This window comes from Lissotriton vulgaris, chromosome 5, assembly GCF_964263255.1.
Source record: "Lissotriton vulgaris chromosome 5, aLisVul1.2, whole genome shotgun sequence".
In the NCBI taxonomy this organism is placed as follows: domain Eukaryota; kingdom Metazoa; phylum Chordata; class Amphibia; order Caudata; family Salamandridae; genus Lissotriton; species Lissotriton vulgaris.
In genome coordinates this window covers 432,162,232-432,306,410 of record NC_141693.1, presented here as the reverse complement: position 1 = coordinate 432,306,410, position 144,179 = coordinate 432,162,232, and the positions used below count along the sequence as shown (strand labels likewise).

General features: G+C 45.6%; 1 protein-coding gene across 1 annotated transcript; it reads left to right on the top strand.

Moving 5' to 3' along the window:
- The first annotated feature begins 23,332 nt into the window (after positions 1-23,332).
- On the top strand, positions 23,333-139,151 carry LOC147711030 (S-adenosylmethionine synthase). The gene is made up of 9 exons (XM_086921846.1): positions 23,333-23,583; positions 63,749-63,826; positions 68,852-68,974; positions 70,457-70,569; positions 72,505-72,648; positions 109,276-109,494; positions 113,198-113,380; positions 135,669-135,802; positions 136,669-139,151. Exons 1-9 carry the CDS (start codon positions 23,490-23,492, stop codon positions 136,769-136,771), a joined length of 1,191 nt encoding a protein of 396 aa, XP_086777972.1. The 5' UTR covers positions 23,333-23,489; the 3' UTR covers positions 136,772-139,151.
- The last annotated feature ends 5,028 nt before the right edge of the window (positions 139,152-144,179 follow it).

Below are 144,179 nucleotides of genomic sequence, written 5' to 3'. Positions count from 1 at the left end.
CTGGGACCTTATCACAGGTGCGGCTTTGCTCCTTTGGGTCTTGACAAGGGTCATTACTGGACTCCTGGCCGACTGAACTTGCCACTACTTCCGGCTTAATCCTGCCTGGCTCTTGAGTTCAGCCCCCTCTGAAATCTAACTTGCCCTGACGAAGTTCCTAAAAGGCAAAAAAAGGGGAACGAAACGCGTTGGCTGTGCCTTTGCTTCTTGAACACTTTTTTGAATAAAGAAGAAGATATTTAAAATTACATTCTAAGATATTTAAAATTACATTCTCTATTGACTTCATTTGAGTGCACCTTCCATTCTGTTTCTTTGCCTCCCGAGAAGTAAGTATAGGCTTGGCTATGAGGGGGAAAGTGTTGCCACTTGTCCGTGAGTCCGAGCTCCGGGATACGATCTAGATCAGCCCGGGAGAGAGCCCCAACCTGTGTGGTTCGCTGACACGAGCAGTCAGCGATGCTGTCGAAGACCATGTTTAAATCCCCCCCTAGCAGCAATCGCCGTTCAGAATTGGCTGTCACCACTGTGAGTACTGTATGAAAAGGTTTCCCCTGACCCTCGTTAGGAGCATACACAGAGTCTACTATGAGGGAGATCCCTGCTATCAGAAATTGGTAGGTAAGTAGACGGCCCTTAATCTCGGCCCCCTTTTGGAGCACCTTGCCCTTCAAGGAGCGGGATACGAGGATAGCGACCCCGACAGATTTGGTGGAATTAGAGGAGAAGAATTGTGTGGGGAATGCCCAGGATTTCATTATGTGGAGATCCTTGGGGATGAGGTGGGTCTCCTGCAAGAGGCAGATATCAGCGGTCGACCGTTCCAAATAGTGGAGAACCGACCTGCGTTTGATCAGGTTGTTGAGACCCCGAACATTAAGAGTAATTACCTGAAGTGGTTCCTGCAACATGTGTCTTACAAAGGGGAAACTGGCTGGATCGGGCCCCAGGGGAACCCTCCGTATACCCAGAACCAAGAGAGGAGAGGTGCGGGCACAAGTGGTGGAGCCTGGTGCCCCGTAAGGGGGGGAGGAGATGGACGAGGGGGACAACACCCAAACGGAAAAAAGGAAAGCGGAAAAGAGGGAAAACCCCAAAGCCCCACCCAAAAAAAAGGTACCCAACCCACCCTAGCCCAAACAGCCTGTGAGCAAGAATAGTCCCTGTAGAAAGTCTGTCGTCCCAAGACGACTAGAGTGACAACCTCGAGGGGTCAATAGTCAGTCAATGAGGAGAAACACCCCCCGCCGCCCACCCAAACCCAGCAAAGATGCGTCAGATGGATTCCAAAATGGAGATGTGCCGGGTCTTCATTTGTATTCCGAACCCCCTCCAGCGAGGTCCTCTGTAGCTGTAGCCAGAGTATCTCGTTGGTTCTGAGCGATTTCTGAGGGAGGTGGTCTCTGAGGGCCTGGTTTGTCGCTGCCAGCCCGACGGAGAGATCTCGGGCCTCACGCTCGGGCCATCGGAGTCGCCCTCCTCACTCGGTGGCGTCATGTCTAGCAGACGGCAGGCGTCCACCATCGAACGCAGCTGATGTAGTTTGTTGTTGAATCAGAAGATGAGGCGGAATGGGTGCCCCCAGGAATATGAGATCCCCTGTTTCCTCAGATGGTCAGTCACAGGGCAAAATTGCCTACGTCGCTGCAACTTCATCAATGCCAGGTCTTGATATAGTACCGGGGATTGACCCTGGAATGAAATCAGGTGTATTGTCCTCGCCTTGGAAAGGATAGCTTCCTTGATCTTAAAGTCCTGCACACACACTAATATATTCGCCGGCGGTGCATTGGGGCCGCGGGGCGGTCCCACCCTGTGTGCTCTGTCTAGGATGACCTTTGCCGTGTGGGAATCGCCAAGGATATGCCGGAAGAGGCTGGTGGTGAAAGCGAACATGTCTTTAGTATCGTCGGAGTTTCTCACCCCCGGATCCGAATGTTATGCCTACGAGATCGATTTTCGATGTCCTCCAGGTGCATCTGCATATCCACGTTTTGGTCCTATAACCGGATGACTTCTTGTTGCAGCGTCGTCAAGTCGTTAACCGTGGCATCGCTTTTCTCTTCGAGCGTGGCTACCCGCTCTCCTATACTGTCAACGTCTCAGCGCACCTCTTTAAGTTCTGTGGCGACTTTGGCTTTCACCGACTGGATATCTTCCCTCAGTGTGAGGAATAGCGACTCTAGGAAGGCCTTCGTGATGGGCTCGTCCCCAGAGGTCGTAGGCTGTTTTGCCGTCTCGGCCTCTGGCGTTGTAGTAGCCATGTCTGAGATAGCTGATGGGCGGCCAAAGTTGTCCTTCAGGGGTTTTACCTTTGGCGTTTCTGGCTTTGGACATGCTCTCTTGCGCTCCACAGGCGCCCGGGAAAGCAGGGGCTATAACCGTGGCGGGCACAGGCCAGTTAGTAGAGAGCCGCTGTTGACAGAGGGCATATAGCGATCTATGGAGGAGCTCTCAGGTGGCTCCCAGGATATGCCACCTGATGTTTAGAGGCAGGCCCAAGGTCTAGAGTCACACCGTAACTCAGGAAGCAAGAGCGAGGTTCGTAAGGGCAGCTTCTTCCTAGTCACTTCAGGCTTGAGGGGCGATTTGCCCAGTGTCAGTGTGAAACCCCGAAATTCTCTTCTGCTCTGCACCTGTTTACCGCATAAAGCCCTACCTCGTGGGTAGTCAGGTCATCAGGATCATCTCGGAGGCCCGCTTCGGATCTCACTTCTCAGGGTGCCACGGGGGTAGGGCACGTGCTGGTAACAGTCCCGGGTATGGCCCGTTTGATGCAGGGTGTAGGGTGTAGGGCAGGTGTGCCGGTGCCGGGTAGAAGAGGAAGGCTTGCAAATCTGAGTCGCCCTATGGGGAGTGGTCCCCGAGCCCAAGCGGCCAGATGAATGTCCCTGTGACCGCAGTCCTCACGGCACCTCTAATGTGTCACATCAGTGAGTGCTATCAAGCCGCCCCCCTGTGTTAGACCGCCACTTCCAACCGGCTCCCTTTTGTGGGTATAGGAGCAATGATGTGACAGAGGGTGTGGGAAAGCAAAATTATCTCCAGGTTGATTCCCAAATGCCCAGTCTCACCTGCAGTACTGCTCTGTCGGGCGTTGTGTTGCCGGATGCGGTGCCCACCACAAGCCGGGGATCTGCGTGGCCCGCCCCAGTGGCTCGTGGGACCGGGCCGCAAGCAGCACTCAACCTGCGCTCGATGGGGGGCTTAGCGAGGAGCCGTTGAGCAGCCGCTTATGGCCCAGACAAGTGTCTCCGCTGTCTTTGCCCTGGGAGCAACTCAGGCCTCCACCAGCACCAAAGGCTCCGTCACCAGCCTCTACTTCTATGTCCGCCGAGATATTAGGTGACGGGAAGGCCCCCCCGCCGCCGTGATGGATGCTGTGTGATTGATATTCCGCTCACCTCGGTCGGGGACACATGCGGCCTAGTCCGATGACAAAGGAGACCAGGCCGCAGGTATCACTCGGCCCGCACCTGATGGCGGCTCAACCGGGCCTCCGTCGCTCCCTCAAGGCTGTATGAGGAATATGAGCCTTGATTCGGAATAGTCCCCAGTCACCCCGAGGGGGGCCGCAGCCAGCGCGCACCACGGCGCAGCAGCGGGCAACGGACATTGGGTGAGCTCCGCCAGTTGTCAGCAGGTGCCCCCCACGGGGCACCGGTCTCACCCGCCCCAGATGTCTCCTCCGGCCTCCGGTGCCAAGCCGTGATCCACCTTTCCAGTGTCCTGCAGTCTGCGCAGTAGTTGGTCACCACGAGGCAGGCGAGCACCCCCGCATCCAGTGGGGCCCCCTAGGTTCTCAATCCGACGTGGGCACCAGTCAGTGTGGCTGCGTAGGCTGCTCCCCAGGCCTCTGGGCTTGCGTACTCCACTGCCACCTCCAGTGCTCCCCCGACCAGTCTGCGAGTACCTGAGGCAGGTGATCGATTCAGCCCAGAGTACCAGGTAGGCCCGGAACCCCTTCTCGCCTGCTTCGTAGTGAGCAACGGTAGCCGCAGCATCCCCGATGCACAATCCGGACCTCCGGGGCCTCTCCGCCAGACTCCCAGGAGGACAGGAGACCAGTCGGGTGGGCGGAGAGGAAGGAAACTGGCCTCGGTGTTCCGAGCCTGGACCACTGCGTTGTTGGGGCCACACTCCCGAGGGCGGCTGGGTCTACCTCTCCTTTTCCACACTCACCGCTGCCACTGGGAATCGATGTGCAAGCTCAAATCGGGCCGGCGGGTGCTCCCAGACGTCACGGGTCCGATCCCAGGCTGAACGGGCCCCCAAGGAGCCATGCTGTGCTGTCTCGAGCAGACGACAGGCAGGAGCTAGAAAACGAGCATCCTACCTCGCTGCCATCTTGACCACGCCCCCCTCTTATTTCTTTTTAGAAGGAGTAGGATTTTTTATTAAAGATATTTAACTGTATAATTCTATTAAGTTCTGTATGTTACTAAGTAATTGTTTGTCCGACATTTCTTCAATGTCAGGGTCAGGTATGTAGCTGGCTAGAGCCGGCCATGTAGCTCCTGGTCTACCTAGTGGACCGAGCCTTGTAATGTGATTTAAAATGTTTTAGGGCGCCTTTACACCAGAGCTCATGTTCCTGGTATGTTAGTGGAATTTTAATATCCTCAAAAATAATGTATTCCTCTGGTGGATCATCTTCTTTGTAGAAGTGAAACACATATGTTATTGGATTTGCTTCAGGGAAGACTATCCATGAATAGAATACCTCTGTCTAGTAATATTCATGTACCTCTATCACAAAAACTGCCCTACCACCTCTCGCTCTTAGGCCATGTTTTATAAGTTTTAAAGTGATGGCTTTCCTTAAATTTAGAGGAATGCATAAAGCATCCTCGTAGGTTTCTTGGAAACCTGTGAAGTTAAAAACTGCAACGGTTTGGTCAAACGCAGCTCCACCGGCCTTGGTGTTGTTGCCGTTATTTGACATTGTTTAATGAAAATTGCAGAGCAATTTTCAAGGAAATAAAGATAAGGTGCACAATATTTTGGAACACTGTATCCTTCAACATTGAACAAACCAAAAAAGCTAATACATAGGATTTTTCATCCTACTCAGCTATGGCGGATATTATCCCTGACCTACTCCAGGCGTCTATTGGAGTTTTACGGAAAAAGGGGTCTCTGAGAAAAGCACGACTGAGTTACTCCAGTATCTAGCGTTAAATAAGTGCCTTACCACACCGTTGGGCACCATGTAGTGTAGTTCCTATATTCCCAATAGGCTCTGCGCATTGGAATAATATACACTATAGATTTGACATAGGACTGAGGTCAGTATGTCTCTATCGAGTATACTAAACATAATTGTGAGTGCCAGCTAACTCAGAGGTCACTAGAAACTTTCTCGAATAAGCAAGAAGGGATTAGTTTCTGACAACCGCATAAACATGACAACTTTGTTTCCCCAAGAATTGAAACGTATCTCCTGAGTAGTGGAAACAATAGATAACTATTTTACTCAGTCAATCGTGCATGCTTCGTTTCTACAGAGTTGCATAAAAATAGAGAGACGGGTGTTTCAATAAAAGGGTTTATTGAACAGTCTTCTTTCTCATGCAAGAGAGGTGAACTGCTACAATCGTTAGACAGAATGCAAAGTATAATGCGTACAGCGTAAACTGTAATATAAAATAATACTGTAATAGCATTGTCTGGTGCTATGACATATAAAAATACATACATAAATAACACAGGCTAAAATACTCAACTGGTGCTTCTAAAATATGCCTACCCCAATGTACCTAATCTAGGTCTAGTACGAGGGAAGAAGTAAGTGTTGTCTTTAGCATACTTTTAGTTTTGTCAAGAATTGCCAAAGGTTTCTCTAGGTTCTAATCAGCTCCATACCTTAGAATGAGAGAGGTTGGTATCTCTTTCACGGACTCGATTTCCCAACACCCCGCAAGGGGAGTCAGAAACACTGGAACTGGATTCTCAACAGGAGGATGACAGCTTCTGATCAGTGCGTCAGCTGGAGAGTTGGCTTCTTTCGGCACTTGCTGTAGCGAGCTGCGTCGGGCAAGTAGGTAGTCAGACTGCACCGAACTACACCGTGCTTTGCCATAGCAAGTGAAGGTATATTTATACCTTGAAGGTGTTTAGGAATGCCAGCTTTGACGTAAAGTCGGGCATATGAATGTCATGAATGAACCCCTAAGGAATAGATGTTCAAGCATAATAACTGAGTTCTTGGAGAAATCAATATTCAAGCAAGGGGAAGTCCTGTGGAAAAAGGTAGGGCTAAGACCTTTTTCAAGATTTGCCCGGCGCTAACCGCCTCTGTACCATTCGAATTATCAAGCAATGAGGCAGGCGCCGGAGACCAGAAGGCAGGAAACAGAAGTTTATTCCGACGGAGCAGAACACATCAGATCAGACAACAAGGTATCATCTCGAGGTGCTCTCTAACAGCCTCTCGGAGGCCTGGCCTCTTATATGCTGGTTTATGGCATGTGACCTTTCTTTATTACAATCAGAACATTGTGAAGTAAGGAAAAAGACATCCCCATAATCCTCGTGCCAATCCCACCCTCATATACCTTCACAATAGAGGTCCTCAACCTGCTGATAGGAGGAGGGGGTCATCACGCAGCTGAGTGTTTCGCCAAGTCTTAGGATGTGTGCGCCTGATCATATCCCAGGGGGTGGGGAGGCCCTGATCAACAGTGTGTCCTTTGAAGAGGGGCGACTCCATACAATGAGGGGCAGTAAATGGTATCTCCCGGCTTAGGCGATGGCCTCGGACCTGTGTGGACTGTCGGACACGGGGTAAAGGGTCATCAATGGAGTGGTATTCATGCCGCGTGGACAATTGAGCGCGGAGGGAAGGTTTATCAACAGAGGGGCATTCATGGGGGGAGAGGAGGTGCTGGTCAGGCGCAGGCGTGACTCCCAAGGACAGGATCATGCAGAAGGGTTATGCTCATGAGGGGGAGGGAGGGGGAGCCAGGGTGCGCGGAGGATGCTTGCTGGGTCAGAGGGGCGCGCTGGCGATCGATCGTGGACAGGGAGACCATGATACCTAAAATGGCTGCCGTGCACGTCGTACGTGGGTGACAAGCTGGCGCAGATGATGTTTAGATCGCAAACTAAAATTCCACAGTCCTCCCTTTTAACATGTCTCGCCAACTTGTCAGTTTGGATTTATCCCCATAAGGCCACGTATTTCTACTTCGTAGAGGGGACTCATGTGCTCAGTTCGGAAGTCCAAAGTCTTTGGGCACATACAGTTAGGAACGAAGCTGCACAAGGAGGGTAGACATTGAATACCCAAGCAACACCCACATAATATCACAACAGGTATCAGTATGAAGGAAAACAACCTCCAACCCCAGTTCCTCAAAGTGTCCCAAAACCAGCTCCCAAGCGACCATCCTTCCTGCTCTTGGTGAACCTCTGAGGAAAGTCTGTGGAGGTGTTCAATGGCTTTGTAGACTGAAGGCGAGTTATCTGGCACGTAGGTGCAGCAGCTAGATCCGATGATGCGGCATGCTCCTCCTCGGTTGGCTAGGACCACGTCTAGGACAAGGCGGTTTTGAAGGGTCACAAGGCGGACCGCCTGAAGCTCCGCCGTGTTGTTGGCGAGGATGCCAGCCGTGATGTTGATCGTTGTTTCTACTGCCTGGGTCAGGTGTCGGATAGCGCGGCTGTTTGCCATTGGGCCCCACAGAGGAACAAGTCCCTTTGCTGCATCTAGGAACTAGGCTCCAGTGGAGTCGGCTTGTCCGATGTCATCTGCCCGCCTCTGTCGGTGATGGTTGGCAGGGGCCACATATGTGGGTGGAAGAACGAAGGCAATGTAACAGATACCCTTCCAACCTTTCGGGAGCCAGGTGTAAGCTTTGGTGCCACACACAAAGTACATATTTGGAGAAGCAACAAAAGAAGGGGGGTCAACTGAGCCCAATGTTCTGGTGATTTGGCAGGAACTGTGACCCACCAGTTGCGTTCCCTGGCCTTCTAGGCACACAAGACCGGTGACATTGATAACAGACAGAGCCACAGTCAGAGTGGCGGTGGTTTGTTTTTGCAGATGAGAGAAGGTGGATCTAGCTGGATTGTGGAGTACCTGTACTTCAACACGTTCTTTGGCTGGAATGTCTTTAAGGAAGGTGGCGCCTGTAAGCGCAGGACACAGGGGAGCAGAAGTCTTTCCGGTTTTGTTCAGCCAGAACCCAGAGTAGAAGTGCGACACTGTCTGGCTGGAAGTGGCGTTGTCCTTGTGGCTCTCTTGCATGAGGATCAACCAGGCGAGGCAGGAGCCGTGAACTGAGAAAGGAGAAGGGATGAAGGGGATGGAGTGTCCAGTGGCATGCGGGAGCAACCCGCAGATCCAGCAGTTCGTAGCATTTGCAGCAAGGTTGTGTTGGTGCAACAGTTGCACGAAGGAATTGTTCCAGAATTCCCTGCGCCTTTCTCGGAGCTGAGGCGACAGGGAGATTAGGTGATGCTCTTTCAGGGATGTTGGTTGTGCAGTAGGTAGCAATGCCTCATGAGCCGGTGTGCTTTCCTCCAGAATCCAGAAGGAGGTCATGAGGAGGAGGCAGAAGAGGAAGACAATAAAGAGGGCGATTGTCTTTGATTTGTGCAAATTGTCAGTCTTTGGGTTTCTATAGTGGGTATTTCCTGTTGCTTCCATCATCTTCTTATCTGGCGCTTCCATCATCTTCTTATCTGGCGCTTCCATCATCTTCTTATCTGGCGCTTCCATCACCTTCGAGGGGCTCGGTAGCGGGCAGAACCACAGACTTCGTTTAGCTTCTCTCCCGGCAACCCTTGGTTGTGCTTAGGTCACCGTTCTGAGATTCAACTTAGTCCGTGGCCTACTTAGCCGAAGCTCCCTCCTTTCGACGCAGGAAATACCCTTCTCTGGATGGCACAGTGGGATCAGAGAATTTAGCAAGTTCAAGTGCCTCAGTATCTGGATAACAGTTCAATGTCGGTCGGTCTTTGTTCAGGAGCTCTTCTTGGGTGCTGACGTTTTCTGTCGTGGCCAGGTTTGCAGAGACCTTCCGGCAGTGATGTGCGTGCAGCCAGTGCCTCTTCCCCTCCACTCGAAGCGCCGTCCGTGTGGTAATCAGCACTTGCCAGGGGCCCGTCCACCGGGGTTCCAGACTCTTGGTTCGTTGGAAATTTCGTATTAGAACGAAATTTCCCGGTTGGATGTCGTGGCCGGGGCCCCTGGAAGAATCGGGGATGGCCTGCTGCACCTGTTGATGAATGACAGACAACGTTTTAGTTAACTTGCACAAATAATCAGATAGTAGGACGTCCGGGACGTCATGAATGGAGGTTGGCTTGGGAGCAGTCCAGAGGTTCATCGGTCGCCCGAATACAACCTCGTAGGGGGTCAAATGGTGTTGGTGGGGGTAGAGCGCATCGATAGCAGGGCCAAAGGGAGAGCGTCTGGCCATTTAAGTCCGGTGGTTGCCACTATTTTTGACAATTTCAACTTCAGCGTGGCATTATGGCGTTCCACCAGGCCGGCGGATTGGGGGTGGAAGACTGCGTGAAGTCTCTGTTTCACCCCCAATCCTTTTAGGATTAGTTGGATAACCTCAGCTATGAAGTGGGGGCCATTGTCGCTCCATAGAATTCGACAAAGGCCATAGCGAGGAAAGAATTCCTTCAGTAGTACTTTGGCAGTAGTCATGGCAGTGTTGTCTCGGGTTGGATAGGCCTCTACCCATTTGCTGAAGGCACATACGATGACTAGTACATACTTCAGGCTTTGGCATCTCTCTAGTTGGATGTAGTCCATCTGAAGGACCTCAAAGGGGTGATTGGGGGTCCCAAACCCTCCCCGGGGTACCACAGTTCCTTTCCCGTGGTTGTGTTGCAGACAGATAAGGCACTGCTGGACTAGGCGTCTGGCTGAATCGGGGATTTTGTCGTTGTGCCAGACTTTGGAAATGAGTTCGATCATGGGTGCAGATCCTATGTGTGCGGGGGAATGTGCCATTGTCAGTATGGGGATCAGGTAGGAGTCAGGTAGCAACCATTTGTTTGCATCTTTTGTTCGCCAGCAGCCCTCATCATCCTTCAAACCCACCCCTGCCCATTTACTCAGTTCGTGAGGGGTGCTGGCCGACTGGATGTCTCTGATCATTTCCCTAGTGTCAGTCCATTTCTCTGCTCGTGTGAGGGCTATCAGCTCTGCTGCCTGGGCAGATCGTTGTGTGATGCAGGCTGTTTCAACTACTGTTCGGGCTGTCGTTACTGCATAGGCAGCTGAAGTGGTGCCATCTGGGAGTTTGATGCATGAGCCGTCTACCCATAGCTCTCCATCGGGGTCAGTGAAAGCAGTGTCTCGGAGGTCAACTCTACTCCTAGTTTGTTCGTCCGTGAGGGTCACACAGTCGTGTATGGGAGGCGCGTCGGGGTCATGTTCAGGCAAGGGCAACAGGGTGGCAGGATTCAAAGTCGTGCATCTCTTCAGTGTAATGTGGGGTTCAAGTAGAGTCAACTCGTACCCTGTCAGTCGTGCGCTAGTCAGGTGTTGGGTCTTTGTCTGGTTCAAAAGGGTATCGACTGCATGGGGTACTAACACAGTGAGGGGGTTTGAAAGTACCATTCCTTCGCTCTGGCGGATAGAGACAGCAGCGGCAGCTACTGCTCGTAGGCAGGCAGGCAAAGCTCTAGCTACAGGATCAAGAGTGGCGGAGAAGTAGGCACAAGGGCGCTGCTTAGGACCAATCGATTGAGTTAGGACAGACAATGCACACCCCTCCCTTTCGTGGGTGAAGAGGGAGAAGGGTTTGGAGTAATCCGGGGTTCCTAGGACGGGTGCATCCCGCAATTCCTTAAAGGATGCTTGACACTCAGCGGTCCAAGGGAGCGGGGAGGGGACATCTTTGGTCAACACGGCAAGTAGTGGTTTCACAATGAGGCTGTAATTAGGTAACCACTGTCTGCAAAAAGAGGTTAGGCCAACCAAAGAGCGGACTTGCTTTTGTGTTTTTGGGAGGGGGGTGTCTAGGATGGTTTGGATTCGGTCAGGTGTAAGTTTCCTCCCTTCTTTGGACAGGAGATGGCCTAGGTATGTCACTTGTGGCTGACAGAACTGTAACTTCTTTTTGGAAACTTTATGGCCATTTTCTGCAAGAAAGTGTAGGAGTTGGACGGTGGCTGTGGTTGCGAGGGGGGTGGTGTCGGCCGCCAAAAGGATATCATCGACGTATTGGATCAACACCACTCCATCTGGTAGCTGGAAGGCATCCAGCTGTCTTTTGAGGGCCTGGCTGTAAATGCTGGGACTTTCAGTGTACCCCTGGGGAGCTCTACAAAATCGGTACGAGCGGGATTTTAAAGTGAAGCCAAAAAGATAACGGCTGTCTGGGTGGATGGGGATAGAGAAAAACGCATTCTTAAGGTCGATAACAGTGAAGGTGGTGGCAGTGGACGGGATGAGGGTCAGAATGGTGGTGATATCGGAGACTACAGGGTATTGGGGTACAACCACTTTGTTAATTTCTCGCAGGTCGATGATGAAGCGGTATGCTTTCTCATCTCCTTCGCCTTGCTTTTTAACAATAGGTAGGATTGGGCTGTTGCAGACGTTGCTAACCACCTCTTCAACCACTCCCGCATACACCAGAGATTGAATGATCGCTACCAGTGCCTTCTCGCCTTCGGGAGATATCCGATACTGTGGGAGTTTCGGGAGCATAGCGTCCTGTCTTACAGTTATATGAATGGGGTCAATCATCATTCGTCCCACATCAGAGTCATTTTTGGCCCATAGGTACGGAGGCAGAGTATCAAGCAAGGACAGGTCAGCATCGGTTATGGAGCACATGTGTCGTGCAGGGCAAGATTTAGGCATGTCTGGGTTGTCGTACAGGATGACTCGGATTCCATCTGGGGAACACCTAATGGTAGCTCGAAAATGTTTCAGTAAGTCAATGCCCATGATGGCGTCAGGGGAGTTGGAGGAGAGCAGAAATGTTGTGTCAGTGGTGTTGTTTTCTAGGTCAAAGGTGATAGGTACGGACAGGGGGTTAGTGGAGGGCGTTCCATCGAAACCTATCGATGTAATGTGTGAGCCAGACAAGGGTGCCCTTGGAATCAGTCGTTTTGATAACACACTACGTGTCGCCCCAGTGTCTACCAAAAATGGAGACTCTGTACCCAGGTCCTTAGCGGTGACATAAGGACCTTGCTGGTCAACACAGAGCTCGACTGGATCCCTCCCTTGCCCCTGGCAGTCCTATGCAAAATCGGGGGCATTCTCACCGTCGGATAGTTGATATTGGTTCTGTCGGGTGCGGTCAAATGTGTTCAATCTCCCTGATCTGTCATTGTTGGTGTCGTTTGTGTGCCCTCGTCCTTGTCCCCTATTTCTTGGTCCACCCGCTACGTCCTTAGGGTCCCTATCTCTGTTTATCTCTAGCAGAACCGGACACTGGGTTTTCCAATGGCCGAATCCTTTGCAAAAGGCACACTGGTCATTGCTAATGTCTCTACGTCCAATGTGGGGTGCTGGGGTGTGGTCTTTAGGAGGTAGATTTCTGGGGGTGGGCGATTGGTAGTTCCCCCTTTGGAGTTCCCGTCCTACCGCTATACCTTGTATCTGGGCTATCATCACCCTTTCTTTTAAATCTTTCTTCTTTTTCTCGGACGCCCTATCATTCTCATTCTTTTGGTGCTCGTAATACTGAGCCATCTGAAGGATAGCTGCAGGTTTGGAGGCCCCCCAACTACTCTCACTCGTCTGCAGTTTTTGGGAGACCTCTTGTAATAGGCCCTTTACATAGTTTTGTACAAACAGGTGTTGTCCGGTTGCGGTGGTCATGTCTTGGCCACTGTAGTCGGAGAACACTGTCTCGAATCGGGAGAAGTATTCTGACACATCTTCCTGGGGTTTCTGACGGCAGGCCATGACTATCGACCAATCTACCTTTTTCTCTGGGATCAGTGTCTTTAACTTCTGAACTAATTTGTCCGGGAGTTCTAATATATCTTTTACTGGTTTCCTTCCAGGCTCTCGCTGTCCATCTAGTTTACTGAGTTGGTCCCAGGTATGTCCAAACAGATCCGTGTGGTCAGCCTTCCGGATTTGCTTCCACACGTCAGCTGGCAGGCATAACCCGAAGAACAAGTCAATGTCCGCTAAAGTCATTATCGTCGAACCCAAGGCTGTGCCTAATTCGGTATAGAATGCCGTCGGGTTCTTTCTTAAATCGGGCAGAGTTTGTTTAAAGGTTAGGATATCTTGTCGGTCCCATGGTTGGTAAACCCAATTGTACACAACCCTCCCTTTTGCATCTGCATGATTAATATCATCGCTTGTTCCCTGGCCACGTAGCAGGATCCAGTAAGGGGCCGCCTCTCTGATGGGCATCATAGTATTGGCTACTTCTACTGAGGTCGTTTCAGGGACTGTAACCTTGGCTTCTGGTTTTTGTTCCGTGAGGTGGCGGAAGACCTCAAGCATCTGCATGAAGAGCTCCGTCGCCTCACATTCAGTCCCATCTCCAACATCAATCTTCCTATACAGCGTTGTTAGTTTAGCGGGGCCCTTACTTTGATACCTATCCTCATATGCGTTCAGGGTGTGGTAGCTGAATCGCAAAATGAAATGCCGTCTATGGCTGTCGGCATGTGAGTTATACATGTTCATTGTGTATTCTTCGCTCTCCCTTCGTTCTACTAATGTCTTTGCTATTTTGTCAATCCCATCCCGTTCATCTTTGCTCAACCTATTTGGTCTGGCTGGTGATTGTTTGCTGGCCTCGGGGTCATCTGACGATGCTATTAATGTGGCTGGTGCGGAGGCCGTGAGGGCTGGTGCACTAGCGCTAAGGTCACTTTCGCTCGCACTCGGGGCTTGCAAACTTTGTTGGCAGGGGGCATATGGAGGGGGCATATAGATAATTGGGGGACCTAGCAGTAACTCATCATTCGCCCGTTGTTTGGGGGGCAATTCAGGGTAGAGCACAGAGGGGGTCCTAACAGGACATTGACCTGTCGACCCTGATTCTTGGTTTTGTGCAACTTCTTTTCTTTCTTTTATTTCTTCTTCTAGTTGCTTAGCGGCTAGGTGGGCTGCCTTTCGTAATTCTTTCCCTATTTTTGCTTCTTCTCTTTTCTTTCGTTGTTCCGTTTCTTTGCGCCACATGCCTATACTATCGAGCATAGTGGGCGTGGTCTTATTTTTCTGGAGCGCTATTTCCAATGTTTTTATTTTATTTTCATCAAAGGAACCTATCAGTGGCCACTGACTTTCAGGGTTCTTCTTTGTATATTTATGCCATAGCTTAGTATAAGCTATAGCGACTAGTCCATGCTTAGTGAACATGTCCTTATTAGGGGTGCCTTCCAGTGGAGCTAGATGGTTCATCTCTAATAAGCGGTCCGGGCTGTACAGGCTACCAATCAGAGGGGAGAAGATAGGCATGACGGGTTACAACGGGGACAAAGGTCTGCACTACCTATCTTATCACGGCGGACAAAGACTAGACGGAATATTTCTATTCTGCGTTGTTTGTCGGCGGTGAATACCTCAAAAGAACCAATACCGAACACTTAATGTACGGTCAATCAAACAATCAGTGGGGAGAATAAGTGGGTACGACGTGTTAAAGGTTTGCGTTACCCACTCTTTCTCTACCTGCAAAGAGAGACCTTGTTCTTCCCTGTTTGCAGACAGAGAATCTCCAGACAACAATCCACGAACGACAGTTCGGGAAAACAGTGGGGGAGGAAGATAGGCACGACGGATTACAATGGGGACAAAAGTCTGCGTTACCTATCCTTCACTGCTTGCAAAGAGAGAGCCTGTTGTTTTCTCCGTTTGCAGATGGTGAATCTCCAGAGGTATCAACAAAGAGTAATACTAGTATTATCCAGACCAAACAATCATTTCTCAGTTTGTCGTGTTTACACGACCTTACCCGGACCGCATGGACGGTTTCCTGTCTTCCGAATCCAGCGCCCGATCGTCCTCTCTTCTTCGTGACGTTCGTGGCACTCCTGATGGTTCCCAGTCAGGACCGTAGATCACTCGAGAGAGGTCTGTTCGGAACTAGTGAAGGTCGGATGATCGGCTGTCAGACGAGGGTCTATCGGACACGAGCTCTCCCGATCGTTGCAGTCGTTCACTCTGTCGTCAGGACCTCTCCCACTGGATCCACGTGTCGCTGATGGGCCCCACGCTTTGGGACGCAAATTGTGAAAAAAGGTAGGGCTAAGACCTTTTTCAAGATTTGCCAGGCGCTAACCGCCTCTGTACCATTCGAATTATCAAGCAATGAGGCAGGCGCCGGAGACCAGAAGGCAGGAAACAGAAGTTTATTCCGATGGAGCAGAACACATCAGATCAGACAACAAGGTATCATCTCGAGGTGCTCTCTAACAGCCTCTCGGAGGCCTGGCCTCTTATACACTGGTTTATGGCATGTGACCTTTCTTTATTACAATCAGAACATTGTGAAGTAAGGAAAAAGACATCCCCATAATCCTCGTGCCAATCCCACCCTCATATACCTTCACAATAGAGGTCCTCAACCTGCTGATAAGAGGAGGGGGTCATCACGCAGCTGAGTGTTTCGCCAAGTCTTAGGATGTGTGCGCCTGATCATATCCCAGGGGGTGGGGAGGCCCTGATCAACAGTGTGTCCTTTGAAGAGGGGCGACTCCATACAATGAGGGGCAGTAAATGGTATCTCCCGGCTTAGGCGATGGCCTCGGACCTGTGTGGACTGTCGGACACGGGGTAAAGGGTCATCAATGGAGTGGTATTCATGCCGCGTGGACAATTGAGCGCGGAGGGAAGGTTTATCAACAGAGGGGCATTCAAGGGGGGAGAGGAGGTGCTGGTCAGGCGCAGGCGTGACTCCCAAGGACAGGATCATGCAGAAGGGTTATGCTCATGAGGGGGAGGGAGGGGGAGCCAGGGTGTGCGGAGGATGCTTGCTGGGTCAGAGGGGCGCGCTGGCGATCGATCGTGGACAGGGAGACCATGATACCTAAAATGGCTGCCGTGCACGTCGTACGTGGGTGACAAGCTGGCGCAGATGATGTTTAGATCGCAAACTAAAATTCCACAGTCCCTCGGCTTAAGAGTCTGGTTTTCCAAGAAATCGTTGTGACGTAGTTGAACGGATGAAAGTAGCCATGCCTGTATTTGGGCAGCATGGGTTATGCCTAAATAAGGACTGGATTTCTATGCCTATATAAGGGCAACACAAATTGTACCTAAATAAGGGCATGAATCTGGAAATTAATTCGGAATCTAAAATCGAACACAACAGTGGTCTCCTACTGCCAGCCACTGTGTCGCCAAGACAAAATAGTGGCTGGTCCAAGAAAATGATTGGTTTTATACCCTGGGCTATCTAATAGCCCAATACAGCCCAAACTGCAAACACCTGTTGGACTGCTCCATCTCCCCAATATTCCCGGGGGAACAGACTTCCCTGTGGTTGGCTACCCTCAAAGACCGCTTTTTTTCCTATAATGCTTCCAAACTTTGGAATTTGCTACCCTTGGAAATTCGTGCTCAACCCAGTCTAGCCTCCTTCTGTAAACTCCTAAAAACCTGGCTGTTCCCTTAATTCTCCTCTTGTTGTCCACGCATGTTCTCATCATCAGCGCTGGGACGCTCACGGGCAGCCATGCGCTCTAGAAATCCGTAAACATAAACATAAGACCCCATTTTCCTGTGGCACATGCGCCAGTGCACAAGCATCAGTAAAATTGTTTTGGTCATACAGTGATATTTAAGGAGCCTACAGGCAGAGATGACACCAGGCTTGTACTGCAATACTTGGGGGTCCTCAGAGACTACCAATTAATGACACATAGAAGTGGCATAATTTGAAGCAACCTCAGGATTGTTCAACATCAGCCATGCAAGTACACTGTGTAGAATGCCTGAGCTCGTCTCCTCTTACCCGCGTATTGGTTCCACCTCTCCTAGCATACGTGATGCTGGAAGACAGGAGGTGAAACCAGGACTGTGAAAATGGGACAAAAGAACTGCCTGCTGAGGAACCGAGGAGACTGCAACCCTCTGGAGGAGACGGTGCCCTCCGAACACGGTGACTGCACGCCTACACCCTAAAAAAACAAGGGCACCACCTGGATTTGCACTAGTATGCACTAATCCCACAAACCCCGGGCACCAGAGCTGCAGGAAAACCAAGAGAGAGACCGCTATGAGACTGATGAAATACAATACAAATACTACAAAAACATGTTAATATTGTGATCAGCCTCAATACTTGTGCAGGTCGCTTTGGGTGTTTGACAATGAACAACACTGAAAACATCCGTCATACACCCAAAGCGAACTGCACATGTTGACTTCCTATCATCACCGTTGTGGGTAGACAAGCATAGCTGTCACGTTTTGAGCATGTCCATGTGTGATATTTCCATGTTCTTTGGTGTGTGAAGGTGTGACACTGTAAAGTACTTTGTGTCAACTTGGCTAAAGAGTCAGAACTGGCCAAATATGTCAGTCATGCAATACTCGGACGACTCTATAGATAGTCAATGGTCTTACCACTTCTTCAGGATTTTCCTCCCTCCTGAGAGATAGACTCAAACAGGCCAAATTGTAAACATTGTAAATCGTTCTATTTTTGCAAACTGTGTGGCCAAAATTAACTTATCATTGAAACTTTAAAGATCTGAAGCCATTAATAAGCCTATTGAAGTAAATGAAAACTACAATTCTCAGAATGCATAATAATGTTAAATGAATGCTGAACACTAAGCCGTTCATTTCACAATGACTTCAGCGAGCGGCTCATTGTTAATAGCATAAAGCTCCTTAAAAAAATAGTACAGTAACAATAATCTTCTTGCACAGAGATGGTTGAAATGCAGTGGGTGCCCTGCAAGGATTTTACACTGTGACCTCCAGATTGTGGACAGCTCTTGGCAGCAGTGGTTCAAACAACAGACGACCTAGCTAATCATCAATGGATTTTACCTCATTATATCTCAAAGAGAATACCACCATCCCAAATCTCACCCAAGCAAACAGAAATTCAACCAATCTACATGAAACTGGCAGTGATAGGAGGCACACAACCTGCATATGTTCTGGGATTGCTCGACAATGGGAAACTTCTGGGAAGGGGTAATCACAATATTGGCTGACATGACTGATAGAGAGATAGTAGCATCAAAGGGATATTGCCTATTGCATTGGTTCCCTCACACAGCCAATAATAAGGTAACAAGCAATGTTTTTGATTTGGGATTGGTTTTAGCTAAAAGAGACATCACTATGCACTGGAAAGCGAGAGGTGGCCCAAGTATAGCCAGATGGCAAAAAGAATTTGTTAAATAGGCAGAATGCGAGGGGGCAGTCAGAATGCAAATAGCAAAAAGAACAGGGAGTGAGAAGACATTGGAGATAGCCAGGGCATGGGAAGCTTTAGCGGAACTGCCACGGAACCCAGATGATGGGAGTGACGAAGACCTGGCAGAGGAGGCCCCTGATAAGGAAGGTTGAACTACATACCTTAAAACAAGTCATGTGCTGACTATTAGTACAAACATATAGATGCAACTCCCCCTCCACTGATAGTTTAGCAATTCTGAATTGTAATGGCGGCTAGATGAGCGCAGATTAGAGCAACCTGGATAAAGAAGGATATGAGTCTGATTACCTGCGACAATCCTGGAGGGTGGGAAGGGAGTGGGTTAGTTGGGGATGGGTAATATAGGATAGAGATTGCATCGACCAATTGAATGGAACTTTATGGACCAAAGTTGAGTATTGTATTATTCATATGCAGAGGGTTTGAGGTCTGGTCCACTGAGACGATATTTTTAATGGACTCAGTAAGTAATAGATGCTTACTGGACAAAACTTCTGACTAGATAGTAATTGTATCCAAACAACTGCTGATGGAAGCCTGTGTAAAACCCAATAAAGTTTGTTTAAAAAAAATATATATTTATATATATATATATATATATATATAGGAGGCACACAATTCAGCAAAAAATGCTCGTGCATTTTCAGACATGCCCCGCTTACCCTCTTGAAATTCAAGCAGGTCAATACATTTCCATGTTCATAAGCATCACTTCAGTAGCATCTGTTGTTTTCATTATTTTCAAAAACATTGTACGTGAACAGCCTTTACGACGCGGCTGTTACACCGCCGTGCCGTTACAACGTGGTCTTTTCAACGCAAGTCGTTACCACGACTTGCGCTGGAGGGCGCTGCAGGACAAGGAATTTTTTTATTTACTATCCAACACCTTCCCTACTGTACGTAGGCTGGTGTTGGAATAGTAAATTAAAAAATTCCTAAGTCCGCATCCCCTTCAACGCAAGTCGTGGTAACGACTTGTGTTGAAAAAAACGCGTTGTAACGGCACGCGTTGTAACAGTACGCATCGTAATGCCGTACATCCTTTAAAAAGAAATCTTTATCGATGCTGCACAGCATTGGGAGTGCTTTATAGCATGGCTAAATACCATTGGCAAAGCGAATAAGTCCTAAAGACGAGGCTGATTGGCTTTGCCAGTGCTTTTTAAAAAATGTTTGGCAACAGTTCCTTAGAAACCTGTCAAATAGCATATTTTGTGGTCCTTAGGAGCACCTTTTGGTGTTCTGTGATAGAGAATACCTTCTGTTCCCAATTTGTAGTCTTGATAGGGCAGCCCACCTCCAGCACCTCTGCATAGCTCCTGGCTGATGGCTGCATTATAGGTTTTGGGATTCAGTATCTGCACAAAGAGATAATGCCTACTGGTCTCACTTTACAAATTAATACCAGTAGTCCACAGGAGATGGGGTGGGGCATGGCATGTATTATTTTTCAAATATTGGAAATCTTTGCAAACATTATTCGAACTGGCTTTGCAAAAAGGAAGTCAGACCCCATTCGAAGGAACACAAGGCAATCAGGGGTGACAGGATTTCCACTGGGGTCCATATTACTATGCACTGCAAGTCTAGCCAAGTACAACCGTTTCCACACTTGACTCTCAAGGTAACAAGGGTAAGCAGTCACAGGCTTCTCAGAGAGGTACTTTGGAGGCAAGAGCTCAGAACTCAACAATCCACCAACAGACACAATACCTTTAATATCCAGCCCAGAACCTACATTTTGGAAAAACAAAGTACTTTTTAAGTTACAGAGCAGAACTCGACACTGCACATTTGAATCAAGCATACACTGTGACACCGCAGATTACAAGTCAATTGTGGGCGCTACATCCTTTCCCACTATCAGTGTTCTCTTCCACTATGGTGATTCTACTTGGATATTTCCCCCAGTAAAACTATGGTAGAAACATGATAAGGCTCGCACGCAGATTATGTTTCACCAGAAAGCAAGCCCACAATCAGTCACTGTTTATTCAGGTTCTTCCCCTTGGATCCACAGTGAGTACCAAATCAGTTTTTTCGCCTCAGTCTTGCCGCTGGCATGGGCCTGCAGTGATCTGTGCAGTTTCTGCGGTTGCTGCTGAAGGAATCGTGTGCAGCTCACTTCTTCCCAAAGCATGAATGCCCTTGAAGGTCTGGTGTTGCTAGTTGGGCCCTAGCACCAATGTGCAGATGCTCCTGGCTTTCGTAGTCCACTTTTGGGCCAATGCTTGGCATGGCAGTTCCAGCTTCAAATCGGGCTGATGCGCTCTTTGAGGTAGTTGCAGCTCACACTGGGCTGGTATTCACACAGTCAGCCAATTGCAGACCAACTGGGCCAGTACACATGGCATGGCAGATGTAGCCCTGACCAGGGCTGATACACACAGCAAAGCAGATGCTGGTGTGATATGGGCAAAACAGACTCTTTCTTTTTCTCAACAGACTTTTAGGCACTAGGTTGACCCTATGTTCCTCCAGCACAAAGTGCAGACTTCAAGTAATATACCCTCATTTCTAGGAGACTGGCTGTCAGGCAGACTCCAGCCTTGGTCAAACAGCTGGAACAAAAAGGGGTAGTTTAGATCCCACCTTTATACCAGATTTTCTAAACAGTGGATGTGCATTCACTGTCTCAAACTTCAAAACCAGTGTACATTTGGTCTCTTTCAAGTGCCCTTTCTCTGGCAGCTTTCCAGACACAGCCTTCATGTAAAGTGATGCTTCTCATAGCAGGTAGCACTGGGGCGGTCTCCAAACTGGAGCACCCACATAGTAGGCATAATGAAGTGTGAAGTTCCTGTACCTGGCTGTCATAATCAGGGATAGAAATGGGCAGGCCTGACCTAGAAACTTCCTCACCTTGAACCACAGATCATGCATAGCCTCCGTCCCCTTCTACCAGATTCCAAATTACAGAGCTCAAGATGGACTAAACAGCCCATTCTTAACAAAGTCTTCATGGAATGTCTAAAGTTAGCTCTGCTGCCATACTCCTCACTTCAGCATCTGGATCTCCATCCTCCAGGCTCAGGAGTGTAGGCAAAACAATTCCACTGTCTAGGGAAGCGGTCCTCACCCTCCATCTTGTGCCATGGCAAACCGGTGGAATCCAAAATGGATCCCTCTGCTTTCAGTACTCAGCGGCACACAGAGTCCTACTACTACATGTGGTACAAGTATACAACACACAGCATACATGCAGGTTGTCAGCGAGAGGTACTGGGTTTTCACGTTACAATGGAACTCTCTACACATGGGAGGCCAGTAGGCCATACTCTCACTGACACAAAAAAAGGTCTAGTCAGCTATATGAGATCACAAAACACAGTATGCAGCCATCATCGCCTTATTTGCTAAAAAACGATACAGGAACAGTAGTCCTCTGTCTACTCTGAAGGAATGCTTGGTGCCCCCCTCCATGACACAGGACAAGTCCTGCAGCTTGCATTGTCAGGTACTGTCCTGGGACTCCGCACAAATGCTAGATTAGGGTGAAGTCGGGGCCAAAAAATAAGTTCAGAAACAGATGCGCTCTGGCACTCAGGGCAGTGGTACACACCCGTACAATACGAAGAGAACGTTCATGTCCCAGCAAGTGATCACAAACATCGGAACGTGTACACAATTAAGATAGTTTGCGATCCTTAGTGGGACACCCAACATCACGGTTACCCTTGGCTGTACAGACAGCAACAGCGCAATCCATCTCCCGTTTATCCTGTTCCCTTTGTCTCCAGGTGCTGTCTGAGTGGACTACACAAGGTTTCCCAACACAGCAGACCCCTAGAAGCAATACCAGGTCACCAGCACACAGGTAGTATGAGGATCTATTACAAAGTATTCTAGGTAGTATGCAAATGTGCTCTTCCAATGAATCCCTCCGAGGAATGAAACGCTGCCAACACTTGGAAATATAAACCGGAATTTCAATTGAACACCTCTCTTGAAAGCCCTGCTGAACATTGCTGGCAGGCCCTGCCACCGAACTTCCTTGTGGGGAAGCCCCCAGCCCGCCCACCAATTAACTGCTAGAAAAGTGAAGGGGAGCTTCCCAGCAAGACTCTCCCTTCCTGCACTATTGTTGCTCTCTGACCCTGCTGTATGTACAGAAGTCAGCAATCAAATGGCCTGTCCACTAAACAGATCAAGTAAAACTTGAGTTCTCTCAGTCAGTGGACTTTTGGGTCCATTAATTACTGTCATTGTCAGACAGGTTACCCTCCCCACTCGTTTTCATGCCCACTGATTTTGAAGTTGTTGACTCTGATCTATTGGACCACCAGGTTGGACATATCCATATTTTAAGGACCAGGTTGGACATGTCCATATTTTAAGGGAACACCTGACCAAAAACTGGGAGACAGGTTGATCTTGCCAGACTCTTTGCTTCAATACCCGAACTCCAAGATACTTTTATTTAATTTGCAGAGTTGCGGTTACACTGTGCTTCACTTTGTTTCAACTTGTTTTTGATGTTAATGATTATCAGAATTGAAAATGGTAATGTTTGCAAACCTTTATCACAGTAAACAAAAGTTGATGGGACGGCATTGCGCAGAATAGAGTTCGTGATTGGGTAACATTTGCGAATGTTCTAGGGTGTAGGGATCCTTCTACCAGTTTACTTTGATTGCCTTAGGTTGTTTTGTGTTTCTTGTTTTCAGACGTGCTTCTCATTGTCAGTGAACACAAAAGGAAAACAGTGTTTATATTCAGAGGCACTTTTCTTTTTTGGGATGAATGGTGCACAATGGCTCTAGTCTTATTGGTAAAAGTTACAAAAATAGTGGTCGAACTCCCATATAAGTGTCCCTTAACTGCCATGGCGCCCCATTAGTGGCCCACAACCCGTTCCGCCGTCCTCGCGACGCTTAGACCCCCTCCCTTGGCACAGTGCGTCCGTCCAGTCCTTTCGCCCTGGGCACTGAACCGCCCCTTTTTTGCCCCTCCCATTACTCTCTCGCAGTAACAGGCCCCTCCCCCTTCTCGTGCACTGGAATGGTTGCTCCTCCTGTGTGTCTACTATTCTCAGCGTTCCCTTTATAGCACGCGCCGCTGCCGAGTGAGTGAGAGTTCACAGCACGCGCCCTTTGCAGCCTTGGACCCGGACACAGCCACAGCGCAGCCATGAACGGGCCGGTGGACGGACTGCACGACTGCTCCCGGGATGGGGACGGGGCCTTCATGTTTACTTCGGAGTCCGTGGGGGAGGGGCACCCAGGTAAGAGAGGCTGCAGTGTCCAGAAAGGGCACTTTGTTAGCATACCCACTGTTTCCAATGCACGTGCTTCGGGAGGCGGCTTAGAACACGTGTCGCAACCTGTTGCTCGTCCCCACCTGTGTTCTTGTACTTTACGTGCCACCGCTGTGCACCTCGACCCAGATGTTATAACCGTGTTTGCTGCTCGCCAGCGCTTTCTGGCTTGTAACAGTCAACCTAACTTTTGATATGTGAAGTTTTCTCACGCCCCCGACCTGCATTCCATTTTCTAGGCTATTTATATGAAAAGCTTCAAAAACGGCGGTAGGCTTGCTTTCCTTATTGCAAAACGCATAGGTTAAAGCAAATAGACCTTGGATTGTTACTGCACCGAGTTAAAGACTGCAGCGTGTTTTGTTACATGAAACCTCACAGGTCTCCTTTGCAGACAAGGATTTTGGTGCTGATTTCCCTTTTTGAAAAACCCTGAGGGTGGAACTGTGATAATTCTTGCAAGAATCTCTTAGGCAAGCCTGAAAGGGCTAAATTGGCCTCCAGAATCTTTCAATAATAAAATAATAACATGAAAAACACACGCATTCATGTATAAACTTAGGCCATGGGAGATGGTGACCTCCCCAAATGTTTTCATTAAGAAATGCAGCCACAAATTATGTTTTTTTAAAGTGACATTTTGTCATTAACATTAGTGAAACCTGTTGGTTTAAATGCTGTTATTCAAAGAATGTTTCAGGGTTTTTCTCTAATAAATGTTTTGGGAATTTTAGCCATTAATGATAATGGGGTTACCCAGTAACCCTCAGAACCTGGTTAAGTACACAAGAGAAAAAGTGGTTCTGTGCGGTAGCTCAACTGATTTGCACAAGGTATTAGATACATTAAAGGAAATATGTCCTAGTCATATATCCAAGTAACACACCAAGAATAACAACTTGTTTATGTAAAAAAACAAATTTCTGTACTTTGTATTCATATATATGCAAATCAATGAAATGGCTATCCGTGACATAAAACACATACGGCGAAGAAACAAATGGCCACGGTGTACAATTAGTGACAGGTAGTGATATGTGACATTCGTCTGTACAAAAATGACATATACATAACACAGGGAGATATTTATCGTTCAAGTCCAAGACTCAATGCATAAATCCCAACAGTAGTTATGATTTTCTGTTCAAGTCAGGGAAATTGCGTCGACTAATTGAGACAGTAACGTTGACGTTTCGACCCTTAACAAAAGTGCAACTTATTGGGCATCAGAGGCGGGTCTTCATCAGGACAGACGGGGAGAACGTGACAGCCGATGACTTGGGGTCCTAATACATGGGCATCAAACTTGAAGAAATTTTCAGAGAGGTGTCAGCCGACACACATCCGTGGATTATGGTCTGTATAAAAACTTGAAATCTTTCTTCACCAGCTGGTGGAAGTATTTAATGAGAAGCTGCCGATGCGATCAAATTATTGAAGATGTCCTCATCTGTCCGTGTCAGCTCAGTTGTGCGCTCGCGGAATTTTAGCAGCAAATGGTGTACTTTAGAGCTAGGATTTAAATGTACGTTTGAATTTATATTTTTACAGCACAAACTTAGCTTCTTAGAAACCGAGTGCATTTGAATATCACAATGTATTACATTCCATATTTTTTATTGAATTAAATTTCACATATTATAGCACTTTTCAGCACTAGGAGATTCAGTGATTTGTCCAGTGCCTGTGCCTCACTTATTCCAGTCAAACATCAGCTGGGATTTGAACCCAGCACATAAATTCCAGAGTAAGTGGTTTAGCCACAAGACAATGAGGGACTACTGTGGCAAGCTGGGACACCACAAACCAATATCTTTTCAAAGAATACATACCAGCTACCAGAAGCATAAACCATATAAAAGGTTGGCTTGGGGTCAATAGAAAATCAATAGAATGGAGTACTAGAAACAAGTTTTTTTATAAAAATGTTTTTTAAATGGTATTCCCTGCATGAAACCAGTGCATTTCATGACTAACCCTTTTTGCACAAATAGGCCAATCACTGCTAAATTGTTAGAGCCTGGGGCCATAAACTGATTTTGAAACATCTTTCAAGGCACTACATTTCGATCAACTCAGATTGATAGAGTGCAGCTAATCACCCATGAGGGTGTGCAGGCGCTGGGTTCTTGTTGTGATCAGTCGAAGAGCCAAGACATGAGTCCTTTTCTGAATTCCGGAAGGGAGGATGATGTGCAGGGGGAGGTCGTTCCTGGACTTGGCGGTGAGGTAGGAGAATGAGCGTCCTCCACCGTTGCTTGGCAGATGCTGGGAGTGCCAGCGAAGGAGGCGGAACACATGTGTCTGGAGGGTTGGTGGAAAGTCAGGCAATGGTTGATGTATGCTGGTCCTTGGTCGTTGAGGGGCGTGTAGGCGTGGGTCAGAATCTTTATTTGGATTCTTTTCTGAATGGGGAGATAGTGGAGCTTCCTGAGGTGGGGGGGGGGGTGATATGGGTCCGTTGGGGAGGTTGAGGTTGTAATGCGTGTTAGCGTAATCAATATTGCAAGTTTTCCTAATGTTCCTAGTATGCACTCCTGTACATTGCAATTACATCTGCATAGGTAGCACTTTGCAAGCTTCCAGAGGGCCCCTCTAGGCAAATTTAGGTTTTCAGAATCCTTCGGCTAGTAGACTTTCCTGTTTTGTATAACTTTTCAGTGAACACACAATGGAAACTTTATTTTTAATTCCCATAAAGTATTATCTTTCAAATGTTGCTGTTTTCCACAGAACTGCTAGTAGGCACAAATTGCAACACTCAAATGTTGAATCAATATGTGATAATAAATATTATACATTTCTGATAGTAAATGTTATAAATTACGATTTTGGAATAGCCTGTACAGAGGTACTGGGCATAGGTTTTGCTCCAAAGCCCCAACTCCTGCACAATGCCTGCTAAGCATGGCCAATGCCTCTTCTGCTATGGGTTCTGGCGTTAGCCACACTCTGTGTTCAAGCGGAGTGGTTACAAGCTATGCAAAGTTGTTCCTGTAAAAAATTGTAAAACTTACCAAAAAAAAAATTCTTTGATTCAGACCTCACAAGAGATCAACAAATACCGATATTTAAAATTATTATTCATGGGGCATGGAAAAAACGATTGAATTTCTAATTAAATTGATTAGTACTGTTTTATACAGCATACAGTTAATAGAAATTCTAAAATTTATACTTTTTTAAAATGAACATAAAAAATTTAAACAAGTGATAACAGACAAATTCATTAGCGGGAGAGTTACACAGCATAATTAGATCTTGAGCTAACATGGCATTGTATCTTAACTGAATAGGCAATATAAACCTTTGTCTAGCTTATACCAATCTCGGGTTGGGGCAAGTTAATAAAACATGATGCAGATCTTGTTGGCCGCCTTTGCATAGATCACCTGTGCCTTAAGAGTGAATTGTGCCTTCCCACTTAGCTATAAGAGTTGCTAAAGGGAGAATACCCAATCGTAAGAGGAGGATACAACTCCTTGCTCCATGCTCTAATTGGAACTGTAAATAAGGCTGGGGTGTTTTAAATACTATTTTCTCAGCAAAGATGTTAAAATCCTTTAGTTGAATACAGTATTCTTTATCCCTTTCATAGCTAATTCTTGGGACCATATGTTTTAAAAAGAGCTTCAGATGATCTGGAGGCCAATCCTGTAAAAGTGATAAAGTGCATTGTGAGACCTCAAGGGCTTTTAGCAAGTTCCTATTAAAAGTATACCGGGACGCCCCCTTTCTAAAAGTCTCGAGTTTTATCAAATATTTTAATGTGTCTGGAGCTGCATGTAAGTGATTATATGCCCACCTTATGATATTAGAAATTACTCAGGAAAATATTCCTGTTATAGATAGCTCAAGGCGAAGAGCATGAACTGGAACAGATTGGGAAACTTTTACCAGTTTTGGAAGTATACTTCCTTCCTTTATTTTTATCTGCTACCATGCTTCGATTTGAGTATATTCAATGGCATAGGATAATATCAGTGGGATTTTCAGGACATAGACCTCCAACAACTAATTGAAGTGTCTATTTTCCCTAGAACGATTACATCTCAGTAATGCCCCAACATGCAATTCTGCCTTCCGCCCCAGATGTTGAAGTGGGTTGTATCTTGTAGATTATGCTTAAAAGTGCGGCCCAAATATACATATTCTTTTACTGTCTCAATTTGCTTACCTCCCAATGACCAAGTGAAACATAAAGCTTTCCTTCTGCGATTAAAAGGGAGAGCTTTAGTTTTAGATATATTTGGGGCCAGAAAATGTTCAGTTGCATGTTGACTTAATTCGTTCAGATGTCTTTGCAGGCCAATTGGAGTACGATCGAGTATGATAATGTCTTCTGCATACATTAAGCAGTGTATATCTTCCTGTGCTAACTTTGGAGGGAAATTCTTAATTTTGGAAAAGCGCCCTGGTACATCACTGATATAAACAGAGAATAATAAGGGGGCTAATAAGCAGCCCTGCTTTAGCCCATTCTTCGTAGGAAATGATTTAGTTAGACCTTTTTCTCCCCCATCTGGACTCTACACCAAGTTGCTGTATGTAAGGAAATTATTATTGTAAGAAGATCAGAAGGGATTCCCAGATTCTCCAGTTTTCCCCACCATGTCGGTTGATCTATACTGTCGAACGCAGTCGAAAAACCAATAAAAGCACAATATAAAATTTGAGCATTTAACGTAACATATTTGTCAGGAACTGTCTGAAGTAAAGCTATATTATCCAATGTCGAGTGTTTAGAGCGAAATCCGGCCTGATGACCTTTCAATGAGGTAACTTAATAATACAAATCATGGGACCAACCCAATTCAGGTTCAAGTCACGCCTCATCAATAGTTAGGCAGAGCAACGATTGTTACAAAAGTTAACTTCATGAGTTTTCCTGGAAAAAAGGGTCAAGAACCTACCCCGTGAGCGTTCATTTTCCATAACAAACCATCCATGTAGATAGTGGATCAAGATAGATCCTGAAGAATTGCCGAGTGATTTACACTGGTGGAGCTGCTTGAAGCAGCACCCGCCGCAATGTTAAAAGTGCATGTGTAACATTTACATGCACAAAGCGGCAGGCACCGCGCGGTGCGTGCCGCATTGTGCATGTAAATGCTGGGGGGTACCATAGGTACCCCCCATGTGCACCCCCCACCCACCAACACCCTGGGGGCCCGCAACGGGCCCCCAAAATCAAAAGTACACATGCTTTTCCACGGCGGAAAAACCGCCGCGGAAAAGCATGTTTTCAAATGCTTCCTAATTTGGCCGGCGGTGTCTGATAGACACTGCCAGCCAAATGAGAGCTTTTCCGCCGCGGTTGTAATCCGACCGCGGCGGAAAAGCAGCGGACAGAAACCAAGACCCACCAGCCATCGTAATGTGGCGGTGGGTCTTTGGTGAGCCCGCAATGGATTTTCCGCCTCCTCCGGGCCGGAGGTGGCTTCCGCCGGCCCGGAGGAGGCGGAAAATCCTCCATCCTAATCGGCCCCTCAGCCTTTTACCATCAAAAGCAACATAATAGTATCTATAACGAGACAACAGGGTTCATTTGTTACGTACCACCAAGGTAAGAAAAAAACAATCGTATTGTCTTCATACAGCACCCACAAGCTCAAAACTAGAATAGAGCGGAAATGAGGAAGTTTTTAAAATTAGATATAGGAAATGTTTACCAAAAATGAAGAAAATAATCTAAATAAAGCAAAAAAAATCAATTTATACGTAAATAATTAGTTTTGTTTCTATTACATGTCACAATTTATTCAGTTGTATGGTTTCCTTGGGTTTGTTGGCTAATTAATTTAGCTCACTACTGCTTGCTTTGCAAAAAAAGAGTTCATATTATTCCCTACTAGTAGTGAATGCATTAGTAGGGGTCCCCTTCTTTCCAAATTCTGGTCCAGGTCAGGGCCTGACATGAGAACCAGATTTTCACCAATGTGGGTCTCTGTAGAGTTCTTGTCTCCCAGTGCCCGGTGAATTTTTCCCTCATAAGGTTTGCTGATGAACAGCTTGATTTACCTGATGTTGTGCTACAAGACAAGTAAAAATGTTTTACTAACGAATTAATAGTTATCTTATGCCAACACAAAATTGCATAGAAGGTAATTGGGATAAGATCAATCTATACAACAGTGTTGTCTTACCCAAGTTCATCTCTTTCCCAACAGACATGCTTGTAAGTCTCCCATTCGGGATCCACTCCCCAGCAATTTGTCCAGCTCACGAATCTTGGTGGAGCCCTTGAAAAGTGGTTGATAATGACAGATGCGCCCCATCTAAACTGAGGGGACAGACACAGAAATAACTGCAATTCAGTGGATACACACTTGATTCCTGTTTGAGGTTTGCATAGCAGTTCGAATAGAAATCACCATTGGAGGCCACAGATGCATGTTTCAATGTTGCAGATAAGTGAATCGGGGTTTAATTGAATGCAAGTAGTCTAGGTGCTTGGAAGAAACTTACCTGCACTTTTTTTCCTTATTGTGGTATTGACTTACATTGCACTGAATCAGCTGTGCTGTTTGTGAATGTGTATAATGCTACATTTTCAAAGTGGGGGTTGCTCTTTGTGCAATAAATGTGTCTTTTAGCTGAAGTAGTTAGTATTTAATTGCAGATTGCTGCTGCTCCACTGTTTTTAACAGTTGCCCGCAGACTGGATTTCAGATCTGAGACCTTTTAGTATGTTGATGTCCGAATGAGAAGGGGTGAGGAGGAACGCTGTACAGATCCAGAGTTTAATGCATTATAGAGGTGAAGATTATTGCCTGGGGGTTATCTTTGTAAGATTAATGGGGTATCACCCCACTGTGTCTTATGGGATCAGATGCTGTTAACTGATGGTCTTTTATCTTAGCATAGGTGCAGCAGCGTGAAGGTCGCATGGTTGATTGAATAGGTGTGTGAGTAAGCTCCAGCTAGTAGGCCCAGTAATGTTATCTGGCCACATTAGCACACTGCAAGAATGCAGACACCTTTAGCTGGTAGGACAGAGTGATGATTGGAGTTGAGCGGGTGAAATAATCAAACCTTAATGCAGGTGAAGCAGTTAGTCCTTTTAGACTATGCAGCCCAAAAGATATGGATACCCAGTTTGCTCTGCATAGGGAACACGCATTACAGGATGTCCTTCCAAGATCAAGCGAATTAGGTTTTGATTTCAATGTGAAACATCTAATCATAGGTGTGACTGGCGGTCACAGAATATCTGAGTTATCCGCTTATTCGTGAAGGTTCAGAATGTAAATCGGATTATATTTGGGGAGTGATAAACTGCCTCAAAACTCCCAAAGTGTAAATTGTGAAGTTTATGTATGACGCCGCCACACACACATGGAGACATAATACAAAAGCCATTAGGTTGGAGACCCGTCATGACCCAGCTCTATTTAGAATGTAGACCACCTTCATGAATTGAAATTTAAATTTGTAGTAGAGATGATCAAGCCAACAAATTAACAGTGAGAGCCAAGCTCAGTCAAGGGTCTGGTTTGGCTCTTAGAGCCTGTGCACGAGCCGAGCCCTTAAAGTGTGTGCTATGTAAATCATACAACAAACATCACGTAAAATATTATTTAAAAAGGTGCATTTCCTTACCATGTGGAAACTTTGATATTAATACGTCACTTTATAGCTCTGCACTGAGAAGTACTTTGTACAAGTGATAGTTTTTAAACATGAACCATTAGTGAACCAAAAGGCAAGACAGTTGCCATGTAAACCCTGTAATGGCCCAGAATATTATAGATCAACATTATAGTCTATTAAACACAATCGTTGCTTGTACAACTGGTATCCTGAACTCACATATTTGAAAGTGCTTTCATATGCCATAATGAAGAAAATCTCGCCGTTTGTTGTCATTTTATTTTACTGCATCTCAGGGTTTAATCTCCTAAAACCGATAAAGTCGATTATTTTATCAATACTAATGTAGTGATGATTTAACCGCCAACTTGATTGTGGCTTGATAGCAATGTATTTCAGTCTTGATTGTGTTAATCGTATGTTTTTTTATAAAATAAATAACCAATGACGCTGAAATCAAACATATACTGGAGCCCCGTACTGGTATAGTAAAAGACAACCTTCCCATTTTCAGATTCTAGGTACCATCTCTGTTTCTGGACCTTGAGCAGTCTAGCGGTGTGCCTACCCCCCAACTTTGGAGGACACTTTAGAGATCCCTCTTCCACGGGTGAATAGAAAATAAGGGTGGTAAGAAGGCAGCCCCGTCTCTGACCAGTGGCGATGGTGGTTTCAGAGTATTTACTGTGTCTTTCCAGCAAGCCGTGATGTGCCCCAAACACTTGTGTGTGTTCTGTCACCATGTCTTCAGAGACACAGATGTCTATCTGTAATATGTGTCTGTATGTGCATAATAAGCCAGGCGCATGGCTGCCACTGGTGCAGCAAGTGCAGTGGCACTGGGGAATAGAGGCCCATGGGGCTCGTTGTACCCTGATCATTATACTATCCCTACAGCAATGAAAGGGTGCGTTTTCCTTGCTTGGTCCAGTGCCCGTGGCATCCTTCCCAGCTACTGGGCTAAATCCAATCAATTTCTGAATCCTTTTTGGGAGGGTTGCATTTGAACTGCCTCGAATGCACCGATAGGACTTCAGCTAACTCGTGGTCATTCGATGTATCTGCCTCGATGTAAGAAAACTTTGAAGACACATTCCACTGAATGACATTCCCTGTTGAAAATGCACCGCAGAAAACAGCGCCGTGCCTACTATATAATATTTGAACGGAAACAATGGAAACATCTACTATACCCTCACTTCTTACTCCGCGACTCAGAAGTCACTCCATTCTGATGCCAGAAGCAGGTGGCATGCGGGGGGGGGGGGGGGGGGGGGGGAGTGAGGGGGGGGGCTGCCTCGGGCCCTTGAAGCCCATGTCATTTAAGACCACGGTAACAGGACCCGGGTGGAGGGGCCACGCTCGAAGGAAATAGCTCAAAGGTCAGCGACTCACGAGCACAGTTTGCAGAACTCCCGCCTCGCTATGAATGAACTATCTTGGGCAATACCGCGGGCGGAGCGAGGAGGAAACTGGAAAAACACTGCATTGATGGAAGGGGGCTCAGCTGCGGTGTTGCTAATTACAAACATTCACCTGTCCTTTTAAAATACTATTTCTCTCAAATGTTACACTTACAGCAGATCATCGACCTCTGCCTTGGAAAAGATAAGCTTCTACGAGGTGCATGCTCGGCGGGTACAAATTCTCCTGTGTGGCTAAAGTTTGTGGCACGACGCAAATGTCAGAGTGCCGGCTTGTTTCTGCGAAGTGCCGGTACTCTCCCTCTTAAGATAACAAAAAAAGTGCCAGTAGTACGTACTGGGCTCATTTAAATCACTGGGTACCCCAAGCATTGGCAAATCCAATAGGTCGCTCCTATACGAGAGCTAATGGCTTTTGGTAATGTTGCTGCACTATTTTGTTCACCAGTGTGGCTACTGTTCAGCATGGCTAAAAGTTAGTGACGCAGAGTGTCGTGAAGTGGGGGGAGTAGAGTGTCATAAACTGGATTTGGTGGAGTGGAGTGGAGTAGAGTTCAGTGGCAGAGAGTGTCGTAGAGTAGAGTGGCTTAGAGTGAAGTGGCGTATGGTGGGGTGGAATAGAGTGGAGTGGATTGGAGTGGGTGGACTGGATTAGTTGGATTGGATTAGAGTGGGATGGATTGAACTGGGGTGAGGTGGATTGGACTGGGTGGATTGGACTGGGGTGGGGCTGGATGGATTGGACTGGATTGGTGTGTTGTGGGTTGGATGGATTGGACTGAGTAGGGTGGACTGGACTGGGTAGAGTTGGGTGAATTAGAGTTGGATGGACTGAATGCAGTGAATTAGGTTGAAGTGGGGCGGATTAAAGTGTGGTGAACTAGAGAGGGTGGAAAGTGGGATTAATTGTAGCGGGGTGAGTAGGATTGGTGCACAGTAGATTGATTGCAGTGGGGTGGTTTGGATTGCAGTGGGTGGATTTGATTGGACTGATTGGGGTAGATTGAATTGGGTTGGGGCGCATTGGATTGGGGTGGGATGGAGTTTATTGGGGAGATCGACTGGGGTGGATTCATGTGGGGTGGAATGTTTTGGTTTGGAGTGGGGCAGATTGGAATGGGGTAAATAGTTTTGGATTGAAGTGGGGCAGATTGGATTGTGACAGATTGTTTTGGATTGAAGTGGGGCGAATTGAAGTGGGGTAGATTGGAGCAGGGTAGGTTGGAGTATGGTCGTTTGGGAGGATTGGGTGTGGTCATTTGAAATGAGTGGTTTGGATTCGAATGGGGTGAATTTGATTGGTCTGAGGTGGATTAGATTAAGTGGGGAAGATTGTTGTGGGGTGGGTTGGTATGTATTGCATGATAATTTGTTAAAGCATCATGTCAGAAATGACACATAAGAAAGAAACAATGTTGCATTGCCATAAAATAATCCACATCTTTTGAGAACAGCACCCGTGAGGAAAAACAAAAGAAAAAAACATGAGTGCAGAGGGATCACTGACATAATATCGAGGGACAGAATATCGACTATCAAAAATATCGACAGATAGAATATCGAGTTTGTATCTACAAACAGGTAAGTACAAAAATATTGAGTATAAAATATTGTTTACTAAAATATAGTTTATAAAAATATCAACTTTATTAAAAACAATGTTAAATGAATATTAAAAATTAATTACTAAAATATACTTACAAATACTTAAATTAACTTATAATAATTAAATATTTAATGAAAGTTATAAAAAAAATTAAATCACATTTGTTCAAACATATATATATATATATATATATATATATATAGTAACATAAAATAATTAAATAATATCCAATATTATTACCGTACAATAATAGAAGTGTTAAAATTACTATTCCCACCCCAAAGAGTAAAATCGTAGGGAAAGCGTTAGATAGCGTAGGGGTTAAAATTACTATTTCCACTCCAGTGGGTGCAACAGTAGGGAAAGCGTTGGATAGCGTAGGGGTAAAAATTACTATTCTCACTCCAGTGGGTGCAACAGTAGGGAAAGCGTTGGATAGCGTAGGGGTAAAAATTACTATTCCAACTCCAAGGAGTGCAACAGTAGGGAAAGCGTTGGATAGCGTAGGGGTAAAAATTGTGCAACAGTAGGGAAAGCGTTGGATAGCGTAGGGGTAAAATGTACTATTCCAACTCCAAGGAGTGCAACAGTAGGGAAAGCGTTGGATAGCGTAGGGGTAAAAATTACTATTCCCACTCCAAAGAGTGCAACAGTAGGGAAAGAGTTGGATAGCGTAGGGGTTAAAATTACTATTCCCACTCCAGTGGGGGCAACAATAGGGAAAGCGTTGGATAGCGTAAGGGTAAAAATTACTATTCCCACTCCAAAGAGTGCAACAGTAGGGAAAGCGTTGGATAGCGTAAGGGTAAAAATTACTATTCCCACTCCAAAGAGTGCAACAGTAGGGAAAGCGTTGGATAGCGTAGAGGTTAAAATTACTATTCCCACTCCAATGGGTGCAACAGTAGGGAAAGCGTTGGATAGCGTAGAGGTTAAAATTACTATTCCCACTCCAATGGGTGCAACAGTAGGGAAAGCGTTGGATAGCGTAGAAGTAAAAATTACTATTCCCACTCCAGTGGGTGCAAAAGTAGGGAAAGCGTTGGATAGCGTAGGGGTTAAAATTACTATTCCCACTCCAGTGGGTGCAACAGTAGGGAAAGGGTTGGATAGCGTAGAGGTAACATTTACTATTCCCACTCCAGTGGGTGCAACAGTAGGGAAAGCGTTGGATAGCGTAGAGGTAAAATTTACTATTCCCACTCCAATGGGTGCAACAGTAGGGAAAGCGTTGGATAGCGTAGAAGTAAAATTTACTATTCCCACTCCAGTGGGTGCAACAGTAGGGAAAGCGTTGGATAGCGTAGGGGTTAAAGTTACTATTCCCACTCCAGTGGGTGCAACAGTAGGGAAAGCGTTGGATAGCGTAGGGGTTAAAATTACTATTCCCATTCCAGTGAGTGCAACAGTAGGGAAAGCGTTGGATAGTGTAGGGGTAAAAATTACTATTCCCACTCCAGAGAGTGCAACAGTAGGGAAAGCGCTGGATAGTGTAGAGGTAAAAATTACTATTCCCACTCCAAAGAGTGCAACAGTAGGGAAAGTGTTGGATAGCGTAGGTGTTAAAATTACTATTCCCACTTCAAAGAGTGCAACAGTAGGGAAAACGTTGGATAGCGTAGAAGTAAAATTTACTATTCCCACTCCAGTGGGTGCAACAGTAGGGAAAGCGTTGGATAGCATAGGGGTTAAAATTACTATTCCCACTCCAATGAGTGCAACAGTAGGGAAAGCGTTGGATAGCGTAGGGGTAAAAATTACGATTCCCACTCCAATGAGTGCAACAGTAGGGAAAGCGTTGGATAGCATAGGGGTAAAAATTTATATTCCCACTCCAGAGAATGCAACATTAGGGGAAGTAAATACTTCATATATTATTGTAAAAAATTTAAATTAATATCTTTAAAAAAATATTTAAAAATAATTACCAATGTAATATAATATAATTAATCAATTAAAATTACTAATTAACAATTATTACAATTTGTTACCTATTAATACAAATTAATTACTAATTAACTATTAATTATTTAATAATTAAAAATTAATTAACAATCAATTAAAATTAAATGCAATTAAATTAATTTAATTAATTATAAATAAATTACTTCCCACCCTATTCCCCTATAAACCAACAACCCACTACAGAAAATAAATTAGTAAAATTAACATTTGCAATTAATCAATTAATTAAAATTAATTACCAATTAAAATATAATTAATTACCAAATATAAATTAACTATTAATTATAAATTAATACCAATAAATACATTTACATATTTAATTATAATTAAATTACTTCCCACCTAATTCCCCTATAAACCCACATCCCGCTACACAGAAAAATTTGTAAAATTACCATAATTAGCAATTAATCAATGAATTAAAATTAATTACCAATTAAAATTTAATTATTTACCAAATATAAATTAATCAACAATTAATTAAAAAATAATACCAATAAATAATTTACTTATTTAATTAATTATAATTAAATTACTTCCCACCCTATTCCCTATAAACCCACAACCCGCTACAGAATTAAATTACGCAAAGAAAAATAAAAAATTCATTAATAAAAAATAATTATAACATAAATACACACTTTTCACACATATTATAACATAAAAAACACTATAAAAAATTCGATATTATTAAAAAATCGATATTTTTGATAATCTATATTATATACTTCGATATTTTATATTTCTATATTTTTAACATTCGATATTACATTACTTACCTTAAAAACGATGTTTTTGATATCTATATTCTGTCCATTCGATATTTTGTCCAATCTATATTTAAAACTCGATATTATGTCCAATCGATATTTTGGACTCAATATTTTGACTGTTCACCAGTGCAGAGTGAGAAAAGAAAACTTGGCAAAATAAAAAAAATATCTATAGAAAATAAATCTTTAAATTTAGTTTGTCCTGCTGGGCACGTTTTAGCCTGTCACGCACTTTCTGTTTGCAGGGCACTAAAAGTTAAACGGAACAAAGTAGTATCTTTATTGTCTCAGGAGCAGCGGACGGGCACTGATTAAGTTCAATCAATCAGTGCCTGGTCCTTGCTCCAAGAGGATCAGAAATGTTAGGCCTGCCTTGGCGAATTACAAGGCTGTAAAGAAGAGTGCCACACAAACCAACACATGGTAAGATACTGGTGGGCTTCAAGCCATTTTTTTAACAAAAGTGTCTGAACGATGGGTCATTTTAAATCAAAAAATTAATTCTGTTCAGATGTCTTCCCCCTGAAGTGTGGGGTACCGCGGGGCTTTGCCCGCAGTCTCACACTTTTTAACATATATATGCATCTGCTAGCTGACATTGTTCAGCAATTCGGGTTGTCGATCGTTTCATATGCCGACAACACACACTTGGTTGTCTCTCTTACCCCTGGGTAAGGATCACAGTACCAACAGTTTTCTCCCTGCTTTGAAAAAGTGGCCGGGTAAATGACAAACTTCTGTCTTAAATTAAATGTGAAAAAGACAGGGTTGATGATTCTGGGGTATAGACCAGTTCCCCAACCTTCTCTAGAATGGCCGGAGTGCTTGGTCAATCTGCCAAACCCTTCCCCCAATAAAAAGCCTAGGTCTGTGGCTGGACAGTTCCAATCCTATGGATGCACAAGCAAAAAAACTTGTAGCTACCTGCTTTGGCATCCTTAGACAGCTTTGCAAAATCCTTGATCTTTCATCCATCCCCTCCAAAAAATGTGTGGTCCACTCTTTAGTTCTTTCCCAACTGGACTACGGGAACTCCCTATCCTTTATCAAGAGACTACAGGTTGTCTAAAATGTGGCAGCAAGGACTCTACTTATGATCCCTAAACATGCCTTAGCCAAAAATGCCTTGGCCTCCCTCCCCTGGCTCACCATCGAGGAAAGGACAACATTCAAAACACTCTGTTTAGCATGTAGATAGCTCAATCCCAAAGGTCCCCCCTAGATTAGAGCACTTTTAACACCTAATATCCCCAATAGAACATTAAGATAGTCCAATACTGAACTCCTGAGGGTGTCTTGAATCCAAAGGACTAGATGGGGCAGAAGATCCTCCTCACATCTTATGCCTAAGTTGTGGAACACAATGTCGAGAACAGTGATCTACTATTGCCTGCTGATGAAAGGCCCGGGCCCCCGCATTTCCTGATGTTGTTGCATGCCTAGCCTTAATGAAGAGTGCACAGCTTTAACGGATTGTAGAGGCTCAGGTCATTGAGACTCAGATCCTACCATATTCTGCCAGAAACAGCCTGCTATGAAAGGGAGTCAGCCTGCCAAACATCTCCCCACCTCACTGTTCGATTGCACTGGAATACAGTAACTATTGAGGGAGGCATGGAACGCGCTGCAGCGCAGTCTGAGAAACCAGCTGGACAAGCGCCACTGAGCAAGCACCACTTGATGTTTGAATTACGCTCAGGGTTTTCCCGTAACAATAGGACTGGTGTGGCAGATGGAGCTATGACGGGCCCCCCGGGCGGAAACCATTAATATTGTACTTACCGTGGAGACTGAGCGACATGGCCAATGCCCGGTGGAGCTGTTGAGGCAGCTATAGAGGATTTTGGCTCTGGTTCACCCCCTCGGCTGCCACCTACCCAGCCGGACATTGGACATAGTTTTTCTTCGTCTTATGCAGCTATAGAGGAGTTTGGCTCTGGTTCACTCCTCGGCCGGCACCTACTCAGCCAGCCCGACATCGTTTTCCTCGCCTCTCCGTTGTATTTTCATACCTGCATTCCCTACCCCGTTTACCATTCCCCCTCTACCTCTTCACTCCCCATAAGTCGTTTGTATGCGCTAATAAACTCAAACTCATTGTGTAATCTCATGTTTCTTCTTTTCTCCTATGTCTATACTTGTCTATGTAATTATGGAACATGTAACTCACTGATCCTCATGTAAAGCCCTCTGATCCCTCCGGGTCTAGCCAGCGCTATATAAAACTTTGCAAATAAATAAATAAAATGTCGATAGAATTAAGAAAGCAAGATAATGAGACACGGTTTAGTACACAGCTCAAAGCCTGGCTCTACCCCAGTGGCGGCTCCTCCACTATGGCGTAGAAGAATCCCCCCTTCTCCCCACCAGCATCCTCAACATTATAAAAAATCAAACAGTTTTTTAATCTTTTTTTTCCTTCCCGGGCCACGTCTTTGGGGCGGGGCCTAATAGGTGACAGGCTGCAGGAAGACTGGTGCATACGTCTGTCAGTGCACATGTCTGTTTGGCATGCCGCCTTAGGATGTACAAATCGACAAGCGCACTGAGATGTCTCAAAACCCAAGCTGTCTTCCCGGAATGGAGACAGCCGGCACAGGCTCCCAGTCTCTCTGGGAGCGCAAATCTGCGGTGCTCAGGCCAATCCTGACTCTGCTCTCGTGCATGGGAGCAGCGTCTGGATTGGCCGCAGGAGAGTATGCCTGCAGTGGGTTGGGAGCCAACAGGAGCGGTGATGCAGCAGGTAAGTAGTTCTCTGTTTTTTTGATGGTATTTTCATCCTTTGTCCCTCCCCTGCCACTTTGCCCTGACACCAGCCGCTCCTGCTCTACTCCCACTAATCATCCGCTCTTTATATGAACCCATGCAACATAGTTTACACGCTTTGACTCATACAGCCCTGGGAAGCCTTCGGGTAAGTACGCGCTTTAGAAGTCCCCATATCATTCAATGCTACCCCCAATTTATGTCCCTTGGGATTGCAGGGAGGATACATAAGAACACCTGTTTCATTCTTCTGTATGTTTAACACTCAATGCTATTTAGAAGGCCTTCAGTGAACCGAATCGCCTGCCATGATAAAAATAATACTGGAGCATTATGGGACAAAGATTTTATAATATGCACGTGTGCTGGGGCAAAAATAGCATCAAATTAAGGTGCCGCCTGGGCACAGAAAAAGTTGCAAAACCCTGCATAGAAAACAAAAGTCGAGAGTATAAGAGTGCAGCTCGAATACATCAAACTATCCTAAAGAAGCCCCCCTTTCCTCTGTCGACACTGAAACAACTGTGCACGCCCCAGCTTAAGCAATCAGGAGGCTTGATTTCCACACATCAATATTGAGCCCTTGAAACAGAACATCGTGTTCCCGGGTGTGTTTAATCAGACACCATTGTAAATATGCGGAACCGAGAACCAGACAACAGGCCTTTACTTGCTGACCCTGCTCTGAGGAGCTTCTGATAGGTTGCCTCCAAATAAATGCTACAAGCGTGAATGCCCAGATTTTTCCTTAGAAGACCAGGGCTGGCACTGACAAATGTTGGGATTGCCGAATACCAAGGCCGCATAGTTTTAATTTCACCTAGTGCCCCTTTCTTTCATCACCGTACTCTGGGTCCCTTTATTTCACTCTTGCAGGATCTTTTTCATCCTTGCTTTCTGCTTTTGTTGCCGATTTTCCATCTTCCTTTCCTCCTTTTGAATTTTTCTTCTCTCTTGCTCTAGGTCAAAATTTGATGAGGGAAAGTAAGTGCTAATCTCCAAAAATAAGTGCTGATGGGTCCCACCTGCAATCACCGGCTCAGATTAAGAACTGGGTGTCAAATTAGCTTCCATGTGATGTATCGCAACTCCCTTCACTTCAGCTTGTACAAGTTATAATGGCCAAACTGTGACTCGCTTAACTCCAGACTCTGCAAAGGAATTACTTCTATAAAGCAGCCTTTTTGGGAAGGGCTTGATCGTAAACCCCGACTGCTTAACATGAAAAGGAACTATTGTCTAATATTTGGGGTGTAGGACCATACAAGTTTATTGGAGAACAGTAATTGATGAACTCAGCAATTGTGGGAGCAGCGAGCCTCCTGATGCCGCAATACATAGCTTTAGGTACACCAAATGATGTGAACGTATCTAGGGCTAAATTCACCTTTGTTCTCTTAGTCTCATGATAGCAAAGCTGGATATATCGATAGAGTGAGGATGTTCACTATGCCTCATGAGAGGCAAGTGGTGCATGGCTATGGACATATGCGTGTAGGCTGATGGGGCCACTTTTGAAATCCGAGTCCGCCATGAAATCCAATAAATATGGTGGGCAAGACAGTGGGGTGGAAAAGGCAGAAGACAGAGTGTTTGTTCAACTAACTCCCAAGGATGGTTGAGGATAGATGCATAGAGGAGTGATTGGGGGTGGGGTAAGGGTGGCTGGGGGGAAAATTGAGCCAAAAGTGTCTAATAGGAGCCGCACGCCTTGTTAAAATGTGTATATATATTTAGGCTTACACAAATTCAGAGATCTGAGATGAATCATACCTTGTGATGTTGGTATTTTGGATGATTTGTTACCTATGCTTATTTTGGGGGAAATTGTTTTATTTTCAAACTTTGTCGTGCACAATGACACAGTGCATATTACCTGGTCTCCTCATCTTCCAAATCTCGCAACTAACAACCTTTGGCGTTCAAACAGCCGTTCAAAATTTTCAGTCGAGCCAAAAAAATCTTCTCAAATCTTTGTAGCAATAGATTTTTCACACTATTTGTAGCCAAATTACATGGATTTTTGTCATGCATTATTAGAAGGGTAAGGACGAGTAATTGCCAGAGTATGTTATCAACAATTTTTTTTTGAAAAAGCAAACATTTTTTTAAAAGGAAAATTAAGCTATTTGAGAGTGAAGGACTGTGGTAGTTATATTGCCCCTTATGAAGTATCGGGAACGCTGATTATCTATACTAATATAATAGAGAGAGCCCAGACCTTTGAGGCGGGTAATCTCAGGAACCACAGCACCAATCACAACACTCAATACAGCGTTGGAAAGGGCAGTTGCAGCAGAAGGACATAGGCTATGCAGACGCCCACCATATACATTTAAAAGGTAAAAGAACCGTGCCAGCAAAGTAGTCCCTTGTGGGCGTGTCTGCGTTGTTCTGTGGGCGAGTGCTGTGGGCGTGACAAACGCTGGGGGCGTGTGGTACGTTCCGCCCTTCATGCCATGTCTCATATCGTGTGCTGTGGGCGTGTGCTGGGGGCGTGGGCGTGTGCGGGGCGCGGAATTACGGAGAAAAAAAAAGCAAGCGTTGTGCCCAATATTTCATTGTCTTTTTCTTCCCAGGCTCTGTACATTCCAGCTTCGGGTGTCCACCCTGCTCCCTTTAAATACCCCTGCACCCCATAATCATATCCCACCTGTTAGACCTGTCTGCCCTTTTGGGTCGTCCCTCCTATTTATTATTTACTTTTTGTCCCCTTTCTGCCCCTCATATCCCTTAATTTTTTATGTCCACTGGATTTTTGGGGTGTTGACCTGGGGGATAGATGCTCTTTTTCCCTCCTAGTTTTTTTTACCTAAGGCCTAGGTGCCTTTTCTGACTAAAATTCAGCCAGACCTAAAAAATGGTGGATAATAACTGCCATAACTGCCACTCCTAAGACTGGACCCATAGGGAAGAATAGGAGCCTTCTAGAACCTTCTGGTCCCTTCTGGACCTCCTAGGGTCGGCCTTTATATGGCCAGAACCAGGGCGGCCATTTTGGTTGGTGAGGTGTGAATAGGAGAGTTGGAGGACAGGAGTATAGGCGGCTGAAGGAGGAGACTGGTACACTGTGAGGATTGATAGACCTGCTCGGTCGCGGTCCTTGTTGTGGTGAAACTATCCCTCATCTTCTGACCTGACCCTGTCAAGACGTGGACTCGGGAGACCCCCTTCAGCAGGGGTTACCGATGAGAATCCTATGTGGAGTCTGAAGGCGAGGACAGTAAGGTATCGCCAGGTGAGGGCAATCAGGGGTGCCCCCTTTGGTCAGGGCCGGGCCTGATTGGGACGGAAGGAAGGTAATCCCTGCTCTTCCCAAATCACCGGTGTCCAGTGAGACTGTCTTCGTGGCTCAGAAGAAGTGTCCCGCCTAAATCCGGCACTTCGGATTAGAGTTTATTAACAGTTACTTGCCTCAGATTTAGATCATCTGCCAGTGAGGCGCCGCATCTCCCAGCCAGGAGTAGTGTTTCAAGCGCTGCGCAGGCTCAGTGTGGCGCGGAGCAGTACCAGTGAGGAGAAGCGCCGTCTCGAAACCGCGCATGCTTAGTGCCAGTTTGGGTGGTTCCTGAGACGCGGAGATGTCCTGTAAGCCGCGCAGGCTCAGAGGTGTGCTGGAAGACCTCTAGGCCTGGTAGAGGAGCGGAGCTGAGAAGACCGGCGGCCGGTCAGGCCGCGTGAGAGGAACGGGCGAAAAGGGAGGAGCACCGAAGATCCTGTGTGCCTTCAAAGAGGTCCGAGGGTTAACGAAGTAAGCGTCTTGCTTTGGTGAAGCCCCAGAGCTGGACGAATTTTCCTTAAAAGCAGCAGGGTTCTTGGGAAGTGGTGAAGCAGAGTCCCTGGAGTACGAACTAGGCAAGGAGGTGATATCTAGACTTCCTGTCTTCCGACTGGGACAAGACGGGCCTTGGTGTAGTGCAAGAGTCCTGAACTCCTGTTTTATTTAACGCTGTAGGGATCCTGCTTACGTTTAATGCCTGTGTGTTCTCTTGAATGACCGGAGCAGTTGGGAAGAGGATTCTGGCACTGTCCATGCGGCAGATCCGGCCTATGAGTCAATGTTAGCCAGAATTCACCAACTGACAGAGGGAGTAGATGGTACCTTGGAATAGGTTCTCCAGAGTGAAGAGAGAAATTGTGGTGATAACTTTAAAGTTTAAGCAGACATAGTAAGGGCTAGCCTCTGGCATGAGTTAGGTTTAGCCTGCCTGTCTTTAGTTTTGCATTGAACTGTGTGGGATTACATAATCAACGGGGTCAACTTTGGAAACTTTTGTTATCACCTTCAATCTGATTGTTTGAAATGCTGATGTTCTACTGGGGGAACTGAATAGGCTGATTTCCTCAAACCACTGCCCACTCTGCATCAACTGTGTAGTTCTGAGAGAAATCTGGTGGATAAAGTTTAATGCTGAACCCTTATGTAATTGACAAAGGGAATGAAATATGTCTTTGAAATGTGACATCAAACTTTAAAAGTGAAAAGAAACATAAGGAGAAATAATGGTGTGAAAAAGAGAGTAAATCAAACTATTTTTATAAAGCAATCCATATTTTTCCATAAAAATTGGTGTAGTGTCGTTTTTGCGTGGAAGTGCATTGAGTTACTGCTGGGTGGTGTGCAAACCTTACACTTGTGCTTCTAGGAACTGACTGTCTTACCCTAGGCCAGGCTACCCTATGTGACTTGGTGACTCTAGGTCCAACACCACCCTTACTCCTTAAAATACCCCAACACCCTTAAACACTAACCCATCTTAACCCTATAAATATACCCTGTACCCCAAAATACAAACCTATCCCTAAACCCTAAAAATAACCCTGTACCCCAAAACCCAAACCTAGCCCTGAACCCTATAAATACCCCTGTACCTCAAAACCCAAACCTACCCCTGAACCCTAAAAATACCCCTGTACCCCAAATCCCAAACCTAGCCCTGAACCCTAAAAATGCCCCTGTACCCCAAAACCCAAACCTACCCCTGAACCCTAAAATACCCCTGTACCCCAAAACCCAAACCTAGCCCTGAACCCTTAAAATACCCCTGTACCCCAAAACCCAAACCTACCCCTGAACCCTAAAAATACCCCTGTACCCCAAAACCCAAACCTAGCCCTGAACCATATAAATAACCCTGTACCCCAAAACCCAAACCTAGCCCTGAACCATAAAAATACCCCTGTACCCCAAAACCATAACCTAGCCCTGAACCCCTAAAATACCTCTGTACCCCAAAATCCAAACCTACCCCTGAACCCTAAAAATACCCCTATAACCCAAACCTATCCCTGAACCCTAAAAATACCCCTGTACCCCAAAATCCATACCTATCCCTAAACCCTAAAACTACCCCTGTACCCCATAACCCAAAACTATATCTGAACCCTTAAAATACCAAAACATATACCCCAGTACCCCAAAACATATACCCCTATACTCATACTTACCTTATGCAAACATAAAAAAAACATGCTTTTACCATTCATGCATTTACAACGAATTTTGTTGTAAATGTATGCGTGGTAAAGCATATAAAATGTAGTGCCATGCGTTATAATGGCATTGCGGAGTCATGGTACTTTCGTAATGAAAGTATGCGGAGTGATGGTATGCGGAAAGAAAGTTACGGTATAAAGGGTGTTTACCCTCCCCCGGTAAGTACATTGGTGGCACGGCGGCCCACATCTCCAGCAACATACTCATGTTTTTCACCTCCGATTTGAAAAATGCACAGGTCTCTCTCATTGATGGCCTGCACCGACATACACTTTTAGACACACCTCCCGCCACAAGTTCTAGAATTGCGAACTTTAGAGCTGGGGAGCTACGTTCGAATCTCGGCATCAGCTCAACATCCTGTGATTCCATGCAAATCGCTTTGTCTCCCCGTGCCTACCACAAATGAATGTGTTCTTCTGTAATGTAAATTGTGCTCATGCCATGTTGTCGAGTTGGGGCTACATAATATTGCAAGGAAAAATAAAGTAGGGAAACTCAAGTTAACACACTACTGAACGCGCACTGTTAAGTGCATCAGCAGTGCACTGTGAATCAGAGCGTTTCACAGGCCTGTCACAGATAAAAAATGCTATCAAAACGAAATCCTACAAAACAATATACTACTGGCCGGCAGCAATTCATACCCGGACAACGTCGGGACGGTCTGCTAGTTTGAAATATAGTAAAAAAAATATATCCAAAAAAGAACAACACCGACAGGCCTCAACAACACCAACTGCAGTATTGTGTGTTGAGTCATCGAATTATATAGAAGAAAAGACATACTAGAAGAATTTGGATGCCCAGCTTCGTATACCCCAAAGAATCACACTGAATGCTGGCAACATGAATATAATGTTTTACTTTGTAATTTTTAAGACTTTGCAATGGAATATGGGTACACTAAGGAGCAATGGCATCACCAAGTACGGTTCTCTACAGAACAATAGCAAATTATGAAGCATTTCCTGTTTCATGCCTGAGTGTCGAAAATGAGCCCATAATTCTATCGATGCCCAGGCCGCTGGCGCAAACCGCCTCTTAGTTCCCATGTTGAATAGTTACCAAATAAAGAGACGGGCGCTGGGAGCAGGAATCAAGAACAGAGTTTAATTCTCATGAGGAGAGCCAGTCATTTCGGACACGAAACACAGTGTCTTTCGGGAGGTGCTCTAACAAGTGAGCTGAGACTCTTGCTTTTATACCTTACAAAACACTTGATAGTACAATCAGGACAGTATGACGTAAAAGAAAGACATCCCTATAATCCTCGTGTCAATCCTACCCCACATATGTTCACAATGGGGACCCTTGACCTGCTGATAAGAGGGGAGGGCAATCACGCAGCTGAGTGTTCCGTAGGATGTGTACGCCTGATCATAGCCCCAGGGGTGGGGTGGCTAGGATCAATAGTGGATCCTTTGAAGAGGAGTGACTTCATACAATAAGGGCAGTAAATGGTATCTCCTGGCTCAGGCGATGGCCTCGGACATGTGTGGTCAGCCGGACTCGGGGGAAGGGGTCATCAAAGGAGTGGTATTCATGCCGTGTGGACAATCGAGCGCGGAGGGAAGGCTCGTCAACAGAGGGGTATTCATGGAAGGAAAGGAGGTGTTGGTCAGGCGCGGCCGTGACTCTCAAGGACAGGGCCTTGCAGAAGAAGAAGGTTTATGACTTGCCCATGTGAGGAGAAGGGAGGGGTAGCCAGGGTGGACACAGGGACAGAGTCACAGAGAGAGAGAGAGAGAGATCTGATGATCCGTACATGAGAGTGCGGGGGCAGTCAGGTGCAGCTGGGGAGGGCTACGTCAGCCAAGGCGAAGGATGCCTCTTCAAGAGGGAATGGGGGGGGTTTTGTGCGGGTCAAGCAGGAGAGTTGCCTTTCGCAGCAGGGTCGCGCAGGGGGAGAGGGTTCCATGGCCTACGCATGAGAGAGGGGGTTTAGGATATGCGCAGGAGGGAAGCCGGGGATTCCAATGGGTAAAAGGCCAGGGTGCCTAGAATGGCTGTACATATGCATAGGGGTATGGGCTCTTACTGGCAGAGTGATACGGTCAATAGTTTACGGTATTCATGGTGCTCACAGGGAGAGGAGTGGGAGAAGAAGGGGAATGAATGCTGTCTATGTACATCAATTTCGTCAACTTTCACAGTCGCCCCTTTTTACATAACAGCAGTCATTTTTGCAATTGATGGGTTTACAGGCATCGTTGATGAATTAGCATTTTGTCGATACTAACATTTGGCGTACAATCATAGACAGTCGAGGCGATGGGCAGAATGCAGCACATAGGAAATTGCATTTTCGTTGTGTTCCTGACAATTAAACGCACTACATAGCATAAATCTTTCTAACTTAAAAATGTGACCAATGAACAGTTTTGACCAGGTAGTTGAGAGCGGAATTCAGTTCAATACACAAGATTTCTTCGTCACAGTGTCTTTTTATCATTGAGCCATCACTGGTAGGCTCTAGTCCGAGTACTTTCGTTGGCGCTGTTGAGCACCGGCGGTGGAGCTATAGGTCCAGCTCGGTTCTATCCTTACGCGTTGCAGGGTGCGGTCAGTCCTCTGCTGTTAGACCACAGTCCTGTTCCCTAAACAATTCGTTTGGCGGCGCCTTATGCTCGGCACCTATATTTCCGTGGCAACACCCTATTCCCATATGAAGGCAGTTCTTCCTTTTGGCAAAAAGTCACGTGGAAAAGAGGGTGAGCATAGTTCAAATAGTCGATAGGAGAGAGGGCGGAGTTGGGTCAGAGTTCCTGGGACACACAAAAGGGACCAAGGGAGCAAAGGATAACAAGCAGGCAGGCCCATCAATCGGGCCCAAAGAAGGGGGACGGAGACTCCAGGCACACGTGGGTTAGCAGACGGAGGGCTTCAAGGCGGCCCATCGTTTTTCATTTTCCACGTTGAAATTGCGGTCTCGTCCCGTATCCTGTTGCTCTGCGGCTCCACCTTTGGTCGAGGTCACACGTGTCCCAAGATCCGCAGTCAGGCTGTACGTCACATCTGACCCATCTCCTTCGGTGATTGTGAATCTTTGAATAGGTACAAGACAAGGTTTTAGAGAAATGGCAGAAGAAGATATCTACGCATGTGAATTCCTCCCTCAATTCTACGCATTTGGGAGATACGCTCACTGGTCACAGTCAGAGGTCCTATTACCAAGCAGTGCATGTGTCAGCATTCCTACTGAGTTTATGGCAGGTTTATTCATCGTCCTATTTATAACTCAAGTGAGGATAAATGAGATTCCCATCAACTGTGCATTACATCATATTCAACATTACGGAGCATTTCCCTTCAGGACTGGCTAACATTTTCAGACAGGGCGGGGGTGCCATCATCGAGAGTCAGGTAAAACAAGATTTTCTCGAGGCTCAACAGCTACTCATGGTCATCATGTTTATATCCGGGACAGCAACTGGGTTCTATCAAAATGGGGCGGGGATGCTTCGGGCGCTTACGCTTGGGTGCAAAAGGGGGTGGGGCAATCTGGGCATTGGGGGTCAATCTAGACGTTGGCGTTCGTCTCTGAAGAACAGACATAAGGTGCCATTGACATACAGTTCCCCTATAAATGGCCAGATTTGGGGGACTTTAGTCGTCTTACCTGTCCTTTCCTTCTCAGCCAATTCAAGTTCATTCATTTTGCAGAAAGGAGAGGTAGTAATATGGCGAGATACAATCTTTTTAGTTTCGGTCAATTTCGCTGAACACCTTCGCGTTCAATATGTATCAAATGAGACTGGTGCCGGTGGGGCACAATTTTTACCAAAAGAGGGAGAGAAAACAGGGAGACTCTCATAGAGAGTGAGAGTCGTCCGCAATCTAAACGAGCCATTCGGTACACGTATGACATGTAGAGAGAGAGAGAGAGAGAGAGAGAGAGAGAAGGGGGTGGTGAGAGAGAGAGAGAGAGAGAGAGAGAGAGAGAGAGAGAGAGAGAGAGACGTGTACAAAAAAATAGGTCATTTAGTGCGCTTACAACATAGACCAGCAAAGGTCGGGTAACACGCAAATACAGGCAGAGGGAAGACATAAATCCGTACATTACACACACACACACACACACCCAGACAGGGAAGACCGCACATGTACTACACATATATAAGACATTCACAACAAAACAGAAAACAACAGGTGGTCAACAAAATCCATATTTTATCCTACGTATCTTTACTATCCTATTTATCTATGTGCTTAGCTCTTTCTACCCTTCCCTCCTTTTCCTTCTCGCTTGTTATGTCTGCGAGCGTTCTCAATTGCCAATACTTACACCTCGGTTGGTCGGTCAGAAATTAACCTGGTCGCGCTATTTACCCATGGTTGGATCTTAAACCATTTTTCAGTTCCTTCCTTTGGTGGGAAGTTCTCCAGGCTGAGGCAACGGCAAGTATTGGCCGGGGGGAACAGTTGGACAGCTTGGCTATATCTATAAGAGTGTGAGAAAGGGGGCAGTGTATTTTGAACATCAGCAACATTTCCAACTTCCCAGACGGGTGGGGTCATGGTAACCCTTACCCGTATATTTTTCTTTGTCCTTTCCCTACCTAGTCAAACGTCCAGTTACATTATTTAACGCGTCATTTCCAGTCAATTTTTTCGTCATTCAGTACCTGTCCAGTTTTTATGTCAGTCCATCCTCCCAGTTGCTATGTTCTAAGGAGGAACAGTCATGTTTAAGTCTACGTCTTTTTAAAACTTATCGTTATGAGGACTACACACTTATTCCCTCTTTCCCTTTTCGTCGGTGGTCCGACCATCGCTCTTCCACACTTCAGCCGCCGTTCTGACGTGACCTGCAGAAGGGAGGAAAAAGAGGGGGTGGGGGGCAGCATTCAAAGTACATCAGCATGCAGTAGTCCGAAAATGTTTTTACCTACCACATACTCGACCCATCTCCACGTACTGCATTTCTTTACCATCTCGGCGTTTAAGCCCAGAGGGACCAGTAATGTCAGATAGATAATCATTGACGATCTGCGTATCTACATGAGTTACTTGGTCGTAACCCTCTTTGTCGGGTGCAAGGGTGACGGTCAGGTGGCATTTCTGTGGTGTCGTTTTAAGTGTGTCTAAAAACACTTTTCTGGCTGCCTGTGATACATAATGTAGCTGCTAAATATCTGATCCTTCGGATCTACATCTTTCATCATACTTATTCTTCGCTCACAGTAGTAAGACATCCAAAACTCATTAATGCAACTGCTACAACCATGCTTTTTTTTTCAAAATACTTTTAATAAAAAGTGTCGAGGTACAAATACAGGCCTACAACTCAGTGGGCCGGCTACGAAGCAGATTGAAACTGTACATAAGAAGAACGGAGTTGGTGGCAGTTCATTGCATAAAGTGCAGCAGTGCAATAAAATCGTATTAAAACTTCCCTACAGAGCAAGCATGATGCATGTCAGTAATTCATCTTTAATAAATTCATAAATTCATTATCCAATGTTCATTCATTACCTAAATTACACCAATTCATTTTCCAACTCATAATCAGTACCCACCCTAAGTCAATTCATTGTCCAAGCACATACTCAATATCCTTCATATCTACTTTCATTATCCAAAACGTCATATATATCTCGGGACAAAAAGCTTGCGCAATCAGGGTGCAACAAAGTTTATTCAAAACGTCTCATTTTGTGTCGGCGCCATTTTGGGTGGGGTCAGGCGAGTTCCAGCACAGTCAGAATGTCTCTAGTCTCGCATGGTTGGCCCAGAACCTTCCGTTGGCAGTTCAAAAAGTTTTGTGCTATGTGGTTAACAGTCTAACAAATATGGACCATTAGTCAAAGAGTGGGGAGGGCGGCAACAATTTTCCTACCGGGTCATTCTGGTGTTCCACCGGAACTGAACAAGTCTGTGCCGTGGCTGCATTTTAGCCATTTCCCATCCGAGGCTGGCGCCGGCAGGAGTTGCACCGACGTCGTGGTTCCCAGTGAGGGGTGCGGGGGCGCCCATGAGGAGGGATCGGGGTGCCCCCCGGCTCTCATAGAATCTTCAAGGTTCAGGAGAGAAGGCATGGGGTGCGTGCCCGTCCTGGGCAAAAGACCGCTTTTTGATGTTGACCCTCTTTAAGTAAGAGCATTGGGGTGTCGCTGGAAGCCTCCACCTGGAGGGAGGTGGGGGAGGCTCGTTCGCGCCACCTCCCCCTTCCAGCGACCCCGCGCCGTTCCTCGGCTCCACCGCTTCGATATTGGCCGTGCTGGCTATTGAAGATGGGGGGGGGTGGTCGGCGGCTGAGGCAAGACAGCCCCCCCCCCCCTTTCCTTTCGACAGGTGGCGGGACTACCTCCAACTCTCCAGGGGTGGACATGTGGCGGGACTACCTGTAACTATGCAGGCGATGGCATGTGGCGGGACTACTTGCAACTGTCAGGCGTTGGGTGTAGTTGCGGCCATTATAGCTCAAAGAAATGCCGTCATCCTCGCTTTGGCTTCGGCCTTCGACGAAAGCCGGATCGGGTGAGAGAGAGGGGTGGTCGGTGGCCGAGGCAAGACAGCCCCCTCTCTCCCCGTGGCCTGCAGGGCGGCAGAAGAGAAGAGATGGAGAGGTCCTTGTCATTCTTTGGACCGCCTGCCCAACATCATCTCCTACTGACGGCGGTCAGGCGAGCCCCTCGTGCCTCGAGGCCTCGCCTCCCGGATGGGCGTAACCGCGGACCTGTTGCGCTCCGGGAGCTTCCGGAATGGGGGTAGGTACCTATTGAATTGTTTCTATTTCATGTGACCGTTATTTGGGCGTGGCGGGCAATGAGGCAGACATGTTGGGAGCAGGAACAGGCAGTAGAGCCTAGCTACCTCGTGGCTATTTTTGCTGTCAAACTTTTCGCCATTTTATATTTCTCTTTACGTACTATTTCTAATGTTTCTTATTTTTAGTGAAGTCAAAAGCTCATCAGGGGGTTACTGACTTAGCCTGATTTCTTCTTATATTTTTTTTTTTCTGTTCCTTAGCGTGTTTCGAGCTAAAGCTTTCTGTTAGTAGGGAACGGTGATCACTTCATATTTTTATGTGTCCTTTTCACTAGGGGGTACTTCTGGACGGACCAGACGAGTTCCCTCCAATAAATGGTCCGGGGTGGAACTAGATTATCGATCAAAAGGGGAACATATATTCCTTCATTAGGGTATCATCCTGGACAGACCGAGCGATGTACTTCCACTTACTAGGGTAGCCTCCTGGACGGACCAGATGGTCTACTTCCACTGAATGGCCCATGAGCGGGGAGCATATGTCCTCCATAAGGGCAGTCTCCTGGGCGGACCATGCGAGCTACCCCCCAAATAACCAAACAGTGGGGAGTGGGTAGGACTGACGAATTCACAAAGGGGCATAACCTACCCTTTACTACTTGCAAAGACTAGATAGAATATTTCTACTCCACGTTGTTTGCAGGCAGAAAATACCTCAAGCGAAACAATTCCTGGAACAACAATGTCCAGGCAACCAACCAATCAGTGGGGAGAAAAACAGGCATGACGGATTACAACGGGGACAAATGTCTGCATTACCTGCCCTTCGCTATCCAGAAAGGAAGACAGAATATTCCTACTCGTCTCAGTTTGTAGACAGGGAAGATCTCAAAGAGCAACAATCGATTATTAATCGATTTCAAACAATTCAGTGGGGAGAAAAGTAGGCATGACGGATTACAACGGGGACAAAAGTCTGCATTACCTACCCTTCTCTATCTGCAAAGAGGGACGACGTTCCTATTCGTCGCTGTTTGCAAACAGAGAATGTCTCGTTCTCAATAAGAGAACCAATATTTCAAGTAGCATTCAAAGCTAAATGAACCAATACCAACAATATCAGTATACAAATACCGATTCCAATACAATCAATCAATCAGGTGGATAGAACCACCCTACCAATCAGGCGTAAAACGCCCTACTTAATCTTACCCGGACCGGACCATACGGACAGTTCTTCGTCTTCCTCCTCCAGCGCCCGATTGTTCTCTTACTCCATGTAGCATTCCTGTGGGATTCCAGTCAGGACAATAGGTCACTCAAGAGAGGTCCTTTCAGAATTGGTGAAGTTCTTTTGATCGGCAGCCGGGCTAGGGCCCTCTCAAGGCAGGTATACTCCGATCATTTTAGACGTTCACTTCTTCGTCTGGATCTCTCTTACCGAACCCTATGTCACTGATGGCCCCACGTTGGGCGCCAATTGTCGAAAATGAGCCCATAATTCTATCGATGCCCAGGCCGCTGGCGCAAACCGCCTCTTAGTTCCCATGTTGAATAGTTACCAAATAAAGAGACGGGCGCTGGAAGCAGGAATCAAGAACAGAGTTTAATTCTCATGAGGAGAGCCAGTCATTTCGGACACGAAACACAGTGTCTTTCGGGAGGTGCTCTAACAAGTGAGCTGAGACTCTTGCTTTTATACCTTACAAAACACTTGATAGTACAATCAGGACAGTATGACGTAAAAGAAAGACATCCCTATAATCCTCGTGTCAATCCTACCCCACATATGTTCACAATGGGGACCCTTGACCTGCTGATAAGAGGGGAGGGCAATCACGCAGCTGAGTGTTCCGTAGGATGTGTACGCCTGATCATAGCCCCAGGGGTGGGGTGGCTAGGATCAATAGTGGATCCTTTGAAGAGGAGTGACTTCATACAATAAGGGCAGTAAATGGTATCTCCTGGCTCAGGCGATGGCCTCGGACATGTGTGGTCAGCCGGACTCGGGGGAAGGGGTCATCAAAGGAGTGGTATTCATGCCGCGTGGACAATCGAGCGCGGAGGGAAGGCTCGTCAACAGAGGGGTATTCATGGAAGGAAAGGAGGTGTTGGTCAGGCGCGGCCGTGACTCTCAAGGACAGGGCCTTGCAGAAGAAGAAGGTTTATGACTTGCCCATGTGAGGAGAAGGGAGGGGTAGCCAGGGTGGACACAGGGACAGAGTCACACAGAGAGAGAGAGAGAGATCTGATGACCCGTACATGAGAGTGCGGGGGCAGTCAGGTGCAGCTGGGGAGGGCTACGTCAGCCAAGGCGAAGGATGCCTCTTCAAGAGGGAATGGGGGGGGTTTTGTGCGGGTCAAGCAGGAGAGTTGCCTTTCGCAGCAGGGTCGCGCAGGGGGAGAGGGTTCCATGGCCTACGCATGAGAGAGGGGGTTTAGGATATGCGCAGGAGGGAAGCCGGGGATTCCAATGGGTAAAAGGCCAGGGTGCCTAGAATGGCTGTACATATGCATAGGGGTATGGGCTCTTACTGGCAGAGTGATACGGTCAATAGTTTACGGTATTCATGGTGCTCACAGGGAGAGGAGTGGGAGAAGAAGGGGAATGAATGCTGTCTATGTACATCAATTTCGTCAACTTTCACATGAGGCCAAGAAAAGGTAAGAGGCTTCATGTTGTAACGAGTATATAGAGAAAATATAGCTTGGTGTCAATCGCCTTTGGCAATTCCACGATTTCAAATGAGAATCTGTTTTCAAACAGCCCTGCAGAATCTCTGCCAATCAGGTCATGAGTTCTGTATTCTCATTTTGGGCTTCGTGCTAAATAAAAAGTGCTCAATAAAGGTGAATTGAGTTTCTGCTAGGAAACTCTACCATTAGGAAATAACCTAAAGTACATAAAAATATGATGGGTTCTTTTAAAATAGTTATTTAATATTGCTACAGTTTAGTTTTAATGGTGTGGCATAGCAGTCTATTTGTGCCATTTGGAGAAAACTATTGGATTAGTATTACGAGACAATAGGCGGCCCATTATGATGTCGGGCGGATTGCCCCCGCCAGGCTGGCGGTAGCCACCGCCGGCCTGGCGGGGGCAATCCACCCGACATCATCACCAGAATTCCCCCCGCCATATTAGTATGGCGGGGGGGGGACCTCGGCGGACGGAAAGACCGGGGCGGAAAAGGAATAATATGGTGGCGGTGTCTATCAGACACCGCCAGCCATATTATGATAGGCATTTTTCAACGCCTTTCTGTGGCGGCAATGCCGCCACAGAAAGGCATGCGGACTGCACTCTGGGGACCCCCTGCTGGCCCCCAGAGTGAAGGAGAGTAGGGGGTGCACACGGGGGGTACCTGTGGTACCGCCCCTGCATTTGCATAATCGAAGCAGCAGGCACCGCGCGGTGCCTGCCGCTTTGATTATGCAAATGCTAAAGTGCTTTTTAAGCATTGTGGCGGGCGGTGCTGAGAGCACGCCCCCCACAATGCTTAACATGCAGGATGTGCCCATCACTGTGGCGGGCACATCCTAATGACCCCGCTATTACCACGAGGATGGCGGGCTGGCAAAGTCCGCCCGCCATCCTAATGACCCCCTTGGTGTCTAAGGTATATGAGTGACCAACAGAGTTGCATATCTTGGCCTCTCTGTAAAGAGTGCTCCCCTGCTTTAATATATGGAAGCATGGGACGTCTTTATAAAACAAATTAATGGGTGGAAAAGGACATCCCCAAAATTAAGTATAGGAGGTCGTGGAAGTGAAACAATATCAAATACCTTATATTGTAACCGGACTTTGTGCCATTAATCCTGGTCACAAATATACGGGTACGATGATATGTTGTTAATACCTGTTTCTGAAAAGCCAATAGTCACTTTAATTACTTGTAGTATGAAACGCAGAACGTAAAACCAACTGTCAGTTGTCAATGCAAAAAAAAAAAGTGTCACCTAGTTATCCACAAAGGACATTTGACAGATTTTCTCTCTTAGCCACACCACAATAAAGCCCCCTTTCCAACAATCAGCAGAGTGCAGTTGACTTAGGCTTTTCTCTAGCTCGCTGACTCCCAGGTCCAGATATTTGTTTACCATACAGACACTCCAACAGTCCAGATTTGTTTGTTCATACACCAAGTGAGAAAGCAAGATTTGAGAAGGTGTCTGCGTAGGTTGACCGGGTAGGGACACAAACATATTATGTGATCTTATCACTCGTCGTAATAGCTGCATTCTCTGCGACATTTGCACCTCCGATGCGTTATCTTGCATTGAGTGTGTGTCTGAGATGTCAGTGGGACCAATAGAAATCTCAGTGTAATGAATTTGGCTTTGTACTCGTGTTTCAGGCTCTATCCCATGTAACAGTGGGCAGTTGGTGAAGAATACGATGGTAAGAGTAGGCCCCCTCTGAGACCTTTCTAAGCACAGAGATTTTTGTTGTGAAGGATGACATTACTGCCATTCATTTGGGCCAAGATTTTGAAGGCATCATGGCAAGTGTAATTTTGCCATATTTTCATCAATTCCAATTAGATTAATATTATTTGCAGTTTGTAAAAAACTTTCTGGGAATGTGATTTGGCATTTTCGTTAATTTCCTTTTCCAAATGTAGTATTTTAGGGATCCCGACTCGGAGCACTTCAGTCTTTAAAAATACTTTAACAAAAAAAAAATCTGGTACTGAACTAGGATTTGTCAAACCAAATTCAAGGTGGAGTTGAGAGATGGAGGTACTAGGAAGACCAAAAATAGGCCGAATTGCCCTGAAAGGACTTTTATGGAGCCAGAATTTAATTTTGCCCCATATGTTGGCGAGCCATAAGTGAGTGCCGGAATCTATTTTGCTCGAAAGAGATCTAATATATCTCACTTTCTTGGAGCTATCCTGAATAGTCTTGATATGACTTGATTGAATTTTTGAGCTTCCTGATTAGGTTGTTAGTTGTTGCATTTTTGGTTTGTTAAACCTAATGTTCAGGCCGCCGACGATGTTACGGTAAGGGTATTGGATGCATGTGGTTAATATGCTGTATAGGAGTGCATCTGTGCAATCCCCATCAGTGGACAGCGGTCTGCGCAGTAGAACCGCAAGTAGAATTACATTTTATTAATAATGACGTGACTCAAGTTTGGAAGGATTGCAAATTCAATTTTAGTGGCTGTAATCTGAATCTGTTGCATTGTCAGTGCTTTTATTTGTGCCCGCAAAGATCCTTGTTCTACTCTTCTCAAACCGCTGATAATGCCCATGTGTATGCGTTGGTGCATATTTTGTCCTGTTCTCAAATTCTACAAAAAACACTTAGTTTGAAAGGAAACATGACCATGAAACTGCCCGGCATGTTGCACAACTGACTGCAAATGGGTGAAGGCGTGTTTTTGTTTGGGTAAGCAATTGGACATGGTCAGGTTTCTACGTAAGGCTATTTTTGGGTTGCATGGGCATCCAGGATTGCAAGTGACTGAGTTGCTCCGAAAACTTCCACACTGGCAAACCTTCAAGCTGCGCTACTCAACGCTGGTATGAAGGAGTGCCTTTGCAAAATGCAAGGTCACGCTCCGGTGCGAAGCTTTGTTACTAAGTGACCTGTCAGTAAGATTTGGTTATTATGTTCAGGGCAAGCCGTCTGTGTACCTATTGATAAGCGTCCAGGCTGCTGACTCAGCCTTGCTGTGCCATTGGTTGGTTTTTGAATATAATCAAGTTTGTATTTTGGTCCTCGAAAGCTTGGTTGTTACCTCCAGAAAAAAATAATGTATAGAAACTTGAGACGCGTTGGGGTACACTAGGGGTGTCTATGAATTAAAGTGCGACAGAAGCGAATCCGGAGGTGGGTAATCTCGGGTGTGAGGAAATAGAGAGTAGTCTAAAAGGGAAATGCTGTCGGTGAGGGGTTAGAGCCGTATGTAGACCAGAGTAGGATGCACGCACTGCTGTGCTCGTAGTTTATTTACACTGAAGCCCAGTAGAGTTGGGACATTAATCAGTTCGCCGTGACTCGCATCTAGTAAAGTCAAGTTCAGGTAGGCCCTAGGTGCACTGAAAGAAAACACTGTGGAATAACAGAAGAGACGTGTTTACCCCTTTAAACCTGCAGAGTCATGTTAGCAGGACTGTGTAGCTAGGGTAGAATTCTTGTGTAAATGTTAAGGCACCGCTTATGGCTTGCCTGTGGATGGCAACAGTACTCTCTCGCGTGGGTATAGGGAGCTAACTACCACTTCTGGCATCTTTGCTCATAGTTCATGTTTTCTGTAACACTATCTTACATGTCTTAGGACAGCAGGTGCACATTACGTCAGACCCTCGACCCAAGCAGTGATTGATGCTCAAAACCTGTGCAATGCACTGACCGTCTAAAATTGAGGGAAAGAGTTGTTCCAAATCGAAAAATGTAAATGAATTACAAATGAGTTTTGCATTTCTACACCCTTCTGTTAAAAATTCTTCATTTCCGTCGCCTGAGCTGTGATTCTCTCTTTTTCTCGCACTAGTTTTTTTTATACTAGCTTGTCTTGCCTTATATTTATTTGTCTTGCTTTTTTCCCCCCGACACTCGTGTATGTCTCTCGTGTTTCTGTCATGTTTGTCTTTTCCCATTCTCTTACCACAATATCCATTTACCCATCTGTTGTCTCACCATAGGTCTCTTTTTTTTCTCTTTATCTTTCCCATAATTAATCTTTTTATTTGGTTGTTTCCCCATTTATGAGTAACCCGTGAAAACCTTGATATCAAACCTGTTTTGTAAACACAGATTGAACTCAAGAATATGAACTTCAAATATCTTGGCCATGCATAAATATGTTACCATAAAAAAAAAATTACTTGCACTTAAATCCTTTGTCTCCCACTTATCCAAAAATATCCTATGACGGAAGTTAAAATAGTAAATTAGCGTAATCCTAAAATATGTGGGACGAAAACATGGCTCGATTAAGCAACTAAATGCATTTCTAAACTTTTGTAAGTAAATATTTATTAAACATGGTCTAGATTTTGAAAGTCTGTTTTTACCTTATTGGTTTGTGCAGTTTTCACTATCTTCCTATTGCTTCTCCTCCTTTCTCTCTCATCCTATCAGTGTCTTCTCTTGCTCTTTTTGCACTCTACTGCTCAACAAGCACCTTATCTATCCTACTTACTGATGTGTGATAAAACCTGAATTTAATTTCTGCTGAGTAGCTTTGCATCTGGTGATTTGTGCTTACAAGGTTTACTATTTGCCTCCGCTCATTCTGTGCATCTGCTGATTTTGCGGGGGACCTTTGGTTTCAGCTGGAGCTTTAAGGGGGTTTTAATGCAATGGTCTCAAGTGCGCCTTATGCTGATATAGTGACTCTGTACCCTTCTACGTTGACACTAGACTGAAGGGACTTTGTCTGGATATTTAATACAGCACCAAATGAAATCTTAACAACTTCCCTGCAGAATAACTTCTCAAGAGTGTTGGATGTTTGCTGCTTCTGAAAGTCAAAGCCTGTCATTGGTCCTGAAAAGAGAACTGATCTTCATTGATACCTGTGGGTGTGGAATAAAAGTAATATTCCTTGCCGAATTCATGCTTCAGCTGTCATAGTACCAACAAATGCAAAGGAAAACCACCCTTCCCTATTTCAGAGAGAAGGGACTGGCGATGTAGACAAATCATAGCTGTTTTCTGCGGAGAAGCCTCTTCAGCAAAGCAACAAGGGCATCTGTATGCTATTCTGACGAAGTATAGAGTGAATTATTAAGTTTAATTGGGACTGTCGGGGGGGAGGCGTTTACTCTTAAATGTGGCACTTGAACCAATAGTAGATCCATGGATAATTTGGACTGTATCGGCAAATAATATGAATAATCTCATCTTCACTTATACACTGTCAGACCTAATTAGAGAAGAGCATTGGCTGGCTTCATTCACTCACTGCATATGATAGTAAAAATGCATATAATGCATAGAAAAAACACAATAATCAATTTCAGTTACATATCCTAGGTCCCTGTTTCAAAGAAGCAGCTTGTATAAATTGCCAGTGCATGTTTGAATTGGTAATCAAAGTCCTTTGGACCAGATAATGTGTTGGCCTTTAGCTTTGAACTTGCACCTGTTGTCTGTGTGAGATGAATGCAAGGAAATTTCAGTAGTACTACTTGATTACTATAATGTTACTCCCAAACCTACTGCTGGACACCTCCAGCTCTGCTACCTATTCTGTGCAGTGATCTCTGCCACGGTGGCGCAGACCTCACACTCAAATATACGTTTCAACAGTAGATGTGGGAGGGACAGGGGAGAATGGCTGGAAAACTGCGAATACCTATTACTAAATGGAAGGTCTTTAAGGAGCGCATGCTAATACAAGTACACACTCACAAATCATTAAGACCATTGTAGTACCACTCCTATTCACAAACTATGCTTCTAAAGTTCGAATAGTCCGAAAGGTTTCAAACCTGGTGTCAATTTACTCCAGGCTGCCTTGGAGTAAGTCAAGCGCTATAAATGAACACTCGCAGGCACTGAAAGACACTTCAATAGAAAACTGTGCAGACAGGAAAATAAAGTAACATCCCATAAGAACTAGTATTAAATCGATTACGTTATTTCAACATTTAAATTATATACATTTTTTTAATGTTAAAAATATGTATGTCAATTCTTTTTTTTTTTTTACTTTAAATGTTTATAATCTTCAAATTAAAGAACATTTATAAACTTTAATTACTGTATGCTTTACTGGCTGCAAAAAAAAAAGTCCCCAGAGTGTCACACCACGAGTTAAGCATCCAGTCCCCGCGTGCACATCTTCTGTCCTGTCCGTCCGCGTGCACATTTGGAATCCGTTTCGATTCCAAAAGGCCCTCGCCATGGCGAGAGCAGTGCATGCGCACTGCTAACGCCAGGCGAGACCTAAAAAACACATGTTTACATCTACAGTGATCACCCCCCAAAAATCTCACAGCAAACCCAAAGGTACAATTAAAATGAATGAAAAGTACGCTATTGCTGGTCCTGTTGGTACTCCCGACCCTTGTCCCTGAAGCATCCCAGATGCTTTATTTAGTGAGCAACGTTCTACAGCGCAATCCCGTATGTGTATGGCAGGTCTATATTAGTACAAATGTGTGCTGCAGTACAATAAATGACATGCTGTAGTGGCGGCAAATGTAAAATTGTAAGCAAATAAGAGTTGTATTACAACTGCTCCCTCACCAAAGAAAAGTAAGTACTACAGGAAATATGGATGATGAAAATCAGTGAAAATTACGCAAGAAGTTTAATATGCAGTATTATTGTGAGATTTACATTTGATTATTGTTGCTTGAATAAATTAGTTTCTGGCTAATCCCTTGTTTTCTTCATAGGTTGTACTGCGTTCATGTGCATAGGAAAATGCATGATTATATGTTTGAATGCTTATTTTTTTATCTCCAGTCATGGCTGTTTCCTTTGAATGAAACCTACTTTTCCCCTGAATTGTTTGAGGTATTACCAAAATGCCCAGTTAATTACTCCTGTTCATAGAGTCTGCTAATTAGGCCTGTTACCAGCTCCATCAGGAGTTGATCTCTGCTCGGTACCCGGTGTTGCTCGCGTTTCCTCTGGAGAGTTCAGCTACATAAAACAACTGAAATCTCCTAGATGTAACTGCGGGAGAGAATGAGCAATTGCCAAGGACATTTTAACCGTGAATTACCTTTTCTTTTAACATTCTCCCTATAATTCCTTAAATGATTCCAAGGGTTCATCCTGCACTAACGGGAAAGCTGTATTGTTAGCTCTTGGGGTGAAAAATGAATATTCATTCATCCATGGACCTCTATTTTCTTCCTCACCAGAGTCCGGTAGGCCAGTTATACCCCATCAGTTGCATAACCTTTGACATGTTTTAGTAAGAACCATAGTAGATGAAAATGGCTGGTCTTCATGTTAATTGACAGTCATTCACTTCATCACTTTTACAAGACATGCCTAGTCACTTAGGAGTTATGTCTATCCAGTAAATAAACACAATTCATTAAATAATGCATTGTGTTGAGTTCACATCTTGTTTGTAAAGTTTTGGTGACGCATTCCTAGCACACTCGATCCTTTTGAACCTCATTTGTGTGTTTTGTGACAATGCCAGTATTTTTAAACTTGTGATGCTGATGTTTTTAGGTGCATTTATAGAAGATTTTCAACACAGTAGGTAATTTGTAAGTAGGCAGCACCACCTCAGCATCATCTCAGCACGGCACCAACTCAGCAACACCTGAGCACCCGTGCACCACCTCCACATGACTCAGCACCATCTCAGCACAGCACCACCTCCTTATCAGCGCACAACCTCACCACCAGGGCAGCACCACCACAGCACAAACTCAGCATCACTCCGCTCCAACTGAGCGACAGTTCAGCACCACCTGAGCAACAGCGCAGCACTGTCACCTCAGCAGGACTCCGCACCACCCCAGCATCACTCAGCTCCACCTCTACACCAGCACAGCATCTCCTCAGCATCACTCAGCTCCACCTCGGCATCAGCACAGCACCACCTCCTCATTAGTGCACCTCCACCTGTGCAACACCACTTCAGCACCAACGCAGTACCACCTCAGCAGCAGGTTGGTGCCAATGCAGCACCACTTCAGCACATCACCACCTGAGCATCATCGCAGCTTCACCTCAGCACAGCACCAACTCAGCATCACTCAGCACCAGCACAGCTCCACCACAGCATCACTCCGTACCACCACAGCATCACTCAGCGCCCCCACAGCATCCCTCAGCAACAGTGCAGCATATCCTCAGCATTACTCACCAGCACCACCTCAGCATCAACACAGCACCACCTCCGCATTAGTGCACCAGCACATCACCAACTCTGCACCAGCGCAGCCCCACCACAGCCTTAGCACAGCGCCACCTCAGTACATCACCACCTCAGTAGCAACTCAACACCAATACAGCACCACTTCAGCATTATTGCAACACCATCTCAGCACCAGTGTAGCATTACTCAGCACCACCTACACACCAGTACTGCACCACCTAAGCACCACCAAAGCATCACTAAGCACCACCACAGTATCACTCTGCCACACGTCATGACCACTCAGCACCATGTCTGCACAAGCATATCACCTCCGCACCAGTGCAACATCACCTCAGCTACAGTACAGCATCAGCGCAGGACCACATTGGCATGACGCAGCACCATCTCAGCACATCACCACCTCCTCATCAGCGCACAACCTCAGCACTAGGGCAGCACCACCACAGCACAAACTCAGCATCACTCAGCACCAACTGAGCGACAGCTCAGCATCACCTGAGCACCAGCGCAGCACTGTCACCTCAGCATGACTCAGCACCATGACAGCATCACTCAGCTCCACCTCTGCACCAGCACAGCATCTCCTCAGCATCACCCAACACCACCTGTGCATCAACCCAGCACCACCTTCTCATCAGTGCACCTCCACCAGTGCGACACCACCTCAGCACCAGCGCAGCCCCACCTCAGCAGCAGGTTGAGCTGAGTGCACTGCATGCAAAGGGAGTACAAGTTGAGTCCCTAGCTTCTTCTGACTGCTCACTAGCAGTCTAAAAAAGCGCTTTTCCAAAGACTGGCCTATCCCCATGTCCTTGCTTACTCTGGCTTACGCGTGAATTTGGAATAATTATCCTGGTATCTAAGGTGCTTGCCTTTAGTGTTGCGACCACGAACTCCTATTAAATGTAGTAAACTTGTTCCACTTTTGTGTCTTGCACCCTTTCATGTCTGCTTTTTTGTGTTTTATTGCAGATAAGATCTGCGATCAAATCAGCGATGCAGTGTTAGACGCTCACCTCAAGCAGGACCCAGATGCAAAGGTGGCTTGTGGTAAGAGATTTTCCGTGTCCCTCGACTTTTGAATTCATTTTGTTAGCCATTTTTTGGTACTGCTTGGCCATCTTACAACTTTTTCAAAGTGACTACAGGTAAGGGAAGCTCTAGACTAGTATGTCAGAAGTTGGGTTTATCTTTAAGCCTAAGTTGGAAAGAAGTTGGACATCCACAGACATTGCTTGGTGTAGAAACGGATCTCGCTCCAGGCTATGTGTATCTTACTTGTTGGTTGGCTGGCTGGCTGGTGTTGGAATGCTGAATTTGGCCATCGAACAACGTTTTTAGTTGGAAACCCTTTGAGTTTGAAGAGGTAGAAAGTATTATGACCGCCATTGTACCAAAGGATTTTTTTCCCCCAGTGGCCTTGGGGATTATAATCCTCCGAATATTGCAGAAACTCTAATCCACGGATTCCAATCCAAATTAACTCCAAATTACTTTGATTGAACTGCTCGTAAGTGAAATGCTGACCAGAAAGTATGGGCTGGGTGTTTCTTTGGTTTGGCATTGTTTTAGCGAAGTAAACTAAGCCTGAACTCTTGAAACTCAATCTAGGAAACACATAAGTCTGCTCAGTTAATTAAAATACATGTTAAATTTAAGAATTTAGCAACACAAAAAGATGATGAACAGAATGCTGAACGTTGTCAAACATTCACCCCCAGTCACAGATCTGGGTTAAATCCATGACTGGGTCCAAACTGGGGTGACATGGTGATAAAAAAACGATGGATGTAACTCAGATCTGTAACGGGGGTGAATGTTTGACAGTGTTCAGCATTCCAGCCATCATCTTTTTGTGTTGCTATAGTTGCCCTTTTGGATGAGCATGCTCAGACGGGGGTCCCTGGCTCGCTATACCACTGGATTCAAGTTAGCTTGGCTGATGAGGGTTGATACCCTGAAACTGATCCTAGGATGCTTTTTTCCAGTCCAGGGAGGACCTGGCCTGGCAGTTCGGGCTGCATTGTTCCAATGGGTAGCAGGGTGAAGACTAATTTGCATATGGTTGGGTCCAAATTGGGGTGGCATGTTGAGCAAAAAAACAATTAATTTAACCCAGATTTGTGATTGGGGGTGAATGTTTGAACGTGTCCATAATCTTTTTGTGTTGCTATAATATAAGAAATTATCATTTTAGTTGGTTATGAAGCTTGGTTTAAAGTGGTTAGGAGGTAAGCACATACTTGGAAAGTTTGCGCTCACAATGAAAACGTGGCTATTACTTTATAAACTAACCATATATTGACTATGATGCAGGCTCGTAATGTGAAAGTCCTTGTGAGCGTGATTTTAATGCCGCCATTGGAGGAGGGAGCTGGGGGGTTGAGGACAGTCCAGTTTCGTGGGCCTTGCTATACTGTCATTTTACCCTTTGGTGCTATAATAAGTACATTTAGTTGTTATTGAAATATGCTACTACTAATGGTTATTGACCGGCAAAATGCCAGACACTCTTTCTGCTTTAGCAATTGCAAGTGGATGTCAGTAATTTGCACTTGTGCCCATTACATCTGTATTTCTTATTTAAGAATTGCTTTTCTATCCTGTTCCCATGATGGCGGTGGTATTACCTCCATCGTTGAGACTGTCTTCTTGTCCACACACGTACTGTTGCCAACATGACATAACTAACCAAGCTTCCTAAAGTATGTGCACCTCATGGTTACAATCTGAACTCTTTCTTCAGTCCCAAATACCAAAAGTCAGCAGCAAATTAGGTGCATGTGGAGTCTTACTACTACTGTGGCTCTGTATTGTCTTCCTCCTCTTATCTTGGTGCAGGCAAAGGCTTAAATGAGACATGGCTATATATGGGTAAAGTCTTTCACTTCCAGCCCTTGCCTGGCGCCGCTAAAATTCTCATACATATTTATCAACAACTTGAAGAGTAAAAAGAGTATCAAAAAGTAACACCAACATTCTTTCTTAAAATTCCTCCACCAAAGCCTTTTGCCTAAAAGGTAATTTATACTGTATTTATTATGGAGTAGCATAGGGGTTTTTAACTGTATGTGGACATTGTTGTTGTTCAAATTGATTTGTGCCCCTTTGCCCTTTCATATTTGATTGTGTTGTACTAACCCTTGAGTCGCTTGCAACTAGTTTCGCTTGATCATCTTTCATTGCTCATCACTCCCCTGGTCACCTCACCTCCGTTGCTCACCTGTCCACGTAGAGATACTTGCATTTGCCCGCCTAAGCTGTCTAGCCTTACTAGCCAAATGCAGATATGGTGGAATGGTTAAGGGTGACTTCCTTCAGCCACTTCCTTTTCTGGCCCTGTTCAGGCCCAGAGGGCCTGGGCCACAAATCCTGCCAAGTTTACTTCTCATGTGTAATAACCTCAGAAGTTTCTTATCAATTGTTGACAACTGGGAAGCTCCTTCTCTGTTGTTTATTTTATTTAAAAAAAAGTTTTATATAGCGCTGGCTAGACCCGGAGGTATCAGAGCGCTTTACATGAGCATTAGATCATAGTTACAGGTTACATCGTTACAAAGGTTACACAGTTTTAGAGCATGGCAACATAGTTACTTGTAAGGTCGAGATAAACAATACGCACAAATACGTAAGGGGAAAAGAAGGCAAGGTGAGAGATTCAGGGGGGGGGGTTGGAGTAGGGGAAATAGACAGATAATGAAGGCGGGAAAGAGGAGGGGAGGGGAGGGTGAGAGTCACAGCAAGTGGAGAAGAGGGGAAGGGTGACGGGGACACAAACCGGTAGACGAGTTAAGGCAACGTCCAAAGTCCAGTCAGCTGTGATCCCAGGGGAAGTGGTATCCCTTCCCTATCTCTATTGCGAGAGGCTCCCTTTACTCAGTGGACTCTCTCAGAAGCGGTAGTCAGACGGAGTTAGGAGGTAGTGGGAGAGACCGTAGTCTAGAGGTAGAAGGCAAAAGTTATCGTTAGATTTGTCAAACAATTTTGTAGGGCCTGCCGTAAACAATCAGCAATACTGCTTTATATAATTGCTTGTGAACAAAGTAAAAAAAAAAAACCTAAGCAAAAAGAATAAAATTCCAAATCAATATATGAAGCATAGACCTGGGATCTCAAGGTGCAATAAACAGAGGTACGAGATGGTAAACAACAAAAGGACAAGGTAGATAATATAAGCAAGTAGGAAACAGGGTAGCCGGGATAGAAAGGGCAAAGGAGACTAGGCAATAGTAGCAAGAGAAAAAGGGGGGGAGGTTTGATTGACAAAGTCCAGCGAAGCAAACAATTACAGCACAGCTACGCTTGGAGGGAGTTATTGAGAAATAGCGTTGCCATTGGGTGCTCCTCTGCTGGTGTTGGTTGGGCCTCAGAGTGTTATTTGGGTAACACTAGTCTTATTTCTAAAATGTTACTTCTTCCTGGTTGCAGTTTGTCCACTCCTGGGTGGACTTCATTGTCTTTGTGTACTGTATCTATCTTTTCAATAGACGATGGTGCACAGAGGGATCATACATTTTACATTCTAACCTTAAGAGATGCACAATCCTTGTAACTTCATTATTAAAAACGCTCATGTTTTTTTAGAAAATAAAACTGCTTTGCAGTGTTCTTGTTGTTGGTTCGAATAAAGTTTCCAAATCTCACAATGGTCTCAGTACTTACAATAATGTTATCCTAATTGTCCCGTTCAGATTGATTTCGAATAACTGAGTCCTTTTTTTTTGTCATTGGATTTAATGTCTTATACCAAAACATATTCCTCTTACCATGGGAACTTTCTCAAGTCCTTAAAGAGACAGCGTGTTAGTAACATCACATTATTAAATTATTCTTGGCAGTAATTAGAATTGTAGCTCGATCTAACAAAGAAAATCCAAGAATACTGGAAGAAACACTCTGGGGTGGAGGCATATTAATGATAACAGGTTGCTTTTAAAACAAGACTATCAATGCAAATTTGTAGGCGGTGGTCTTGTCTCCCTTGTATTCCCTCATCTCTCCATTCGCTGCCAAATCATGGGGGGTTTCAAACGGTTGTCTAATATTTATGCAGCATGTCATTTTGCAACCCCCTACAAATGTGCATTTTGCAGTAGTTTGGTCACATCGCAAATTGTATTTGCAAACCAGCTGGTGGGCATTAATTGCACATCTTGATTTGTTAATTGGAATAGTACGACATGCCCCAAGTCTTTTGTAGTATTCTTCAGATGTGCAAAATGTTTTTAATATTTTCAATGTTAATTGAATTTGTCTATGATGTTCTGTTCGGCAATATTTCCATAAACATCAATATAATTTTGACTGAATATGAAATTCAAATATTTGTCATGCGATCACAGAATCTTTGAAATTTCTCTCACAGTTGCATTCCAATTCTTTAAAAAATGATGGGATACAAAGTATTCACATTAGAATGTAGGATATGTTTTAAGATAATGATCGGGGGTCATTAATTCAGATGAACAGTTTCGTTTCCAAGATGAGTTATCCCTGGATAAGGAGCTGTCCCCAAAGCAGCAGTGGATTTACTGTGGAAACAAAGCCGGAAACCATCTTCCTCCAAATTACTTGACCTGGGTCAAGTGTGTAATAGGGTAGTGTGAGTGGATTTACATGATTTGTTCCTGTGAAATTCCCAAAACATATTGTGAAATTACACTTTTAGAGCAAAAAAGGGGTCTGCCAGTATCTTGCACGATTATTTCCATTGAAGCACACACTTAGGTTTAAAACAATCTAATAAGATACTGACAGAAGACTGTTTAGAGCAAAACGAAAAAACAGTCTTTGTCTCCTGGCAAGATAATTTCTGTGCGAATATGTCGCTTGTGGAAAAAATATGCAATTTTGGGAAATTTCTATAATTTCATGAATTTCCCTTAACGTGAAATTGTGAAATGATGCACATGTTGCCAGCCTAATTAAACGTTTAGTAATAGGGTGTGCATGATACACTTTGTAACTTGATGCATAACCATTTGTCATTCATAGCAAACTGTCTTTTTTTGTGACTGGCTTCAGTGCTCTAGCTCTCTCTAACACTACTTTATTGTGTTCTTGTGCACCCCTAAGAGACCGTGTGCAAGACAGGCATGGTACTGCTGTGCGGTGAGATCACTTCCTGCGGCGTAGTGGACTATCAGCGAGTTGTTCGAGACACAATCAAGCACATTGGCTATGACGATTCAGCAAAAGGTAGGTTCATTCTTAGACTATTGAGCTATAAGGTGGGCCTCTCCCTCCCATCCCATCCCATGTCCCTTTGGAAAATGTGGATTTAAAACACCATCAAAAGTGTTCGAAATTTTACATAAAACGCAAAGTACAAACAAAATATGTACATTTAAAACACAATTAAAAAAACATTCTGAATGTATTTATTTGGAAGCTTTTCTAAAGCACTGGCTGTCCCATTGCGCAGTTGGTTCAAGGTACTGTAACCTCACATTGTTATAGTTATCATGACAAAATGAGCCCCCTGAACATACACTTAATTTTTCTTCCAACCCTTTCTAAATTTCCACCAGATTGTTCATGTTCGCTCCAATTGGATTAAGTTGTATACATTTATGTGGGAGAAAAAAAGCACCAGCCAACATTTTTGGTGTCTGACTACAGGCAGCAGTAGGTGTCTATTGGCATACCAATAAAGGTCATACTATCATGCAATGTCCTGTCGCAGATCGGTTCTTTGTGTTATTGTCACCATTATGTCAGGTCGTAAGTGAAGTGACAGCATTTTCTTCGTTATTTTGCATGCGTGGAGTAATGGTGCCATCGTGTGTTTACTCTATGCATTACAGGCAAACCAGACATTTTTGAGTTGCCAGTTCCGATTGTCCGTGCTTATTTCCAGTATTTTACAGGCTAGCTATTGCTTTGAGAAACTGAGCAGTGCTGTTCTTTAGGCATCCAATAATGCACACCTGAATGAAAGTGGCTGGTGAAATGCAGGGAGTTTAAGGCCAATTGCGGAGGTAGGAGAGACGCGAGGATGGATAACCCGAACATAAAAACATTGCTATTTGAGCTCAAGCTGCTGTCCTTAGCCCCTGTAAGAAGGGCAGTGCGTCACAGATGGGCTGAGCATGGAATGAGTTCATGGTTTATCACATAGAAATTAAAGCTTGCAAATATTGGTGCCAAATTGTAATAAACTTGCAGAAAACCACATATTAACCCCCGGCCAAACTCCAAGAGCTGACCTCAGCTTGTGTTACAGTCTTTATGTGCTAACTGACGAGTTGTAATTCCAGGTAATATGCAGGGTTGACCCTCAGTTTGTGACCAAGGTCCATTGGGATTATAGGTGCTTGTAAGTGATATCTTTTTTAGATTCACAGGGAGTTTGTATTCATGTGGTTAAAAGTCTTGCCTTTTAATCTCTATTTCTCTTTTCACCTTTTCTGTTAATTTCTTGCTGCCTGGAAGTGATCTTAAGGAATTTGGTTATCTGTTCATTGTTTATGCTATAATTAACAGGCAAACATGCAAATCTGTGTGCTCAAGAGCAAAGGTATCTAGTTCTTGCTTGTTTTCTTGGTGTTTACTGTTAGTTTCCCCTTTGGAGATATCGAAAGTACCCTTGTACACTCCCCCTCATCCCTTTTGAAGCTCCCCGCGCTAACTCTCATGTGCAGCCTAGACGTCTTGACATCACTCACTTGTTCTGAGCAGGTTTTGACTACAAGACTTGTAATGTCCTGGTGGCTTTGGAACAGCAGTCGCCCGATATTGCACAGGGTGTTCATCTGGACCGCAACGAGGAGGACGTGGGAGCTGGAGATCAGGTAATTTTAGAAATCTCAGTACACTGCTCTTGGGCAGGGTTGGGTGTGCATGCTTCCCTATTGTACTAGCTGTCGCTGCTCCTACGTTAGTCGTTGTGTCTCTGGTGCTGCGCCACGCCTGTATTCTTGTAAACAAACTCATCAAAACTACCTTGAAAGCTACAGCTTGCATTTACCAGCATCCTTTATGTCCAAACTCGTTCTTAAAATCCAGTCTTAACTTGATGCAGCTTGTGTGTGACTTTTGTTGCTTAAATACAAACCGTGAATATCAATAGACAGTATGTAGGATCTAGTCCCATCCATCTTTTTTGTTTACATTCTCTTCTCATGGAAAAGCAAGAATACAAAAAGAGTGGTTAATACAACAACAGTCATAGTTGGTAATTCTGAGACTGATCCCAGTACACATCGGTCTCCCTGTAATTTCCATGTGCTGTGCAACTGCACTCTACTTGCTGGTAGTCAACATGGGAGGAGTGGGTTATTTACCTCTGCAACTATTCATTATTTAGCTCTCTCTTAATTGCATGTTTGGCTATCCATATAATTGTTTGGGTGACATGTTGTGCTTTATTTAGAATTTATAGTACTTTTTTTGATTTGTTGAATTTGAAAACACGTTTGATTGTGAGTTAAGAATAGTTTTACATTCAAAGTAAATTACTTCATGATCTTGCTTCAGCAGCATGGAATTTTTGTTGACATAGAGGTTGTAAGTGTGTCTCTTGAAGACCTATTGTGAAGTGCTGCTTTCACATTTTTGGAATCCAGACACAAATAGGTGGCAGGAACTCATCTTGAATAAAAACTCAGCATTTTCGAGCTAATGCAGCTTTGTGGTTATAGTTAAGGGGCAGAAAAGGGACTATCACATATTGTTCCCTAATGGCAACTTATATTATACAGTTTCTGGGTTGTCCACTTTTTTTGTTCCACTTGTGACGAGATTGCCGCTAAGATTGTCATAAAAACTCTTGATCTATATTCTAGAGTTTAAGTAAATATGAACATAAGGTTTTGGTGGTTGGAGGTGAGGGTGGGCATTGAAATGAAGTTTGATGGAGTTTAGAGTTATGATAGATTTTTTTCTGTAACATACTCTTTGGAATGTAAATTGGCTGCAAAGTACACTCCAAATATTTCTGTGGAGTACCAGAGGTTGCCATGCTATTTATAACGCTCTGACTCAAGAGGCAAACAGGGTTTTGCTGATTAAGCATCTCTCCGTTAATGTTTTGAATTTTTTCAAAGAGTTGATTATAATGTACTAGTTTGCACTTTACTAAACTTTGAGTACATTTGAGTTTTTCGTTGCTGCAGCAATTCAGCCTGCCAAATTGTTCTCTGCTTCCTCTTCACTGTGCTATTTGTTGACGTTTACAATCGCTCCTAAGTATATCCTCTCAGAATCCCCTGTTTTTCTTTACCAAATTTGAACAAAAGTGTGCCTCCTGGGGAGTTGTTGAGTTCAGAGAACGTGCCTTGGACACATCGATTCCCACTGATTACAAACCAGCATGTCCATATTGTGGTTTGGCTAACGATGCATTTGACCCCTCGAGAATTCTGCTTCCATCACTACTTCTTATCATGACTCATCAGTATCTCATGCCACACACGTGCATAAATCCTTCCATAAAAAGTTAATTTAAAAACCAATATTTTGTGCTAAAGAACTGGGAATCTTGCATAGGACCTACCTAGTTATTGCTTTCCTTCACTTCAGTGTGTGCCACTTAAAACCAAGAGAAATGTTTACAACTTGTGTATTTTTGTTGTTTGCAGAAGGAGTGGTGCTAGTTAGTTTGCTAGGGTAGGGATTCCTCCTTGGCAGGTCCTGTAAGGAGGAGGCCTATGTTGTATACACAAAATGTATTACTTTTGGTAACTTTCCACCTACCTCTCATGATCCCGCTCCCTTCTATGTGACAGGGTTTGATGTTCGGGTATGCGACAGATGAGACAGAAGAGTGTATGCCACTTACCATCATGCTTGCGCACAAGCTCAACTTCAGGTTATCGGAGCTGAGGCGGAATGGGGAGCTGCCCTGGCTAAGGCCTGATTCCAAAACCCAGGTAAACAGAAAAACAAAGTATGTGTTGTGGTGGGGCAAGGGAGGCTAGGGTTTGCTGTGGAGACCGTAGGTTTTTTCGAGGGGTGGTTCCATTCTAAAATGGGTGAGCATATGCGGTCAGCAATGGTCTGTCAAGGACATTTGATTAGTGGCTGACGAGTTGCGATGAAATAAACTCACCAGCTTAAACACTGCTACTATCCAGTCGGCTGGTCCACTACCACGCATGCCATTACCACACATCCCATTGCCACGCAGGTCAGTGTGTTTCTATTTTTTAATTTTATTAAATATATGTTCATTAACAACGTGAGTCTCTACAACACAAAGGGACACATCTTTGCTGGTAAGTATATGTCGTTTTCATACATCTATTTGTGTTTATGCAAGTATGTGTGTGTATGTGTGTGTATATATATATATATATATATATATATATATATATATTATTTTGTAGGTAAGTATTTAGGGGATAAGGGTTTGGTGATTTATGTGGCATCCTGGTCCTGTGTGTCTCTGCCTCATGACACAGCTGCGCTGATGTCATGAGACACTGGATTCTCTGATGGAATGTTATCCTTTGATCACTAAGCAGTTGCTATCCTACTTTATTGCTGGCTGGATGTTCACCTGTGGATGGGATCTTTTCTTCAAATAAACCTCTACTTTTTATCTTCAATTTGTGGATCCTTATTTTACATTTGGCGACGCAGGATGGGAAGAAGAAGATAAGATCTCAACACCTATCTCAAGATTTTTTTTTTAAAAAAAGAACTTGTTCCTTTTCAAATTCCTGATACTTGGAACAACCTGAGATACTTTGGTGACATTCAACTTTTAAGATGGAAGATATTTGATTTACCTTGGACTGGATTTTAGGACTGCATTTTAAAACAAAAGAAACTTATATTTCCACTTTCAGGGTAAGAAGAATTCAACTTAATTTTTAGCAAGAAAACAAACCACTTTGTTTTCTTCCTACATGTTTTTAATGGCATAACCTAGCGGTGTTAACTTTGTTGAGCTTTATTGGCTTTTTAATTACTACTTTGGACACTTTTTGCGCCTATTTTATACAGCGCATTCGATCTCTGCAAGTTGCATCTTTCGATTCTCCTACCTGCCAACGTCCTCGCAAGCGTCTCCACGAGCGAGCGTCCTCACGAGCGAGCTGCCTCTTGCAAAAGAACGCCATTGCCAGAATATCGAAGCTTTAGAACACAAACATCTTGCTTCGCCTCGCTTTTGCACTCTTCGCAAAGCCGGCCGGGACGCACGCAAACGTGCCGCAAGGCATCCTGGGAGTCACGCAAACGTGCCGCAAGGCATCCTGGGAGTCACGCAAACGTAGGCGCCATCTTGGATTGGTGAATTCTTCGGTTTTCACTTCACAACATACGCGTTACTCTGTAAACGCGTTATAAACACCGCTGGTCATCGCTATTCTTCCATTTTACCCTGAACTTTCGTTATCATCACATTTATGGTACAAACTTTGCCAAGTTTTCTCAACGATTTAAAGGTACTGTTTTATTTAATTCTTTCTCCTGACACACTCACTTGGAACTCCTGTTGTGTATTCTACCGCTGTGACACACACACAATTTAAGCAAGCTGTTGTGTGTCCTGCCACTTGCTCTTGTGTGTCCTACCACTGTGACACACACACATATTAGACAATCTGACATTAGTCAACCTGTTGTGTGTCCTGCTACTGTGACACACACACATTATAATTGGATACACTTACTTGGAACTGACTTTGTGTGTTCTACTGTGACACACACACATAATAGACATCTCTTTTCTTATTTTCATTTTGTGCTCTATTTCTTTTTGGTTAACATCAACATGCAAAATGTCACTGCTCCCCCTTTCTTTTTGTCCTCACCTGGGGATCCTCCTATTAGATGGAAAAAATGGCGTAAAGTGTTTGAAAGGTATGCAAGGGTGTGTGGTTCTAGCTTGAGTGCTGAAAGGAAGACAGCCCTACTTTTACACTGTTTGGGGGCAGAAGGACAAGAGGTATTCGATCATTTGCCTGACATTGATGACAGTACTTTAAATGAATACGAAATTTGTATTGCAAAACTAGATGAGCATTATCTTCCTAGAGTCAGTACAATTTTAGAAAGATATCATTTTGGTCGAAGAACACAAATGGAAGAAGAAACGATTGAGAACTATATTACAGCTTTAAGGAAACTTGCTTCCTCATGTAAGTTTGGGGCAAGTCTTGATGAGCATATTAGAGATCAGTTCATGCTTGGGTGTTATATTGAAAAGGTGAGAGAAGAATTGTGGCAAAAGGATGAACCTTCTTTAGAGGAAGTTCTTACTATTGCTAAGAGGATAGAACACTCTATTAAATGTGTAGAAGTCATCAAAAAGAATGGTGACAACAAAACTACGAAAGAAACTGTGAATGTTGTGAAATCTACTGCTAGAACAAGTGAAAATCAGCAAAAAGACTCTAAAAATGAAAATGTTTCCAACAAAATTCCGTATAAAAAAAAGGAGAACAGTTTGGATTTCTCCCAAGTAAGATGTTACAGATGTGGTAAAATGGGGCATTTTGCCACAGATAGACAATGTTCTGGTTGGAAAGCTTATTGTAGTAAGTGCAAAAGGAAAGGACATTTCACCTCATGTTGTAAAGGGGGAAACTATAGAGGTAGAGTGAATGAGATATTTTATGATTTTGAAAATGAAGATAATCTAGATGAACACCTAGATTGTGGGCAAATTTATATTCAAACTGTAAGTGCTGAGGAAGCAAAGAATTCCCCTTGTGATGAAATTTTGGTGGAAGGTTATCCCACCAAAGTTTTGTTCGATTCTGGGGCAAAAATTACTATTGTAGCAAAAGATTTTTTTTTTAGTAAGTTGGGACATAAACTTGAGCTCTCACGCCCCGATATAAGACCATTTGGTTATGCTGGTCAACCCATTAAACTACTTGGGGTTTTTGAAGGTATGATTAATTATAAGAATAGGTTGGCCAAAGCAAAAATTTATGTTTCTCAAAAAGGAGATAGCATAATAAGCTGGTTTGCTCTTAAAGATTTGGGTGTTATGCTTGATCCAAACTCGACACCTCCCATTCTTCTAAAACAGCCCTTTCCCTGCACACCTCAGATTGTTTCAGTAGTTTCTTGTGATTTCACTAGTGAACTGAAAGCCAGATTTCCTAAAGTTTTTTCGGAAAATTTAGGATGTCTTAATGACTATTGTCATCGTATCATCTTGAAGAAGGATGCTGTACCTGTCTGCTGCAAAGTGCGAAATGTACCCGTAGCAGTCAGAGAACAAGTTAAAGATGAACTTGATAAGCTGGTCAAGGGAGGCATCATAGAAACAGTAGAAGGAACGGAGTGGGTTGCCCCGATTGTCGCAGCCAAGAAATCGGACAACTCTCTCCGTCTCTGTGTTGATTTAAGAGAACTCAACAAGTGTGTAGTTACTGATCATTATCCTCTACCCAAGATTGCGGACATGCTTATGCTACTTAAAGGTGCTAAAATTTTCAGCACCATTGATCTAAGGTCCGCGTACCATCAGATTAGGTTGGAAGAAGATTCGAAAGACTTAACCTCTTTTGTGACACCTTATGGCACTTTTAGGTTCGTTAGACTACCATTTGGTTTAGTGTCAGCCGCATCGGTTTTTCAGAGGGCATTAGAGAAGGTCTTAAAAGGTTTACATGGTGTTAGAGTCTATCAGGACGACATTCTTGTGTTTGGCATGGATAATCCTCAACATGATTTTAGGCTATTTGCTGTCCTAGGAAGGTTGTGTGATGCAGGTTTGACTGTCAAGATTGAGAAGTGTAAATTTAGAAAAACTTCCATTGATTATCTAGGTCACACTATTACAGAAGGAGGAATTTTGCCTAAGGAAAATCTGATCTCTACAATTTCTAAGATGTCTCCCCCACAGAACAAGGAAGAGTTGATGAGTTTTTTGGGACTTGCTGAATATTATAGCAAGTTTGTGAAAGACTTTGCCTCTTTGTGTGCCAATATGAGGTATTTGTTGAAGAAGGGTGTAGATTTCATTTGGGGAGAGAAATGTCAGCGTGAGTTTGAGGTCATCAAAGAGAGGCTAGCTTCTGCTCCGAAATTGAGCAGTTTTGATCCTTCTGAGAAATCTATTTTGATTACTGATGCAAGCCTGAAAGGTTTAGGTGCGGTGCTTGTACAGAAATTTGAGGGCTTTGAGAGGGTCATTCTTTTCTTGTCAAGGAGTTTAAAGGGAGCTGAAACTCGATACTCAGTGATTGAGCGTGAAGCTCTTGCTGTTTACTGGTCAGTCAAGAAGCTTAAAAACTTATTGTGGGGAACCAATTTTGAGGTCAGGACAGATCACAAGCCGCTTTGTGAAATTTTAAAGAAAAAAGGTATAGATGCGGTGTCTGGTAGAATTACAAAATGGGTTGTTGGTTTACAGGATTATGATTTTAGTGTAAAGTACCTACCTGGAGTAGAAAACAAAGTGGCTGATGCTTTGTCCCGCCTTGTTCCCAGTTCTGAGGTTGAGGATGAGGAAGATTGTGATGTTGATGATGAGATGGTTTGTGTTGTAGAAGAGGCTGTCATTGATAAAGAGAGGTGGTTGAAGATGCTTCAGGAAGATTCGACTCTGGTAGAGGTACTTAAACTCCTAATGACAGGATGGAAGATTAAACCCAAATGTAATGAAGGTCTTGAGAAATTTTGGCATGTCAAGGATCAGCTTTCTGAACAAGATGGATTACTTTTTAGAGGAACTAGATTGGTTCCACCCCTAGCTCTTCGGGATGAGCTTATGTCTTTAGCACATATCGGTCATTTAGGAATCTCTAAGACTAAGGAGATTTTAAGGAGCTCATATTGGTGGCCAAATATGGATTTGGAAGTAGAGCGCAAAGTTAGGGATTGCATTGACTGTGCTCTTAGTGAGAAGGTAGCAAAACCTAAAGTCCAACCCATGGTGATTAGAGACAGACCGGATGCGCCCTGGAAAGAAGTGGGTTTGGATATTTTGGGGCCTATTACATCAGCTGGTTGTGAGTGGTATGTTCTTGTTCTTGTTGATTTCTTTTCTAGATGGCCAGAAATTGCCATAACTCGTGGTATCGAGACTAGGCATGTGGTGGATTTTTTAACTAAACTTTTTGCTAGAGAGGGCATCCCTAACGCCATCCTCACAGATAATGGTCCCCAATTAGTCTCTAAAGAGATGGAAAATTTTCTGTTAGAGCAAGGAGTTAAACACAAAAGGTCTTCCCTTTACCACCCAGAAACCAACGGTATGGTTGAGAGATTTAACCGTGTCCTTAAAGAGACTATTAGAATGGCTAAGTCTGCTGGCACAGATTGGAGAACAGATGTCTTTAAGAAGGTTAAGGTTTACAGGTTATCTCCCCATGCCGTTACTGGAAAGACTCCTTTTGAACTTTTTAGATCACGCACTCCTAATACCCTTGTGGTACCGGCATGGGTCAATGACTTGCAACCACCTCCTCGTGATGACTCTGATGAGTGGATGTTGCGTGAACTTTCTAGAATTGAGTCTAGAAAAAGGATGTTTGATGAGAGACATTCTGTTAAGGTCACACCTGTTAAAGTGGGAGATTGGGTACTTATTAAGAATCCCTGCAAAAACAATAAGGCTCTTTCTGCTACCTTTAAGAAGCCTATTCGTGTCATCAAAGTTTTCAAGAACGCCATCAAAACTGCTGATCATCGTGTTTGGAATTTGAACAGGGTGGTGGTGGTTAGCAATGATCTTGTGGAAGCTTCTTGCAGTCGTCATTCTCAAACTCCTGGAGTTGAGTCCTCCTCACTTCTTCGCAAGTCTGCAAGGGTTTCTCATTCTCCTAAATATTTAAAAGACTACGTCACTGTGTGATTAATGTTTTAGCATTGTTTTGTTTTCTCTTATAATTTTCTTGTTGTTGTTAGAAGGGAGATGTGTGGCATCCTGGTCCTGTGTGTCTCTGCCTCATGACACAGCTGCGCTGATGTCATGAGACACTGGATTCTCTGATGGAATGTTATCCTTTGATCACTAAGCAGTTGCTATCCTACTTTATTGCTGGCTGGATGTTCACCTGTGGATGGGATCTTTTCTTCAAATAAACCTCTACTTTTTATCTTCAATTTGTGGATCCTTATTTTACAATTTATTGTTGGGAAGACGTATTAGCGGTCAGAGAAAAGTAGGGTTGGGGGCATATCCCGTAAACCAAGATTCTGCTTAGTTCTGTAACAGATCGGTATACATTGGTGTTAAAATAAGAGGATGTCTGTGGCGGTTTGGGGTAATATTCCCATAGCACTTTGACTAAGGGACTATTACCCTTCAACTTCCATTTATACGTTTTACTAAACACAACTGTGTGAACATTCATGCCATAGATGAAGTGGTGGTCATGCAAACTGCTTCATGCTCTATTCTACATTTGTTCTTCCTGTGCTTACAAGCCACTGAATTAGGTGTCTGAATGCTGCCGTCAGTCTAGTGCACAGCCTGTTATCAGCAGCTACACATTCTGCAAATGGGAAACTTAACCTATTCATAGCAATCCGTCTGCAGCGTTTAGTGCTGTGGTTTCACATGCACCCAACACACCTCTTTGGAAGCGGTCTCAGGTTAAGTAGTCTAAATAAATGCATATATCTATCGTACCTTTAATGCCCAAAGATGCGATAGACATTTTTCACGATTGTGTCACAAATGACATCAAAAAACTGTATACCAATATCAATAATAAATGTCGCAAAAAGGAGACCTATACGAAAATTGCCTATGATAAACTGATAAAGAAACTGGATAACAATCCTGACATTGTGACCAAGAAATCAGATAAGGGGGGCAATCTGGTGATCTGGCCTAAAAAAGACTACATCATGGAAGCAAAACGCCAACTTGATGACCCAATCTGTTATGCTAAGAGTACACAAAAAGAATATGAAAAAGCAACATCTCAGCTACACAAGTCTCTCAGCCAATGGAAGAGGGAAGGCCTAATATCGGTTGAAGAGTATAAATATATGTATGTCAACTTTCCCATCTTGCCTTCCCTCTACCTCATTCCAAAGATACACAAGGCCGTACATCCAATACCGGGCAGGCCGATTGTATCTGCCATTGGCAGTGCTGGGGAAAAAGTTGGGGAATACGTAGACTTTTTCCTCCAGGACTTTGTCAAACAACTCCCCAGTTTCACTCGTGATACGAGTGATTTCATAACTAAAATATCAACTATCATATGGGAAAATGACATGTGGCTTATCTCGATGGATGTCGAATCGCTGTACACCAGCATTGATCACGCAAAAGGCTTACTTGCTGTACAGCATTACCTCTCAAGTAGACCCATCCATTATTATGAGCATAACAAGGTGATTGTAGGCCTCATAGAATGGTGCCTTCATAATAACTTCTTTTCCTTTGGTAAGGTAATTTACAAGCAGTTACGAGGCGTGGCGATGGGGGCCTGCTTCTCTCCCAGCTATGCGTGCTTGCACGTTGGCTGGTGGGAGGAGCAGGTCCTCAATGTTCGCCACAAGGCTTGGATGGAGGGTCACGTCAAATGCTATTTGAGGTACATCGATGATGTCTTCATCATCTGGAAGGGCAGCAAAGAGCAGGCATTATCGTTTGTTTGTGACATCAATGACAATTCACTAAACCTTAATTTCACGGCTCATATACACCAAAATCGCATCCAATTTTTGGATGTCGAAGTATATGTCTCCAATGGAATGCTAAACACCACCCTCCATAGGAAACAGACTGCAGGTAATGCTACATTACATGCAACCAGTATGCACCCCAGACATACAATTTCTGGAATCCCCTATGGGGAAATTCTCAGATTAAAAAGGATCTGTAGTTCCCCTTCTGATTTTAATACCTGCCTGGAAGAACTCTTGAGTAGATTAAGAGCTAGAGGATATTCCGAGCAGATATTGAATGCAGCGTTAACTAAATCCCTTTCTAGATCTAGGGAAAGCCTATTTGTTGTTTCCAACCCTACAACTGAACCTCCCTTGGAAGTGGAGCCTCAACCTGAGTGCCCACGCCTCATTACTACCTTTAGTAGGGAAGAGAGGAAGATTAGGTCAATTCTTAATAAAAATTGGCCGATCATAATGAGTGACCATATTCTTAACACTAGGTTACCCTCTTCCCCTACTATAACTTTTAGACGGGCTAAAACTACGGGCAATCACTTGGACAAAGCTGCCCCTGAACTAAAAACTAAAGTCCCATGGTTATGCCCTTCCAGAGGATTCTTTAAATGCTCTAGTTGTAGGGCCTGTAAGTTCGGAGTCACTACCACTCACTATCATACCCCGTTTAGCACAGTTGCCAAGACCATCAATGGCAACTATAACTGCAAGACAGATCATGCGGTATACGTTCTGACGTGCACCTGTGGGCTTAGATATGTTGGCAGCACTAAGCTCCAGGTGCACGCCCGAATACTTCAGCATTTGCGGGCTATCCTGCATAGTGACCCTACATACCCGGTCGCCCGGCACTTTAAGCGGGTACACGACAAAGATCTCAACTGCCTCAGTTACTTCGTGATTGGGGCAGTACCTAACTTGAGAAGAGGAGGTGACCGTGAGGCAGAGCTCAGAAAAATGGAGTCTAGGTTCATACTGGAACTCGATAGCCGTTGGCCCAACGGGCTTAACAATATTGAGGAAATGCACCACTTTTTGTAAAATGACTATACAGATCCTGATCAGTTTATTCTGTTTTCCTTTTTGTTAAGAATATATGTACTTCTAGTTAGGTTCCCTATTAGAAGTACTTTGTGCCTTTTTAATCTCCTGTCCCATGACCTGCTTTTACAAACTAGTGAAGTTTAGATCAGTACTCACTATTGGTGACACATTTTATGCACTTTATTTTGCAGATATGATGATCATACAGCTTGAATATACATACAATCCTATTCCAATTGCAATAGTTTTTTGATAAATTGTTTCATAGGTATATTTTAGATTGTACAGATTTTTTCTATATAAAGGATTAATATATAGATGTGTGTATATATATTGAATAGTGGATTAATTGGCAAAATGAGTGCATATTTGGAGAGGCACATTTATTCTACTTTGTACATATCAGTGAGGGTTGGTGTAGGGGTTGTGTAATTTATGTTGTGTATATAGGTAGTGATAAGTAGGGTTACTCACTTTGTGGGATATCATTTTTTGGTTTCTCACTTGGTGTTTTTGTTCTCAACATATGCATTTTAGCTAAAACTGGTTTAGTTAATAGTTACGATGGGTTAGATGTGTGGGGGGGTGTGAGTGAGTGTATATATATGAAATATGGTCTTATTTATACATATTGTCATTTTTAGCTTCATGAACTATAACTCTTTACCCTACCTGGAACTTTTTTAAGAACTTACAGTAGAATAGGATTGTTTTTGATGAATTTACTCATGAAAACCTTTATACTGTGTGTACGATCTCATGTTATTGTCCTTATGGTAGTTTAGTAGTTCCCGCAACTTTTGCACGTCATTATATCTTTTTTCACTTATGCACTTTTTTATCTATGCACTTTAAAATGTTCGCTGCTATATATAATAATTTGCGTATTTTGCACAAAATTGGTATACATGTCATTAATACTTGACAATGGGACAATGTGTCTTATATATATTTTTGTAGAACTGTATCTTTTAAAGATAGGATCTAATTTCTGGATTTAACCAGTCATAATTCCTGTATACTAGCAAGCTAATGCAACAAGATATCAGCGATTGTGTGTATTTTTTCACAGTTTATTAAATGTCACATGATTATGGTGGACGCCACCAGGGGGCGGTGTCAACATCACTGCAGAAACCTATAAAAATAGCATAAATGAGTTAAAACATGTTGCAGCGTGACCAAGGGCTTTCCGCCCGAAACGCGTCGCTGGTTCTGTTTTCTGTTTAATAAAATTCCATCTTGCTGACTTTGATGGTCCGGTCCTCGTTCTTTGCTGGCGTGGAGGCGGTGTCTGCGAGCGCAGAGCAAGCGGAGGAGGAACTGTTTTTCATATCTATATATATATATATATATATATATATATATATATATATATATATATATATATATATATATATATATATATACACACACCAGGGGCAGTTGCCACTGGGCATAGTTGGGATTGTGTTTGCATAGGAAATGCCTGCTAATAACTTTGGTGTAGTTTGATGAATCGTCTCATAACTTTCCAAAAAAGTGCTTTATTTTGTCTAGTTTGTGCATTGAACGTTTTGGTGTGATCTGTTCGACGTAGGCTGAGAAAAAGGGGCTGCCCCAAGACACAACATTCCTATGCAATTTCCATAGACATTTTTAGGACTGAATTACACCAGATGTGGCGGAAAGCCATATCTTGGTTCAGAAAGCGTGCTTTTTGTGATTTGGTGCAAATCTTTTTAGTCGTTTTGGAGGAATTAAGGTTCAAAATTGATAGATAGCTGGACAGTTGGTGTCCGGATATGCTCTGACTGGCCAATTTAAAGGGGACTGGTAAATCCTGATTGACTAGAACCTGATCAAAATGTTTTGACAGCCAGTGCAAGACTCGGGGAACTTGATCCCTGTGTCTGAATATGAATTAAAAGAAATATGTAAGGGGATGGGTGAACACATCCAGACCCCAGAGGGCATGTTATGTTATGTTATGTTATGTTATATTATAAAATATTTTGTAGCGCGCTCTGCTACTGCAAAGTATCCTGGCGCGATATGTGAGATTGACCAGAGACATCAGTCAAGGGGGGAGATTAGATGCTGAGATTGAATAAGTGGGTTTTGAGCCCTTTTTTGAACCCCGCCAGTGTGGGTGATGCTCTCAAAGAAAGCGGCAGAGAATTCCATGATCGAGCTGTTTGAACAGAAATGGATTGACTGCCCAATCTTGCGTATCTGACTTTAGGCATTGTCATCAAATGCAGATTAGCCGATCGGAGAGCGCGGCGAGGGTGGGGGTGGCCCCAAACGGCATGGGTGGGGGTGGCCCCAAACGGACCTCTCCCCCACTTGATTGACTGGCTATAACATGAGTAACATGTTGTGGCAGCCTTTACAGGGCTCAGGGACATGGTCCCCATTGAAATACATTGTACTGATTGCCACAGTTTGAGGGTCGCGTATAGAGGGTGAAAATAGATTTAGTTACAATATAAGGTATTTGCTTGTGGTACCTGTGAGAAGTTGGCCCGATATGCAGTGTTCGCTATTCTAGCGACCGCTATGTATCGTTCCAAACGACCCTTATGATGATTGGTTGTAAGTCAACCTATAGACCAGCTATCCTAGTAGCGTGGATACGAGCAGTCTAAGGCTAAAGACTCGAGAGGGCGTGTTAAGCCAGCTGTTTACCACACATGTACCCCTTGAACACCAAGTGAAAGGACACCACACAAGTGTTATGAAAATAAACAGGATATTTATTAAGATTCACAACAGCCCTGTACTCTTTATGAGGACAGGGTACTAAGCACAAACCAAATCTCTTAGGAAAATACTTCAAGTGCACAATTAAAACAAGTGTCCGAGGACACGGAAAGTTTAGAGGTCTCGGGTGGACCCGATAAGGCAAGTCGGAAGCGAGGGACTCGGGACCCTAGAGTAAAGAGGCTATGCAGGCACCGAAATGCCGAGTTACCTAGCCACGAGGGCTGCGGCTGCACAAGTCTTACAGGCGTCGGGGTCTTCGCTGACGAGCCAGGAGCCGGAAGAAAGGAGTTGTTGGCCGGCGACCAGTGATGAATAGTTCGTAGAGATCCAAGCCTGGATCAGAGATCGTTGATACCTGAAAGCAGAGGGGACCAAGTTCGTACTACTAGCCAGTAGTCAGAGGGTACCAGGAGGGCACCGGTTGGCCGTCACCTCGACTAGGTGAGTGGGTGACGCTAGGCTCTGCAGTCTCACGGACCAGGAGGCGTTGTCGGCGTTCCGGATGGAGGGCGAGCTGTCCCACGGAGGATGATGCTGTCGGCGTCGCTGGGCCCAGGATTGGGGCAACAAGCCTTGGCAAATTTCAGGGCCACGTGGTGGGCCTAAAATGGCGTCTTGAGGGGACCAGGAGGGTCCGGGGTGCTTCTCTCAAAGATAGAAGCAAAGGCCAGTCTGGAGCAACCAGACCAGCAGCGTTGGTTGTCGGATGTCGTCACAGGAGGGCACCAGCCAGCGGCTAGGGACCGGACAACGTGTTGAGCAGCGAGCAGAAGGGCCCCACGCAGATCGTGGAGATGCTGGGAGACTGCACTTCGGTGCTGGAGCGGCTCAGGGTCGGGGCTTCTCGGACCCCGGAGCACTCACCAGGGAATTACTTCGATGGTCATGCTGGTTAAGAGCGTGCAGGTTCTGATGATGGCCGGTCCCTCGAGGTCTCGTCGCACCCACAGATCACAGCTGGGCTGATGACGTGGGTAGAGGTCAGAGGTGCCAGGGAAGCCGGTTCTCGTCGAGCTGGGCCGTCGGATTCCTTGAGGAAGGACTTACAGCAAACCGCAGAGTTCTTAGGTGGTGCCCGCTGATGCAGGGTGACTACTCCTTAGTCACAAGGGAGAAATCTTGAGAAGAGTCTCGAAGTCCTTTCGTAGAAAGTATTCTTGATTCAAAGATGATCTAATTTGGAAGGGTCCCCGCTCCGGCCTTTATCCTAAAGAAAGGGGTGGGTACATGACTAGGTCCTGCCCTAAGGGTGGGACCAGGAAGGGGGGTAGTTACACCCCTCTCCCCTGCCGGACTTTCCCCAGGCCAGGGCTGGCGCCCCTGGAACTGGTTCTGACCGGCAGATGCGTAGTGAGCACCGGGGTGCCACTCCGCAGTCACCTTCTCGCAAAAGCCCTACCTACCCAGAATACACAAACCCTGTCTGGGACGGTGCGAACACCGCCCCTGACAGGAAACCCTTTGTCCAAGCGCTCCTCGCTGGAAGGACTCCCAGCAGCAGGAGGTCAGACTCGTGTCTGTGGTGGCAGCATCCATTTTGTGGAGCTGAGGCTTTAGTTAACTTTAACCGGGGTTCACAGTTACGTACATGTCGTGTCCCTCTAGAAGGGCGGAATGCTAACCTCGTCGCCAGAATTGGTGAGGGGGCAGCATCCCGATTCGTATGACACCTTACTCGACATGTCTTGATAACGCGACACCGAAGTTACCGATGTGGTACGCGTTATCATGGAACAGCCATTGGGTCTTTGTTCCGCAAGCTGCAACCGGGCTCGGCTCGGGCCAGAACCTAGTTCACACGAGCCCACGCACTCTGCCTTCAGGATTGTCAAGGCCTGCCATAGGAGTGACTGATAGGAACTCGTGCGTCCATTGTACGGTTAGATATAGGGCTACTATACCTAAAGCAAAGGGTGAGTACACGACTTTGCCCCAGCTGTCATGCAGCCAGTTGTGTCAAATTTAGGAGGCCAGCCAGGGGTGGCATAATACATGCTGCAGCCCCTGGCGGCCCTGGGTACACCTATGCCCTGCGTTACGGGGTCTGATAAGGTGGCCCAGTACCAATTGGTAAATGCACCTAGGGTACATGTCGTAATTTAGAAAGAGAACAGCCAGGCTGTGGGTCTGATTGGCAGGCCCACAGCCAGAGAAAGTCGTAAACCAGTGAAACAAAAGCAAAAAATCTGGGTGATCATGGGATTGCAGACCCTACTCTCCTACATGACCCCCCCCCCAAACGTTGGGACAATAAGCTAACCTTGACCAGGTGAGTCTTCTTGTTCTAAGTGGAAATATCTGGAGAGCCCATCGGCATTGCCATGATCAGTGCCAGGTCTATGTTCCACTGTGAAGTCCATCCCCTGTAGGGAAATGGACCACCTAAGTAGTTTGGGGTTTTCACCCTTCATCTGATTTAGCCACAAGAGGGGCTTATGGTCGGTCTGAATCTTGAAGTGAGTGCCAAACAAGTATGGCCTCAGCTTCTTCAGGGCCCAAACCACAGCAAAGGCCTCCCTCTCAATGGCTGACCAATTCTTCTCTCTAGGGGTCAGCCTTCTGCTTATAAAAGCAATGGGCTGGTCTTGACCATCAAAATTCAGCTGAGAAAGAACAGCTCCCACACCCAACTCAGAAGCATCTGTTTGGACAATGAATGGTTTGGAGTAGTCCGGACTCTTAAGGATAGGCGCTGTGCACATGGCCTGCTTTAGGTCATCAAATGCTTTTTGATAGCCTGCTGTCCACTGAACCTTTTTTGGCATTTTCTTACTTGTCAGTTCATTTAATGGTGTCACAATGGAACCATAGTTCCTGACAAACTTTCGGTAGTAACCAGTCAGGCCCAAGAAAGCTCGGACCTGAGTCTGGGTGGTTGGAGGAGCCCAGTCCCTGATTGACTGTATTTTGCTCTCCAGTGGCTGAACCTGGCCTCCACCTACAAGGTGGCCCAGGTATACAACCTGTGTCTGCCCTATCTGGCACTTGGTGGCCTTGATAGTGAGGCCTGCTGCTTGCAGAGCCTCTAACGCTTTCCGCAGGTGGACCAGGTGATCCTCCCAGGTGGAGCTAAAGACAGCAATATCGTCTAGATATGCCGCACAGAAGTCATCCAGCCCAGTAAGGACTTGATTCACCAACCTTTGGAAGGTGGTAGGTGCATTTTTCAGACCAAAGGGCATCACCACGAACTGATAATGCCCACCAGGGGTAGAAAATGCGGTCTTAGGCTTGGCGTCCTCAGCTAACCTGATTTGCCAATACCCAGCTGTCAGGTCAAACGTACTTAAGTAGTTAGCCGAAGCCAATCTATCGATAAGCTCGTCTGCCCTTGGTATTGGGTGGGCGTCAGTCTTAGTGACTGCATTGAGACCCCTGTAGTCTACGCAAAACCTCATCTCCCTCTTACCACCCTGGGTGTGAGGCTTTGGCACTAGAACTACTGGACTAGCCCAAGGGCTATCCGAGGGTTCAATGACTCCCAACTCCAACATTTTCTGCACTTCAGTTTTTATGCAGTCTCTAACATGATCAGGCTGCCGGTAGATTTTACTCTTAACTGGCAGACTGTCACCAGTGTCAACCTCATGGGTACACCAATCGGTCTGACTGGGTGTCAGAGAAAACATATGTCTGAAAGACTGAAGAACCTGTTTACAGTCTTTCTGTTGATGCTCAGAGAGGCTGCCACAAAAGACAACACCATCTACTGACCCATCATCAGGATTCTGAGTGAGCAGGTCTGGGAGAGGGTCACTCTCTTCCTCCTGTCCCTCATCTATGGCCATGAGCAAACTCATGTCCTTCCTGTCGACATATGCTTTGAGCCTGTTGACATGGAGCACCCTGTGGGGGCTCCTGGGAGTTCCAAGGTCCACCAGGTAGGTGACCTCTCCCTTTTGCTCAAGAATTGTGTGGGGCCCAGACCATTTGTCTTTGAGTGCTGCTGGGGCCACTGGCTCCAACACCCACACCTTCTGTCCGGGCTGGTAAACAGTCAAGACAGCCTTTTGGTCATGCCAAGCTTTTTGGAGTTCTTGGCTGGCCTTAAGGTTTTCGGATGCCTTCTCCATGTATTCAGCCATCCGCGAACGGAGGCCAAGCACATAGTCCACTATGTTGGTTGCAAGCTTTTTGAGAGGTCTCTCCCATCCTTCCTTCACCAAACACAGGGGTCCTCTTACAGGATGCCCGTACAAAAGTTCAAAAGGGCTGTAGCCAACCCCCTTCTGTGGGACTTCTCTGTAAGCGAATAAAAGGCAGGGGATCAGGACGTCCCATCTACGCCGAAGCTTTTCAGGTAGTCCATGAATCATCCCTTTTAGGGTCCTGTTGAATCTCTCAACAAGCCCATTGCATTGTGGATGATAGGGTGTAGTGAACTTGTAGTTGACACCACATTCCTTCCACATAGCAGTTAAGTAGCTCGACATAAAGTTTGCACCTCTGTCGGAGATGACCTCCTTAGGGAAGCCCACTCTGGAGAATACTCCAACTAGGGCTCTTGCCACAACAGGTGCTGTAGTGGTCCTAAGGGGAATAGCTTCAGGATACCTGGTGGCATGATCCACTACCACCAGTATAAACTTGTGCCCTGATGCTGTTGGTGGTTCCATGGGACCGACGATGTCGATCCCCACCCGTTCAAAGGGCACCCCCACCACAGGCATTGGTATAAGGGGGGCCACCTGACTTACCACTGGCTTGGCAAGTGACACAGGAGCGGCAAAACTCCTTGGTATCTTCGTTCATATGAGGCCAGTGAAAGTGTGAGACAAGCCTGTCCCACGTCTTCGTCTGGCCTAAGTGACCTGCTAAGGGAATCTCGTGGGCCAGGGTAAGTAGGAAACCACGCTGAGACAAGGGTACAACCAGCCTCCTGGTCATGCCAGGCTTGGGGTCTCTTGACTCAGTGTACAGGAGTCCATCTTCCCAGTATACCTTGTGGGTACCTGTGGCGTTCCCAGCAGCCTCAGCAGCAGCCTGCTGTCTGAGGGGTTCAAGAGAAGGGCAGTCTAACTGGTCCTTCCCCAGGTCTTCCCTCGAGGGTCCCCCTGAACCCAAGAATTCAACTTGATCAAGTTCGAACTCTCTCGGCTCAGTTTCCCTCAATTCCTGTAGGTCAGCCTCCTCTGAGACTTGATCCACGACCTGGGGCAAGGGGGAAGGCGCAGCCTTAACCCTACCGCTCTTTTTCTTGGGAGGTGTCTGGTCCGTTGTTCCAGGATCCAGCACCTGTTCAGTGGGGCATTTCCTGACCTGTGACCTGGTCACAGCGAACACATGTGCTGGCAAGCCTAACATTTCCATGTGAGTCCGGTGCTCCACTTCTGACCATTGTGATGACTCCAAATCATTGCCCAACAAACAATCCACTGGGTCTGAACTAACTACAACCTTCTTTTGGCCAGTTACCCCTCCCCAGGAGAAAGCTACAATTGCCATACTGTGATTGGTAGTGACATTGCTTGCATTGGTCACCAGGAATTCTGTACCTGGCATGATCTGTCCAGGGTCCACAAAGTTAGGTGTCACCATGGTGACACTGGCACAAGTGTCCCTATAGGCCTGAGCCATTTTTCCATTTATGAAAGGTGTCTGTCGGTATTTGCCCAAAGTATTGGGGCTTACGTCAGGGGACATATCCACATCCCCTGTACTGACAAGGACAGCCTGAGTGAGTGTACCAACTAAGTTGTCACGCCCCTCAGAACCCAGGGTTAACCTTACTAAACCCTTGGGAGGTGCACTACCACTGCTGGCTGTACTAGGGGGCACAGGTGCCTTAGGGGCTGCGGTGGCAGGAGTCTGCCCTCCTCCTTTCTTGGTGCACTCACTAAACCAGTGAGATTTACTTTTGCAGTACTGGCACCATCTTTTGGATTGGCCTTCTTTCTTCTTTTGGGGAGCCTGACCCCCACCCTCTTTGGGTTGTTGGGGACCTGTCGAAGACTTCTGGTCATTTTGTTCCCCCTTAGAATCTTTACCCTTCTGGTCTGCTTTCTTCTGACCACCTTGATTCTGGCCCTGGTTCTGTTTAACTCTTGTACGAACCCATCTGTCTGCCTTCTTTCCCAATTCTTGGGGAGAGGTCAGATCCGAGTCGACAAGATGCTGATGCAACAACTGGTTCTGACAATTGTTTAAAATTTGTTCTCTCATCATCAAATTATACAATCCTTTGTAATCAGTAACCTTACTGCCCAGCAACCAGCCCTCAAAAGCCTTAGTGGCACAATCGACAAAGTCAGACCAATCTTGAGACTGCGTTTTCTGGGTATCCCTGAACAGCACCCTGTACTGCTCAGTGGTTAGGCCAAACCCTTCAACGAGTGTATTCTTCAAGACGTGGTAATTATTAGCATCCTCTACCCTTGTGGTGAGGAGCTTGTCTCTTCCTTTACCTTCAAAGGAGAGCCACAAGATAGCTGCCCACTGACTCTGGGGAACACCCTGCACAGTGCAGGCCCTCTCCAAAGCAGTAATCCATTTGTGGATGTCGTCCCCTTGTTTAAAGGGGGGCACTATCTTACTAAGGTGTTTCGTATCAAAACTCCTTTCCCTATTACTAGGTACAATGCTGCCACCAGTGGGGACTACCCCACTTAACTGTTGCTCTCTAGCAAAGGCAAGCCTTTCTTTGGCCAGGGCAAGTTCTTCCCTTTCAATCCTCAGATTAGCTGCCCTTTCCTTAGCTTCGTACACTCTCCTCTGAGGGGATGTCATCCCTCTTTGAGAAGAGTTGTGAGAGCCATTGGTTTGAAGGGATCTGCCAGAGTCTCTTGACAGAGATCTGGCTCGTCCATTCCCAATGTTAAGCTGACCTGATAGTGGCCCCAGGAGTCCCCCAGTACCACTGTCATGTTTGCTTAAGTTGGACCTGCTTAGTCTTACGACTTCTACCTGTCCCTTATCTGCCTCATCCCCAGAGGGATCCTCATTCTCATCATCCTCTACATCTTCAGTCTCAGTTGAGAGGTGGATGAGGTCAGGATCGCCTCTGGTTCCCTCGAGGGGAGGCATGTCTCCTTCTGGATTAGAAGAGCTAAGAAGGGTCTCAGCTTTTCTGGCATCATAAGTCTCCAAGAGACCAATCAGAAAGGACGTTGTGGGGTTAGACCCCTGCTTGATCTTCCTGGAGTGACACACTTGTCTTAACTCCTTGAAGCTCAGCACAGTATATCTTGAAGGGATGACCTGTGGAGGGTCAACTGACACAAGGGGAGACTCAGTGTTTCCTCCTTTGTCCGACATGCTGTTTCTAGTGTGGTGTAAGTGATGCACCTACCTACACTATGTGTTTACCTACTGATCCCTTGCTAAGAGTTGCAGCCAAGGTGTGCTAGGCCTTGAGGAGCTGCAACAGCTGGTTCAGTAGAACTCAGAGTATTCTAAGCTTAGTTATATGTACTAACAGTACTTATGTGATCTTTCAACAAGATATTCTTAGGATACGTGTGGTAAAACAACAGCAAGCTCAAATCCCACCGCTGCCACCAATGTGAGAAGTTGGCCCGATATGCAGCGTTCGCTATTCTAGCGACCGCTATGTATCGTTCCAAACGACCCTTATGATGATTGGTTGTAAGTCAACCTATAGACCAGCTATCCTAGTAGCGTGGATACGAGCAGTCTAAGGCTAAAGACTCGAGAGGGCGTGTTAAGCCAGCTGTTTACCACACATGTACCCCTTGAACACCAAGTGAAAGGACACCACACAAGTGTTATGAAAATAAACAGGATATTTATTAAGATTCACAACAGCCCTGTACTCTTTATGAGGACAGGGTACTAAGCACAAACCAAATCTCTTAGGAAAATACTTCAAGTGCACAATTAAAACAAGTGTCCGAGGACACGGAAAGTTTAGAGGTCTCGGGTGGACCAGATAAGGCAAGTCGGAAGCGAGGGACTCGGGACCCTAGAGTAAAGAGGCTATGCAGGCACCGAAATGCCGAGTTACCTAGCCACGAGGGCTGCGGCTGCACAAGTCTTACAGGCGTCGGGGTCTTCGCTGACGAGCCAGGAGCCGGAAGAAAGGAGTTGTTGGCCGGCGACCAGTGATGAATAGTTCGTAGACATCCAAGCCTGGATCAGAGATCGTTGATACCTGAAAGCAGAGGGGACCAAGTTCGTACTACTAGCCAGTAGTCAGAGGGTACCAGGAGGGCACCGGTTGCCCGTCACCTCGACTAGGTGAGTGGGCGACGCTAGGCTCTGCAGTCTCACGGACCAGGAGGCGTTGTCGGCGTCCCGGATGGAGGGCGAGCTGTCCCACGGAGGATGATGCTGTCGGCGTCGCTGGGCCCAGGATTGGGGCAACAAGCCTTGGCAAATTTCAGGGCCACGTGGTGGGCCTAAAATGGCGTCTTGAGGGGACCAGGAGGGTCCGGGGTGCTTCTCTCAAAGATAGACGCAAAGGTCAGTCTGGAGCAACTAGACCAGCAGCGTTGGTTGTCGGATGTCGTCACAGGAGGGCACCAGCCAGCGGCTAGGGACCGGACAACGTGTTGAGCAGCGAGCAGAAGGGCCCCACGCAGATCGTGGAGATGCTGGGAGACTGCACTTCGGTGCTGGAGCGGCTCAGGGTCGGGGCTTCTCGGACCCCGGAGCACTCACCAGGGAATTACTTCGATGGTCGTGCTGGTTAAGAGCGTGCAGGTTCTGATGATGGCCGGTCCCTCGAGGTCTCGTCGCACCCACAGATCACAGCTGGGCTGATGACGTGGGTAGAGGTCAGAGGTGCCAGGGAAGCCGGTTCTCGTCGAGCTGGGCCGTCGGATTCCTTGAGGAAGGACTTACAGCAAACCGCAGAGTTCTTAGGTGGTGCCCGCTGATGCAGGGTGACTACTCCTTAGTCACAAGGGAGAAATCTTGAGAAGAGTCTCGAAGTCCTTTCGTAGAAAGTATTCTTGATTCAAAGATGATCTAATTTGGAAGGGTCCCCGCTCCGGCCTTTATCCTAAAGAAAGGGGTGGGTACATGACTAGGTCCTGCCCTAAGGGTGGGACCAGGAAGGGGGGTAGTTACACCCCTCTCCCCTGCCGGACATTCCCCAGGCCAGGGCTGGCGCCCCTGGAACTGGTTCTGACCGGCAGATGCGTAGTGAGCACCGGGGTGCCACTCCGCAGTCACCTTCTCGCAAAAGCCCTACCTACCCAGAATACACAAACCCTGTCTGGGACGGTGCGAACACCGCCCCTGACAGGAAACCCTTTGTCCAAGCGCTCCTCGCTGGAAGGACTCCCAGCAGCAGGAGGTCAGACTCGTGTCTGTGGTGGCAGCATCCATTTTGTGGAGCTGAGGCTTTAGTTAACTTTAACCGGGGTTCACAGTTACGTACATGTCGTGTCCCTCTAGAAGGGCGGAATGCTAACCTCGTCGCCAGAATTGGTGAGGGGGCAGCATCCCGATTCGTATGACACCTTACTCGACATGTCTTGATAACGCGACACCGAAGTTACCGATGTGGTACGCGTTATCATGGAACAGCCATTGGGTCTTTGTTCCGCAAGCTGCAACCGGGCTCGGCTCGGGCCAGAACCTAGTTCACACGAGCCCACGCACTCTGCCTTCAGGATTGTCAAGGCCTGCCATAGGAGTGACTGATAGGAACTCGTGCGTCCATTGTACGGTTAGATATAGGGCTACTATACCTAAAGCAAAGGGTGAGTACACGACTTTGCCCCAGCTGTCATGCAGCCAGTTGTGTCAAATTTAGGAGGCCAGCCAGGGGTGGCATAATACATGCTGCAGCCCCTGGCGGCCCTGGGTACACCTATGCCCTGCGTTACGGGGTCTGATAAGGTGGCCCAGTACCAATTGGTAAATGCACCTAGGGTACATGTCGTAATTTAGAAAGAGAACAGCCAGGCTGTGGGTCTGATTGGCAGGCCCACAGCCAGAGAAAGTCGTAAACCAGTGAAACAAAAGCAAAAAATCTGGGTGATCATGGGATTGCAGACCCTACTCTCCTACAGTACCATGTTAAGTTTAGGAATTGTGGTGTACTCTAATGTGATTTTACCCTGTGAAAAAGGCTGACCCTCTGCTAGGATTTCATGAACCATGTTTCTTTTCTCAGAGGTTATGAAAGGTGGTCTAGAAGCTAAAATGAGAGCATATTTTCAGTAAATTTACACTATATTTCGCATCCATGTAAAATAAAATCGGAAATTCTGAATAAAACATGTACTTTCACTAGAAGCAGCTTCTCAGTTGATTCCCCCCCCCCCCCGAGTTCTACTGCAGCCTCCCAGTGTTCTAAAGAATAACCACCCCCTTTTGTACCACTTTGTTCGCCATAAGTTGGCAGGGTATGCTCAGACGTGAGTCCCTTGCTCACTTTGCCACTGGATTCAAGCAAGCCGGGCTGAAGACGGCTGAAATGCCAGAAACCGGTCCTCGGAAGCTTGTTTCTGGTCCAGGGAAGCAATGGCTTGGCAGTTCGGGCTGGACTGTTCCCATGAGGCACAGGGTCAGACTGATTTGCATATGGCCATGTCTGAACTGGGGTGGCAGAGTGGGCTAAAGAACGGTGAAGGATTAAACCCAGATCTGTTGACTGGGTGTGAGTGTTTGATTGGTTCTGATGCTCCGTCCATCACCACCCTCTTTTGTACCACTAAAGAATAACTGGAGCACTAACAGTCTTACTTATGACAGGAGTGTGACATTCCCGTAGCCATCTTGATTGAATCCAACTAGTAAACTTAAAACTTCTCCTGTAGAATGGACCAAAATGAGGGTGTTTATGTTGTCCTAGAAATGATGCTTTGTGATGTAAAATGTAAAATTTGGACATACTTTAAATGAGTATTAAAATATCTTTCGCATCTAATTCATTAAAACATTCTAACATGCACACCATGTACTTTCAAAACCAGCATCATACTACAAGTGGAAAACTGAAAGCATTTTCTAACCCAAATGTAGCCCAAATATTACCCAAGAATAGCCCAGTAACAGAAATGTGCAAAACGCGCAAGGTTCTGCTTAACAAAAAAAAAGTATTTCTTTTTATTGCAGTTTTATATAGTGTGAACGTGACCCAAAGGGATTGTAGTACTTTACGTGAGCATCCATTACATTACACAAGAACGCATTAATTTAGTTTTAGGTACAGGGGCCCTGCCAAGTGCCATACATCTTGTGTTAGAATAATACATTTTCCTGCATTACCGCTCTGCGGAAGATTGTCACACATAAAGAAACATGTTCTGAAGTGCTATAAAACAGAGTAGTTCCAAATCTCACTTTGCTGGGTCACATCAAAGCTGAACTCTAGTGCTATCATGTGGCCTTTGAAACCCAGTACTCCATGTACAACAGAAGGTATAGGATTCTTAATTAATTACTACGTCGAAATATCCAACTAATACAAACTCCTGTCCAAGGCAAGCGAACTCTCAGATTTGAAGACCGGAACACAAAACCACCCACCCACCTAAATAATGTGAAAAAGCACCCATTGCTCAAGCCATTGTATCAAACAGATGTGGATGTCCAGCTGCAAAATGAAGCTTATAAATATATTCAAGATCAATGTTGGGGGAGGGAAGGAAGACGTGATTCGTTCAGTTTCCTGCAATCATATACAATCTGATCAAAAGGGAAGGATCACTTGTCCTGCATAACATCGGGTATGCGGGAATGTTTCTTTCTAGTCCCAATAAAAAACCCTCATGCACGTGTTGGTAAGTGGTGATGTTAAGCGGTATATCTTGATTCTCCGCTGACCCCCACACGCGTCTGCATAATCATGGGGTTTAGTGGTTTATGCAACATCCACCAGGAGGTAATACCCTTTGTTAAAATCAGTAGTGACCAGTGATAGTGACTGTGACGTGATGAAGTGAAAATTGTAAAAAAGTCTCTCTCTCCCAGGCAAGTATTTTTAATAGTTCTGGTTTCTGGAGGCAAATTTAAAAATAATGTAGGTGAACAAGAGTGATTATGACTCTTTCACACTGAAGGTGTGGTATAGGTCGACATGTTTCAGCCCTTAGTCTTCAATAGGTCGGATGGGCTTTCTTCAGGACCAAGGTGCAAAGTGTATAGAGACCTCTCACGTCTCTATATGTGAAATTTCTAACTACGTTTTTAAAGTTTAAGGAACATGTCGTTGTGCTGTTCCTAAAAGGTCAATTTGTACCTGTAAAAAGAAAAGACATACTAGACAATGGGAATAGGGTATAGGTTTTATTGGGACTAGAAAGAACCATTCCCGCATACCCGATGTTATGCAGGACAAGTGATCCTTCCCTTTTGATCAGATTGCTTATAAATATATGCCAAAAATGGGGTCAGTCTAAACGACAGTAAAAGAGGGGCCTTCTAGGAGAACTGTACAGGGAGAAAGCAGGATAAGATGTGGCCTAGCGACCAGAATTGTCTATTTGAGACCTGTAGGAAAGGACTCGAATCCCGGCTTTGTCTTAGCATTCTGTGATTCTGAGAAAACCATCTAACTTACTCATGCTAAATAAAGATGTATCTCATTCTCCTGTAAAGTGCCCCTGGGTCAAATCGCGCCTTAAGGACTATCACTTATGAGAAAAGGGCGTCCTTTCTCAAAATTATCTCTTGACATGAATACAACTGCCTTATTTCACTCTCAATAAAGTGTCACTCATAAGGCTTGAAATGTCGCATCGTATTGTATTATATGAATGTCAATAAAAAAAGATGTTTAAAAAAAGTGGCTGGATGGGTTGGTTAGTGGGTACATAAGTTGCTGTATGGGTTATTGATTGGTTGTCTGAGTACCTGTATTGATGTATGAGTGTCAGTGTGTGTGGGTGAGGGGGTGTTTGACAGCCTGCATGGATGAGTGGGTGGGTGGGTGAGTGAGTGAGTGGCTGTACGGGTGAGTGAGTGTGCATATGGCTATGTCGATGAGTTAATATATGTGTCAGTGGGTGAGTAACTGCATATGTAAAAGGCAGTATAGGTGAGTGTTGGAGTATATAAGTGACTGTATGTTATGAGTGAGTGATTGCGTGAGTGGCTGTATGGGTGAGAGTGAGTATGTTTTAGTATCTGTATCAATAAGTGAGTTGGCGTTTGTAACTGTATAGGTGAGTATATGGTTGTGTGATTAACTATATGTGAGTGAGTAGGTGTGTGAGTAGCTCTACAAGTGTCTGACTGTGAGTGGCTGTATGGGTGTATGAGTGGATATATCAGTGGCTGTATTAGTGAGTGAGTTGTATGAGTGTCAGTATGGGTAACTGAGTGGATGTGTGTGTACACCTATGAATCAGTGAGTGGGTGTGTAAGTTTTGGCATGGATGTGTCCATGGTTTTGAGAATGCTAGTGTAGAAATTGTAGTGTGTGTATGAAAGGTTATATTGGGGTGTAAGTGGTGCATCAGAGATTCTGTAGATGATGCAATCAGTTATGTCATTTGAGATGTCATAAGTGATGTCACTGACGATGTCATAAGCGATGTCATATGTGAGGTCATAGGGAGTGCATTGCGGGAGCACAAGTTATAGTTTTCTCAGCTAACTATAACTGCTGAATTTCTCTGGTTTTGTGCGTGCGAAATCTGAGCCTAACTATGCACCTGTAACCGTGTTTGTGTCACTGCATTTCTAAGTTTTTTAAAAATTCTATTTCCCAACTACAACGACCCTGTAACCTTTTGTGTTTTTTTTGTGAATTTCTAAGGTTCCCTGTAACCTTCCTCATGATTGTCCACTGTAGTGAAAATGACCTACAAACATTAACTGGAATAGGGCTGGAAATCCTAATGAAGGATACCTTTGCTGAGTTGATGATGCTTTTCCCTCGCACTGTCTTGGTGTACTCTAACATATGCGAAAGACAAAAATTAAAGTGGTCTAATCAGTTCTGTCCACAGATTGACAAAGCCAGGAATATGTTAATAAAACTGTTTTTGCATTTCTCAGAGACAATCACATGGGCTGTATCTAAAACAATAATCATTTTAGGATGCATGAAATTTATATAAATGATGGAGTGCACTTTACAAATGAAGGCAACAGGCTGCTTCTAAGTAAGCTGAAACTCTGCATTCGGTCTTATGTGTAGTAGCCACATACACAAAAGCAACATATAGGCTATTCAGAGCCACCCTAATACCAAGAACATTGTTAACCTTCTTTAAAAAGATCAATTTTTTCAGTTTTTGTGGATCTTTGCAGTGATGTTGCGATCCCCGCGGATACGTCATGAAAACAGATTTTTTTTGGGTGGGATGCGTTGTAGTTGTTTGATTAGCTTGGTCAGGGCTCCTGCGTAGAGGGTGTTTCCGTAGTCTGCTGCTGAGGAGGGCCTTGGGTGACTGTCTTTCTTGTATCTGTCGGGATCCATGTGTTTAAGCAGGAGGAGGAGACGGAGTTGACTTGCTTGGTCATTGAGAGCGTTGAGTCGAGGATGATTCCCATGTTGCGTGCGTGGTCAGTGGGTCTAGGAGCTGCCCTCAGTGCTGTCGGCCACCAGGAGTCGTCCAAGGCTGAAGGGTTGGAGTCGAGGATGAGGACCTCCGTCTTGTCCGAGTTCAGCTTCAGGCGGCTGGTCTTTATCCAGTCAGCGACGGCCTTCATTCCTTCGTGGAGGTTGGCTTTGGCGGTGATTGGGGTTCTTGGTGAGGGAGAGCATCAGCTGAGTGTCGTCGGCGTAGGAGATTTTGTTGAGGTCGTGCTTTTGGGCTACGTGTGTGAGAGGGGCCATGTAAATGTTGAACAGCGTCGGGCTGAGGGAGGATCCCTGGGGTACGCCGCAGATGATATAAAATTGTAAATTGATACTTGTATAGCGCAAGGGTCTCAAGGCGCTTGTACGAATACCGCTGTGGAACCCATCCTGGCTTTCCCTGTGAGGCGTCCACTCCTGGGTACCCCCAAGGTGGAGGCCAGGCATCCTTAGCGTTGTGGGGGCCGTTGTGGATATTAAGCAAGCTATTGCCCAGAGTTGCAGAGTGGGACTCCATGATTGGAATAGGCACCGAGGCAAGAATGATCAGGTCCGTGGAATTTTGAGCCCAAGACCCGCCTAGGCGGGGAATTGAACCCTGGTCCCGGGCTAGACCTCTGCATCAGGGTCTACCGCTCTAACCATTGAGCCACACTTCTCCACTGAAGGCTTTGAAATGGAATGGGGGAGGCGGACGCTCTGGGTTCTGCCGGAGAGGAAGGAGGTTTCCAGTCCAGATCCTTGTCTCTGATCCCTGCTTGCTTGGAGGCTAGGAGTTCTGGGGTGAACCAGCCGGCCCTCTTGCTGATGTCTCTGTGGGGAGGTTTCATTGAGGGTAAGTGTTAATTCCTCTTATGTTTCTCTTCAGTGCTTCAAAGGCTAATGATAACACAGTTCGTTATTACTTATTTACTTTTACATAACACTGGTACTTAGCTTGATACTGTGTCTCGCCTTTGTCTCGTTGCCAAGTCCACAGCGTTGAATCGTCTATGCGAAGAATGAACACAACTCTCTAGACTCTCTGCATTATATTTCAGTCAAGCAGTGTTCTTACTGGAACCAAGTGCGCAAGCGCTCGAAAAACGAACGCTATTCCCTCGCAGAAAGCTGCTTCCCTCAGGCCGTTGTGCAGGTCTCTGGAGGCAGTGTTTTAAAAGGGAAATTCGGAGCATGTGTTCTGGAGATACACCTCTTGAACGAAGTGGTGTCCGGAACGGAGTCAAGACTCGAAATTAAGTTCAGAATTATCCGACACAGAGGTAATTTACCGACGAACTTGACGAAAACCCTGACTAACTAACTAACTAAACAGGAGAGCGTCTAAGGTGCGTGCACTTCCGTTGACAACTCAGGTGAAGTGCATCAGCCTTCTGTAGCGAGCGCTCCGCGGAGTTCAGCATACAGCGGAAGACTAGACCTGTACCTTTCATGCTCTGTCAGCCATCTTGGAGTTGTTCAATCTCCAAGCTTCTTTCCAAGTGATGGCTTTTACTCTGGGTATCTCTGAAACTGTTTGTGGCTGACTAGTTACACAGACGGTGAGGGTTTGGTCAGTAGGAGACCTGACAGAGAGAGATTGATGATGTTGCGCAGGTGGGGTGCGATGGAGCTGCTTGCTCTGTTGAAGACGTGGTGCAGGAATGGGTCTGACGGAGAGCAGGAGTGGATTGTGCACATGGTCTTGATGGTGTCATCGATGCTCACGCTGACCCAGGCTACCAGGGGGTCGTGGCCGATGGTGTACGGAGGGTCTGTTGTGTTGCTGTCTGTTGTGGCTGTCTGGGTGTTGAAGCTGTCGTGGATGTCTGCTATCTTGCTCTGGAAGAAAGTGGCGAGGATGTTGCACAGGGCTTGCGACGGCGAGATGTCGTTGGTGTTAAAGAGTTCCTTCACAATGTTGAAGAGCTCCTTGCTATTGTGTGCGTTGTTGTCGAGGGGGTCTTTGAAGGAGGTCCTCTTGGCCGCCCTGATGAGGTGGTGGTGGTTGCGGATGGCGTACTTGTGTGCTGCGTGGCTGTCCGAAGTTTGTTCACTGTGCCATTTCTTTTCTAGTTTCCGGCAGGCTTGCTTGGAGGCTAGGAGTTCTGGGGTGAAACAGCTGGCCCTCTTGCTGATGTCTCTGTGGGCGGGTTTCTTCAGCCAGGCGAGGGTATTGGCGCAGTCCTCGATCCAGCGTCTGAGGCTGGGGGCAGCGTCATTGGTGTTGGAGGGCTCGGTGGGTGGGCTGAGAGCGAGGTTTGCGTGTAGTTGGTCTTTGGTGATTTTGCTCCAGCAGCGGCGGGGATCTGTTGGGTGCGGTGGTGTGTGGTGGGTTTCTGGAAGGCAAAGTGGATGCAGTGGTGGTCGGTCCAGAGGAGTTCGGTGGTGTGGCTGATGGAGACGTGCGGGCTTGAGGAGAAGACTGGGTGGAGTGTGTGGCCAGCAGAGTGGGTGGGTGTTGTGACGAGTTGCTTCAGTCCGAGGTTGGCGAGGTTATCGATCAGGGTTGTGGAGTTGTTGTTGTTCTCCAGGTGAAAGTTCAGGTCTTTGAGGAGGATGTAGGTGATGGAGGTCAGGGCGTGCGTGCTGATCAAGTCGGCGATGGAGTCGCTGAACTGGGGGCGGGGTCCGGGGGGCAGGGGGGGCGGGGTCCGGGGGGGAGGGGGGGCGGTAGACGAGGGTGGCTCTGAGGGTGGAGTTAGGGTCTGTGTGGATCTGGAAATGCATGTGTTTGGTGGTGCTGAGCGGTCGTCGGTGCTTGTCGAGACCCTGATGCTGTTCTTGTGGACGATGGTGATTCCTCCTCCGACTCCGTTGGTGCGGTCTCTGCGGGTGATCTTGTAGCCTTGTGGGATGGCTATGGCGATATCGGGTGCGGAGGAGTTGTTAAACCAGGTCTCTGTCAAGAAGGCGACGTCCGGGTGTGTTGTGTCGAGCAGGTCCCAGAGCTCGGCGGCATGCTTGCGTGAGGAGCGGGTGTTCAGTAGTATGCATTGGAGGTGGTTGGGGCCTTTCTTGGGGGGTGGTTCGTCTGCTCTGAGGCTGGTGTAGTGGCAGTTCCGGCAGGTGAAGGGGCTGTGTGTGGGTTTCGGGCGGCTTTGAAGCAGGTGTGGCTCCGTCCGAAGTTGAGAGCGTCCACCCCTCCCCCTTGCACACACATATCGATGGGCATCTTTATGATGACAAAAACTAGAAATTTACTGGGGGGAAAAAAGGTTAAAGTGACTTTATAGATGGGAATTGTAAGAATAATTAACTTTACATAAAAAAAACTCTTTGAAATTCAAAACTCTTGGAAATTCACTGGGAACATATAACTTAAAACTAACAAGACCACTGAAAGTCACCAGTTGTAGTTATCACAAGTAATTATACCTTGTGCCTTAAAATAAGTATAGCACGCTCCCTCGCCTTGTACTGCTTTTACCCTTGTATATTAAATTACTCCTGACATATTCATTGACAACATTTAAACCATCCATAATCACATCTGAAATACCATCATTGGTGACAATACTGTGCGTGGCGGGGTGCACGTTAAAGTTACTTAGGGCACAACTTATAGTTAACTTCAACTGGCGAATTTCAGTGATTTCGCTTGTTTCAAATTATATGTTTTAAATGACACACATTATAATTGCCATGTATAGTGGAGAAACGGAATTTAGGGTGGAGCATGTGTTCTGGTCCATTGTGATTTTAAGGAAGCTACCACAAGTTACCCCAAAACCCCTTCTTCTAAGAAATAACTTTTCTTGTTTTACAACGTTCCAAATCCTACCTTAATTCGCAGGAGTATTCGCAGCGTGTGAATCAACAGCAGTGCTGCCCGTAAACTCATTATTACAGGTTAGTAGCATTTCCCCTTTTTATCAGCAACTCAAGCTGTCTGCCCTTGACCTCTGTTAATAATCTCACGATCTTCCAGATCTCAGATTTTCTTTTGCCAAGGGAATTACTGTGAAGATATTGTTTGAAACATATTTACTACAGTACTGGAGAACACATTTTCAGGGTATGTCGGTGGTTGAGAATTATCCCTTTGACTATGCTAGTAAATTGTCTCTTTGCCTCCAAATATTGAACCTTCAGATACATTGACCCATTGCACACAGTGATGGTAACATCATTTAGAATATTACTAATTCTTAATGTAGTTTTGAGGCTGCTACATTTTAATTAACGACTGATCAATTTGGTTCTTTGGGAAGTCTAGAGCCATAGAATGGTCAATGTAAAAAAGTATCCTTTAATAGATCTCCGCATATGAGATTTTGTATATCACAATATCCGTACCTTCTGGTTGAGGGTAACAATGCCAATCCGAAAATGTAATTTTTCTTTTACCGAACAAATTTGACATACCATTCATGATAACGTACATCATCTATGTCCTTCAATCAATCAATCAATTAAATAATTTGTTAAGCGCACTACATACCTGCAAGGGTTTCAAGGCGCTGAGGGTGGGGCATTGGGGGGTACTATTGCTACTGGTCAAACAGCCAGGTTTTGAGTTGTCTCCTGAAGGTTAGAAGGTCTTCGGTTTGTCGTAGGTTGAGGGGGAGGCTCTTCCAGGTCTTGAAGCGTGGTGGGAGAAGGATCTGCCTCCGGCTGTGGTTCTACGGATGCGTGGGACGGTAGCCAGGGAGAGGTCTGCGGAGCGGAGTTCCCTGTTGGGTACGTAGAATGAGAGTCGACTGTTGAGATAGGCTAGGCCGGTCTTGTGGAGTGCCTTGTGTACGTGGATCAGGAGCTTGAATGAGATTCTTTTGTCAACGAGGAGCTAGTGCAGGTTCCTCTGGTGGGGGGTGATGTGGTCGCGGCGCGGGACGTCGAGGATCAGGCGTGCAGAGGCATTCTAGATTCTTTGTCAGTCTGTTGATGAGCTTGGTTGGGGTTCCGGCGTAGAGGGCGTTTCCGTAGTCGAGTCTGCTGCTGACTAGGGTCTGGGTGACTGTTTTCCTTGTGTCTGTCGGGATCCATCTGTAGATCTCGCAGAGCATACGGAAGGTGTTGAAGCAGGTGGAGGAGACAGCGTTGACTTGTTTTGTCATGGTGAGTTTCGAGTCGAGGATGACTCCCTGGCTGCGTGCGTGGTTGGTTGGTGCGGGGGGTGTCCTCAGCGATGCGGGCCACCAGGAGTCGTCCCATGCTGAGGGGTTGGGCCCGAGGATCTCTGTCTTGTCTGTGTTCAGCTTGAGGCGGCTATCCTCCATCCAGTCGGCGACGGCCTTTATTCCATGGTGGAGGTTGGATTTGCCGGTGAGGGGGTCCTTGGTAAGGGAGAGGATCAGTTGTGTGTCGTCGGCGTAGGAGATTATGTTGAGGTCGTAATGTCGGGCGATGCGTGCGAGAGGCGCCATGTAGACGTTGAACAGTGTCGGGCTGAGGGAGGATCCCTGCGGGACGCCGCATATGATCTCTGAGGCTTCGGAACGGGGTGAGGCGGACTCTTTGAGTTCTGCTGGAGAACAAGGAGGAGGTCCAGTCCAGGGCCTTGTCTCGGATCCCTGCGTCGTGGAGTCGTGTGCGTAGTGTGCGGTGGCAGGCGGTGTCGAAGGCAGGGGAGAGGTCCAGAAGGATGAGGGCCGCCGTCTCGCCGTTGTCCAGTGGGATCCTGATGTCTGTGGCAGCGATGAGGGCGGTCTCAGTGCTGTGGTTGCTGCGGAATCTTAACTGGGAGGGGTCCACGATGCTGTTGTCTTCGAGGTAGCGGGTGAGCTGGATGTTGACTATCTTCTCGATGACCTTAGCTGGGAACGGAAGCAGAGAGATGGGTCAGAGGTTTTTGAGTTTGCTTGGGTCCGCCTTGGGTTTCTTCAGTAGGGCGTTTATCTCAGCGTGTTTCCAGCTCTCAGGGAAGGTCGCGGTCTCGAAGGAGAGGTTGATGATGTTGCGCAGGTGGGGTGCGATGGAGCTGCCGGCTTTGTTGAAGATGTGGTGTGGAAAAGGGTCAGACGGCGAGCCGGAGTGGATTGTGCCCATGGTCTTGATTGTGTCTTCGATGCTCACGTTGGCCCAGGTTGTCAGGGAGTCGTGGTCGGTGGGGTGTGGTGGGTCTGGCGTGTTGGGGCCTGTTAGGGTCGTCTGGGGGTTGAAACTGTCGTGGATGTCGGCGATCTTGCGGTGGAAGAAGGTGTTGAGGGAGTCGCACAGGGCTTGCGATGGTGGGATGATGTTGGCGTTCGAGCTAGGATTGGAGCGTTCCTTCACGACGTTGAAGAGTTCCTTGCTGTTGTGTGCGTTGTTGTCGAGGCGGTCTTTGAAGGAGGTCCTCTTGGCGGTCCTGATGAATTGGTGGTGGTTGCGGATGGCGTTTTTGTGGGCTGTGCGGCTGCCCTGCGACTTCTCGCTGTGCCATATGTTCTCCAACTTCCGGCAGGTGGGATTTGACGCTAGGAGTTCGGGGGTGAACCAGTTGGCTCTCTTGCTGTTGTCTCTGGGGGTTTGTTTTTTAGGCGGGCTGAGGTGTTGGTGCAGTTGTCCATCCATCATCTAAGGGTGCGAGCACCATCGTCGGGGTTGGAGGGGCTGGTCGGTGGGTTGAGTGCAAGGTTTGTCTGTAGTTGTACTTCGGTGATTCAGCAGCAAAAAAGAACTTAAGTGTAGATATCAATCACATTTGAACACAATTTTAAATAGTATTGAAAGTCGGATGTGCTACATCTAGAACTAAATGCCTTATACTATTGTTGTGCCCTTAATGATGTATGCAAGGCTGCCGAGAATAGTGGTCATATCACAATTCTGAAGTTAGGTGGCTGATGATTTGTATTGGATCTTTGAATAGAACGGCTAGTTGGGTAGGTAGGTGGTGGCTAGTTTCAACCTGCACTGAATTGTCTCAAATATTGTAGGTTGTACCTGTAAGAACTTTTAGTCGGTCATTTGGGACTTTATGTGGACTCTGGTGTTCTTTCTCCATCGTGACAAAAGGGGGAAACGGCCACTACAACGAGGCCGTTTCCACGAATACATTAACCACGCATGCATTACAACGCATGCGTGGTTACCACGAACGCCTCTACAACGCATACCTTTACTAAGAGGTATGTAGTAAAGGCATATGGGGTAAAGGTTCAAATTAAAAAAGGGGGGCTTGGGGGGGTCTCCCCCCCCAAACAAAAACCTCACCTGAAATAATGTCAGAATGTGCGGGCAATCGGCGTCCGTTAAGAGGAAACGGAAAGAAACTTCCGCTTCCTCTTAACGACGTACGACGTCACCACGGCAGAATAGAGGAAAAGGTTAAGCGTTGAAATATCATTCCGTTGTAACGCATGAGTGGTAAAGGCATACGTTGCAACGGAATGCGTGGTAAGAACATACAACCGACAAAAGGTATTTTAGTGGATCTGATCATGCATTTGCAATCGGTAAAGCACTCTCTGGCTTCGTGGGATCTATATATATTTTATCGCCATTTACTTTGTAGGAATTTCTCTTTCCAGGCATTAAGGTGACGTTTAACTCGGCCTATCTTGCACTATAGGTGATCTTTCATACAAACAAAGCATTGTTTTGCTGTACTTAAAGATCTTTCATGCGTAAAGTCCTTTCTTTTTGCTAAATCGATCTGAACACGTGTTATTTATCCCCAAGCTGCAGGTGGCTTAGGAAATGTTACATAATCATGAAGTTAACTTTAGTCTTGTGATAATGAATATGCTGTGTAAGTGCCTTTTTGAGGTGTTTAGATTCACGTGGGGGCTCACTAGGTCCTTCCACTTGCAGAGAGGATGTTGAGATCTAATAGGTGTAATACTCTATTCAGAAGGTCTGTGGGGAGCACAATTGTAGTGATGATGCTGACAGCAAAGTTAACTATGAATTTCATAAAAGCTATTGTAAATTTAATTCCATCGGCGCAGGTGAGGCCAATAGACTGACTGCAAATTTAAGGTTTTCACAATTTCTTGTGTTTAATGTTTATTGAATGTCTCATTTATTGTGTCCTACTACTCTGTCTGGTGATGTTTACTGAAGGGTTTCTCAAGGCATGCTTGCTTTTCTTATGCTTGTGCTGTAATTGATGTATCGGAGGGTAGCATAACTGCTGCCGAACTTGATGTACCTGTTCATTGTGGGTGATGGGAATCTTCTGCTGGCTTTGCCTATGCTGTGTATAAGTGGAGTATTAGAAAGCATTTTAATCATACATAATCCCAAACTGATTAGCTTGGCTTTACCTTTCTACATATTGTTTCTGGTATCCCTTTTCTGAAAACCAGCACGCCCGGCCCATGGCTATCTGCAGTGTAATCTGTCGCTTTTCCGATTGCTGTAAATCCATGATGAGATCATTGGTTCACATTGGTTTTACTGTAACAGGAGAAATCATTTTAGATGAACGCTCTTTTATTTATTTGTGTGCAACTGCCACACGTGGCATTTCAGTGTGCTCATTGTCCAGAATGATTACAGGTGGACCTGTATACTTATCTGGGAAATTATGTGATAGTAGTATGTCAGGTGTGGTAGGTGTTTGATGTGATGTGTGAGTTCCTGACATGCGGTTTGATTGTGTCTTCTCAAACCTATCATTGCCAACATTTTGACCAAATCACAAAGCTCACCTATAGGATTGTCAACTTTTCATGTTAATCATATCATTCAACTATACATCTCGTGCATTCATGCCTCATACTTCACAGTTTGGCAGAAACAAAGTTCTAAGAACTTAGAAAAATGTATATGGCTTTAATCACGGTCTCTATAATAAAAATATTAATAATATATTTATTAAAAAAACAGGGAAGATCCTAGTAAGCCACAGTATTCTGTCATTTGACGCATCTTCTAAACCAATCATTGGATACTTTACACATCTGCTAAACCGGTCACTAGATATCCATGAAACTCTGTTGGCAAAATATTAAGACACCTATAGCTAGATTCATCAAAGACCCGTTTTGCGAGTCTTTAATAGCGATTCATAAGGAATCGCTATTAAGGACTTGCAAAACGGGATTCATGTAGGAATTGCAAAAAATATTGCGATTCCTACATCTTCCTTATTTGCGATTAGCAATACTCCCCATTCATTCCTATGGGCCTAAGGCCCATAGGAATGAATGGGGAGTATTCCTTATTTGCGATTAGCAATTAGCTAATCGCAAATAAGATAGCGATTTGAAGGGTGCTAGGGGTGTCCAAAGGACACCCTGTAGCACCCCTGAAATGCAAATGTACACAGGTGTTGCGCACACACATGTCCAAAGGACGTGTGTGTGTAACATGCAACAGAGAAAAATGCACTAAAGTGCTTTTTTATATTTATTTGCTATTTACCACGAAGTCAGACTTCGTGGTAAATAGCGACCAAATATTGGGAATTCGCAATTTCAAATTGGTTAATGAATTGCATTTAAGGAATCTCTAATAGAGATTCCTTAAATCCAATTCCTCGCAAATATGCGATTTCGCAAATAGCGATTTTTGCATTTGGGATGATGAACCCAAATGCAAAAATTGCACTCGCAAAGGGCCAGATTCTCAGAATCTGGCCCTTTGCGAGCGCAATTTAGCTTGATGAATCTGGCTGCACGTGCCTACAAATTGTATTAAACAAAATTGTCAGCGTGTTTCAGTGTGTGTGCATGTATGTGTATGTGTGTGTGTGTGTGTATGTGTATATACATACATCTTCTTCAGCACTGCCAGGTGTGTGGATCTTCCAAATTTAAAAATCAGAGCGATTTTATATACAAGATAAAAATAGAAACAAATATGACATCTTTGTAACTGGATATAACTTCTGTTTTATCAATATGCAACTATGCATATCATTCCAATATATATCGATTTCAACCGGTTATACGATGTCATATTTGTTTCTGTTATCTTCAAGATAGATTCGAAATTGCTCTGCTTTTTTAATTTGGGAAATCCACATATATTGCAGTCCTGAAGAAGTTAGGTGTGTGTGTGCTTGCGTGCGTATGTATATGTAATTATCTCCACTTCAACCTCTATGGTGGTCGTACGGTGGCGCCAACGCGGAGTCCAAGATCACTCAATGCAGGATGCAGAGTAATATTCAATCCTTTTCCCCGTAGATTAACATTGCATTAAAAGAAATGGCTGCAAAGTATAAAAGTCCATGTCCGATGCGTTTTGGCATGACACCTTCACACCTTCATCCCCACCAACATGTGTAGACAAAAACACATTTTAGAGCAATCTATAGGCACTGGGCGTCTTCATATGTTAGCAAATGAGATTCATGGATATCTAGTGACATATTTAGTAGATGTGTGTGTCAAATGACAGAATATTGTGTCCTACTAGGATCTTCTTTGTTTTTTATGAGATATATCAGATATATTTTTTTATTATAGAGAGTGATTTGAAGATATGTGTGTGTGTGTGTGTGTATCATATATATATATATATATATGTTTTTTGTGGTACTTTGGTTTTGCCCTTTTTTTGAAGAATGAGGTATGAATGTAAGGCATGTATGGTTGGATGATATGATTAGCACGGAAAGTTGACAATCATCAAGGAGAATCTTTGTGATTTGGTCTAAACAACCCTGTCACTTTAATATGAAGGGTACTTTTTTTTCTCTTCTATCAGAAGGAATCATTCTGACCATAAGCCCACCAGCAGAGATAAACTACACTGCTGATCTGACTGCCAACCAGTGAAACAAGTGATGTTCCTTGCCATTGCGAATTCTCAGGAAAACTCACTGTGACTGATTTATTTGTTTACCCACTAGGTCACTGTACAGTATATTCAGGACGATGGAGCTACAATCCCGGTTCGGGTGCACACCATTGTTGTCTCAGTTCAGCACGATGAAACAATCACCTTGGAGGAAATGCGACAAGCCCTGAAAGAGCAAGTCATCAAATATGTGGTGCCTGCAAAATATCTGGATGATGAGACAATTTACCACCTTCAGCCTAGTGGGCGTTTTGTCATTGGAGGGCCACAGGTGAGATATCAGTTGAAATTGATGGAGCGCTGGTGAGCCGTGCATTGGTGTGTTGCATGTGGTCGGGCTGTGGAGAGCTGTGCTTTGATGTCAGTGGTGTTCTTGCGAGCAATCATTGCTTTGGTAGATTCAGTAAATTTGAGAAAGGTTACGGCAGCACTGGCAATTTGCTATACATTCACTTGAGGTTGGTCATCTTTGGATAATTGTGGGAGTGCTGTAAATTGGCCAGTGTTGTGCTTTTGCCAAGCAGGGGGGCGAAGGGTATTTAAAGATCAGCTATCCATTTACCTGTGATTGGATAATGGAGGATGTGGTTTGGAGACAGAGAGAGAGCGCGAGGGAGAGAAAGCAAGAAACTATGAATGTTCCCAATGTACATTGCAAGCTCTTTAGTTAACTTTCCTGTTTGTGCAACTGTATCCTTTTTTTGTGAGACACTACATGTACTTTTTTTAAGAGTGACATATTTCCACCAGAAAGTGAATATTACTTCTATACAGAACAGAATAAAACTTAAAGCACTACATTCACCTTAAGGAATCTTGACGCTCAACAGACAAACTAAACACAAGTCGAAGATCCAAACTTGCCACACTCTTCTTTGAAACTAACAAAATAGGAAGGTCTGCACAGCCTTCAGAAAGCCCACCTACGAACCTGTGGCTTTGATTTGAAGCAGGAGGATGCTCCATAAGTGTGCAGCCAGATATGGAATAGCTGTGCCACTCATACTTGCTTTCTTAACTCTGGGACCAACAGATGAACGTTTTCAGTTGAAACTGAGATCTCTGTTGAGTTTATATCATTTGAATCGATTGCTAAAGCCGTTTTACCAGTGCCCCAAAAATAAACAACAGGAATCGTTGTCTTATAGGAAGCCGTACAGTTCCCTTCTTGACTGCTCTATATTTCTCCCACATTCAACTATCTGTGGATGCTCTACCACGCCTTTATTCCAATCCGGTGGAAGCATACTTCTGCCTAATGACCATTGTTGTCACATACGGAGCAATGGTCCATGCACATTTATGTAAAAGATAAATAGGATTTGTATCATCTGAAGACCATGCCTTCATTTCCAGCATGATTTTCCTCATCTCCTGATCTCCCAAAGAGGCCGGGTTCATGTTTGTCTTTGCCATCTAATCTCAGCCGTCAGAAGTGGTCAGAGCTTTCCTATCCGGTTTCATTTTATCATAAATCTTCAGAACCTTTACAGAGAAGTGTTTTGGCAGTTCATTACAGAACCCTTCGAAAGGTCTTTATACTTAAGATACAATCTGATTTCATGGAAGACTTTACTGTTCTATATATTTCCCTATATATATATTCTAAAAAATGTTAATGGAAGTTGCCAAATAATTTGTTCTTGCTTCCATTCTATTGTCTTAATAAATTCCTAATTGTTATGGATGGCTACATCTTTTCCATTGTAACTAGCTCTAAATTTCGTTTTTGCTTTCCTTAAAAGAAGTTTCTCTTATTGCAAAGCATCTATATGCAGGGCCAGCCCCTTCTCCAATACTGCTCAGGGTGGAATGAAATATAGCGCCCTCACTGTTGCTGGTGAATCAAAAATAAGGCAGCAGCCCCTATTCACAGGTCAATCCTTGACTGGCTCCATCAAGGCAGCGACTTGCCTCCGAACACACATCTCCGCACCTTCCCTAGCTCACCCGAATCACCCACAACATAGCTCCCTCAGACTAGTTCTAAGTTGTTTGTTGGGGAGGGGGTGTTGATGTGTGGCAGCAGGGGGTGAAAGGTAGATGGGAGGCAAGGTAGTGACTGCAGCACTGTATAACCGATTAAAAGCCCTTGAAGTGAAATCACTGGAGCCAAGGTAGGGTGTGTTGCTATTTGCATGACCTTTATGCAAACAGTTGTTTTCGCCCATCTGATGTTTACCGCCTTGGGGCTGGGCCCAGGTTATCCGTGCCAAATGCCGGCTCTGTCTATGTGCCACTAAATGTTTGGCCTTACATCAATAACCCTTACTTTACTTCATCTTGTATTGCTGGAGCTATTTATTAACTATGACCTCAGTGTCAGACTGGCAGCTCAGTACTTCCATTAACGAAGTGGCTATTCTTACTGTGAAATGCTCTGCATCAAACTCCTTCCAAGTCCTTGTCAATTTGAATACAGATTTATGGCTAACCGATTTGTTTGCACTCCATAATATAAACAGTGCAATTAAATTATGATCCGTCCACTTAAAGGCCATACAGAATTCAGTCTTAACGTGATTTAGGTGATGCTCCTTTACATGTGTTGCTTTGCAAATATACTGGATCAGAGCACAGGACCCAGTTGTGTCCACAAACTGCTTGGATTTGGTATTACTCATATCCTCCCTATGCAGATTAAAATTTCCTAAAACCATGATTTTTTTGTGTGCTTACTTCTGAAGTTTCAATCCTTTTGTATACCTCGTTCTATGACTGATCTTCTAATTTAGGTAGGCGAATATTTTAGCAGAAAATGCGTGGTCAGTTCCACAGATAACAAGCATTTTCTTACCAAAGCTTCAAAAGTGCCATTTGTCACTGTTTTCCATGAAAGAACAATCCCAACCATTCCTATGACTAATAGCAACTCCCCCTCCTCCATGCCCTACGGTTAACATGGAAAATTTTACACCCTTCTGGTATTGTTTGGGCCAGTTGTTGGCCAAATACATCATGCAAACAACTTGCTGTTAAACATAGGGAGTCCCAGTTAATTTCCTTAATCAAGTCATATTTGTGTATCGAGTGGGCTTGGAGAGATTCGACTTTAAGTAAACCGGCTTGTAAAAACACTAAAGGATACATCATAATCTAAACTCAAGCCAAACTTCTCAATAGTTTGTTTGATGTTCCCGGGGAGCTCGCATATTTTTCCCACAAGGCTTAACAACATGCTCCAAGAGTAGGCTCTCTTACTGTGTGAGACCATAGGGAGAGGGTTAACTTTTTGCCCTGACTTAAGAGCAGCCAGGTGCAGATTGGATTGCCTTTAGTGTGGGCGTACAGCGTATTATTGATGAGCATCTGCGGCCCTGCACTTACTGAGGAGTATCTGGGAAAACTACCAACTCCTAAGGATGCCTTCCGCTAATGCGCAGTCCTGGAATGTAAAGCTGGTCCTGCTCGTACACTAAACGGCTACAGCAAACTCAAGAGATGTACACAGAGATACCCGCTGGGAGCCTGGATTCGGTCCTATTAGTGCCAAAAGATAAGTTCTCTCCAGTGTAGCATAAGAAAATTAAAACTGCAATAGCACTAAAAAAAAAAAACAACACAATACAATCTGCCAATAACATCACTCATTCACTAATTTCTGTGCAAAATGGCTATTTGTAGCAGCCTAATAGAGCAGCATCTATTTTAACAAATAGCTATAGCATCAAAGAGATTTGCTTTCAGTCAGCAATTGTGCGGATGTTTGTCTAAGGTGTCGGACATGCAGCCTTTAATATTATAAGCATCTGCAGCCTTGTACATGCTCAAAAGCATCTGGGAAAGCTGGAGTGCTAACTTCTAAAGATGATGTCCCCTAATGTGCAGTCTAGAACATGAAAAGCTCTTTCTGCTATTTGTAGCATTTGCTTTGTGTTAATGGTGCCTCTTCCTTGACAAATGGTGGCTGCAGTGAATTTTGATTGTAACTAGAATCCCTCTGGTAAATTGTCTTCTTTCTTGTAAACTTGCAGGGTGATGCTGGTGTGACGGGTCGCAAGATTATTGTCGACACCTATGGAGGATGGGGAGCCCATGGTGGAGGTGCATTCTCTGGCAAAGACTACACCAAGGTGGACAGGTCTGCAGCATATGCTGCACGCTGGGTCGCAAAGTCATTGGTGCATGCAAAGCTGTGTCGCCGTGTCTTGGTTCAGGTAGGACTTTTAATAAGCTCCTGTCTTTGAATCTCTGGCCTTTGAAAACTTGATCTCACCAGGCCATGTTAAACTGAGGGCTAGTTAAAGGAAGTAATCATTGTGGCAGGCCCACCTTTTAGAAATATGGGCTCCTTTCTCTCCCTCCTTCCCCCACTCTTTCTGGAGCCCACCTCTTTTTTGTCCCTCCACTGAATCCGTTGGATAAACACGCCCGATATCCTCCTCTGTCCTTTATCTCTTTGGATTTGCACTGCCTATATTTCACACTGCCACTCCTAGACTGGTCAGACTCTCACAACCATCCCTTCCACCATAATCCATAACCTTGAACTCCTCTACAGCAACACAAACCCTCCAAAGTCACCACTAAAACTCACCGTCCATTACAGCGCATGCTATCACAGCCCATCATCTCACCTTTCTAATTTACCACTACCCTATGCCATATAGAACATGCGCACATACTTCTGCTACACAATTTTAAAATTTAAGCTTCCAGTACTTTTTAAAGACCGGGCCTAACAACCTACCTTTCCTCATTCAGATGATCTTTGAATAGAAAGAAGGAATTTAACTCTTTGCTGTTGTCCACGAGAACTCAGTGTATGAAGCACATGTTGGAGGTTCCATTATCCCTGTGGATGTAAAAGTAATAATGTATATGTAGCGCCTCCTTGTGCCGATTCTTTGGAAACTGTGTAATTTTATGGTAAGGTAGTAGCATCAACATCTACTGGCTGCCTAGCAATAACCTATCTAGTCTGGAAACCCAATCTTCATTCCATTGATGTTGTTGTTGTTCCCCTTTCTTTCGAGCATATAAAGCCAGGAAATTGTCAATAAAATATTTAAGCACTCGCATTTTCTAGGAAATTCAAAATTTGAAGTTGTCCCAAATGATTAATAACAATAATGGGTGACTGAGCCATTCCTGTGTGCTTGTTGGCCCACAAGAGGAATCTCTGCAACACCAGGAAGAGAAATAACATGCCCAGAACAACATTCTCCATTTCTGTTCTCATTTGGATAAGGAAAAATCATTGGTCATGAAGACCATTCTAAGACAGCCATGCTGGAGCTTATAGTGGGAAACACTGTCGCAAGTGACAAATGTAATGCACATTGAATGCTTTGGAGAACTTGTGAAAAATTACGACAATTGGAAACTGTACCTGAGAGGAGGCCACATTTAGAGAGTCTTAAAAGATATGAGAAAGCAGCCGGTTGTTGGATTGAATTGACGTAAAACAATTATTTTTTGAGCTAGTACTTGAGAATGTCTAATAGGTGACTTTAAATGCTAAAATGAATCCAGCAAGATTGCGCTACAGATGAACTCATTAAGCTTTACAGCATTGGACTAATACCATAGCCCTGATAAAGGTATGATGACAGAACAAAACGCTTTGTCTGGGCTGATCGAGTGAATTTTAAGATATGACTCGATAAAGAGTCTTATCCATTAAAAGAAGAGAAGACTTTGTCCTTTTTATTACTTTGGAACTCTTGAAAACTAACCAGTTTATGAGAAACAATGACTACAATAGGATCGCTGTGATACATTACTTGAAATCTTAATGTGCTTCCTCGTCTTTTCTAATTTTTCTAAGACTGCCATCACCTTGCTCTGCTGGAAGGCCAGAAACTGCTGGGACTGGGAAGTAAGAACGTCGAGGCTCTCAACTGAATGGAGAATTGACTTGAGCAGGGAACGTGCAGTAGCCTCTTGGGTTTCTGCAGCTCAACTGATGTGAATTGGCTACTGAAATATGTACTTTGCTGATGCACTTGAACCACTGAAGAACTATACTGCTTGTGAGCCTGTAAGATGCCATACACCTGCCATGTGTGCCCCAACCCTACACCATCACAGTGGGCGCCTGGTCTGTGCCACACTGCTTGGCCTGGAGCGTAGTGTTGAAAGGCCACCCAGGATCTTTAACATCCAGGGTACTTTTATGCCAGTCTGATGAGAATACTTGTGTTTCGCCTTTGTGTAGGCCTGTCTGTGCTTGTGTTGAACTCTGAGCCATTGGAATCAATGTGCTACAGCACACTGATCCAAATATCATGGTTACAAGTTTACATACAACTTCTAACTTAGAGTGCCCTGTGTCACAATGAGTGCCCGTCTTTGATGCTCATATTCCCAATACCCTTTCACATGAATTGTAGTAAATCCGCTTTCTCAACCAGTCTCTCTCCTTTCAGTGCGTTTGGGATCCTCATTACACTTTTTTCGAATGGCAGGATGTTTGGTCTGTAATCAGGCAACACCACTGTGTGGCTTCATAAACTAAGCAGTTTTCTCCAAGAGCCTTGACTGGGGCAAAGGGTCGACCCAGCCTACTACATTTCCCCCCAAACATGGCAACCAAAACTACTAGTAAATTAAGGGAATCCCAAGTTTGCCTAGTTATCCAGTATTAGGGGTGTCTTTCATAGATTCACATGCCTGAATCATTCCCCGTCGTCGAGACGGGAGCCTCCGGTAAATAAAAAAGTAATGTCCATAGACATACATAGAGAGAAAGGGTCCAAGGGTCTCCCCTTAGTAGCCTTTCCTTGTCCTTATGTAAAAAGGACCAAACTGACATAGTCAGCCAATCAGCTCCGACCTCCCTCTAGAACCTTCCTGGGAGGAGCCTCAGTCCCTCAGATTTTCTACCGCACGTTGTGCTAGGGAGTCTCCTGCCTGAGCTCTCCTCAGGATTACTCTAAATTCACCAAACTTTCTTTGAAAGTGTTCTCTGAAACCTCAAAACTCTTCAAGGACTTCTTCAACACACTATCCCTGAAGTAAGTGTGTGTTTCTACTGCTTTTTACATGTCTGACTCGGGGAAGAAAGCCCTGTTCAGGGCCTGCTCTTCCTGCAGCAAGAAAAGAATACATGTGGATGATAGGCACGACCTGTGCTTGTATTGCCTTTACCCGGACCATAATTCGGAGAAATGCACTATCTGTCGGTCTTTTCCAAAAAAGACTGTGAGAGACAGGGAAGGTCGCCTTCTGATTTGGTTGGACAGGCTTAAGAACAGAGACAATCTGGACTCCTCTGTGAGCAGCGTTTCCAGGACCTCTGCTGTCTCAAACAAGAGGCCAAGGGAAGCTTCCCCGGGCCCCTCAGACACTCCTCCTACGAAGACCCACAAAAAGTCTTCAGAGGCGAGATCTGCGTCATCCTCAGTGTCTGCTAAGGAGGATAAAACCTTTAAAATGCCTGCTCCGTCCTCCAGACAAAGCCAGAGGACTACTTCAGTCAAAACCACAGTGTCTACCACATCAGCATCGTCGCCCTCAGCATCGACGACGATGACTACGTCCTCCTCATCTTCAGGTAGACCTGTTTCTTCAATTATTCCCCTGACATCGTCGTCGACGACAAAGGCCATGTCGACAACGAAGACCACACCGTCGACGACGCCGTCACTAGCGACGAGCCCATCGTCGTCAAAACCGGCGACGACAAGAGTGTCGACGAGAGACTCGTCGACGAGACCATCGTCTACGAAGGCACCGTCGATGAAGACGACGACTTCGCAGTCGTCGACAACCAAGATCCCTTCGTCCACCCCACCGTCGACGAAGACCTAGTCGACGACCCCGTCGACGAGAGGCTCATCGTCAACGACCCCGTCGACGAAGACCCCGTCGACGAAGACACCGTCGACGAAGACCCCGTCGACGAAGACCCCGTCGACGACGACACCAAAGGCTCCGTCGACGGACTCGACGACGACACCGTCGACGGACGACTCGTCGTCGAATGAACCATGGAAAAAATCGAAACTGGTGGAGGCACCGTCCATGATGCTACCACCGTCGACGGTCCCCTCGTCGACGACAGGCTCTACCATGCAGTCTGGCAGACCAGGCAAACCACTAATAACCCCGGAAACGACGTCTCCAAGTAAGGTGGAAAAGCATCCACCTCAAGAAATTTTCCAAAGCGAAGAATCCGAAGAGGATGACCATCTGGATCCCGCTACTTCAGTCTCAGAACTTCACATAAAATGCCAAAGCACTGATGAGGAACAGGAGGAATTCACCTATCAGGAACACTCCGTCCACGCCAGTGTCCGCACTGAAGTCACCCCCATGATATGCTTACCAGCCACCCTGGTTGATGACTTACGACTTCTTGTGCAAGACTACAAGCAACGCTTTCCGGAGGCTAACAGAGGCGGTCAAGCGCCTAAGAGTCCCGCACCAGGGGACAAGGGGGATCAGACACCTCCAGCTCAAGTACAGGTGTCCGCACCGGAACGCACTCACCTTCCCCATCAAACCCAACACGACGTCCAGCCTCAAGTGGTGGTTTCTTCGGACGATGAGGAGGAAGAGGAAGAACTGGAGGAAGGAGAGGTCCAGGAGGTTCACTCGGACCACTCGGACCAGGATGAAGAGGATGAATATATAGCATCATCCCCAGCTTCACCACAACCACGCCAAGCGGACTCCCCCCCGGTCGACATTGCTGGCTTCCACAAGCTGGTGGAGAGAGCGGCGAAGAGATTCCACATGGTGGTGGAATCCACGGAAACTGACTGTTTCCTGCACGACTTTAAGGAACAGACTCAGAAATCTGCAAAAGCTGTTCCGATCATAGAATTTTTGTGGGAACAAGGAAAGAAGTTAATGCTAACTCCTGCTTCAGTGCCGGCGGTGGTCCCACGCCTAGATAAGAAATACAGAGCACCACTCACTGCGGCGGCTTGCCTTAATGGTCACCCCAAACCGGACTCGGTAGTGACGCAGGCGGCCCAGAAACACTCCCGCAACCCTTCCTCACCACTGTCCGCTCCCCCGGACAAAGAGGGCAGGAAACTTGACACGATTGGTAAACGTTTCACATCCACATCGGCCATGTCCATCAAGGTGGCCAACTCCATTGCCTTGCTGGGGCGTTACAATCGCCAGCTGTGGGAGGACATTGCCCCTTACGTAAAGGAACTGCCTGATGACGTCCAGGGTGAGGTGAAAGCGCTCCTCGTGGAAGGTCAATCTTCTGCAGCGGAACTCATAGACTGTGCTATCGACGCAGCCATGACAGGCTTCCGTCAACTTGCGGGAGCTGCTGTACTGAGACGCCAAGGATGGCTAAGAGTGACTTCATTCCGCCAAGAAGTCCAAGCAAAGGTTCTGGACATGCCCTTCGACGGCCAGCACCTGTTTGGAGAAAAGGTCGACGAAGCTCTACAGGCCATTAAGAAGGACACAGACACGGCAAGGGCACTGGGCTCTCTGCAGTCTAGAAACCAGTCCTTTCGGGGCAACAGGCCCAGACGTCAGTCCTCCTATCGAGGCTCATATCAAAACAGGTCCTCATCCTCGTTCTCATACAATCACAAAGGCCAGTACCAAAACAAACAACAGCAAGGCCGACAATCTTCATTCGGAAGGTCAACCTACAGAGGTAAAAATACCAAGAGGGGCGCTGGCGGCCGCCAGTGACCGACTACTCCAGCCAGTCCAAACACCATCTCCATTCTTTCAAATTGGAGGAAAGCTGACCCATTTCCTTCACAATTGGCAGTACATCACCACGGACCGGTGGGTTCTTCAAATTGTTCGATTCGGCCACTCTCTCGAATTCACCTCCATCCCTCCCAATACCCCTCCACGCAGACGGCCACACAAACATCCCCGCCTGCTTCTGAAGGAACTTTCGACAATGCTACAAAAAGGAGCAATCGAAAGGGTTCCGGCATCCTCAAAGGGGAAAGGATTTTACTCCCACTTCTTTCTTGTACAACAAAAAGAAAACAAGTGGAGACCCATCCTGGATCTCCGGGGACTCAACACCTTCCTGCGGAGCCAATCGTTCAGGATGGTGACGATCCAAGAAATCCTGGGCATTCTAGAGAAAGGAGATTTCATGGTGTCACTGGATCTCCAGGATGCATACTACCACATCCCCATCCTCAAAAATCACCGGAAATTCCTAAGATTCGAGGTGGCGGGCCGTCACTATCAGTTCAAAGTCCTGCCGTTCGGCCTCAAGTCCGCGCCGCGCATTTTCACGAAATGCCTTGCGCCAGTGGCAGCCTTCCTGCGTCAACTGGGCCACCAGGTCTTCCCCTACCTAGACGACTGGCTGGTGAAAGCACCCTCACCTGGGGACGCAATCACGTCCTCCAACGCCTGCACCAATCTCTTTCAAAATCTGGGATTGACGCTCAATCTCAAAAAATCATGCATGGTCCCCGCAACAAAGATTACCTTCCTAGGAGCCATGTTAGACACAGTGTGCACGAAAGCCTTCCCCTCAAAAGAGAGGACAGACAAGATCTTATCTCTGGCCACGGCTGTGGCAAAGACAACGCACCTGAAAGTTCGGACTTACACCTCCCTCCTGGGGATGATGTCTTCCTGCATACTCCTCATCCCGCACTGCAGGCTCAGAATGCGGCCCTTGCAGGAGGCACTCGCGAGCCAATGGACCCAAAGCACTGGCTCCTTCGAGGACATCCTTCGGATCACACCGAAAATTTGCAAAGCTCTACAATGGTGGACACGTCGCCAAAATCTAACAGTGGGCTTACCGTTTCTCCTCCCAGCATCACCGCTGGTGATAACAACGGACGCCTCCCTAGAGGGATGGGGCGCGGTGCTCCAGGACCTACAGATCAGCGGCAAATGGAATTCTCAAGAGCAATCGCTCCATATAAACCTCTTGGAGCTAAGAGCAGTGTATCTGGCTCTCCAAGCCTTCTTACCCCGCATCCAGAAATCCCCAGTGCTCGTCAGGACAGACAACACCACGACGATGCACTATCTAAACAAACAAGGGGGAACGCGTTCGCTCTCGCTCTCACGCGAATCGCAGACGATCTGGAACTGGCTGGTGCTGCACGAAATCCAACTCAAAGCGGAATATGTCCCGGGAAAGGACCATACCATCGCGGACGCCCTGAGCAGGCAAAAGTCCCTCTCCCACGAGTGGGAACTATCGGACAGCGCCCTCACTCACATCTTTTCTCTTTGGGGAGTCCCAAACATCGACCTCTTTGCCACCAAGAGGAACGCCAAATGCCCGTGCTACGCAAGTTGGCATCCCCAACCAGGATCACTAGGAAATGCATTTTCCATCGGATGGTACAGCGTCTTTGCATACGCCTTTCCTCCATTCCCGATGATTCCACGGCTCCTCAGAAAAATGAAGGCGGAACCATGCACCCTGATCCTGATTGCCCCGTCCTGGCCGAGGCAACACTGGTTCTCGGATCTGCTTCGACTCTCCATCAAATCACCGATTCGCCTGAACCAACACCCGGCCCTTCTGACGATGTCCAACGGGCAAGTGCAACACCCGAACCTCCAATCGCTCAAATTATCAGCCTGGCTCCTGAGCACAGAGAGTTCGGGGGCCTAAATATCCCACAAGACTGCAGGGATGTACTAGCCAAAGCAAGGGCAGACAGTACGAACAAGACCTACTGTCTCAAATGGAAGAGGTTCTGCATATGGTGCTCAGACCAGGGCTTACGGCCCCTCGCCATCACACCTGAACAGATATTACCATACCTCCTGCATTTGGCCCAGTCGGGACTGGCGCATGCATCCATCAAAGTTCACCTGGCAGCAATCTCGAGGTTCACCAGAACGGTCACAGGACCTTCTCTATGGTCTAGTCGGCTAGTCAAGCAATTCCTCAAAGGGCTATACAGATCCTTCCCGAGGCCTCGAAAAGTACCTCCCACATGGCAGCTTAATCTGGTACTCAACCAACTCATGCGCCACCCGTTTGAGCCCATTCACAGGGCATCTCTTCAACACCTCTCATGGAAAACAGCGCTCTTGCTCGCTCTAACTTCGGCCAGAAGGGTTAGCGAGCTGCAAGCCTTGTCCATTCAAGAACCATATCTACAATTCAGACATGATAGGGTGATACTGCGACCAAACCCTAAGTTTATTCCAAAAGTACCTTCGGACTTCCATCTCAACGAACCATTGGTCCTTAGGTCGTTCTTCGCCAACCCTTCCACAGCAGCGGAAAGATCGCTGCATTCTTTGGACCTTATGAGGTGCCTGAAGTTCTACCTGGACAAGACTAAGGATCTCAGAAAATCCTCACAGCTGTTCGTGGCATACAGCAGGCCACGAATGGGCCTACCCCTCACGAAGCAAAGCATCTCCAGATGGATCTCCTCTGCGATTTCATTCTGCCACGACAAGGCCGGCCGGCCTCTGAATGATCATGTTACTGCTCATTCCACCAGGGCGATGTCCACGTCAGCGGCGCTGTTTGCAGGAGTGCCAATCCTGGACATCTGCAGGGCGGCGATCTGGAAGTCACCGCATACTTTCTCCAGACACTACTGCCTGGATATCGAACTCCAGAAGGATGCGGCAGTGGGCCAGGCGGTGCTTCGCCATCTCTTTCAGTAAGGTGAGCCTTCCTACATCCCGCCTTCCAGGTATGCACATTATTGCTCTGATGATATTATGTCTAAGCTGTCTCTTTATTGTATGATATTATATGCATTATCTACTATGACGGCAGAGCAACTCTGTTTTACAAATGTGCTACTATTATTGCTAGCTACTCTGATTCAGGCATGTGAATCTATGAAAGACACCCCTAATACTGGATAAGAAATGCGTTACTTACCTGTAACAGCAGTTATCCAGTATTGGTGTCTTTCATAGATTCACATGCAACCCTCCCGCCTCCCCGGGAAGGACTCACCTCCCTCTCGGAACTATACTACGCCAAACCTAGCTGGGTGCGTACGAAAATCTGAGGGACTGAGGCTCCTCCCAGGAAGGTTCTAGAGGGAGGTCGGAGCTGATTGGCTGACTATGTCAGTTTGGTCCTTTTTACATAAGGACAAGGAAAGGCTACTAAGGGGAGACCCTTGGACCCTTTCTCTCTATGTATGTCTATGGACATTACTTTTTTATTTACCGGAGGCTCCCGTCTCGACGACGGGGAATGATTCAGGCATGTGAATCTATGAAAGACACCAATACTGGATAACTGCTGTTACAGGTAAGTAACGCATTTCCTCTTGTTGATCTTTTTATAAGATATAGTATTGTCCAAAGACGCAGATGTTAACGTGATTGATCATTGGGGTGGGCCAGGTTAGTGGAGTGAATCAATTTCCCTTTTAGTGACCTGTCTAGGGTTGAATGTAGCTGGGGGCCGAGGTGACCTGTTCCTTAGTAGATCATCCCTGCAGGATCTGAAAAATCGAAGACTCTGGGAGACCAGCACCCAAGGTGTGGATTCACGATGGCACCTGGAATGTTGGTGGTGCTGATGGTGACATCCAGGCAGCATCCCTTTGCGGTGAAGGGTGCACTAAATATGCCTGTCCCATCATTAAAAGGAGAGGAGGATCTAGAGCCTGCTGACTTTAGAGATTCCTTCAGTTGCTGGTTTTGCAGGGACACCCAAATGAAGCCCTCCTATGTGGTACTGAAAGATTACTAGGAGGATGACTGGAGCAGGCATACCAGTTAGCAGCTTGTCTTGAGAAGTACAGTGGCTTGCCCTGATTTATGGCAGTTACCTTCAAATTGTTGGTGAGGTGTGGGTGACGAGCCCTGGGTGTTTTGTTTGCCGTCATTGATATAGTGTGCTGGCAAAGCAGCAGACACCATAGGATTCCAGAGAGAAACCGCAGTTTTCCGTACACTGCGTGAGGTGCATTTTTTCAAAAAAGCCCCACAAAAGTTTGAGAAATAGGTGATAAATTCCCCTGGGCTACAGTACTTAGATCAGTCACACAGTGACTCACAGCGGGTTGTCCGGAGTTATGCCTAGAAAGGGGTATTTTAAAGGAAGTATTGAAGGTAGAAGAGGACAGGATGCAAGAACAGGCTGCTCTAAAAGCTGAAGTTAAAACCCCTTTTCATATACCTTATTACTCCTTAATCTCCGCTACAGAACCCTAGTCAGGGGAAGTTTGAAGAATTCCTATTAGCTATGCACACAATTCACTGTAGACCGGTCTGGTAAAAACAATAATTTAATTTTAAGTTAGCCAGCTCTTCAAGCCTTCTGAAGCCATTCCACTTGTAAGAAGTCCTATATTTCATGCCATAAAGTTTGACAACTCACGAATAACTGATTTCGAACCACCAGAGTAGTGTGGAAGGAACATTTCAGGTTGATCCCATTGTAAAAGATGAGCCTGATGGTACAGAAAGAATTCCATTTTAACATTGCCATACATTTTTGCACACGAAAAACTCTAATATCACCATAGTCCTTGTGGGCTGAGGTGTTGGATGTCATAGCCTCAATGTTCCAGGCAAACCCCAGATTATCAGCCTATACACGGGTGGTCCTGATGAACGCATAATCATACCTGCTGCACTCCACCAGGGTTGTCTACCTTACATCTTACACTTGGGATAAATGATACAACATTATGTATAAGAAAAGCACCAATGATTTCCTAAACCCCCTATCGGTAGTAGCAGTAGAATCGATGACAAAGAAATGCATTTAAGACTAGCGTGGTCTGGAAGACTGCCCGATAGGACCTCACGTACTTTAAAGTTTGTGCGACTGGCTCACATTTGGCTCACACAACATATTGTATGTCACAGAAACAAAACAGATTTTGTTCTCAGAGTATGTTCTTTATGCAGTCAAATAGATTGCTTTCTCTAACATAGAAGAGGACTTGCTTAAAAAAAAAACTATTTAAAGTTTGTTCCCCTGTCCCAGTTGTTCAATTATTTATCAGTGAGTATTTTTAGGTTTTTCATAGCATGATTGTCCCGACATGTTGCTAATGCTATTAGTATGATTGAACCTACATCACATCCAAATAGGCCTGGACAAACGCAACACTGAATTATAGGGTCTGTGAGGATCTACTTGTTGTTTCAGACCTTGTAGTGCAATCTTAGTGGAACGCCTTCAATCAGAAGAACAAGAAGACCTTCAATAACCCAGTCCCAAAGATTATCATTGGGATTGAGTGCACCGTGCAGGTGGCAATTTGAAGAGCAACTTATGCACTTTTCCTGAACCTGCAAATAATTTCATACGGATGAAATCATTGAAGTCCTTTGTTCTCGTCTGTATTAATGTGGATGGGCAACACGTGTGCAGTGTATTCCATCGTCGAAGACTGAGGTTGAAGAGATGGTTTGGTTCGTTTCTAACACTGTGCTACAGAAGAATCAATGACATTGCAGAGGTTTTGGGCTGGAAGCCTGGAGAACTGCAACATGAGAACTAAAAGTACTGCTGTGTCTTTCTAGAGAACACCATAAGATGTAGTCCGGTGGTTTTGATAAGCTTGCCAATATGTTTGCATATCCTTTTCAGAAATAATGATACATCAAGTGTTGTGAACATGGGGACACCCCCATCTCACGAACATGCGCCTGTGAACAATAGTTATAAAGTTTCCGTTTTTTGGAAATTAATCATGCTGTGTAAAATGCTGTTAATCAGCAGGTAACTCTAAATGACATTTTGTTTTACATTGAATTTTAAATGTGGCTGTCGACCACAGACATGTTTTTAAAGAAACTGTGATTTTGGACCAAATCCAACAATGCCCCACAAAAGATCATGTATTGTGATTTAGAAAACACAAATGAGGCCCATGAATAACAGACTAAGGGCCAGATGTAGGTAAATCTTATTTACCGACTCTAAAATACCGAATTTTACCGATTCGGTATTTTAGATTCGGTAAATAAGATGTAGGTAATTATTCGTTAATTTTTACCAAATCTGAATGATTCGGTAATTACCGAATCGGTATTTACCGATTCGGTAATTGCCATTGATTCCTGTGGGCCTTGAGGCCCATAGGAACCTATGGCAATTACCGAATCGGTAAATACCGATTCGGTAAAATTACCGAATTGACCAGGGGGACAGGGTGTCACTTTGACACCCTGTTGCACCCCTGATTCTGGCTTGTGTGCCATGTGACACACATACATGCCCTTAGGGCATGTCTGTGTGCCACATGGCACAGGTGTACATGCACAGATGTGCATGTACACAGGAATTCGTTATTTACCAGGCAATAGTATTACATGGTAAATAACTAATTCTTAGGGGCCTGTGGCACTGTTTGCAGTGCCACCTACATATAGACTTACCGATTCGGTAAATTTACAGAATCAGTAAATTTACTGATTCTGTAAGATTTAGGCCCCTTACATCTCAATCACAAAATACCGGTCGGTAACGGCCGAAATCGTCCGTTACCGACCGGTATTTGGTGACCCACATCTGGCCCAAAATGTTTATCATTCAGGGACTTGAGCAGGATTTTGCCTTTGGACACTGTGTTAAAGGTGTATGAAAGAGACTCCTACATTTGTGGCTTCTCTTAATTTTCGATGTCCAATATGCTCAAACAATTGCATTCAGGTTGCACCCAATGTTTCATGGACTGTTATTCTGTGTTCGAGGCATGTGGGCTGCTGAATTCATATCTGTGCATAGTCCGCCACCTAGTGTTGGGTCCGGATGATTGCACATTGTTGTCCTGGAAGAGTCTTCGAAGTATCACGAGATAGGTGGCTCCTCCCCTGGACTACAGTGCGCATGGGCATCGCCTCCATCCCCAGATTGTTTTTTTCCGCCATCGGGTTCGGATGTGTTTTCGGTTCCCTCTATCGGAACCGACAGTTGTTCGACTTTTACTCGAGACCAAAAGGTCTTTAGGCTGGGCGTCGGTTACTCCCCGTCATACGGCCCAGGTCGAGGGATCGCCTTCGGGCCTTACCCAAGATCTAATTATGAGTCCTACGTCCCCGCCTCCGGGCCCGGTCACGGACATTTCTAACAAGAAAACGAAAGTGAAGCCAACTGGTCTCGCACCCTCGGATGCGAAACCGAAACCGAAAGTGGCGTTGGTGAAGAAGGTTCTGGAGGCGTCAACTTCCACGAAACCCAAAATGGCCGACTTGAAGAGCCACGCCAAAATGGCCGACCAGAAGAGCCGCGCCAAAATGGCCGACCCGAAGCCCTCTGGGTCGGCGCCGAAGGTGAAGGCATCCGACGCGGCTGCGTCGGCACCGAAAGGGGTCGCGGACCCGAAGACGGCTTCGAAGAAGGGTCACGCCGACGGTGCGACAGGCCATGGGGCGTCGGCACCGAAGAAGAGGCTTACCGGAGACCGGGCTCTCGGAGACGAAGAATCGCTCGAGACGGTTCAGCCCTCGGCATCCCTTACAAAGAAGGTGGGAGAATCCATAAGGCGGCTCCAACAGTCCTCTGTGGTTCCCAGCCAGGACACTGTAGTGCCTAGGCCCACGCCGAAGCCTGCCAAGGACCAAACGCCCATTCGTTTTACCCTTCCTCCCAAGTCGGCGCCGAAGGCCTTCGCGCCTAAGCAGAGCGGACACTCTCAGGAAGTATTGACGCCGAAGGCTGCCTTGGTGGTGTCGAAGCTTCGGCTCCAGCCGCTTGCGGTGGAGGAACGTCGTGAGGTGATCATCGACGCCAACACCGGAAAATTGTCGCTCCTCAAACGAAAGATTACGTCGGAGCCGGCCTTGGAACCCTTTAGGATTCCACTCAAGAACAAAAGCTACTCTGCGGACTCTTCGGCTCTGATGGAACCTCTGTCTCCACAAGCCCTGGAACACTCGCCGGCCCATTCCCCCGTGCCTGATGTGGACGAGGAAGAGGCCGAGTACAACTATCCTGCGTACTCGGATCCGGAAGAGGAGCAGGTGCCCTGGACAGCAGGAGGCGACACAGACGACCCGCAGTCGGGGCAGGACACTCAACTTTTCGCCGCAAAGACGTCCCCGACAGAGGACTCGGCGGCGTTCAATGCATTAATAGAGAGAGCTGCAGCGAACCATGACGTCGAACTGCACTCAGACCCCGTGGATGCGGACTTCTTAGTCGACACCTTCTCGGTAGCCGAAAAACAAGTCAAGACACTACCGATGCTTAAAGGGGTGCTGAAGCATGCACAGGAGGTATTCAAGGAGCCCACCCGGGCGCGGGTGGTCAATCCTCGCATCGACAGGAAATATAAAGCGGCGCCAACGGATCCCACGTATATTAAGGGACATTTGCCATTGGACTCCCTGGTGGTGTCCAACGCTCGAAAGAGGGCGAATTCGCAGACTACTGGTGATGCTCCTCCCCCAGACAAAGAGTCCAAGATCTTTGAGGCGTCAGGCAAACGCATTGCTGCACAGGCAGCGAACATCTGGAGGATCTCTAACACTCAAGCCCTGCTTGCACGTTATGATAGGGCCCGTTATGACACGTTAGAGGCCATACTGCAACACTTGCCTGACCAATACAAGGAGGCGGGGGAGATGCTCATTCAGGAAGGCAAACTCATTACAAATGCATCCATCAAATGTGCCCTAGATGTGGCAGACACTGCCTCCAGGGCTATCAATACAAGCGTGTTACTTAGGCGCCATGCCTGGCTTCGAATTTCTGGGTTCAAACCCGACATACAAACCACAATACTGGGTCAGACAGTGAATCCTGACCATCTGTTCGGCCCTGAGGTGGATGCCTCCCTAGAAAAGATGAAAAAAGATACCGAAACTGCCAAATCTATGGGGGCTTTACAAAGTCAGCAGTTTCGGGGTGGTTCCTTTCGCCGCTCCAATTCAAGAGGCACCTCGAGAGGCCAGGCATCCCAGTCCACGCAATACTACAAGGGTAACACCCAGTCCTCGTATAACAACAACAAGGGCAGAGGTGGCTACAGAGGCAATAATATCAAAGGCAGGGGACGTGGAAACAATGCCTCCAGGTCCACCACTTCCAACAAGCAGTGACGTCTTGTCACTTCCCCCCGATCACACAACACCTGTCGGGGGGAGACTCCAGCAGTTCCTGCCGGCGTGGAGGTCCATCACCACGGACAGGTGGGTGAGGTCTCTTATCCAGTACGGGTACTGTCTAGAACTTACGTCCATTCCACCGGACATACCGCCAAGAAGCCGTGCTATGTCCGGCGAGCACTTGACCTTGTTGCAGCAAGAAGTACTGGTCATGCTGCAAAAAGGGGCGATAGAGCTCGTTCCATTGCAAGAACGGGGAACGGGGGTTTACTCCCTGTATTTTCTGATCCCCAAAAAGGACGGATCGCTCAGGCCGATCCTGGACCTCAGGCCCCTGAACTGGTACATCAACTCGGAGCACTTCCATATGCTCACGTTGCAGCAGGTGCTTCCCCTGCTTCAACAGGGGGACTTCCTAGCAACGCTGGATCTGAAGGATGCCTATTTCCATATTCCCCTGCATCCTTCCCACAGAAAGTATCTCAGATTCACGATCTTAGACCAGCATTACCAGTTCAGAGTCCTGCCGTTCGGGGTCACCACGGCACCGAGAGTCTTCACCAAATGTCTAGCTACTGTGGCGGCGCATCTCCGTCGCCAGCACGTCCATGTCTTTCCATACCTAGACGACTGGCTTATTCAGGCAAAGACGGAACGGCAGTGCGTAGACCACGTGTCACGCACCATTCACCTCCTGCACGATCTGGGATTCTCTCTGAACTACCCAAAGTCCCATCTCCAGCCCGCCCACGTGCGACAGTATCTGGGCGCGACAATCGACACTCTGGCAGCCACTGCGCAGCCGAGTTCAGTGAGAATCGCCAGTATCCAGGCGCTGATCCATCGATTCAGACCCCAACACTCGCTTCCAGCGAAGGTGTTCATGCAGTTGATAGGCATGATGGCCTCCTGCATCTCCATTGTCCCGCACGCGAGACTACATATGCGTCCGCTTCAGGAGTGCCTGGCACGTCAGTGGACTCAGGCTCATGGGCAACTGACAGACCTAGTGTTGGTGAGCGGTCGGGCGTACAACTCTCTGCATTGGTGGAATCCACAAAACCTTTGCAAGGGCCGACCATTCCAAGAGCCTGTCCCACAGATCATCCTGACAACGGACGCCTCTCTCCAGGGATGGGGAGCGCATGTACTCCACTACACTGTGCAGGGACTATGGACACTTCAGCAACGGAAGATGCACATCAATGTCTTGGAACTGATGGCAATCTTCATGGCCTTAAAGGCGTTCAAAGTACATCTGTGCAACAAGGTCGTGTTGATCCGGACGGACAACATGACGGCCATGTACTACATCCAGAAGCAGGGAGGTACACACTCTCCACAGCTGTCTCATCTGGCTCAGAGCATGTGGAAGTGGGCCATTCAGAGGAACATCTTCCTCATGGCGGAGCATCTCCCGGGCAAGGACAATCAAATGGCGGATCTGCTCAGCAGACACAGCCATCAGATGCACGAGTGGGAGATACATCCATCAGTACTCCAACCGTACTTCCAAAAGTGGGGTCATCCAGAGATAGACCTGTTCGCCACAAAGGAGAACGCAAAATACCAAAGCTTCGCCGCCAGGTTCCCACACCCCCAATCACAGGGCAATGCGATGTGGATGAACTGGTCAGGCAGATTTGCGTACGCTTTTCCCCCAGCACCTCTGATACCGCTGGTGGCACGCAAGCTCAGGCAACACTCGATGACGCTCATCTTGGTTGCTCCAACGTGGGCTCGCCAACCATGGTACACCACGTTTCTGGAACTCTCCGTGGTACCGCATCAAAGGCTTCATCTCACTCCCAGCCTTCTGACGCAGAGCCATGGCGACATTCAGCACCCAGATCCGCAACAACTCAACCTGGCGATCTGGCTCCTGAAGTCCTAGAGTTTGGCTACCTCAATCTTCCTCCCGATTGCATGGACATCATTCGGGAGGCAAGGAAGCTCACTACTAGAGCTTGTTATGCGGCTAAATGGAAGAGGTTTGTCATCTACTGTGTAGACCACAGCATTGACCCGCTAGATGCTTCCATTCAGAACATCATATGCTACCTTTTTCACCTGTATCGATGTAATCTAGCGTACTCTTCCATCCGCATTCACCTGTCTGCTATGGCAGCATACCTCCAGAATAGGCAGCACCTGTCTCTCTTTAAGGTCCCTGCTATCAAGGCTTTTCTGGAAGGACTCAAAAGGGTCATTCCACCAAGGACTCCACCAGCTCCAGAATGGAACCTCAATGTGGTTCTTACAAGGCTGATGGGTCCTCCCTTTGAGCCACTGCACTCTTGTGAACTCCAGTTTTTGACTTGGAAGGTTGCGTTCTTAGTAGCAATTACATCGCTACGGAGGGTAAGCGAGCTGCAGGCGCTCACCATCCAAGAACCTTTCTTCCAGGTACATGCTAATAGGGTGGTGCTCCGCACTAACCCTAAATTCTTACCCAAAGTGGTCTCACAGTTCCACATGAACCAAACAATTGAATTGCCGGTCTTTTTCCAAAACCCAGAGACGCTGGCGGAGCGCATGCTCCACACTCTTGATGTGAAAAGGGCCTTGATGTACTATGTGGACAGGACAAAAGATTTCCGCAAAACCAAACAACTTTTTGTTGCTTTTGCCACACAACACAAGGGAAATGCAATCTCCAAAGCAGGAATCGCTAGATGGATAGTAAAGTGCATTCAAATCTGCTACGCTAAAGCTAAGCGCACTCTCACTATCCCACCAAGGGCCCACTCCACTAGGAAGTTGGGGGCCTCTATGGCTTTCTTGGGTAACATTCCCTTAGAAGACATCTGTAGAGCAGCCACATGGTCTACCACTCATACTTTCACTAAGCACTACTGTGTAGACGTGCATTCAAAACAACAGGCAGCTGTTGGTCAGGCTGTTCTAAAAACACTTTTTCAGACTGCTGCAGCTGGCACGGGCGGCCGCCGCTAATGGAGGGACTGCTATGTATTCTATGCACAGATATGAATTCAGCAGCCCACATGCCTCGAACTGCAAATGCTACTTACCAGTATGCATCTGTTCTTGGCATGTAGGGCTGCTGACATTCATATCGCCCACCCTCCTCCCCGGCGCCTGTAGCAGCTGCAGTATGTATTCATTTACACACATATGCTCATAGCATGGTCATCACTCACTTCTTCACTCCATCTCTGCCAATGGCTAAAAACAATCTGGGGATGGAGGCGATGCCCATGCGCACTGTAGTCCAGGGGAGGAGCCACCTATCTCGTGATACTTCGAAGACTCTTCCAGGACAACAATGTGCAATCATCCGGACCCAACACTAGGTGGCGGACTATGCACAGATATGAATGTCAGCAGCCCTACATGCCAAGAACAGATGCATACTGGTAAGTAGCATTTGCATTCTACTTGCATATATTCTTCATATTCAATGGTCCAGACTTGGGTCTGCATTTATATCAAGCATTAAAAATGTAGAAACACTCCAGTGGTCCTTGCTATTGGGTGTGTGCCTGAATTTTAGCCAGTTTCAGAAACTGTGCACTGCTCACCAAGTCTGAATTTGAATAATCGGAAGACGCAAAGTCTGCAGTCTCCTAAAGTAAGTTTTTAGTTTCTTTCTCATTTTGGGCTTGGGTCATAAACGCACAGCAAACACAATTTCACATGCTATTTTGGAAACTTACATTGTCAATAGAAAGATTTGTTTTAAGAAAAATCTGAGCATAGCTGCTAAGTAGTGTACAGAAAGATGGACAGGTTTATTATACATAATCGCTCCTCCTGTTAGACTATGGATGTTAATCATTTCGTTTCTTGTGTACCTAGTGTTTTTTGAGAACTGCTAAAATTAAAATTTGCAGATCTGTGCCACATGAACTCTGACTTTTTATCTCTGCTGTGATAATCATTTAAGATTTGCTGCTACCCATTATTCCTTTATTTTCTTTTTTGATATCTAGGAACATAAAGTACAATGATATTTGTACACTCTTTGTTCTATTAGAAGCGCTCTGTGAACCCATCTATCAGGAGTCTTGTGACACTAGTGGTAAATTCCCAAGTCAATGCTTAAACATATACAAACCTATAAAGCTTTTTGGAGTTATTAATTAAAAATACATTTTTGCTGTGAGTATTTGTATCTTCAATATGTTCAATAGACTACTACCATAGCTCAACAGTGTACTCTGGCACGCAGCCAAAAGTCAAAACCTTTATTTTGCTACAGCCAAAGTCAACATATTGATTACAGGATTTTTCCATAGTGAATGTAAGCCAGTAGTATAGAAGCAGTTTGTGTCTGGCCCATCTGCCAAATCAGAATTGTATTTCTTTAGCCTTATGGCAGAGAGACAACCTTTAAGGGTGGCCTACATTCCTATCCAGGATCACGTTGGTATGAGTAAGATCTTCAATATTAAAACCAGTAGAGTATAAAGAGATTGTCACTGTAGCATATGGTAAATTGTGTAACTCCGTCATGAATTTGATCTCGCAAGGAACAAATTAGTGCTGCCACCCCAAATCTCTGTCCTACGTGTGGGTGCAGCAATCGCCTAAGCTGTGCTGTCCCCTCGAGTTGAAGCAACTGTGCATCTGTCAAAGTAATTGCTGGATCACATTAGAAAAACTGTGCAATTCATTCCCATAATTTTCTTCTCTGAATATTTTTCCAGGTTTATCTGTCAGAACATTGAATACCTACTAGTGTTAGCATGGTACTTTTTAACAAGTACTTTCTGGTGGAGGCAGTAGGATTTCCGAGATTGTACAGTGGACCTCTGCCGCAAATCCTTTGGGCTATTTTGAGCATCCCAAAGACCTTGACACATACAACTAGTGCTGAAGTGTCATCAGAGCATAAAAATGTGATCAGGCATCAAAAAGAAAGAAAAGGACAAAGACTCTAATGTCACAGTATTGATAAACTGCCTTGAGGCAAATTTCCATTGGGTCCCAGGAACAACCACTTAAAATTGAAAAGACAACGATCGACTTTCACAGTAAAATAAAATAGAAATCCTACTTTGCCAAGAAAGACCAAACTGACTTTTGAAGAAGCATGTCTTAGCCCTACATAAAGTACCCTGGAGAGTAGTTCAGTTGTAGAGAAGACCAACCGGCCATACCACAAGCACAAATAGTAAATTAGAAGTGTTGTCTAGTCCTCAAAATGGAATAAATATATACCAGCAAATAATCTTCATCAGCATACAAGATCAGTTGAGCAGAAGGTTACTCTGAAAACGAACGGGACGATAAGGAAACTAGTATTCCATCTGCATGCATTCATGTCTGATTATTGTATTGTTTTATTTTATTAAGCATTTCTAGTGCTGGTCCAGCATCAAGACAGAGGGCCACTCACAGATAACGAAGTGGCTTATAACCAGTACCAAAAAATCAAGGTTGCAGCAGGGGAAACGACTCTGGTGCAATAATCAGGGAGGTAAATGCTGAAGAAGTGTTATTAAATCCTTTTGGAATTCAATAAGATTAGGATTTAGCCTGATTCTGTCTGGAATCGACTTCTACAGTATAAGACAAGAAAAGGCCTGCTTCGATGTAATAGTTTTTTGTTTAAGGAATTTCTAAAATTATGTGATTTCTGCCTTTTGAATTTTCATTGACCACCGGTGAATTGGAGTTTGATCTTCAAATATGGAAAAAGGGTGTACAATATTGCTTTATGTGTTGTGTACGTTGTCTTGAATTCAACTCTGGCTTCAAGTGGGAGCTAGTGAAGAGAACTTTGTATGGGAAATATGTGGTTATGTTTCTTTGCTCCTGAAACCAACCAGGATGCTGCATGCAGGATAGTTCAAAGGGGTGCAGTAGAAGACTTGAAAATCCTACCAGGATAATATTACCTCGGTCTAGACCAGTGTGAGTGGTGGATGGTTGTAGCTTCTCGAGTAGATGAAGTTTGTAGGACGCAGATTTTGCTAACTTGTAGGTGTGGTCATTTCAATCTTAGTTTTTGGTCTATGATTAAGCAGAGCATCTTTGCACATGAGACAAGCAATGATGTTGCGCTGCCATCCATTTTTTGACTGGGGTAGATAGTTGGTAGAGACTAGAAGTAGCAATTAAATCTTCGTGGGTTTCTGTTGCAGAGAAAGTAATGACATAAAGTTAAGTTAGGCTGCTGAGGAAGGACTTCAGATTTATTATGCTGGATATATCAGATACTCAGAGGTAAATCAGTATCATCAACATATTTATGAATGGGGATAGAATTATCTTGAAGTATTCTAGCCAGGGGTTCCATTTATAAAGTGAACAGAGGAGGTTCAAGGATGGATCTTTGTGGAACATCATATTTAAGGAAATGTTAGGCTGATTCGAAGGAGGAGGGTTTTATGAATTGGGATCTTGAGTGGAGGAATAATTTAAGTAGACTCCAAAAATGTTCCCCTATTTTCTGTTTTTGATACAAAGGAGTTAGTGATGATCTAGAGCAGGGGTCTTCAAACTGGCGAACGGGTGTCCCCCTAGGGGAGTCTCAAGTGATCCCAGAGGGGGCCCAAGGCTCTGGTGGCCAAAAAAAGCAGTATGCTGATAACAGTTCTTTGTCTTCAGCAGAAAAAAAATGAGCGGCAGTAAGCCCTACTGTAATGGGCCATCACTAACCTCTTTTGTCATTTATATCCTAGTTGGGAGTATGTGTCGAAAGGGAAGGGACTCCAGATATTCAAACCCCCAACCTCATTTCTAGTAATCACACTGTGGAGATACTTTTACATGTTAGTAAGGCCTAACTTAGCAGAATAGTATACTCGGTAATCATGTATTTGATTGCATTTTTAATACTGTGACAGAACTTAACTGAAAAGGTTAATTAAGTCTAGACATATTTAAACATTGCCAATTTAATAGATTATTGTGAAAAAGTTTGAGGGGGAGCCTTGTTTTATTTTTTTCACTGGGGAGGCACAGCATTAAAATGTTTGAAGACCACTGGTCTATAGTATACCTAAAAGTAGCTGGAGCCATGCATCTCCATGGTTTGTAGGACATCATAAATCACCTGAATGGTTGAAATGTCCAAACTTAGTTAAATAATAACTTTTGTGAATAAAAAAACGGTTTTGCACAAACCATATATGCCGCTCTGCCTAGAGTAATATGCAATTAAAATCATTGTCGAAGGGAGTGCATAACCCAATTTAGTCTTCACCTCTTATGAGTCGTAACACCTCCCCGTACTCAACAGGTTTATAGCAATCATTACACTATACACGTTTGCATATGTACTTTATAAGTATTTATAAATGTATAACTATAGGTACTGTTTTAACTAATTGCTTGATGCACCTTGGGGCCTCGCTGCATTGATGTAGAGCGGCCTCTTACTCTACTTTGCATGCTCCTTTTCCACTTACTGCCTGGTGTTGTTCAATTGAAGCTGTAGCCCACTTGGTACGAATTAGAATGTTGTAGATTGATTAATGTGACCATTATGCTAGATCTTTTACAGCCTACAAACCTTGCCACCCGTGCATTATTCTTAAAGCCTTTTCTTTCTTGTAGGTTGCGTATGCCATTGGAGTTGCTCGCCCTCTGTCAGTTTCATTGTTTACCTATGGTACATCCCAGAAATCTGAGAAGGAGCTCCTGGAAATTGTGCATAAGAACTTTGACCTGCGACCGGGTGTCATTGTCAGGTGAGCCCCAGGATTTTCCCATAGTGCAGATCAAATAAAATCATGGAACTAGAACGCTGATGAACAATGCAGACATTTGGTTCTGCATCCTGCAGAAGTTGAGTCTGATGTGTAAGTGCATCCTTGTCTTGCTCGACGCAGGTCATGCACTGCTCTGAGATGTTTTTCAGCAACAGAAGTTGAGTGCAGCAGGATCAACTGAGTGGCAGATGACTTGTAGTTGAAGTTATGAACTTTTGTTTTCTCTTAGGGGATTTGGAAACCCCATGGAAAATATTCTGGTCCTAAGAGTAATTATAAATGAGCATTGAAAAAGCCAATAGGTTTCCCCTACGCTAGAGCTGTTGACTTTGCCAATGGTTTTTACCCGTGTTGTGTAGCAGCGCAGAGTAGCGTGGAGTGGGATGGCGTAGAGTGGAGTACAGTGCCCCCAGTGACAAAACCGACCTCCACAGCCACAATACTGGCCCCTGGCCCACTTGGGAAAGGCCTGTGCCCACTATGGCAGGTCTGGGCCTACATAAGCCTTGCTGCACCAGTTGTGTTCTCGTGCCCAGGCATCCCTCTTCTAACACTTCTGTTACTTGTCACAGATTGGAAATCAGAAGGTCCATAACTCAGGATTTTTTTATTGCGGCGATTTAAAAAAGAAAAAAAAGCGTCTTCGCTTTCTTACTCACTGAATGATTTAGTGCAGTTTATGCTTCCAAATTAACTTTAGATCCCACTGCAAATATTGAAGCAAGCATCTGTGAACAATTAAAGGTTCACAAATTTGATATGTTCTTATTTCTAGTGTTTATTGTCTTATTTGTGACAAATCCATTATGTTCATTATTTTTCTCTCCTTTCCCTTTCTTCATTAGGGATCTTGATTTAAAAAGGGCAATTTATCAGAGAACTGCCTGCTACGGACATTTTGGAAGGTGTGAGTTTCCATGGGAGGTACCCAAGGAAATTATTTTCTAGTGCAACGCAGTAATTAGCCCACCGACCCTCTATGCCACGGACGAAGAAGGGGGATCTTGCACCACAGCGACTCTTGTGAATTCCACAGACAGTCCGGACCTGCCTCAAGGAATACAGATACCGCCTCAAATACTCGTGATATTGCACCTTATGTGCCTTGCATTTGAGGGTTCTCCAGCCATGCAGATGCTTCAGTATATTGCAGCTGGCTTACATCAGACCCTCTTTCTGTGCTATTCAACAAGCACATACTTTTTTAATTTTGCAATGCTGCTATATTGGTTACAACTACAAAATCAGTCTCGCACTTTGGTGAACTTGGGACTTGCCTCATTTCCAAAGCACCTGTGTTTTAAGGAGGAGCTTGTGAATACACAGGTGTTTTTCAAGATTACATGGTCATGGGTGGCCATGTGGGGGCCGGTTTCCTTGTTTTAAGTATGTCTTAATATATAGTGTTTTGGATGCTGTTGAAGGCTCTTTCGTGTAGGTTACCTACTGTAAAGGAGTACTTTTGAGGTCTGTTGGGCCTACAAGGGGGGGGGGGGGTAATGTTAAATTCGCCTCCCCTAAAAATGATGTTCGTCAAAAATAATACAGGTTTTAAGCCTCTTAAAAGAATACGTTTATGGCATGTCAAAGGTTTTTCACAGACTGGGCCTGGTGACTAACTCATGAGCAGTATTTTGGTATAATATAGGTGCTGCAATCGATCTTGTGATTGGGAGAGTGACTGAAAAATGTAATCATTTGTTGGCCCACCATAATTTCTGCTACGACTACCTCTAAAGGAAGCTATTTCACTATGTTTGTTTGAACTGGAATGGTTCGCCTCTGGGATCAAAGTGCGGGAAACTTGTATCTGTTTTTATGGAAACCTACAGACTGCCAGCGGCAACCGAATGCAAACAGCATGTTTTAATTTTTTAATGTAGCTCTAACGGAATCACCAAATTTTATTTTAATTTTTTTTTTTTTAACTAATGCTGTAAATGACCAAAGCTGATAGACTGTTGCCAAGCTGTTACTGCCGCAGTGGAATCGAAGAACATCATGGTGGCGAAACGGCATTGGTAGGAGGCAAGACATCTGGGGTCCACCAAGGGCCAGAGGAGAAAATCTTGATGTTTAGATCCTCTGACAGTAATCTGAACAGCAGGAGGCCCGGAGAAGATTTTGAAATGTAGGATGGAAAAAAGCACATAGAAAAGCTCTATTTTATTGTCTTTGCATTTTATTTTTTCCCCTCATTGTGCCCCGTGACTGGTCTTAAGCGGTCAACCTGTGAAAGCGGCAGCACAGCAATAACCTTTAGCTTAACTTGATGCAAATCCTTACTGTGGACACTTGTGCCTTGCTGCATCTCGAATTGTATAGCTGCAAGGAAGCAACGTAAGCTTGTTCGTATCTTTGCTCACGTTTATCACAGCTCTTCTCTGTCAACACGTCTTTTGTTTGACATTCCTGTCACAGTTGCACCTCTCATCTGCAAAAATTTCTGCTGCCAGACCTTCTTTTGGTTTCCCTTAGAGACATGTTGTGACGCCTTCCTGATCCATGCTTGTGAGGATGAGCCCCTCCCCTACCACTGACCTTGCTTAAACTTCTCTTCACTACTGCAGATATTAACTTCCCCCTCACAAAAGAAAACGTGTCTACTGTTGTAGACCTAGCACAGAATGCCTTTCTGTTGTCGGTGTTTTCCAGAACCCCTCTATGACAGCTTGCCCACCACCACATCTTCTAAGGCAGATGCAAGTAAAAGTTAGTCTTTCATTTCTATATACAAATGGAAAACTAAACCCATCTGTTCAATACCGATACTATCGAAAAATGTATCTTGTGTATAAAAACCACTTCACCGCCCAGAAAAAACAGAAAACTCTCCAAAGGAGAGATTTAAATAGAGGTGGGTCACCCAGAATAAACAGTGCTTTCTCGTTTTGCCATGGATGAGAATTTCAGACAAAAACGGCAGATCCAGTTTAAAGCAAAGGTGAAGTGAACAGACTAAACCTGTGTGATATGGTGTTTAAACTTCGTTTGATTTTCTTTTATCCTCTACAGTGGAAATCTGCTGCTTTTTTCCTCTTTTGTGAAACCTTCTCTTGGAAAAGTTTGAACTGGGTTACAGCCAATGCTAAAAGCCAGGGCTTTTACTAATATTTTTCAAGTGCATGATCATTGACATTTTTTTAACCCGAGGAGTATCAAGTAACCTATCCAAAAAGAGTGACATGCTAAAACAGAATCCTTCAGGCAAGAACAGAACTTAATGCTATTTTTTTATTCATTTGGTGATACATTGATTCATTCGTAAAATCAAGTTTACTAGTCCATTGCATAGGAACTTTGCTAAATAAAACTTTCACAAAATGTATGCAGTTTTAGAAGCTCATTACTTTCCTCAGTTTGTTGGCCTAAGGGTTCATATGTTGTTGGTAGTTTTTTAACAAAAGAAGCTACATGTTCAATATAAACATTGTTTTCAATACCCTCACTTTAGCTTGGCAAAGAGGCGCTCAGAGAAATCAAGAACTTTCTACTAGACCAACACACATGAACTAAGTCACTAGACCCAATGGGTGTTACTCGACCAGCAGCCCGCCTTTCATGGTGATCCTGCTTGCTTCTAGCACCAGTAATCTTTCAGTCACTGGGCTAACGTGGTTCAATGAAACCTAGTCCTACCAGGCTTTCAGCAGCGACTCTGTCAAGGGACCGATACTTACTCCGGCCTACCAACCTGAGAGGCAATCTAGGCTTGTGACTGGCTAGTCATCAATGTTGCCAGCTTCGCAGTGGTAATTTTGACATGATAGACTCTTGTCCAAGTCTTTCCTTCTTTTGCATCGTTTACAAAGCCATCATGATGAGCAACCCTGCTTATCTTCGACATGCTCATCATCTCAGGTGGTTTTTGGAACACCCACAGCCAGGACACCGTCAGACTGCAGGTAAAGAAGTTTAAAAAAGAAAAAGCAGCAGACCAGGATCTGGAACAACACCCTCATAGCCACGCCAGCGCAGCTCTAGTTTTAGAAACGGCTGAAGATTAAACTCTACAAAGAACACTAGATCACAGTGCATTAAACGTCCACAAACCAGCTACCGCGCCTATCACTCGTGGAATTAATTATTATTATTTATCGTAATGCTACCTGTAGAGGTGGCTGGCGTTGATTATCATAAAAGAAAGAGTAGATTTATAGTAGCACAAGTTTAACCAGTGTACAGCCAAGTTTTCATCGCCCTCCTGAAAACAAGTAAATCACTGCTGGAACGAAGAGGGGATGGGAGGGCCCTGTTACCCACACGTACTTCATTGTACTTCGAGACTGTCAGAAGGCTGGCATTTGTGGAGCCTAATGTTCTTAGAGCACAATCGCATTGAAATTTGTGCTAATCTTTGAGCCTGTACAGCTCTCTGCTGCCTTTTGGCTAGGTGTGCGCTATAGAAATACCACATACATATGTAAATTTTAGATACTAACGGGTAACTGGAAAGTGATCTAGGGGCCCCATGTTATGTGACGTCTTCATTCAGCCTGACATTTTTAGCCAGCCTCTTTGTGCCTTCTGAAATTTGTGGTTTTACTTTTCCCCCAACCAATCTGTTGGCTCTAAACTGACAAGTGAAGTATTCTTGCCCAATAACTATTAATTGACTGTCTCACACGCTACAAAGGGCCACTTAGAGATGTGAGTGACTGCTCTCCAGACTAGTAACTTATCTGAGGCAGATTTTGGAGACTCAATCATACAAGCAGCACATATAAGCTAAATCAGTATTGCTTAGGTAAATACACTGATTAATACAATTATACAAAAATTAAAACTTCAAGCAATTCTTTTCCATGCTTCCAGCCTTGGACTGATTCAGTTCCTTATCAGCGCATAATAAGTCAGAAGCTTGTAACTGACCGCAGCACTGTCAGTGGCTTTAGGGCTGCAGAAATTCTAGAAGTAATAGGGGCACGCATATCTGCAAAGTAATTTGCTCAGCACTTAAGTTGAATACAGAGACCAAGCACATTGACCTTGACTTGATCATGGTCCCCATCGCCGCCTCCATCTCTGCCAGCTACAAGATCGCCAGCACAAACCCGGAGGCGTAGTCACCAACATATTCAAGGAAACCTTCACATTCATCAACACCCCGGACTCAGCCACCAGCTACATGGATCACTTACTCTTCAAGCTACAGGTCAAGGCCAACTTTACCTTGTGTGGAACCCTCGCATACAGACCACCAGGACCCCATGCCAACTTTGTCAGCAACATCACAGACTTCATTGCACCCCTCATTATGGACTCCAGCACTTTCATCCCCCGAGGAGGCCTGACTTTTGACCACGAAGATCATACCGACCTCTAACTCGAACCCCCTCTTGGAAAATCTCAGGAACCGTGATCTCACCCAGCATGGCACCAGACCCACCCATGCGGCCTTACACCTCCTGGAATTTCTTTTTTTCTTCTTCATCAACATTACAGTTAACAAACATTCACCCAATCCCTGGACAGATCACGCTCTCCTTAGAGTCAGCATAACCGGCTAAAGCTACAACTCTGGACCTCTTCATCGTTGCTGGAGCAACATCCCAGAGATTGATGGGGCTTCTGTTCTCTCCACCACCATCCTGAACTGACCAGCAACCTAACGGAAGACATCATAAAGTTCTAATAGCTCAATCACAACGTGTGATGACTCCCAGACCCCCTTCAAGTGCGGCAAAACAGCAAGAAGACAAACACAAGCCAGTTGGTACACAGAAGAACTCAGACTAACAAAATGGCATGGCAAGCAACTTGAGAACGAGCCAACAGATAAACACATGTTCAAATCTGCTCTAACACACTACCACCAGCAAATCTGGAAGACCAAGCCTGCACTCCTCACAATCCGTGTCAACACCTACAATAGCAAGGAAAAATTCACTATTGTCAAAGAGTTTGCAGCGCCTGCTGACACCACCAGCAGTATCACCCTGTCTCAAGACATCTGCAAGAATCTAGGAGACTCTTTCTGCAACAAGATCACAGCCATGTACAGTAACTTTGACCCACAATTGTACCCCCCTTACCTCACTACAAACCTCCCCATTGTTATATTCCGGGTTAGACCCATGCAGCGAAGTAGCTTTGTTCTTATATTGTCCTTACTATAACATTTCTTCCATAAACATTTGCACATTTTTGCGTGCGCGACAATGTTGTATTAGTTATACTGAAACTAAAATTGTTTACATATCTAGGTTCGCACAACATTATCACAATGCCCTGAACATCATGTCCAAGGTCTTGTTTCACACTTTGTACAAATGCCATCTCTATCTTTATCCATGGGGCTACATGGCTGTCTACATATCGATAACATCATTAATCTATATGCACATAGCAAGGCTGCTTTCTATTATAAAAGATGAGTATCCCAATACATTAGTAGAGGAGGCACTTCAGCTGACACTGAGGGTCCTTGCCTGCTGAGACTTCATCACGCAGCAGTCTGAAATCTCGTGAGGGGTATCCAGTTTGTGACCAAGATGGGATCCTTCATTTTCTCCCACCAGGTTAATGGGGTTGAACCGTCCTTTGGGGGGTATTCTTAACTCCACACTTACACTCACTCTAGATACACTTAGAGTAAGGGTTTGCATAGTAGCAGTACGCTTGATTACTGCCTAGTTTTATATGACTGCATATATACACTGATTTCATTGGCTCCCGAGGTGGTGACGTGTGTGTGGTAGGGCTCTGCCAGCACGGTTGCCTGCCTTTTTCACTAGCGGCGATATTGCTCTCCTAAATTGGATTTTAAAAGTGAATTACTACTTTTATTGTGTTTCTCTGTGTTTTTACATTGCTGGAACTAGAGCGACCCTGCTCCTACGTTCTACTCTTGGCCAGGTTCGTCCGTGCGAGCGGACCCGCCATTTTTAGGGTAGCCCTCACTCGCGGTCTAGTGGTTGGGGAGCAGGCTCCATAAAACGACACTAGGGCGAGCGCGCAATGGATTTCATTGGCTCCCGAGGTGGTGACGTGTGTGTGGTAGGGTTCTGCCAGCACGGTTGCCTGCCTTTTTCACTAGCGGCGATATTGCTCTCCTGAATTGGATTTTAAAAGTGAATTACTACTTTTATTGTGTTTATTTTGTTTTTACATTGCTGGAACTAGAGGGACCCTGCTCCTACGTTCTACTCACTTGGCCAGGTTCGTCCGCGCGAGCGGACCCGCCATTTTGAGGGTAGCCCTCACTCGCGGTCTAGTGGTTGCGGAGCAGGCTCCATAAAACGACACTGGGGCGAACGTGACGATGGCGCGCCGAAGGCAAGCCCGTCCGCGCCAACGCCGCACCCAGTGCCAGTTATGCTGCTCCGCACACCCGCGTAAGTACCCCTCTCTTGGGTGCGGCCCCCCCAATACTCTCTCGAGAGACCCTGCTTAACCTGGGTGAGCAAGCGCATGAGGGACACCTCTCTTTTGCGGAAACGGCTCTTCCACTGAGTGACTTTGTGATCGGGGGTCTTCTATCCTGCGGGCTTCTCAACGTTAGATCTCTGCCCAAGCATGCAGAGGAAATCCAATTACTGGTGGAATCAAATCAGTTAGACGCCCTATTTATCACCCAGACCTGGACTCACCTTGATTGTGAGGTTGAGCTGGGTTGGGCCTGCCCGCAGGATTATAAAATCCTTCACCTTCCCAGACCTAAAGGACGAGGTGATGGGGTGGGGCTTCCTGGCATATCGAGACCATTGACATGGACCCGGTCATTGGTGCTGAGTTGCTTGGCTTATCCATTAATAGTCGCACTGGGGCTATGTTCACGGGTATCATCTGTTACAGACCGCCCGGGACTTTCAGTATCCAGCAACAGCAGCCATTGCTTACCACCTTTAATAACATGGCCGCCTCTCACAATAAACTGATAGTCCTTGGAGATTTTAACCTGTGGCTGAATGGTTCCTTAGACACGGGGCTGCTCAACCTTCTCCATTCCTGTGAAAGTATCGGCCTCCATCACCATGTCATGGGAGCCACTCACAGGGCTGGACATCGGCTTGACCTGATTTTTTCAGTCCCTCAGCTAGCACATCTAAGTGAAATTCTGCCCATGACCTGGACCGATCATTTCCTCCTTAAATTCTTTGTCAATAGCAATAAGGCTCGTTCACAGGTACATGATACTACCACCAAATTTATGTGCAGGAACTGGAGAGCCCTTGGGAGGCTGAGAACTACTGGTGCAGTATTTAAGGTTGAAGATAGTTTTTCTTCAAACTGTCAACTCGATGAAAACTATGCTTCTATGTGTCTCAGAATTACAACGAGGGTAAACTCTCTTGTCCCGCTAAAAAAACGCAGGTATAAGGGCAGAGCCTCGGCTCCCTGGTTCAACGATTCT

Coding starts and splice junctions, on each gene's coding strand:
- LOC147711030 (XM_086921846.1), top strand. CDS start 23,490: ATGAACGGGCCGGTGGACGGACTGCACGACTGCTCCCGGGATGGGGAC. Junction 109,495..113,197: donor TTGTCATTGGAGGGCCACAG/GTGAGATATCAG, acceptor GTAAACTTGCAG/GGTGATGCTGGTGTGACGGG. Junction 113,381..135,668: donor GTCGCCGTGTCTTGGTTCAG/GTAGGACTTTTA, acceptor TCTTTCTTGTAG/GTTGCGTATGCCATTGGAGT.